This window comes from Schistocerca nitens, chromosome 3 (genome assembly GCF_023898315.1).
Source record: "Schistocerca nitens isolate TAMUIC-IGC-003100 chromosome 3, iqSchNite1.1, whole genome shotgun sequence".
Taxonomy (NCBI): domain Eukaryota; kingdom Metazoa; phylum Arthropoda; class Insecta; order Orthoptera; family Acrididae; genus Schistocerca; species Schistocerca nitens.
This window is the reverse complement of record NC_064616.1, coordinates 260,735,604-260,879,782: the sequence shown is the minus strand read 5'-3', so window position 1 is coordinate 260,879,782 and position 144,179 is coordinate 260,735,604. Positions and strand designations below refer to the sequence as shown.

The 144,179-nt window shown below is 39.5% G+C and overlaps 1 protein-coding gene across 2 annotated transcripts; it reads left to right on the top strand.

Moving 5' to 3' along the window:
* The first annotated feature begins 24,517 nt into the window (after window positions 1-24,517).
* On the top strand, window positions 24,518-90,888 carry LOC126249569 (uncharacterized). Of its 2 annotated transcripts, none has more exons than XM_049951232.1 (2): window positions 24,518-25,760; window positions 90,580-90,888. In XM_049951232.1, the coding sequence occupies exon 1, from the start codon at window positions 25,319-25,321 to the stop codon at window positions 25,727-25,729; it is 411 nt and encodes a 136-aa protein (XP_049807189.1). In that variant the 5' UTR covers window positions 24,518-25,318; the 3' UTR covers window positions 25,730-25,760; window positions 90,580-90,888. The 2 variants fall into 2 exon arrangements, with proteins under 2 accessions (XP_049807189.1, XP_049807190.1); XM_049951233.1 differs by lacking the exon at window positions 90,580-90,888 and adding an exon at window positions 68,386-68,470.
* The last annotated feature ends 53,291 nt before the right edge of the window (window positions 90,889-144,179 follow it).

The window sequence follows — 144,179 nt, the reverse complement described above, 5'->3', positions numbered from 1 at the left end:
TTAATCTGCCACAAGCAATGAGTATGATGGGCAAACATCTATTAGGCGCGCTACGAATGTAGTGGTGTGGACATGTTGGCAATGTGGATCTCACGGGGAGCGTGCAAGGGATAAGTCCCTGCAGACGTACTATCCTCTGTGCCCGCGGTGGCTCAGATGGATAGAGCGTCTGCCATGTAAGCAGGAGATCCTGGGTTCGAGTCCCGGTCAGGGCACACATTTTCAACATGTCCCCAATGAAGTACATCAATGCCTGTTTGCAGCTAGGGTGTCCGTTTAATTATCATTTCATATCATCTTTGTGTTTGGTGCTGTCCTCCCTTGCATCAAGAGCTGTGGTTTTAATTGTGTGCTGGACTTGTTCATAGTGTTATTGTCAGAGACTGTTATGTCCTACGCCATCCGTCGATACTTTTACGATCCATGTGTGGTTTTCTTTTGTGTGCACATGTTTTTTACGGTTTTTATCTCCATTTTACAGTCGCCTTCCCCCTTTTGTCTGTTCTCTTCCATGATGTTCCCCCTTTTTTTCGATGTACGCCATATTCTCTCTTTTACGTTATTTTAAATGTGTTCTGTTGTATGATTAATGTCTTTCGGCTGAAGAGCAGCGCATATGCTGTTGCCAGCCCGCCCCAGATGGGGCATTTAAATACAATCAAGGGGAAAAAAAAGGTACCTGTGATGCTGCTAACACCTGTTATCCTGTTTTTTGGTTTGTACAGGGGTTTTCCTATCTTCCAGTGCTTATCCGTCTATTTATATCGGTGTAGTTTAACAATTTGCCGTTGCTTCTTGCGTCGGTTGGTAATTCTTATCTTGCTAGGTAGGTTCTCCCGTTTTTCGCCCATGGGGCTTGCTTGTTCTGTCTATGTGACATTATTGTAGCTGGCCACGACCTGAGAACGTTCTCTGTATGTCCAGTAGGCGTGTTTTTGGTTGGAATTGATTTCAGTTTAGGACGTCCCCTGTATGTCCGGTAGGCTGGTTTTGGGTTGGAATTGATTTCAGTTTAGGACGCCCATTCTTATTCAACTATTCTTGTTTCTGGCGCTACGTCTTTCCCTGGTTATTTTATTCGTGACAGTTGCATACTTTGTGACGCCCGTTTTATGTTGGAAGGTCGGAGACTTCTATTATTTACCTTTACGGAATTTTAAGGACGTTAGGTATTGAAAGGTCCGTATATTTCAAATGTCTGTTAGAATGTTATCAGTTCGGTGTTTTATGACAGTCAGTTCCACAGGAAGTGTACGCCGTAATTTTAAATGTAACGCTCGCAGCTACATCTCTGGTAATGTTTTCGAATCTGTAATCAATGCGCTTTTGCATAGTGTTCAGATAAACACTGTGAGAGTTGAGTGTTTCGTTTTGTCGTCTGCTGTTTAAAGCATCACGAGACAGTGTTCCTTGTAAATCATCCAAAGGGACCAAAGCTTTCTTATGGAGCTGCTGCTAAAGTTCTTAGAAAGTCAAAGACATTCGTTTGCAAGGTGGGCCAAACGATATTTAGAAGTTGCAAACGTGGCTGATTTATCGGAGAGAAGGCTAATGTGAAATTAGGTTAACTCTTGGCTATTGTATAATTAGTAAAAACATGTATTTTTATGTAAACATTATATTTATAATAGTGTCTTTTATTTCATAACTGGGTACATTCCTTTGTGGAACTGACTGTAGGTCTAATTATGATTATTGTATCTTCTTTAGGTCAACGGTTTGTTAGCTGAAGATGTAAGTACAGTGTCACAAAACTAGTCGTGATTAACAAACCATTTCGACATGGATTTTCCCGTTTCTGCCAACTGAAATGTATCGTCACGGCTGTGGTTGCCTCTCATACCAAGTGAAGTCTGGTATTACCTGTGAAGTGTGCTGCTAGACGTACTGGTAATAAAATGTACTAAATAAATTTAATGGGCGTAAAAGTGATAAGCTTGGTAGCTGGTATTAATCAATAGAAGCAATGGCAGGAGGGAATACTGGAAATTGGCTTCAAATGTAATTGGTAAAGTAGTGCAAAATAATACACTAGGATGATATGACTATGTGATCCGTATGTTTGCAGGGAAACTACTTAGGATTAAGGAAACAGGAATACACCAAGAAGAACAGGAATGGACTCTTTTTTTTCTACCTTGGGGGAAGGGGTACCACTGAAGAAAATGGAAGCAATGCAGGCATTGGACAAGAAGGCAGGGAATTATGCAGTGCATTGAAGAGCACAGAATAAACATTTAATGACAAAATACGGTGTTAAAAGTGGAATAATGAAAGCGACTGCATTCACATTTCTGTTCAGGTAATAAATAAATGCATATTTTTGTGTAAAGTCTGTCAAAATTGCTATAGAACAATGTCTCACATGACATGCTGAAAGCTTTGGATCAAGTCAGTCAGGTAGATGCGGTATTCCTTCGATTTCCGAAAAGCATTTGACTAAGTACCACATCTACATCTATTGTCAAAAGTACGATCATATGGGGTATTAAGCGAAATTTGTGACTGGACTAAGGATTTTTTGGTGGAGAGAATGCAGCCCGTTATCTCGGATGGTGGGTCATCGTCAGATATAGAAGTAACTTCAGGTGTCCCGCAGGGAAATGTGTTGAAACCCTTGCTGCTCAAATTGTATATTAATGACGTCACGAACAATGTTAATAGTAACCTCTAACTCTCTGCGGATGATGCAGTTATCTTTAGTGAATTAATGCCTGAAAGAAGCTGCATAAATATTCAGTTAGATCTTGATAAGATTTCGAAGTGATGCAAAGATCAGTAACTTGTTTTAAATGTTCAGAAATGTGAATTGTGAATCACAAAACGAAAAAATGCAGTATCACGCAGTATAAAACTAAAAAATAAAAAAAAAATTACACCCAGACCTGGAACTGACCTCTCAACTTCTAACACAAGACTGCAACTGCGCTAACTGTCCAACCCAGTTACATGGTATTAAATCAAGATATATAACATAAATTTGATTAAGCATTGCCAGGCTGCCTTTCTTTGACATCCATTTTGTACCGAAAATATACACGAGACAAAATTCTGTTACAAACGTTTTTGTTCTGTTAGAATGCAAGGAAACATGTTTCAGCACCCGAGTACATGAATATTGACCCATCCTGTATATTATAGTCTATACATGACATCAAATCATTGTACGAGTCCGCAGTTATTATGACTAGTCAGTATAATTGTCCATCGTGAACGCTATTTATATCTTTATTCTTTTAAATTACAACTTAACACGTTTGAGCCACAGGCATCATCAGAATCTGTCCAGTAAACAAAAAAAATTAGAAGTAATATTCCTACAAAAATTACAATAAGACGTTGTACAGAAACAAGATGAACATATACCACAATTAAAAACTCGGTACACTGTATCTCATAAGTTTACACGTACCCTTGTTCCATGACTAGTACTGGGCGAGGTGGCGCAGTGGTTAGCACATTGGACTCTCATTTGGGAGGACGATGGCTCAATCCCGCGTCCGGCCATCCTGCTTTAAGTTCTCTGTGATTTCCCTAAATCGCTCCAGGCAAATGCTGGGATGGTTCCTTTCAAAGGGCACGACCGACTTACCTCCCCGTCTTTCGCTAATCCGATGAGACCGATGACCTCGCTGTTTGGTCTCTTCCCCCAAGCAACCCAATCCATGACTAGTGCCGTTCAGTGGAGCAGTTCGCCTTAAACAACAATATGTGGCCGTTAGAGGCCTTAAAAGCAATAGGACTTAACAACTGATAAGTACACTATGTGGTCAAAAGTATCCGGAAACCTGGCTGAAAATGACTTCCAAGTGCGTGGCGCCCTCCATCAGTAATGCTGGAGTTCAATATGGTGTTCGCCCACCCTTAGCCTTGATGACAGTTTCCACTCTCGCAGGCGTACGTTCAATCAGGTGTTGGAAGGTTTCTTGGGGAATAGCAGCCCATTCTTCATAGAGTGTTGCATGGAGAAGAGGTACCGATGACGGTTGATAAGGCCTGGCACGAAGTCGACGTTCCAAAACATCCCAAAGGTGTTCTGTATGATTCAGGTGAGGACTCTATGCAGGCCAGTCTATTACAGGGATGTTATTGTCGTGTAACCACTCCACCACAGGCCGTGCATTATGAACAGGTGCTCGATCTTGTTGAAAGATGCAATCGCCATCCCCAAATTGCTCTTCCACAGTGGGAAGCAAGGTGCTCAAAACATCAATATAAGCCTGTACTGTGATAGTGCCACGCAAAAAAACAAGGGGTGCAAGCCCCCTCCATGAAAAACACGACCACCCCAAAACACCACTACTCCTTATTTTACTGTTGGCACTACACACGCTGGCAGATGAAGTTCACCAGGCATTCGCCACATCTGCACCCTGCTATCGGATCGCCACATTGTGTACCGTGATTCGTCACACAACACAACGTGTTTTCACAGTTCAATCGTCCAATGTTTACGCTCCTTACACCAAGCGAGGCGTCGTTTGGCATTCACTGGCGTGATGTGTGGCTTATGAGCAGCCACTCGACCATGAAATCCAAGTTTTTTCACCTCCCGCCTAACTGTCATAGTACAGGGTGATTCAAAAAGAATAACACAACTTTAGGAATTTAAAACTCTGCAACGACAAAAGGCAGAGCTAAGCACTATCTGTCAGCGAATTAAGGGAGCTATAAAGTTACATTTAGTTGTACATTTGTTCGCTTGAGGCGCTGTGGACTAGGCGTCAGCGTCAGTTGATGTTAAGATGGCGACCGCTCAACAGAAAGCTTTTTGTGTTATTGAGTACGGCAGAAGTGAATCGACGACAGTTGTTCAGCGTGCATTTCGAACGAAGTATGGTGTTAAACCTCCTGATAGGTGGTGTATTAAACGTTGGTATAAACAGTTTACAGATAATGGGTGTTTGTGCAAAGGGAAAAGTTGTGGACGGCCGAGAACGAGTGATGAAAATGCAGCACGCATCCAGCAAGCATTTGTTCGCAGCCCAGGAAAATCGACTCGCAGAGCTAGCAGAGAGCTGCAAATTCCACAATCAACTGTATGGAGAGTCCTACGAAAAAGGTTAGTTATGAAACCTTATCGTCTGAAATTGGTTCAAGCACTGTCTGCAGCTGATAAGATTAAAAGAATCGATTTCTGTGATTTTATCCTTGCTCAAATGGAAACAGATGAATCTTTCGTTTCAAAGATTGTGTTTAGTGATGAAGCAACTTTCCACACTAATGGGAAAGTCAACCGTCACAATGTCTGTATATGGGGCACTGAGAATCCGCGGGAAACAACTCAGTATGAACGTGACTCGCCTAAGGTGTACGTTTTCTGTGCCATTTCAGCCAATAAAGTTTTTGGTCCCTTTTTCTTCGAAGGTGCTACTGTAACTGGACTACAGTATCTGGTGATGTTAGAGAATTGGCTGTTCCCTCAGCTCGAACAAGAAGCACAACAATTCATATTTCAGCAGGATGGAGCGCCACCACATTGGCACTTATCTGTCCGTAACTACCTGAACGTCAACTACCCGAGGCGATGGATCGGCCGCCAGGCAGCCCGTGACAGAGCACTTCATCACTGGCCTCCAAGAAGCCCTGATCTTACCCCCTGCGATTTTTTCTTATGGGGGTATGTTAAGGATATGGTGTTTCAGCCACCTCTCCCAGCCACCATTGATGATTTGAAACGAGAAATAACAGCAGCTATCCAAACTGTTACGCCTGATATGCTACAGAGAGTGTGGAACGAGTTGGAGTATCGGGTTGATATTGGTCGTGTGTCTGGAGGGGGCCATATTGAACATCTCTGAACTTGTTTTTGAGTGAAAAAAAACCTTTTTAAATACTCTTTGTAATGATGTATAACAGAAGGTTATATTATGTTTCTTTCATTAAATACACATTTTTAAAGTTGTGGTATTCTTTTTGAATCACCCTGTACTTGCTGTGGATCCTGATGCAGTCTGGAATTCCTGTGTGATAGATGTCTGCCTATTACACATTACGACCTTCTTCAACTCTCTGTCAGTCAACAGACTAAGTCGGCCTGTAGGCTTTTGTGCTGTACGCGTCCTTTTACATTTCCATTTCAATATCACATCGGAAACAGTGGACCTAGGGATGTTTAGGAGTGTGAAAATCTCGCATACGGACATATGACACAAGTGACACCCAATCAAATGACCACATTCGAAGTCCGTGAGTTCCGCGGAGCTCCCCATTCTGCTCTCTCACGATGTCTAATGACTACTGAGGTAGCTGATATGGAGTACCTGGCAGTAGGTGGCAGCACAATGTACCTATTATGAAAAACGTATGTTTCGGGGGGTGTCCGGATGCTTTTGATCACATAGTGTAACTATCTGTACTGTCACAAATCACCCAGACGAAAAAATAAACGGTTTGTAGAGGCATCATTTACTAATGAGATTTCTTATTTATTGCTGTAAGGTTGTTAGTGGCACCAAAGTTAGCGTCCCACCTCGTTGATGAGGCAGGGATTGGAATTGAAGGTAGCAAATCAAAAGCTGAAATGCTTAACTCGGTTTTCAAATGTTCAATTACAAACCAGAACCCAGGAGAATTGCCCCAATTTAATACTCATACCACTGAAAACATGAGTGAAGTATTAGTGTCAGTGGTATTGTTGAAAAACAGCTGAAATCGTTAATATTCAACAAAGCTCCAATGGCCAATGGAATTTCTGTCAGATTATATACTGATTTTGCAGCTGAGTTATCCCCTCTTCTAACTAAAATCTATCGTGGATCCCTCGAACAAAAGAAAGACAGTGCACAGTAGTTGGAAGAATTCACAGGTCGCACACGTTTACAAGAAAGGTAGTAGTAATGAGCGAGGTAGCGCAGTGGTTAGCACATTGGACTTGCATTCGAAGGACGCCGGTTCAAACCTGCTTCTGGCAATCTTGATCTGGGTTTTCTGTAATTTCCCTAAATCACTTCCGGTAAATGCCGAGATGGTTCCTTTGGAAGGGCACGGGTGACTTCCTTCCCCTCCCTTCCCTAAACCGAGCTTGCGCACCATCTCTAACGACCTTACTATCGATGGAACGTTCAACACTAATCTCCTCCTCCAAGTGATCCAAAAAAATACCATCCAGTATTCTTGACATCGATTTGTTGTAGAATCTTGGAACATATTCTGGGCTCCAACACACTGAGGAATCTCTATCAGAATGACCTCCTCAGTGCCAGCCTCCGAAAACATTGATCACATGAAACCCAACCTGCACTTTTCTCACATGACATAATGAAAGCTTTGGATCAAGGCCATCAGGTAGATGCTGTATTTCTTGATTTCGGAAAAACGCTTACTCAATACCACATCTACGCTTATTGTCAAAAGTACGATAATATGGGGTATCAAGCGAAATTTGTGACTGGAGTGACGATTTTTTCGTAGAGATAATGCAACTTGTTATCTTGGATGGAGAGTAATCGTCTAATGTAGAAGTCATTTCGGGTGTGTCCCAGAGAAGCGTGTTGTACCCTTGCTGTTCATGTTGTATATCAGTGACCTGGCAGACAATGTTAATAGTAGAGGATGCAGTTATCTGTAGTGAAGTTCTCCCTGAAAGAAGTTGCATAAATATTCAATCAGATATTGATAAGATTTCATAGCAGAGATTGGCAGCCTGTTTTAAATTTTCAGAAATTGTGCACTTCACAGAACGAAAAAACGCTGAATCTTATAATAACTATGAGTCACAGCCAGAATCAGCCGACACCTAAAAATGCCTGGAAGTAATATTTTGTAGTTGTATGAAATGGAAATATCACATAAACTCAGCCGGTCGCTGTGGTCGAGTGGTTCTAGGCGCTTCAGCCCGGAATCACTCGGCTTCTATGGTCGCAGGTTCAAATCCTGCCTCGGGCATGGATGTGTGTGATGTCCTTAGGTTAGTTTGGTTTAAGTAGTTCTACGTGTAGGGGACTGATGACCTCAGATGTTAGGTCCCATAGTGCTTAGAGCCATTTGAACCATTTGAACATAAACTCACTCGTGGATAAAGTAGATGACAGGCATCACTTTATTGGTAAATACTGGGAAAATTCAATCAGTCCTTAAAGGAGATTGCTTACAGATCACTTGAGCGACCCATTCTGGAGTATTCCTCAAATTTGTGAGACCCATACCAAATAGGAGTATAGGGGATATTGAACACATACAGAGAAGGGCAACACGTATGGCAACAGGTCTGTTTGACCTGTGGGAGAGTTGAAGAAACTGAACTGGCAGATTCTTGAAGATAGATGTAAACTATCGCATGAAAGATTACTTATAAGGTTTCAAGATACAGCTTTAAATGGTGGTTCTAGGAATATGCTACAACCCTTTACTTGTTGCTTACGTAGGGATCGCGAGAGCAATATTAGATTGATTGGAACACACACAGTGGTATTTAAACAATCATTCTTCCCGCGCTCAGTATGTGAAGGGAATGAGAAGAAATCAAAATAACTGGTACAATGGGATATACCCTCTGTCATGCACTTCACAGTGGTTTGCAGAGTGTAGCTGTAGATGTAGATTAATATTTGTATGAGGTTTCTCTCCCTAAAATATATGAAAAGCCTGACTGAAAGCTGTATTGTACAACTGTCACTGTCCTTATTGCAGATACCACCGTTTCAGTACTGAACAGATCGAGGCTGAGAGTCAGCCAGGTTTCCATAGCCTTTAAAATCTTGCACAGACATAGTGCAAAGACCTCTTCTGACTGTCGACTTGCCTGAGGAAGCACTCTATTTGCACAGTGGCATGCCAGCTGGCAGGACAATAAAAAAAAACCTGAGTTGTTTTTGCGTGTGAAGTAATAAGCAGGATTGTCAAGTTAACGGAATTTCTACTAAATGTGACGGTGAAATTTTGTATTTAGCGATCAACGGATTTATGGATTGTTGTCTGCAACAGTATTTTACTGTTTAATTCAGTGTTTCCATTATACACTCCTGGAAATGGAAAAAAGAACACATTGACACCGGTGTGTCAGACCCACCATACTTGCTCCGGACACTGCGAGAGGGCTGTACAAGCAATGATCACACGCACGGCACAGCGGACACACCAGGAACCGCGGTGTTGGCCGTCGAATGGCGCTAGCTGCGCAGCATTTGTGCACCGCCGCCGTCAGTGTCAGCCAGTTTGCCGTGGCATACGGAGCTCCACCGCAGTCTTTTAACACTGGCAGCATGCCGCGACAGCGTGGACGTGAACCGTATGTGCAGTTGACGGACTTTGAGCGAGGGCTTATAGTGGGCATGCGGGAGGCCAGGTGGACGTACCGCCGAATTGCTCAACACGTGGGGCGTGAGGTCTCCACAGTACATCGATGTTGTCGGCAGTGGTCGGCGGAAGGTGCACGTGCCCGTCGACCTGGGACCGGACCGCAGCGACGCACGGATGCACGCCAAGACCGTAGGATCCTACGCAGTGCCGTAGGGGACCGCACCGCCACTTCCCAGCAAATTAGGGACACTGTTGCTCCTGGGGTATCGGCGAGGACCATTCGCAACCGTCTCCATGAAGCTGGGCTACGGTCCCGCACACCGTTAGGCCGTCTTCCGCTCACGCCCCAACATCGTGCAGCCCGCCTCCAGTGGTGTCGCGACAGGCGTGAATGGAGGGACGAATGGAGACGTGTCGTCTTCAGCGATGAGAGTCGCTTCTGCCTTTGTGCCAATGATGGTCGTATGCGTGTTTGGCGCCGTGCAGGTGAGCGCCACAATCAGGACTGCATACGACCGAGGCACACAGGGCCAACACCCGGCATCATGGTGTGGGGAGCGATCTCCTACACTGGCCGTACACCACTGGTGATCGTCGAGGGGACACTGAATAGTGCACGGTACATCCAAACCGTCATCGAACCCATCGTTCTACCATTCCTAGACCGGCAAGGGAACTTGCTGTTCCAACAGGACAATGCACGTCCGCATGTATCCCGTGCCACCCAACGTGCTCTAGAAGGTGTAAGTCAACTACCCTGGCCAGCAAGATCTCCGGATCTGTCCCCCATTGAGCATGTTTGGGACTGGATGAAGCGTCGTCCCACGCGGTCTGCACGTCCAGCACGAACGCTGGTCCAACTGAGGCGCCAGGTGGAAATGGCATGGCATGCCGTTCCACAGGACTACATCCAGCATCTCTACGATCGTCTCCATGGGAGAATAGCAGCCTGCATTGCTGCGAAAGGTGGATATACACTGTACCAGTGCCGACATTGTGCATGCTCTGTTGCCTGTGTCTATGTGCCTGTGGTTCTGTCAGTGTGATCATGTGATGTATCTGACCCCAGGAATGTGTCAATAAAGTTTCCCCTTCCTGGGACAATGAATTCACGGTGTTCTTATTTCAATTTCCAGGAGTGTACAATTAGAAACTATATTTAGTGTAAAAAATCCTAAACTGGCAACGATATGACTCCACCTAACTCTTACAATTAAACTATGCGACTGCAATTTAACCTCCCTTCTTTCCACACATGCATTTCAATGAAACGTGCACATTACACAATACTTATGAAACATGACATGATCTATACATACCAACTTGCCCTGCAAGGCGTGTGTTTATATGCATGATTATCGTAATACGATTCGGCCAAAGTCATAATGGTACTGAAAAATAGTATGCTTATGCTTTCCTCTCGGGTTTGCACTATGAGAACTCATAAGGGCAGAAAATAACAAATGGATCAGAATACTCTTCATTGCTTTGACTTCTTTCTCCTATAAGCTCGTACGACAAAACTGTGAGAATGCAATTCAGCATCCCCTACTTCATATAATTCATGTGCTTATTGCGTAAAGTTTAATAATCAGATTTCAGCATCGCGTTTACAAGTTAACCTGGACCGAAGTTTGGCCTTCTTGTCAGTACAGTGCATGAAATTAAAATGTTCATCTTCATGGTGCAGTTGATCGCGGTGTACTCAGTGATTTTCTTTACTTGTGTATTTTTACGTCATCAAAATGCCGTAGCAAAAGGACAAAAAATACAGTCAAAAGTTAAGAAACAAGTGGCTTAGCAACAAACAATTTAAAGACTGGCAATTTGAGCTCCCCACCGATCTTTCAAGCCCACGATGTCGATTTCGCCAGTGGATTTAAATTCGTGTTCGTCAAATTTATTAAATCATTCAAAACAGCAAGTAAAAGCTGAAGCATCCTACCATTCACAGGGGCAGTTGAGACTAGGTTCACCAGCAGTTGGGCATTCCAATGCAATTTCTGTTGCACATGCCGCATTAAGCTCATTTGTTGCCAACCATTGTGCAATAATATCTGTGGATAACACCCGCTGCCTTTCAAAGCGGTATTTTAAAGGTGCTGACCATGTCTCTCACATGCGCTTGCAAAAACGCGATGCCAGCCAGAAAAAGGGTATAGGTGACCGATATTTCAGTGTACTTCTAAATGAATCTACAGTCATTAGTGTCAGTAAACTGTTAGCTACGTGTGTGGTATACTTTTCTGAAGCCCAAGGTCGCATTCTTTCCTCATTCTTGGATTTGATATAGCAAGAAGAAAGCAAGGTAATTGCAATAACTAATGGTCTGAAATCTTTGATTGATGAGTACGCCTACAACATTCATTTAAAGCGCAGTTTAGGTACTGACAATGCAACAGTTACGGTAAGCATCAATAATGGCATGTATCGGCATTTGAAAAGAGAAGTTCTTCATCTTGTCTTAGTTCATTGTGTCTGCCATTCCCAGCAGCTGATGGTATCTTCTGCTGCAGCAAAAACTTTACCCCATAGTTTGGAGTTTTTGTTGTCAGAAACGTATTCTTGGTTTCCCATGTCTTTAACTCGTCAAATTGCTTATAGAAAGTTATTCAGTGCAATACATGACAGAGGTAATCTACTGAAAATAGTTCAGAAGTGCAATACACGTTGGATATCCGGTTTAGAAACTGTTTTCCGCGTTTTGTCGTTGGCTCAGGAAATGCGCTTGAACAGTAAACAAAATTGGTTTTCGGTGCTCGAAGCTTGCTGTTGTCTAGTGAAAAGAAATAAACAATGTTGTGGCACTCTGGAATGAAGTTAGGTCATACGAAGATGTCAGTGACTCAGATCCTTTCCAAGAACGTACATATCTGGCTATTATGCTTTTAGATTTACCATGATCCAATGAAGAGAAGGGAAGGACATTTAGCCGACTACATTTGATAAAAAATATCTCCGAAACACTTCATTTCAGTTATTGCATATTTAAAGACATGCTGCCTGATATTTTAAAAAGCAGGTCGTGCATTATACAATTTTACCTGTAACAGTACATTGTTCCACATTGCCAGCTTGTTCCACATTGCCAGCAAAATTTGTTTTGGGCAATAAAACAAGGGTAATAAGAATGAGTTACAAAGAAAATTAAATTAGTTGTAGGAAATGGAGAATAAAAATAGTTAATGTTAGTAATTTAGAAGAAAATAATAGAAATATAGGAAAGGGACAAGCTGCAAATTTTCTTTTACTGTTAAAACAAAATAAACATATGAATTATGGTTCGTGTTGTTGCTGTTCTATTTGTGAGGGGCTTGCCAGAAATATTGAGCCTGTCTCAACAGAGGTAGCATACAAAATTATGTCTTCTTATACTAATAAATGATATACAGCATAAGTGAGTCTGTTTCTACTGTCTAAGAACTAGTACTGCTTGTTATATCTTTTAAGTGCTTATGCAGGGCATACCCACTGCACTATTTGTGCTGTTATATACAGGGTGTGTAAAAAAATGTATACACACTTTGAACTGTCATAGACAATTTATTTCCCGTTCTAAAAGGTTAAATATCTGTGAGAAAGTAATGTTATGTTTCTTCAACAGGTGGCAGCAGTGGCAAGGAAGTAACTGCAACATGGCAGACGTGCGTTTGAGTTTTGAAGCGCGGAAGCGGATAATTAAGTGATACTGGAAGTTTGAGAATGTAGCTGCGGTTCGAAGACTGTGGAGAAGTGTGTATGGTACAGAACCACCTTCAAGGTTAACAATTACACATCTACGAGACAAATTCGAAATTCATGGAACACTGTGTGATGTGCGTAAAAGTCGATCAGGGCACCCTTTACAGCTACAAGTTATGATTCCACAACTGCGCTCTTGGAAGTGTTTTTTAGAGTTCGCCTCAAAAATCTTCAAGGCAAGCGGCACATGAGAGTAATGTAAGTGCTAGTAGTGTGCTACACATCCTGAAGAAAGGCAAATTTTGTGTGTACATTCCGAGGCTGGTGCGACAGCTAAGTGATGACGATCAAGATCGAAAGTTAGAATTTTGTGAATGGGTTCAGGAGATGGTGAGACGTGAACCGGGATTTATGGGTAGCATAATTTGGTCGGATGAAGCCCAATTCAAACTCAATGGAACTGTCAATAGGCACAATTGTGTGTACTGGGCTGAAGATAATCCTCACATTACAGTTGAAAAGACTGTGAATTTGCCTGGTGTAAATGTGTGGTGTGGTTTGTCTGCGAGGGACTCATTGGGCCTTTCCGCTTTGAAGGTACTGTTACTGGAGAAATGTACCTAACAATGCTTGCTGACTCCATATTCCCTGCCATTCGTGCATTATACGGTAATGATGAGTTTTATTTCCAACAAGATGGCACCCTGTCGCACTATCATAGGGACGTACGTGCATACCTGGATCACAATGTGCCAGGCCAGTGGATAGGATGCAGGGGACCAATCGAGTTTCATGCACGCTCTCCAGACCTCACGCCACTGGATTTCTTCTTATGGGGCACAGTAAAAGATGAGGCGTACAAACGTAAACCACGTAACCTGGACACACTTTGGAATGAGATTGTGGCGGTGAGCACAGAAATCTCATTGGACACTTTGGTACGATGTACGGAATCAGTGGTGACTCGTACCCAGAAATGTATTGATGCTGAAGGCCACCAGTTTCAACATTAATCACATTTGCAAAGTACATTTATTTTTCCAATTGGACTTTAAGCTTTCCATTTCCAGAAATTTAACATTGTAGAATGGGAAATAAATTTTCTATGATGCTTCAAAGTGTGTATACATTTTTTTTGACGCACCCTGTATATAGACAGGACTGATGGCCTTTGTAGTCTGGTCCCTTCAACCCCCACAAACCAACCTATATATAGACATATTTCTACATGTTGTTTGTGTGATGTTCTGTTGCATGTTTGTGTCCATGATACTATTTCCCTTAACCAGTGTCATAGGCAGGATGGAAGCCTTGGAACTTAAAACTTCATGCCTCACGTATGGTGTATTGCTTAGATGTAATTATTGTATCATTGCTTATACACTCCTGGAAATTGAAATAAGAACACAGTGAATTCATTGTCCCAGGAAGGGGAAACTTTATTGACACATTCCTGGGGTCAGATACATCACATGATCACACTGACAGAACCACAGGCACATCGACACAGGCAACAGAGCATGCACAATGTCGGCACTAGTACAGTGTATATCCACCTTTCGCAGCAATGCAGGCTGCTATTCTCCCATGGAGACGATCGTAGAGATGCTGGATGTAGTCCTGTGGAACGGCTTGCTATGCCATTTCCACCTGGCGCCTCAATTGGACCAGCGTACGTGCTGGACGTGCAGACCGCGTGAGACGACGCTTCATCCAGTCCCAAACATGCTCAATGGGGGACAGATCCGGAGATCTTGCTGGCCAGGGTAGTTGACTTACACCTTCTAGAGCACGTTGGGTGGCACGGGATACATGCGGACGTGCATTGTCCTGTTGGAACAGCAAGTTCCCTTGCCGGTCTAGGAATGGTAGAACGATGGGTTCGATGACGGTTTGGATGTACCGTGCACTATTCAGTGTCCCCTCGACGATCACCAGTGGTGTACGGCCAGTGTAGGAGATCGCTCCCCACACCATGATGCCGGGTGTTGGCCCTGTGTGCCTCGGTCGTATGCAGTCCTGATTGTGGCGCTCACCTGCACGGCGCCAAACACGCATACGACCATCATTGGCACCAAGGCAGAAGCGACTCTCATCGCTGAAGACGACACGTCTCCATTCGTCCCTCCATTCACGCCTGTCGCGACACCACTGGAGGCGGGCTGCACGATGTTGGGGCGTGAGCGGAAGACGGCCTAACGGTGTGCGGGACCGTAGCCCAGCTTCATGGAGACGGTTGCGAATGGTCCTCGCCGATACCCCAGGAGCAACAGTGTCCCTAATTTGCTGGGAAGTGGCGGTGCGGTCCCCTACGGCACTGCGTAGGATCCTGCGGTCTTGGCGTGCATCCGTGCGTCGCTGCGGTCCGGTCCCAGGTCGACGGGCACGTGCACCTTCCGCCGACCACTGCCGACAACATCGATGTACTGTGGAGACCTCACGCCCCACGTGTTGAGCAATTCGGCGGTACGTCCACCCGGCCTCCCGCATGCCCACTATACGCCCTCGCTCAAAGTCCGTCAACTGCACATACGGTTCACGTCCACGCTGTCGCGGCATGCTACCAGTGTTAAAGACTGCGATGGAGCTCCGTATGCCACGGCAAACTGGCTGACACTGACGGCGGCGGTGCACAAATGCTGCGCAGCTAGCGCCATTCGACGGCCAACACCGCGGTTCCTGGTGTGTCCGCTGTGCCGTGCGTGTGATCATTGCTTGTACAGCCCTCTCGCAGTGTCCGGAGCAATTATGGTGGGTCTGACACACCGGTGTCAATGTGTTCTTTTTTCCATTTCCAGGAGTGTATTTGTCATTTTCCTTTACCTTATTTAGTTATCATAGTTAAAGAGCAGTTTTTGATACATGAACCAACCATGTGCTATGTCTGCTTTTCTTATAATTATCAGATTTATCTATTCTAGGTGTTATACTCCTTATGTTATGAGTCTTGTGTCCAATGTTGTTGTGTTTGTGTCATTTTATGTGTCTACATCCACATCAGTGTTTTTGCCTGTCTCAGTTTGTGTCCTGCCAAGGATTCTGTTCTCGTGTTTGTTGTGTGTCTGTTCGAGATCTGTCATATGGATTTTCTTGTCTACACATGTCGTGCAGTGTTCTTGAAACCTTATCAGCAATGTTACCCAGAGCACACCGTTTGTCTGGGTCTCATAACATTTCTTTGACATCACTGTACTTTGTTACAGACCTTACACGTATGAAGGAGTTGCAATGTAATGATCCACGTGTGTAAGTAGTACTCTGGCTGAGGCCCATGAGATTAAAATGTGCTGGGTACGGTCTGTGGCCGGTCAAAAACTTAATCATGCCACGAACAGGATCGGCATGCTTTAGTTTTTGTCGAAGAAGGAGAACATGTGATGGCCTTTTTCAGAAATGTGTCAAGGCGCCACCTGTTCAATTAACGCATGTCTACAATTTTTTCCCCTGTTATTTCACGAACCTTGTCACGTCTGCCATTCTTTACCCAGTATGCCCCCGCTCTGTGGTGGACAGTGATGTCAATGGGGCAAGTCTCCAGAATCAGACACACTGCTTCTACTGATGCAGTGCCGAAAGCACCCAGCATTCTGAGTAGTACGCTCCTCTGTCCTCACTTTACCAGGTTCCTATAGGTCACTAGACACGGACATTAGCTCATGCACTTACTGCAAAGCATACACTGTTAGATGAAAGTCATCGGATACTTCCTAATATCGTGTCAGACCTCTTATGCCCAGCGTAGTGCAGCAACTCGACGTGGCATTGACTGAACAAGTCTTTGGGAGTTGCCTGCAGAAAAACTAAGCCACCCAGCTTCTATAGCCGTTCATTATTGCAAAAGTGTTGCAGGGTAGGGTTTTGCGCACGAAGTGACCGCTCGATTATGTCCCATAAATGTTCGATGGGATTCATATCAAGCAATCTGGGTGGCCAAATCATTTGCTCAAACTGTCCAGAATGTTCTTCAAACCAATTGCAAGGAATCGTGGCCCGGTGACATGGCGCATTGGCATCCATAAAAATTCCATCGTTGTTTGGGAACATGAAGTCCATGAATGGCTGCAAACTGTCTCCAAGGAACTGAGCATAATCATTTCCAGTCAACGATCCGTTAAGTTTGACCATAAGACCCTGTCCATTCCATGTAAACACATCTCACTCCATTATGAAGCTCCATGATGCTACTCCAGGCGGGTGTTAAATGAATGTGAGCAACGGAAAAAAATAAATACTAAAACGATGATTTGGCCCTGTCTGACTACCCCCTGAAGCAGATCTTACGATCTCTTCATTCTCTTTTGACATATAAATTACCATCTAAACATAAATGTGTGATGAAGGCAACTATTACTACTAAATGATAAACGTTGTTGTTCAATATATGTTTATTATAGATTAAAATCAGCCCTTTAAGTACAATTGTCTACATTTCCTAACTAAAATTATTAATAAATTGCCCAACTCTGCCCCTTATTATGACTGTGCGATGTAATATCAACAACGTGAAATGACTGACATCATCTGCGTACCAAACACTAGAAGACACTACTTTAACCTTTTCGCGGGCAAAATTATTGAGCAGGTTTTTTTTAATGAATGGAGAGGAGACAGTAGTTAACAGATAGGTATATTTATCATACAGAATATCAAATTTGCTCCAACTGTGGAAGTGAGGTCACACAACAAGGTGGGAACTTTTTCAATATATGTCATATTTATTTGATAAATTTACTTCTCTTGTTACAATGATTGTTCACAATTACTTGCCATGAAATTTTCTGAAACATGGGTCTATGCAAAGGGTTATTTGACAATATGTACAAACACAGCGAATGCTCTTTTCCTCAGCTTTGGTACTACAATGATGGCTCGTCCAGTAGGTTTCTCCTAAAATGGGTTGATGCTCCCCTACAGCCACATGACGAAAATCTTCAGGTACTTTACCCCTTTTTGCCAGAAAGACAGGTTTTTGTCCATGCCTTTTTTGGGATGAGAAGCCAGCGATAAACTGTCTGGCTAAATGGATCCTGTATGTGAGCTGATCATGCTGTCCACTTTCTCTTTTACTTATTTTCCACAGGATAAAACTGTTCACTGCAGCAACGTCCACCAGGAAATAAAATATTCTGTGCCACCATTTTACAGAACGTCTGCCAATAGCACACCTTTCTCGTAATTGATCAAACTTATCGACACCACCCATTATTTTGTTGTATTCTGCCACAACTTCAGGACAAGAAACCTCTGTACTAATACGTTCCTTGTTTTTCCTTTTCACTGTGGCTGTTTCTCATGGGTCATGAATTGAGGACAGGAAAGTGACTGGACGGTTATCCATCCAATTTACTGCAGAAATGGCTCCTTTTGCTTCAAACTGGAATTCACCTCGTTCCAATTTTACGTTTTCCTTCATAAATTTGGGTAAATCAAAAGTACAGAGGTATTATAAGTGATTGAAGCGATTTCATAAATTCACTGTAGCTCCATTCATTGACATATGGTCACGACACACTACAGATACGTAGAAAAACTCATAAAGTTTTGTTCGGCTGAAGACGCACTTCAGGTTTCTGCCGCCAGAGCGCTCGAGAGCGCAGTGAGACAAAATGGCGACAGGAGCCGAGAAAGCGTATGTAGTGCTTGAAATGCACTCACATCAGTCAGTCACAACAGTGCAACGACACTTCAGGACGAAGTTCAACAAAGATCCACCAACTGCTAACTCCATTCGGCGATGGTATGCGCAGTTTAAAGCTTCTGGATGCCTCTGTAAGGGGAAATCAACAGGTCGGCCTGCAGTGAGCGAAGAAACGGTTGAACGCGTGCGGGCAAGTTTCACGCGTAGCCCGCGGAAGTCGACGAATAAAGCAAGCAGGGAGCTAAACGTACCACAGCCGACGGTTTGGAAAATCTTACGGAAAAGGCTAAAGCAGAAGCCTTACCGTTTACAATTGCTACAAGCCCTGACACACGATGACAAAGTCAAACGCTTTGAATTTTCGGCACGGTTGCAGCAGCTCATGGAAGAGGATGCGTTCAGTGCGAAACTTGTTTTCAGTGATGAAGCAACATTTTTTCTTAATGGTGAAGTGAACAGACACAATGTGCGAATCTGGGCGGTAGAGAATCCTCACGCATTCGTGCAGCAAATTCTCAATTCACCAAAAGTTAACGTGTTTTGTGCGCAATCTCACGGTTTAAAGTTTACGGCACCTTTTTCTTCTGCGAAAAAAATGTTACAGGACACGTGTATCTGGACATGCTGGAAAATTGGCTCATGCCACAACTGGAGACCGACAGCGCCGACTTCATCTTTCAACAGGATGGTGCTCCACCGCACTTCCATCATGATGTTCGGCATTTCTTAAACAGGAGATTGGAAAACCGATGGATCGGTCATGGTGGAGATCATGATCAGCAATTCATGTCATAGCCTCTACGCTCTCCCGACTTAACCCCATGCGGTTTCTTTCTGTGGGGTTATGTGAAAGATTCAGTGTTTAAACCTCCTCTACCAAGAAACGTGCCAGAACTGCGAGCTCGGATCAACGATGCTTTCGAACTCATTGATGGGGACATGCTGCGCCGAGTGTGGGAGGAACTTGATTATCGGCTTGATGTCTGCCGAATCACTAAAGGGGCACATATCGAACATTTGTGAATGCCTAAAAAAACTTTTTGAGTTTTTGTATGTGTGTGCAAAGCATTGTGAAAATATCTCAAATAATAAAGTTATTGTAGAGCTGTGAAATCGCTTCAATCATTTGTAATAATCCTGTATTTACTTTATACTGTAGCTTTGAGGAAAAAAATCACAAAATGTCACGCAAACAGCACTGAAAGGCTCCTCTACAGAGCAACACTCAGCTATACAATGCCTCTGCGCGCAGGTACAGCAAAAACGGCGGGAACCCTATACTGTTCACTAGGTGGTAGCACCGTACAGAGGTGGGAACTGTGAATCCCACGGGACTAGGAGCGAGTTCATTGTAGTGGGAAGCATGTTTCCCACGGCTCACGAAAGGGTTAAAAGATGATCTACGGTGGTGTGGAACCTCAGTGGAAATAAACTAACGTGATCACAGCTGTTTAGCTTTATAGCCCTAATAAGCTGAAGCAATTTGCGATATCACCATATGTACTGTGTCCGCTGTGTCGAAGTGATGGTTCTCGTACTCATCTGCAACGATGGAAGAACTCCAGCCACAAATAAACTCTTTCAAACACTAAGACGGCAGAAGGCGGTCTTCTGACTAATATACTCTAATACTGTCTTCTCCTTTCTCCGTCCTAAAGACGAGAAACGCGAACTCCCAGCCACAAGGACGGAGTTCAGATAACGTTTCAACGTAAGAATAGGCAGAAGAAGTGCTCTCAATTACTGAACGCTGCGTACTCAACGACGACTTCCAGTCTGGAGGTGAAGTCCAGAATCGTATATGTTCGCAACAGTACAGTGCCTAACTGTTCTAACTATTAACTCTCCTGAGAGCAAAGACAGCAAGTCCTTATGTACCAACAAAGCTAATACCGAGCGACCGTCACACACAGGCGGTCAAAAACGAAAGAGCTCGTCTCTCCACTACAGGCTTCCCAGCAAGGCTCGGCATCCCATCCTCGTAATTCCGAAAACGAACCATATTCCCGAAACCACGGAATATTCTCCCTCTCTACAGATTCTTCCAAACGCCGACAAACCATATTTTAGTCTTCTGTCGTCCAGCGCGGAAAGTTTGCTAGGAAAACCTATATTCGTACAATGGTACGCTTCTGAGTAAAAATCCTTAGAAATAACCCAGCCTGCGTGGTTTCCGAGGTGCCGTTTCTTCGTTCCTCTTACCTGCACCCAAGATTTGCAGAGTTCCCGGTTATCCTTTCGGTCCTGCTACAATAGCGGCCGGCCGTCACCCTATTATGCTCCAGAGCTCAGGTGCCACGATGTCTGTCTAGCTACTTCCTGTTTTTAAGCAGGACTAACACCTGTGCAGGCCTTCCACACAGAGCTTGAGCTCTGCCTGCCGTTTCATCTCCACTGGCGTTACAATCTCTACTAGTATAGACAATCATTAATTACGCTGTTCTGTTAATAAAGACACTCCATCACCTTTCATGCAATAAGCGTTAGCAATTGTTTACAAGGTGTACGTGACAATGTCAGTCTCCTTTAAATATTCATATATACGATGTACAACCTATCAAATGATACCTAATTGTGGTTGTAGTTCACGGCACAGTATGTGGATGAGTGCTTGTAAGGTGCGAAATTATAGCCACCTTACAAAGCTTGCACGGTACCTTGTTGACAACTTGGGTCCATGGCTTTGGGGGGTTTGCGCCACACACGAATCCTACCATCAGATCTTATCAACTGAAACCGGGACTCATCTGACCATGCCAAGGTTTTCCAGTCGTGTAAAATCCAACCGATATGGTCACGAGCCCAAGCAAGGCGCTGCAAGCAATGTCCTGATATTAGCAAAGAAACTCGCATAGGTCCTCTGCTGCCACAGCCCATTATTTTCGCCGCATTGCCCTAAGGTTTACATTCATCGTACGTTCCACATTGATTTCTGCAGTTATTTCACTCAGCGTTGCTTGTTTGTTACCACTGACAAAAAATGGTTCAAATGGCTCTGAGCACTATGGGACTTAACTTCTGAGGTCATCAGTCCCCTAGAACTTAGAACTACTTAAACCTAACTAACCTAAGGACATCACACACAGCCATGCCCGAGGCAGGATTCGAACCTGCGACCGTAGCGGTCGCACGGCTCCAGACTGTAGCGTCTAGAACCGCTCGGCCACTTCGGCCGGCTTACCACTGACAACTCTACGCAAACGCACTGCTCTCGGTCAATAAGTGACGGCTCTCGTCCTCTGCGTTGTCCGTGGTGGGAGGTAATGCCTGGAATTTGGTACTCTCGGCACACTCTTTAGATTAGATTAGATTTACTTTCATTCCAATTGATCCGTAGTGAGGAGGTCCTCCAGGATGTGGAACATGTCAGAAAAACGACAATACATGACAAATATTTACAACTAAAACAAATAAGCTAATGTACCATTCCACAGGTCCCAAGTGGAATGATCGTCATTTTTTAATGAACACTAAGAGTCATTTTACAAATACTAATGCACTGAATTTAAAATAAAAAAGTTTTTTATTTATTTATAAGGTAATAAACATGTAATACAACTAGTGTAATACTTATTTACAATGAACACATTACTGCACTGAAATGGTGCAGAAGTTTGACAGTGTGGATTGCAGAATACTGAATTCCCTAACGGTTTCCGCAATGGAATGTGTCATGCGTCTAGCTCCAGCTACCATTCAGCGTTCAAAGTCTATTAATTCCTGTTGTACTTACACAATCACGTTGGAAACCTATTCACATGAATCACCTGAGCAAAAATGAAAGCTCCACCAGTGTAGTGCCCTTTTATATCTTGTTTATGTGATACTACCGCTATCTGTATGTGTGCATATCTCTATCCCATGACGTTTGTCACCTCAGTGCGCTATGGCTTCCAAGAGAACTGTGTGATACGTTTGTTGCGTCCTCAAACATAGCTAGTATTATATGGTGTTTATCCTTGCAACTTTGTGCATCAGTTTCGTCGCTTTGTCAGTTACGAGTCTGATGTGTAGATGGAAAGTAAGTCGTTTGTCAATATGTATTCCTAAATATAGAGTTACTTGTTTCCTCTTTATGTTAGTGTTATCCAATTTAATAACTGGGTTCCGTTTCAATGCCCCCTTGAGCAATAGATTTACTGTTTTGTTTGCAGCTATTTTGAGTTTGTATTGGCTACACCAATTACTTATACATACGAGACGTTATGTGGTTTTGTTCTCTGGGTGTACCCGTGAGTTTGCTGATACGACACCTAACAACCCCCTGTCATCTCCACCCACGTTTTCTAAGAGTGGCTCGATAGCAATGTCCCAAAATATTGTTCCACAGATTGAGCCTTGCGTCCATCATTTCCTTACGTTCATGACTATTTTCTGGTTTCCGGCTTCCAACTCTGCTCTTCCATTTTTGCAGTAATCTATTAAGCTGTTATACAGGGCAGTTCGTAGTTGCATCTCACTCAACCTAGCGAACAACACAGGCCACCGACAGATATCAAAAACACCGACGATGTCGATTAAAATTGAAACTACATATTTATCCTTTCTCGTGTGTATTATTAATAATGCTCGGTTGACTGCATCATCTATTGATCTTAAGCTGGGTTCACACACGCAACAAATTTGTCGCCACAGCTGGTAGTATACCGGTACTGCAGTTGCATGTGTGAACTCCCAGTTTTTAGTGGTGCAACTTAGGAGACGCGACTTTTGTAACACCACAGAAAGTTCAATTTGGTTGTACTTCGTTGCACCACTTCCCTACGACCACTGCTCCGTGGCAGCAGTACTGCGAAACACGAGCATTCTGTCGCAGTTATCGTACAGTCATTGTTCCAGCACCCCATTCGGTTTCAACGTGTTTTTATTTTATTTATGAAAAAAGTCAAAACGGTGATCGGCAAGTACACTTTCACAGCTTCTAGAACTACAAAACAGCAACCTATTATTGTTTTTATGCAGTTTTGTGTGTGTGTGTGTGTGTGTGTGCAGACCAGTGACATATCCCATGAAGGAATAAATAAATAATCTTAATACATGTAACCAAAAATGCGAGTTGTATAAACTTCGTAATTTGTGAGACCAAGAATTGTATAAATTGTGGATTATATGCAGGAAATAGCTCTATAGTGTGATGTGGCAGCTGTTAGACTAAAAATTAGTTATTCGAAACGCCTATATCAACAATTACAACAAGATTATCAAATCTTGGAAGAGTGGCGTGTATGCAGATGATATTTACATGCCAGGTGTTGCAGACAGCATTTTCGTCTCTGAGTGCTATTTCTTTTATATATGTGTTTGTTAAGAATAAGTTGATTTGTACTTAAAGGCGATTTTAGGTTGATTTCTCGCTTACATCGGGAAATGCTGTCTGCTAGCACATAGTTGTTTTTCTGCGTTAGAAACTGATAATTTTGGTGCATAGTACTGCAGAAAAACTATAAATTAGACAAAAATTATGAGTGTTTAACGCAGAAAACAACGATGCGCAAGCAGGCGGCATTTCCCGATGTAAACGAGAAATCAACCAAAAATCACCTTAAATACAAATTAACTTATTCTTAACGAACTGATGATGTTTTACCTCAATAAAGCGGAACACGTCTGGTGAAAAAAAAATCACGCATTTTTCTAGTTGCAACGACAGAACAAAAATACCCTCAAGAATAGTAATAATAATACGAAGAAGAAGAAGAATATGCAATGGAGGTGTGCAAAAAATTTCTTTGTAAGTTATCAGTGCTTCGAAATTTCATTTTTAGGAAGGTAAATGACAATATTAAACAATTATTGGAATTTTAACTTCACTTAAAAGGAATACTTTTTGGGTTGGCAACGCTGGCTATTAGTGTGCAATATCTTTGGTAATGAAGCTTGTAATCGATTTTGTTGTGTGAGGCATTAGAAGGTGGGAGGTGGAAGGTAGTGACAGTAGCGGTGGATTGAGTTGTCATGAATCTCAATCATTCATTGTTTTTTTTGCGGGAAACCTGAAGTGTTGTGGTCTGGCTAAAGTTCTGTTGCTGGAATTGGAAAAATCTTTTGCCAAATTTATGTTTATCGGTGGAACATGTTAAATTATCCAAGAAGATATGAAAAGTCAAATTGTTTTCCCGGCGAAGTTAGATTTCAACTTTAAACGACTCCAAACACTTTGAAACATATTTATATAAACAGTGCTGCGTTGTCTGCAAATGAATCTCTGCATTCGCTGGCTCTCGTAATTTCGAAGGTAAAGACGCAAAATAGACACCACTGGACGAGGTGAAAATACGTTACGGCTTCCAATAGCAGGAGCATTTGTTACAAGAAACGTGCCCAGTTTGAAATAGAGAACTGTTGACTTTCATCAGGCACGAATCATACAACCTCAGGTATGTTCCACCATAAAAAAGCAACTAAAATATAAAGGCTGGAAAATTATTTGTTTGAATAGAAGTAAGAGGATGGTTCCTTAAGAAGGCTCGTACCAGATTCTCTCTTTTCGTCATTGTCAGATGTAAACTGCCTTCATTTCTCATTTTTGAAGTGGTGGCGAATAAAATTAAAAATCGACCCAAGGTAAATGATGATCATATTGTTGCTCTGTATGATTGATTGCAACGTTTTTATGTGAATGCAATTATCTGTATTGTACTTTCGGATACACACGTACTTGAAGTACCCATAATTTTAGGTGCAAAGTGGTCGAATAAGCCAGACCATAATAATTAATTGTTGATATATTCTGGCAATTTCAAAGCACTATTGGAAAAAATGTCAAGTGATTCTAAAGAAAACCTGCTCCATGTAGGGGAGACCACACAGTGCCATGGTCATCCTGAGGAGATTCCTCGTACAACAAATGGTGGTAGTGAAGATGTCAGTGCCATCGCTGCCTCAGAAGAGCCAGACAAGTTTGCACATATTGAACCCAGCCCAGATGATAAAAAGCAGAGTAATTTAGCACAAGATTTTGAACAAAATGTTCCATTAAATGTCTCCTGTGATAAATTTTCACCCCCAGAGGAAAATTCAAATGTCTCTAAAATCACAGAAACTAGTCTTCCACATGACTGGGATGAAACTGCAACAGAACAGTTGGTTGACAGCATATTATTGGAAGCAGTGGGTGTGCCATCTCCCGTGTCACCACTGTCAAGCAATGACAATGACGACGGCCTTTGAACATGCGGTTTTTGGAATTTGAATCATATGGGTGAGTCACAACATTGTGGCATGTTTTAAGTTTTGATTCTTTGTAGTGTGTGCTTGAATTAAAAGTAGATCAGAGACACACAGAAGTTTCGTTGTTGAATTTGTCATCTCATACATAGTAGTTTCTGTTTATTTTTATTTAGGCCTAATTGGGGGTGGGGTTAAAATGTATAAACAAGTAAAAAAATAGAGGATGTTTATGAATAAGTTATGCAAGAGTATTGTGAAAAGGCTAAATAACTTACAGAAATATTCGGAACAGCACTAAATGCACTGTATCGTAAAGTTTTATTTCTGCCTTCCTGATGTTCCCACTATGTTACATGTGTAATTGAGTTACTGCAACAGTCATCATGGAGTCGTATAAGGCTGTAGAGCATGTACTGTGTTTATGGTTTCATCAATCTAAATCCACTAGGCCTACTAGATTTCAGAGATATTTCAGGACTAAACACCGCAAGCCACCATCTCAAAGACAAACTGTTATTAATTGGTACAATCATTTCACCAAAACTGGCCATGTATCGCACAGGAAGCCGGTCAGCAGTATCTGATGCAGCAATTGAACAAGGATGGCAGTCTTAAATTTGTAGTCCTGGTAAATGGAGACATACAAGCTTAGAATAGAATATGCCTAGAGTTACAGTGTGGAAGGTATTCAAATACTACAAATTGGAACTGTTACTAATCTCTGTAGGAATGTCCTGACTTGGACTGGACAGTGCAGAACAATGTTAATACGATCACCTGATTTAACCTCAATAGACTGCTGTGCATGGGGTTTCGTTAAAGGCAGTGTTTGTTCCCCTACTTCTGAGAAACATTAGTGAGGTGTGACAACAAATAACACACAGTTGTCACCATACATAGAGATTTGCTTGATAGGATTTGGTAGGAAACTAATTACAAATAGGACATTTGTCTCGCTACAAAAGGTAGTAACACTGAAATTTGTAAATAAAACTGGAATCTGTTTTGCATTCGGTGCTGTATTGAACATTTCTGTAAGTTATTTACCTTTTTCATAGATAAATGTTACTGTAGTACAACTAATTTATAAACACCCTGTATCAAACGTACCATACTAGAAATGTTGTGTGGTGTGAGGATACGGACACAAGTTATCAGCATGTTGGTACATGCGCATTTTGTGTGTGGTAGTGTCTTGTCTTGAAATCTTAGTAGTGGTGACATATAGCTGTAGTGTAGCTCAAGATCTTATTTAGTTGGAGGATGAAAATTTGATTGTCAGTTGGTGAAACCAATGAATGTGAATACAACATAAAGGTTGTCATCAGAAATTGATTTGTGTCATTGCCTAAAGTTTACATTTGTCACATATTTAACATAATTTTTGTTATAAATAAATAAAACTCCAAAATAGAAAAAGTGGATTAACTGAAAGGTTAGATACTGCTTAGACAACTTGTATATGTACTATCAACTTTCAAGCTAGCTTAGACCTTTGCCTACGCTACAGATCAATATGCCATGACATCAAAGATTCTGTATTAACATTTGTTGGCTTTGCCAACCCATAAATTGTTGTTTTCCAACCTGACCTGGGTCTCAGGCTATCAACAGATCAGTTTGTTGCCACAGCCTACATTCCAAACCTAATATAAATGCAGATGACATATTGTCAGTGTTCTGTTCTTTTTTGCACACACATACCTTTGTGCAGTGCGTCGTTGTTATGTTACTGAATGGAGCAAACATTTTTGATATCAGAAGATTCAGTTGAGCTGAAAAAGCTATATTACATAATAGACAAATTACCAAAATGTATTTTGTTGTGCTTTAGGTATGTAAACTATGAAAAATAGTAAGGGGGTGGGTGAGAGACTACATAACTGTTAGTTCTGCAGAAATTTTTCATCTGTTAAAATTTAGATATGTCACAATTAAAGAAAGACATGTGTTGGTCAGTTCTGCATAATTGAGTGCTGTTGAGGGGGGGGAATTGCTACCAGAATAGTATGCTGGGCTCTTATGAGGCTGTACACATTGCATCACCATATCCACATGTTTAAGTAGGCACAAGTTAATGAAAGTGGGTAAATGAAGTGTTGTAAATATTCTTCACAGGCCAGTGATATGAAGGGAATCTTGCTGCAGTCAGAAACTATTTGAAGAAAACCAATATATCATATCACCAGTGAGAAAAGTCCATAAGCTGATCTGAATTTGTGGTTAACACAAGCCCGCAGGATCTTAATGTTGTTAGAAAAATCAGTTATTTGTGGGTATCACACTTAAAGATATTTGCACAACCTTATGTACATCATCAAATGAATTCTCCAAGACAGTTTTACTGAACGCCAAGGAATAATTTTAAATGATTGTTCTGATGCAATAGGCTTGAAAGTTCTTGACTATATTCCTTTTAACCCGGATTTTGTCCTGTGGGACATTATTTTTTCTCAGGATATTGTGCCATAATCTCCCTTCTGCTGCAACCAAAGACTGTACTTTAAAAAGACACATTTTTAAGCATGAAGATGTGTTGTCCTGGCTGAATAAATGTTCTCAACTGTCAGTGGTTTTGAATGCTGAAGAGAAGCATTGAATGAAGTGAATATGATTTTGACAAAGAGAAATAAATGTGACATTATTGTGGAACTGTACTAGCATCCTTAAAAGAGCTGAGGGGAGGCACTGTGAATGCTTGTGAATAATAATGTGTACTGTGGCTGCAACTATTAAATCAGTCTAGTTTAGAGTTTATGCACACAAAATTGTTCAAATGTGTGTGAAATCTTATGGGACTTAACTGCTAAGGTCATCAGTCCCTAAGCTTACACACTACTTAACCTAAATTATCCTAAGTACAAACCCATGCCCGAGAGAGGACTCGAACATCTGCCGGGACCAGTCGCACAGTCCATGACTGCAGCACCTTAGACCGCTCGGCTAATCCTGTGCGGCTATGCACACAAATAAGATTTTGCAATCAGTACAGTTTTGGTATTACTACATTTGATTTAAGAAGAGACTAATAAGCATTCAGTCCTCTTATGATTTTAGTTTTTGATCAATACTAAAATCATAGTGGGCGTGAATGCTTGGACTTCACATAAGTTTGAAAGTAATATGGTCCAAATTCTCATAAAAATAACTGGGTTTGGATTACATGTTTTCCCTAAATCACTTTAAGCAAATGCTAGATTGCTGTGTTTGAAAAGCTGATGACTTGTTGTTGTTGTTGTTTCCAAACATGTGCTCCATCTCTGAGTATCTTATTGCTGATGGGACTCACAGATCCAAATTGTCTGTCTCCTACAGTTCTTCAAACACAAAATAAGAACACAAATGCTGTAGGCACACAGTTGTAGTAACAGTAATTTTACTCATCTGTGGACCGCTTATACAAGAATGTTTGACATGAGCTTGTTTAAATTGTATGGACCCATTGCCATTGTCGGTTTGGCCTACTGGCAAAACTGTATCACATGTGTTGATGGAGTACAGCAGGATAAACCAGGGTGTAAAATATCACTGGTCAGCTTTGACTAATAATGCTGTACCAAGGTGCAACACGATAGATTTCAAGATAGCAACCACTACTCGCAAACATTTCCATGGCACCCAACTATAAACACGAAGTATAAAAATCATGCAAATACTTAATAATAAACAAACTAATGTGACAGCTGTCAGAAATGGAATTTGTGGTGGGGGAGATACTATTGTGGAATGTAACCGCAAAATCACATTAGTACTGAAATATATAAATGCAGCAACAAAAAGAGTTACAGGAAAAAAGTCAAAAGATAATAAAACACGATATTGACAACCTGAGTTGACCTTTATAGCTCAGCTGGAAAGGCCAAGATCAATACAAAAAATGTTAAAAAAAGTTGTGCTACACAACTGTTGAAAATTGCAAAATCTAACAAAACTGTATTGACAACCTGTGGTGACCCACGTAGCTCAGTTTTAAAGACCGATATGTACACAAAAATCAAAAGCAACATCTCACTTTAAAAAAAGCCAAAGACATGACAGATACACAAAGTGAAAAATCATGAAAACTAATGTAAGACAGTATGGACGACATCAGTCAATCTGTCCATGGTACCACAAAATCAAAACTTCTTCATATAACTAACACATTAAAACCTGACTCCACCCCATGCAGGTGAAACACACTAAATGATACCTTTACCAATCTCAATCCAAAGTAATCGCCAACTGTTAACAACACAACCAAAAAGTTCAAAGAAAATTATGCTAAAACTAATTTGTATATACTTGAAACAATTATGCAGATACCATACATACAAAATAGAAAAAAAAACCATACAAAATACCTACCAACTCAGATGATGCATATCCTGTCTTGCGATAGCAAAAACAATATTTCATCAACACAATCTCATAACCAGGAAGTGTAGAATTCTCAGACCAGGAACTCTTTCATACAGAACACCATCCACCAACACCACCGCCACATATACTGGTTCCTGGTCCAAAATGCAGCAACTTTGGTCATTCTCATACCTTCTCCACAAACTTAATACTTTGAGTGCTTCGTAATTCATACAAATAAGTCTAGGAATTTAGTCGTGCTCAACATGCTGTCCCCCATTGTGACATACAGGGACTGACTTATCAGCTTTGTTATCCCAACTATAATTAATACAACACAAAATTTAATTTCCAAAAATGAAACTATTTGCCGTAAGTGCCACAGACTCTTCCATTATCACTATCATCACAAACAGCACTGAATGGGCCTAATATCCGTAAAAAAAAAAAAAAAAATTTAGAAACATCAATGTCCCACACCAGAACCCACCACCACGTATTCCAACACACACTCTGCAAACATGCTATACCACCATGACACATAATGTAGCACAGATCAAAGCAGACAAGTGGTATTGTATGCTCAATTTGACCCTATCCTACCAATATAGACCTGACTACTCATAGATAAGCTCATATACTGCAGACAGTCTGCCTAAAAGACATACCAGGTGTTAGTGATGGGATGGCAAGATTCTACTCCATGGGGACTCCAACCCAGCTATTACAACAGTAATAAAATGAGACTTCATTGGTTTTACTAATATAATTTAACTGTTAGTGTTGGAACCACTGCAGGAATTTGGGGTGGAGATGATCCTCTCTCTCTCTGTCTGTCTGTCTGTCTGTCTGTGTGTGTGTGTGTGTGTGTGTGTGTGTGTGTGTGTGTGTGTGTGTCTTGTTGTTACTTGTTGTTATGACACGTTTATTGTCTATGTGAAGTGACAACCTTCTTATCACTTTTCAGCCAACCTAGACCACAAGTTACACTACAGATTAGTCTCGTACCATGACATGTTGACATCACTAGTCAATGCACCCTTATACATTGCATTGTATTGTATTCAATGTGTTTAATAGAACACTTCAGTGATGTATTTGCATTCACCCCTGCCATTATATTAGATAGTGTTGTACAGTGAGAAATGGTTGTAGATTCACTAGTATAATGCTTAATGAATTTTTTTTTTTTCCTCTTGTCCAGGGCATGCTGTTTCAGAAAAGTTCACAAATTGTTCTCTAATGATAGATGGTGCACTGAACTTGTTTTCAGGAGGAGCACCATTGTGATTTATATTTTCTCTAGCTGCTGCTTATCACTAAAGACAAATTTTGTGGTGATGCAGTTAAAATAGACTGTGCACCGTTTTGTCCCCAGCCTTGTTCAGTCTGAATCTGTTTCATCTATGATTGTCATCGTTGACTAGCTATGGAACGCTAAACTTACTTCCTTCATTCCTGTACAAACCTTTTCAGAGAGCTACATGAAACACACTGGATGTGACATAACCACATTTTGTTTTTGATATTTTATACATAAAGAAATTGCACATACTAATACCAAAAATACAAAAAAAAGAGGATAATGGAATGTAGTCGAAATAAGTCAGGTGATGCTGAGGGAATTAGATTAGGAAATGAGACAATTAAAGTAGTAGATGAGATTTGCTATTTGGGGAGCAAAATAACTGATGATGGTTGAAGTAGAGAGGACATAAAATGTCGACTGGCAATGGCATGGAAAGCGTTTCTGAAGAAGAGAAATTTGTTAACATCGAGTATAGATTTAAGTGTCAGGAAGTTGTTTCTGAAATATTTGTATGGAGTGTAGCCATGTATGGAAGTGAAGCATGGACGATAAATAGTTTGGACAAGAAGAGAATAGAAACTTTCAAAATGTGGTGCTACAGAAGAATGCTGAAGATTAGATGGGTAGATCACATAACTAATGTGGAGGTATTGAATAGAATTGGGAAGAAGAGGAGTTTGTGACACAACTTGACAAAAAGAAGGGACCGGTTAGTATGACATGTTCTGAGGCATCAAGGGATCACAAATTCAGCATTGGAGGGCAGCGTTGAGGGTAAAAATCGTAGAGGGAGACCAAGAGATGAATTCATTAAGCAGTTCAGAAGGATGTAGGTTGCAGTAAGTACTGGGAGATGAAGAAGCTTGCACAGGATAGAGTAGCCTGGAGAGCTACATCAAACCAGTCTCTGGACTGAAGACCACAACAACAATACCAAAATGGCTATTATACAGCCTGTCACTGAAATGTGCATTCTTAAATGGACACTGCTTCCTCATCTGAGCAATTGATTCAGTGTAGTATGAATTAAATATACATGATATTTGTTTTAATTTGGAAAATCGGTGAAAATATAGACAAGGACAGGATTTGATGTCTCTTACAATTTTTAAACTTTTTTGTAATTAGTGATTTTTGACTATGTTGTATGGCTCCCTTAGGTCAAATTCAATAATTTTATTAACTATGAATATTAAACATTACAGTACAGATTCATCTATCACCATATCCTCTTTGATATTACATAGCAAAACAGGTATTGAGGAAAGAAATACATGTAACATTTGTAGGGGACTGTGCACCACAACTTTTTTTTTTTCTTTTTTTGTTATGTGATGGATCAGTTCTATGTTGATAATGCATTTGTTGTATTGACACCTACATGTACTAGTGCTGTGAATTCGTAAGGACATGTTAGCTGATTACAGTGCATATTTTGTTACTATTTATCCTCTCATAACTGATGAAAGGGCTCAACTTAGGATATTAAAGATGGTGATAGATGTACATAGACACCTGAAGGATGTCTTATTGCCATTCAGTTTCTATATCAGCTCCAAGCAGTTTGTAAGAAAATGTACACAAGCTGCAGAGATTTATGTGTCAACAAGGAAAACAGAATCTGAGTGCCAACTCTCCAGTTCTTTCTGATTTGGTGTAAATAATGGAATCTTGCAGCAGTATGTAGATGTTACAATCAAAAAGTCACAGCAGTAAGTGAAGCATGGAAAAAATTCTTCTATCATAGCATAATATGGTTAAAACTTGTTTGGAATTGAATAATTCAAGCCCGCATCTCGTGGTCGTGCGGTAGCGTTCTCGCTTCCCATGCCCGGGTTCGATTCCCGGCGGGGTCAGGGATTTTCTCTGCCTTGTGATGGCTGGGTGTTGTGTGCTGTCCTTAGGTTAGTTAGGTTTAAGTAGTTCTAAGTTCTAGGGGACTTATGACTACAGCAGTTGAGTCCCATAGTGCTCAGAGCCATTTGAACCATTTTTCTGAATAATTCAAGCTTATCATATGTCCCTATGCTGCTACAGGAATATTGTAAAAGTGAAAGAAAAAAATCTTTTGACAAATTAACATCATTTGTTTCTTTCAAATCGTCTATAATATTTTGGAATTGGTTGTCATGTAATTGTTTATATGACACCATCTTCATACACCTGTGGCTGCACCATAAACTTTCATTCTTCACACTAATCTTATTTTGGATCAAACTAAATTTTCAACAGTTGTAATCATAAAATCAACATACATACATACATTATCTTTATGATCTCATGTTGCGAATTCATGCATTTAATAGCTTCATAAAAAAGAGGCCCACTGTTTATGAATATTCTATTTTGTGGAAAAAGGGGAAGCAATCAAGATAGTTTTGAAACAAAATATGAAAGAATTAAAAAAAAAAAAAAAGTCAACCGAAGTGTTTATTACTGTGTGATTAGAATGGACTGTTTCCATTCTTCCACTTTGGATTAAAGAAAAACCACAATGTCAAGGCTCTTTCTTAAAGTGATTTATACTGTTTTGGCATAGGTCACACTCAAATAATTTTGAAAGCTTCCATTTTTTGGTTGTCTTTTTCTGTTGTGGGGAGTTACCTCTGTGTTTGTACTACAAGGTAAACAAGGGTACTAAAACAATTTGACATTAATGTTGTTTAGGTAACATTTTGTAACTTTGTGTCTGGACAGAATGTGACTTAGTGAATCCAAAATGGAGATTACAGCGATCTTACATGAATGGATGTGGTGATGGACTTTTGAGTTGTATGGACTCGAAGGCGTCACATATTTTGGAGTTAAAATAAATTGAAATTGGTTATTTTGTAGTTTAGTTTCTACTAATTTCAAATATATTACAGGAACAACTAACGTAGTATCCCAGATATTGGCATCCACGAAGATTTATTAATTTCTACAAAGTTACTAGAGAGGATGATACAGAGTGTAAGATGTCGTAAAAGAAGAGTTCGTTCATCTTTCTTGTTAGTTTGCTTCAGGTGTATTGTCAGAAAATAAGAAATTACTTCACCAATGTGCCAGTTAAAATGCCATGATACGCACTTTCAAACTAAAAGTTACCAGATAAATGGAAAAAATAATTCAGCTGGCAATTATAAAAGATATAATGCCTCATGTTATAATTTAATCTGTGCTTCATCAAATAGAAAGGGAAAAAAAGGTTTGCTGTGCATTCCGTTTACCTATTCACGGTGTGAGCTTTGATGTCAACATCAAACTATAGGTCCACTTAACTGACTGGATAAGCCAGTGCATAGACTGGACACAGACAAGGCTTATTGTTTCTGGTATTGCCATGTCTAGTAAAGCATACAATGTTGAAACTGACGTTTGGGTAGAAAACTGCTTAACTATTCAAGAAACCTTTAAACCGGGTGCCCCCATGCTACTAAAGTGATGCACCATTTTTAATGTGCTGTCAGGTCAGGTTATTAGGACAGACAATGTTGTCATTCAGGTTATGGCATTAAAATGGAGCTGGAAATCCAGTGAAGAAGAAGAAGAAGAAGAAGAAGAAGAAGAAGAAGAAGCTGGATTTTGAAGTGGGTGTTGTGCAGTAATGTCAGAGGCATCAAACACACTTATGATTGAAGTAACACTCGTAAACAAAAATCCATTCGCAGACTGCTTTTGGATAACGAAAGTAAATTTTAGAATACTTGTTGAGGGATGTATAAACCCCTATTAAGAAATCTGATAGATTAGATATATCATACTAGTTTTGAGTGAAACGACTGGTGGTTACTAGTCTCCAGTATGTATACCACATTCCCAAAAGTACAGTTTTAATGTTATTGTTATGTGTTGGATGCTCTTTTGAAAGCTAATATTTTCACTCATGGTTCCCACATTAGTTAAATAAGACAAAATATTGAAGCAATTTTATTCTGAAGTTTGGAGCTATGCTTTGTGCAAATGCACTAAGACACTAATATATTTTATGAATGGATATTCATGTTCCTTTATTGAAAGCTGCAGTCAAGCTGAAATTATACTATCACCAGAAAACTTGTTAATCTGTGTCTAAAATTCACTTGGCAGATGTTAAGGTGCATTTTTATTTTGCCTGTCCTAGAATGTAAAATTACTGCCATTAATATTCACCATTTGTAGAGTTAAGTAAGCTGCTGCGAAACTACAAATCACATGTAACTAATTGCTCAGTAACACTTGCTTACTCCACACATCTTATTCATGCATGGAAATGTAGAAATATCATATACCTTCATGATATAACCATTTTGTTCATGTAACTGCCATGGTAAAACCTCTGTCAGTAAACTTGAACAGAGAAAGGTAATATCATGTTCCTGTTAAAATACACACAATGTTGTCATGGAAATAGGCACATACTATCTAAAATAAAACCACACACATCAAAGTTTCTTGGCACTCACTATAAAGAACAAAATCATACTGCATATCATTTTGTTGTTATGGCAGGGCACTTACTATACAGCATAAAATGATCAATTCTTTGTGTTGACAAAGTACAGCAAGAGACATGGTACTAGCTTTGTTACCAGTAGGTTTGACCAGCACAGTATTCTGCAGATACTTTATGAACTCAAATGGGATTTCCTTAATGGAAGATGACACTCTTTTCATGAGGCCCTGCAGTGGAAATTTAGAGAACCGGCGATTTAGGCAGACATAAGAATGTTTCTACTGGTTACAATATACATTTTGTGTAAGGAACACGAAGATAAGATACGAGAAATTAGGGCTCATATGGAGGATTTTAAGACGGTTACTTTTCCCCTTGCTCTATTTGAGAGTGGAACTACAAAGGAAATGACTAAGTAGTGGTATGTGGCACTGTACAGTGGCTTGCAGAGTATGTATGTAGATGTTGTGACATTATTTCCACCCAGCTGTCGCAAACTCACACTTGTATTTTAAAGAGAATGGAGATAACTTGTTTCTAAATACGCACAAAGCGACAAGTTCTTTTAGTGCCATTTATTTTGTTTACCACTCTACATTTGCTACATGATTTTTCAGAAATCAATCCTTCTGGTTGCCACATGGACCTGCAGACCCATAACACCTATAAAATTTTAAAACTTTACCCCATTTATTAATTTAGGCATTGTGAATAAACTGTATGATTGTTGCTAACGATTATCTTTTAGACATTTTTGGGTACTGTGAAACACAGAAACTGCAAAATTTCTAATATGAAAACCAGAATACAGGAATGTGTTTCAAAATTTAGGCATGAGGTGGCAGTGAAATGAGGTTAATCAGTGGTGGAGGAACATAAGTGGATATCAAAGTGACTTCAACTTTAGTGGCATGGCTAAAAGAGGCATCATCTGAATGATGCCATAGGAATCTGAGTGTTTTCACATGCAACTGCTATTATACCACTAAAGTGGCAGCAATTTTCTTGCATGTGGAAACTCAGGCTCAAGTAAGAAATTGTTTACCAGTGCTTCTGTTTATGAGGTTATTGATTTGTTTCATGATTGCTGTTACATAAATAAAAAATATAAATGCAGATGATGTGTGAAGTTTGCATTTTTATTCATTTGTCTGTCTGTGTACAGTAGGGTAATACTCACTGATTACCTATTAACTTGTGGAACAATGTTAATAGTGTAATTGCCTCCTCAAACCTCCCAAGGATTGTTTTTATTTTTTTGTTTCAATATTTGGTAGTTCATAATTTTGGTACTACATGTTTCTGAATCAGTCATTTAATTTAATCTCTTATTACAGGAGTTTCACTGTACTCTTAATTTAGTCTAGAATTATTTGAGTTAGTATCCTCTTATTTGCTACTCAATATTTGTATGTGGTGGAGGATAAAAGGGAATTGATTGCTGTCCAGAAAAAAACGAGATGATGGACTGACTGGTAGACAGATATTAGGCTGCTGTGGTGTTGAGGCACTTGAGGCTAAGACTGTGGCACCTCCGGTGTGATCTGCGATGTATGTTGTCAATGCACATTCTGACATTTATGATATGTGCAGTTTGTCCCTGTGGATGAATGACAAACATTCACAAGATTCACAAATCTTGGTGCAAAAGACAAATGACCGTACTGGATGCATGGCTGTCCCCTTAAACCTTAGCAACAGATATGAGGTACTCCCCATTGCTGAAAGAATATCTGAGCCAGCATGGGGTGCCTCACTTTTTGGGACTGGAAGGTCCAGACAGTCGGAGATTGTCAGTATGCTGGTCATTTCAAGCTTTATTGTGATGTGGCTAATGGAGTCCTGTAGGAAACTAACTGCCTGGTCCAGAAGGAAAGCCAGTGTGCCCTATGTGTAGTTTTGTCAGAGATGCAAAGGAAGCTTTGCTAGCAACTACTGAATGCTCTAGGTACAGGCAGCTGTCAGTTGTGACTCAAGTTTACAAATAATGCAGGTCCCTAAGTTATGAATCTAACCTTGATTTCATTAACTGGTCGGCTGAATTAATAGGGGAAAAAAATGTTAATAAGATACTAGTTTCCATGGTAAATGAGCAGAATTAGTCTTGTTTGTTAATAATAAAAATACCTACATAGCACTAGGAGTAGAAAACTGCCTAAAATCTGAAGTGAGAATCAGGGCAATCTTAAACTCAGATTGGAATATATATCGCAAGGATGGGCTGGACATAATGGTGGGAACATCCTTATTGTCATACTAGCTGAGTATCTGGTGTTGCCCAGGTATGTATTTATTCCAATTTTTTATTAGCCCATCCCCTCCCACCTCTGTCCATCCCCCCCCTCCCCCATGCCTCTGTCCGTCCCCCCTGGCCTCCTCCAACCCCCTCTGTCCAACCCTTCCTCCTCCCCCTCCTACCCCTCCTCCCCCCTCCCCCCTCCTCATCCCTTCCTCCCGCAACTAGCCTGTCCATGCCTTGCTCCCCCCCCCCCCCCTCTCTCTCTCTCTCTCTCTCTCTCTCTCTCTCTCTCTCTCTCTCTCTCTCTCTACCAATCCAATCCTTTTCAATGATATAATTTTGCAGGTGCATCCAATTACATATATGGCTGTTATCTGTGAAATGTGTTGTGAATTTAGTCAATTAGTAAGAAGTTAATAAATTAAAACATAATGTGAAAGTTTTAGGGCATGAACAGCGAAAATGTAGTAAGCGATGAACTTTTTTTCTTTCATAATTTTGTGGCGGTTGTAATGAGAAAAAGTTTTGTAAAGGTTTTCAATTATGTGTACAGTTTTTTGCAAGTAAATGGTTTGATTCTCTGATAATGAATGAATGAATGTAGTATGGATATTCATGCATCGTGGGCTGCACTGATTTTTCGCCCCCACCTCTTTGATAGGAGGGAGGTTCTTACCTCACAGCAATTCTTTCCAAACAGTTAGTGATATGTAAGTAAGTTTGGTCAAAATTGGTAGAGTGGCATAGGAGATGTGAAGCATGCATATGTCCATCTATCCTTATAATATGTATGTATACAGTGAGATAATTAGTCAATTGCAAATGCATATAATCTGAGTGAAGGTAAATGTGAAATTTGGCTCAAATATGGTAATCAAATGATACTGTAGACAACCTGCCTCAGGAACTGTAGTGACAGCAATTAGAGGAGGGAACTGAGAACCATAAAGCTGTTATAGCACCAGTAATTACAGATATACAGTAATTTTAACAGTGGTTGGAAAATATTTTAACTTAGCAAGTTCCACAAGAAAACAAGTTACCTGAACAGTCAACATGAAACAGTGATATTTGAGATGGAGTATTTGTGGATAAAATTAGTTTTATGCAAGATTGTTTAGACATTTACATGTCAGGCTGGGTTCTACAGCATGTGAAAGACTTGTGATTCAGTAGCCATGTTAGGAATTTGCTCCAAAGCAATGAAAGCTTCAGTGTAGAACTAAACAAATCCAAAGACCTGCTGACAGACATATAAGTGGAATCCAGTCAAAATACCCAAAAGAGAACAATTGAGAAGGGTTAAATGTAACCAAATTAAAATTCTATCTGCCTTACTGAATTTGAAATTGAAAGACTTTTGGATTTATGTGGAGTCTGTGAATGTGTCAGTGATATTTACAGTTGCTCAGTTGTTATACTGATATTATAATGTGGGATTGAACAAAAGTCTCAAAGACTGAATTATATTTGATCAATATTTCAATGAGTAAGTTCACACTATAATTTTTTTCTTTATTGAACAATGGAAACTCCAGGTTGGAATATCAACAATGTAGGAAAAAATAGATTGCTACTTAACTTCAAGATGACACACTAAGTTGCAGACAATCACAATTAAGACACACACAAGCTTTCAGCCACAGCCTTCATCAGAAACTCTCCCCCCCCCCCCCACACACACACACACTAATGAAGACCTTTTTTTTTTAGTCCTACTCATGCAACTACGCTTAAAAGCAAGGTGGTGTTTTTTTCATGGTAAGAGTTTTTAAGTGGAAATTTGATTTGTCCATGGAATAGGTTGTCCAAGAGAAGTGATTTTAGGTTAGATTTAAAACTTGCTTTGCTACCGGTCAGATGTTTTACGTTATTGGACAAATGATCAGACAGTTTTGTCACTTATTTTTTCCCTTTAACTTCTTTTTTCCCTTTAACAACTGACGGCATTAATAATGAATAAAAAAGTTTATTATTTCCTCTAGCATTATAGGTATGAAAGTCACTGTTCTTCTCAAATTGAGGTATTATTTATCAGAAATTTCAGTAGCAAATATATGCATATGTAAAAAATAAATCCACAAGTATTGTGAAGATTGGAGACAACTCCTCACGAGAATAGCAAATGAGAGAATTCCCCAGACAATCCAGAACTACAAGCCAAAAGGATTTTGGTGAATTCAGAACAAGCAATAGTCTAATCCTTGAGGAGGAGGAGGTCATTTATTGTGACGGTGCAGTAAAAGTGCCTAGCTTCTTGAAGAGGCAACTACATGGAGAGCATGGGTGAACACCACATGTGATTCTTACTGCTCACCTTTTTGTAATCAAAGTTTTCTTTGTAAGTGGGGAGTTACCACATAACTGTTCCATAAGGTGTCACTGATTGGAAATATGCAAAATATGTCAAGTGATTGATACGTTTGTTTTCGAGATGGGCAATTGTACAAAGACCAAAAGTAGCTGAACTTAATTGTTTGAGAAGTGCAGTGATATGCTTCTTTCAGTTTTCATCAGCATGTACACCCAAAAATTTGGAGCATTCTACACTATTTACTGACTCCTCTTTATGTGCTACATCAGTTGCTGGTATGACTATTTTTTGTACATAATTGAATATAGTGTGTGTTCTGAAAATTTAGGGCGAGACCATTTTCAGTGAACTACTTAATAATTCTTTGAAAAAAATCATTACACTCTCTTCTGTTGCTTTCCCTCTAGTGGAATTTATGATAACACCTGTAATATCTGCAAAAAGCACCAAGTCTGCTTGTTGAATGTTAAGTGGAAGGTCAGACACTCATGAAGAATAGGAGGGGACCTGCCAATTGAACCCTGTGGACTTCCCATTGTGATTTCTCCCCTCTCATTAGACTCTTCTACCCTTCCAACTTAGTCTGAATTATTTAGCACATTTTGCAGTGTAAGTATGATTCAGACTAGTTTTTCCAAGAGTATAACATGATCTACACAAGCAAATGCCATGGAAAGATAAAAAAAAATAAACCACATGACTATATTTAAGGCCTGTAATATTTGGTGAGTAAATGTATAAAAAAAGCATTCTCAGTTGAACAACTCTTCTGAAATCCAGATTGTGATATGCCAAGTAAACTGTTTCTACATAAATGTGAGACTACTCATGAGTACATTGCTTTTTCAAATATTTTGGGAAAAGGTATCAATAAGGAAACTGGCTGACAACAATTTTTGTCACATTTCTTATAAAATGGTTTAACAACTGGATGCTTTAATCTGTCTGGAAAAATTTCCTGCACCAATGATGCATTACATATATCACGAAGGACATTACTTATTAACTTGGAACAATTTTTCAGAATTCTGTTTGTAATCCCATCAACACCAGACTAGCATTTATTTTCTGAGAATTTTCACAATTCTGTTACTTATTTGAAGGATGATAGTGCTACTTCTATTTGCTTAAAGTTCTGTGGAATGACAGTTTTAAGGTACCCCTCTTGCTTGTTTGAGTGAACCATTTAATCCTATTTTTGTTTCTGCATTGAGAAAGTAATAAGTACTCACAACTTATCAATTAAATCGCGATATTGTCATTTAATTGTTATGGTATTTTGTACACTGATTCATTGTACTGTCTCCCATTTGACAATATCCTATGGAGTTTTAATCTTGTTATCTACATTATTAATTTGTCAGGATGTACATACTACTTGACAATTCACTTACTACAAACAAGTTGGAAAATTGACTACTGAAATTAGATTCAAACGCCCAAATAATGATTCTAGTTCATTTTTCCAGTCGGTATCTTTTAAGAAACCTGTGTTTTTATATTCCTGTGAACTGATGACTGTTTTTCTTGTCTGACCGGGAGCTCAATAATGCATCTAAATTTCTCATAGTTAAAATTTTCTTAAAGGGGATCTTAAGGCTGTTAAAATTACCAGAGAAGTATTCTGCAGGTACAACTCACATGCACAGGCTTCTACATTCTGATCTACATGAAAATATTTGTTTCAACATTACTTTCAACTTTTACATATGTTGTCACTCCTACTTTTTCTGTGTTAGCTTTACATGAAAATGATACTAGTCTATAATTCTTGGTATTCAACTTCACCATCCCTTTGGCTACAATGGTGTTCAGAGGCACAGAATACACACTTTAGAATTTTCCACATCTTCCTAGCCTACAAGAAGCCCATCTATCTTGTTTTTAAAGTCCCTAATGTTTCAATAACAGAAATTACTTTTATGGTAACTATTACATATCTTACAGTCCTGTTCTAATTTATTTCAAGTGTGTCTTTCTATAACATGCTTTAACCCAAAAAATATGCCCCACTGACTAGGGAAATTGCAGGGATTTTGACTTTAGTGCTTGTGCTGCCCCCTTACTCTTCCTGCAAGATGCTCAGCTAGTGTGTCCTTCCCCTCCAATTCAAGTGCAGGCCATGATTAGTATATCCCAGTTTCCCAATTGCAGCAACAGGCATGACACAGAAATGATATTTGAGTCAAAAGAAATCCACTCAGCTCTTTGTTTACACAGCTAACAGCCATGTTAATCCAGAGCTGGTCATGGCACTGAGAAACCCCCATAAACCCCACACAATTGTGTGCTATTTCTTCTCCTCTTTCTTCTAGGTCACCTTTTTACTAAACTCTTTATTAAGTTGCTACCCATGCCATTTTCTGCTCCCCATACTTTAAGTGCATGATCCTCTTCATCAAAATTTCTGCGCAAGGCCTCTATGTTCTGTCACCTGGCTAAACTTGACACAGGGTTTCATGATGCTTGTGCCCTGGTATTCTGCACGTAGCTTTTCCAGTAGAATTTGGCCCACACCACTCCCGTGACTGCTACCTAGCAGCAGGATTCTTTTCTTTTTACCTTGCTTTTCTATGGACTTAGTTTTACAGTCGTTGCTCTCTGCTTTGTTCAAAAACTGGTTGAGGCTCTACTTGTATTCTGGGTAACACATCATTTTTATTGCTAACTTGAATTTTTAATGTGATTTCTCAGGTTTCCTCCTTTTGCTTATTACTTGCTACCATTTCCCATCTACCATTGTATTTCTCTTTTCAACATATCAAATTCAAAGCACATCATTTCTAATGTGCATGAAGGGCACAAATCTTTCTTCCCCATTCAGGATCGTCTTGTCTTGACTACATAATCCATGTGAGAGCCTCATCTGATACTTTACTGGCTTCCCCACTGCAATCGCCCCAGTGAAACATGAACCTACAACCCTGACTTGTTTCTTCTATACTAACCAACCTCTGCAAACATTCACATTTGTTGCACATGATCTACTTTTCAGAAGACTAAAGAATATTAACACACACTTAAACTGTAATAAAGTAAAATTTTGATTGGCGACTCCATAGTGTGCTGTGTGTACAACGACCATATGATAAATAAAATTAGAGGGAAGGTAAACATTGGCAGTAATTTTGATAATTTATTAACAGCAAAATTGATATTCGATCACATAATGATCTTCAGTGCTGGAAGTTAAACATTTCACATAGCGATCAGTGAATAAGAAACAAAAGACAACAAATACACCTGAGTATAAACCAACTGTTGGTAAGAACATACCTTTAGCATACAAATTAAAGCTCGTAGGCACTGGTGTCTAGTTATTAGCAGTAACACAAGCTATGAAATGATCACAATAACTGAGGCTGCTGTTTACATTCACCTATACAACAGACCTCAGTGTGACAGGGGCTTGGAACGCCCTCTATGTGACACGTCACGTGAAGTCTTGACATTACTTTATTTGCCAAGAGATTACCACAAAATACCAAATGTGCACTTGCAAATCATTAATTGAATGTTTCAAATTTAAAATTGTACATTAAAAATGCATAGCAAAAAGGAACGGGAAATGCACATCTTGCCAACATACACTGGCGTGTTGTTTTCAAAGCAACTTAAAGAAACGTGCAAGAATAAAAATCAACAGGTAAATTATAAGGTGTTGGATAACAGGACCAGTAAAAAAGAAAAATATACAAATAGCATGACATCAAATGTAACAGAATTTGTTATAACACAGTAACCACTATCTGGTGTGGGAAGTCAGAGGTGCAAAGTTCTTAATTTGTGTAAAATATTACATTGAAACCACGAAGTCAAATACATGAATAGTGGTGATTGTACAGTATATGCCACAATTTAACAGGTCAAAATGTCATGAAACACAATATTCCTTATAAAAAAAAATTTTTTTTAATGTGCAGACTAATAGTTTTTTATCATATTTAACTACATGATGATACACACCTCATTCATCCCGTTTGGACATGTTAACACATTATAACCTGTTTCTGAGGCTTAATTACAAAAAAATCGTAATTATGAAAAGCAGAATGATATAAAAGCACATTGTGGATGCAGAGATCGTTTAGTGCAATCATCAGTAAGAACTACTATTACAAATTGCAGAGAATTAGTGATATGTTGGCTACAGACACAAGTGCATGAAATACGCTAGTGTAGTAGAAACTTCCACTCCCACACCTATTGTTTATAGAACAAATTTCCTCATATGATACAAACAAAACTTGGTTATAAGGAAACAGTGTTCTCTTTAAACTATAAAAGATTTGTCCCAAAAAATAGATCGCACTCTGGTTATACACTTTTGCACAAGCACTGGGTCAGAACCCATCTTACATACATTTACAGTTGATACAACAGAAATGAAACTGTAAAGCAAACGATTATGAATATTCATATGAAGGAGATAATTTTATTACATGTCTTATAACAGCAGTGGGGCCCATTATAACATAAAAGCTGATTTCCAAAATAACCATATATCCAAAGTGTTGTTGTTGTGGTCTTCAGTCCTGAGACTGGTTTGATGCAGCTCTCCATGCTACTCTATCCTGTGCAAGCTTCTTTATCTCCCAGTACCTACTGCAACCTACATCCTTCTGAATCTGCTTAGTGTATTCATCTCTTGGTCTCCCTCTACGATTTTTACCCTCCACGCTGCCCTCCAATGCTAAATTTGTGATCGCTTGATGCCTCAAAACATGTCCTACCAACCGATCCCTTCTTCTAGTCAAGTTGTGCCACAAACATAAAAATTACTCTAAAATGCAATGTGTGGTTAAGTAGTAATATGCATAGTACATCCAGAAAAAAAATCATTACTTAGGAAAGGTAACAGTAAAAATTATTCCAAAAATATACATTGTACTGTTGACAAATTATAACCAGACTATACACATTTTTTCCTCAATTACTTACTAAAGCAATTAAAATGTAGTGACAAACCAGCAACATTAAATAATCACATGAAATTGATGAGGATATAAATTTCTTGTCTGTTGGGAAAACATGTACATTTTCATAACCAAACGCTTAATGTGTAGCGTGCATGGATTTTGTTAAAGGCCTATTATGACTGTCAGTTATGTAACCTGACCACCAGTTAACAGATATTATTACAAAACTGGTGCTAAAAGTAGACTCCAATTACCAGTCTCTATAAAGAACCTTAAAAATTTTGCTGTACATTAAAATATGTTGGCTGGTGAAAAGTGTGGGTAATGCGATTCAGCCATCTGATTCATTAGTGAGAACTTATCTATTGGTGAGTTGTTTAGCCAACTTTTAGGTGGCAGGTGGATGTAAAAGCACGAGAATGTAAACAGGACACAGATGTTTGCTGAACCTAAGTTTTAATAGCAGATGACACAAAATGAATGTAAATTAAGATGATGTGACTTACCAAATGAAAGTGCTGGCAGGTCGACAGACACACAAACACAAACATACACACAAAATTCAAGCTTTCGCAACAAACTGTTGCCTCATCAGGAAAGAGGGAAGGAGAGGGAAAGACGAAAGGAAGTGGGTTTTAAGGGAGAGGGTAAGGAGTCATTCCAATCCCGGGAGCGGAAAGACTTACCTTAGGGGGGGAAAAAAGGACGGGTATACCCGCGCACACACGCACACATATTTAGAGACAAAGAGTTTGGGCATAGATGTCAGTCGAGGCAGAAGTGCAGAGGCAAAGATGTTGTTGAATGACATGTGAGGTGTGAGTGGCGGCAACTTGAAATTAGCGGAGATTGAGGCCTGGTGGATAACGGGAAGATAGGATATATTGAAGAGCAAGTTCCCATCTCCGGAGTTCGGATAGGTTGGTGTTCTCCCTTAAAACCCACATCCTTTCGTCTTTCCCTCTCCTTCCCTCTTTCCTGATGAGGCAACAGTTTGTTGCGAAAGCTTGAATTTTGTGTGTATGTTTGTGTTTGTTTGTGTGTCTGTCGACCTGCCAGCACTTTCATTTGGTAAGTCACATCATCTTTGTTTTTAGATATATTTTTCCTACGTGGAATGTTTCCCTCTATATATTGTGTGTGTGTGTCGTTGAAAGCTCCACGATTTTGTTTGCAGATGATGTTCTATATAAGGAAGAGTCGGAAAACTGTAACTAAATTCTGGAAACCTGTTGACGATCAACACTTGGTGCAGAGGCTGGCAGTTGACAGTTTAAACAAATGTTGTACGTTGCACATAAATAGATGGAAAAGCTCTTTATTCTGTTGTAGATGTGGTAATCAGTCTGTGGAAACAGTCACAATTTTAAAGTCTGTAAAGATTTATAGTCAGTCATTTAAAGTGGAACAGCCACTAAAAACTAGTTACAGGAAAAGTCAGATTCCAGATTGTAATTCATTTGAAGAATCCTAAGGAAATATGATTAACTCACAAACATCATAGCGTACAAAAATCTCCATTTTATGTGTTCTTGTGTGTTGCATGTTAAACTGGGTCCTGTATCACGTAAGATTAAAAGAAGTTACAAAAGATCCAAAGAATTGTGCATATCATCATAGGTTTGTGTAGTAAGTTAAAAAGCTTCATGGAAGTGACCAACAGATACAGTGACAAAGGTATTGTGCTTCACAAAAAGATTTACTGTTGAAATTCTAAGAACGCATTTCAAGAAGGGTCAAGCAACATATTTCTTCATGAATACATGACAGTGATAGTAAAATCGGATTTTCAAGCTCTTATGGAAGCTTGCCAAATGGAACTTGAAATGGGTAGAAATGGTCATTATACATGACTTAACCTAAGCCACACACGTAATAAGATGGACTCTGGGTAATATGTGTAGCTATAGATAAAAGTGAGTTACTGGCAGATCAGTATGAGACATATTTGTAATATATCAGGAAGTGTTATTACAATATACACACAGTTGCTGAATGAAAGATGCACTCTGGAACAGACGATAGTTTAATGAGAGAGACAGTGTCAATATACAGCAAGATGTCGCAAATTGCGGTGGGCAGCCAACAGTCGAATGCACAGGAAAAGGTAGCAAAACATGTAATTACACCTTTTGAAGGCTAAATCTTCATTCACACTGGCTCTGCAAAGTGAGGTCATATCACACAAACTGTGTATTTCGATAAGAAACGTAAATTGAATAAATTTGACAAATTACACTGAAATTATACAGATTGGCTGCTTAAATATAATTAACAGGTCAAAAGTCCATTGATGTATCATGCTTATTGAAACAAGTTTAAACAAAAATCTTGTGAATCAAGTCAATGATGTTAGTAACATTATTGCAGAAGCTATATGGAGATGGCAGATTCTTGCAGTATTTTGAGGTGTAAGTGGCAAGTGGTCCCTGTCAGTGCACCAAAAGTCTTGTCGAGACCCTTGCAGAATGACGATACCCTCTCTATCTTGTCACATTTCAGTGGTGTCGGTGGAGTCTATCAGCAGGACGGATTTTACTAGACATGGCCTGCACCTCAACAGGTATGGAAAGGGGAGGTTGGCAAAGCTTATAGGTGACAGCATAGGTGGGGGTGGTGGGATCACTCATGGGAAAATTCCGGTAGTTGTGGGTGTTAGAGCTGTACCTTTTTTTAGATTGAAGTCAGCTGATAGGTATTCCTGCTTAAGGGAAGTCTCTCTAACAAAGAAACCACTTTCGACAAAACTTCGGTATCCAATTAATGAGGGAATTAGTATATTTCATCAAAATACACAAAATAAAGTTAGTGAACTGCTTATAGATGTTGACTCTGAAATTATTGGTATATCTGAACACTTCTTAAATAAGGAGATAATTCAGAGGCTTCCTTTACCAGGATACAGGTTGGCTGGCAGCTTTTCTAGGAGCTCTTTGTGGTGTGGGGGAGTAGCCATGTATGTGAAAAATGGTATCCCATTTGAGTCAATTGACGTTTCAAAATACTGCACTGAAAAGGTGTTTGAATGTTGTGCAGGTGTGGTTAAATTTAGTGGAGCTAAACTTCTTACTGTTGTTGTTTATAAATCCCCAGACTCCGATTTCACAACATTTTTGCTAAAGCTAGAGGAAGTTCTTGGTTCACTTTATAGGAAATACAAAAAGTTAGTTATATGTGGTGACTTCAATATCAATTGTATAAGTGATTGTGCAAGGAAAATGATGCTGGTAGACCTCTTTAATTCATATAATCTTATGCAAACCGTATTCTTTCCAACGAGAGTGCAAGGGAACAGTAGAACAACCATAGAAAATATTTTTGTTCATTCCTCATTACTAGAAGGGCATTCTGTTGGCAGAAAGGTGAATGGCCTTTCAGATCATGATGCACAAATTTTAACTCTAAAAGATTTTTGTGCTGCAACACATGTTAAATATAGTTATCAACTTTTTAGGGAAGCTGATCCAGTTGCTGTAGAGACCTTCGTAAACCTTATCAAGGAACAAGAGTGGCAAGATGTTTATAGTGCTGATACAGTAGACGATAAATATAATGCTTTCCTCAAGACTTTTCTCGTGCTCTTTGAAAGTTGCTTTCTGTTAGAACGTTCAAAACTGGGTACTAGCACAAACAGGCAGCCTGGGTGGCTGACTAAATGGATAAGAATATCTTGTAGAACAAAGTGGCAATTATATCAAAATGTTAGAAACAGTCACAATCTAAATTCAGCAGCCCATTGCAAACAGTATTGTAAGGTGCTTAAAAAAGTTATTAGGAAGGCAAAAAGTATGTGGTATGCAGATAGAATAGCTAAGTCTCAGGATAAAATTAAAACCATATGGTCAACCGTAAAGGAAGTGGCGGGTCTGCAGAGACAGGTCGAGGATATAGAATCAGTGCATAGTGGGAATGTCTGTGTTACTGATAAGTCGCATATATGTACAGTATTTAATAATCACTTTCTGAATATAGCAGGTGAACTAAATAGAAACCTAGTCCCAACAGGGAATCATATAGCGCTCGTAGAAAAAAGTGTTCCGAGACTGTTACCTGAAATGCTCCTCCATGATACTGACAAGAGGGAGATTGAGTTAATAATTAAATCACTAAAGACCAAGAACTCTCATGGATATGACAGGGTATCTAGCAGAATACTGACGTATTGTTCTATGTATGTTAGCCCAGTACTTAGCCATATTTGTAACTTTTCCTTTAGGAGTGGTCAGTTTCCTGACTGATTAAAGTACTCGGTAGTGAAGCCACTTTATAAAAAGGGAGACAGGGATAATGTTGACAATTATAGGCCTATTTCTATGCCATTGGTGTTTGCTAAAGTTATCGAGAAGGTGTATATACAAGATTACTGGAGCATTTAAATTCACATAATTTGCTGTCAAATGTACAGTTTGGTTTTAGAAATGGCTTAACAACTGAAAATGCTATATTCCCTTTTCTCTGTGAGGTTTTGGACGGATTAAATAAAAGGTTGCGAACGCTAGGTGTTTTCTTTGATTTAACGAAGGCTTTTGACTGTGTTGACCACAAAATATTACTGCAGAAGTTGGACCATTATGGAGTAAGGGGAGTAGCTTACAATTGGTTCGCCTCCTACTTTAAGAACAGAAAGCAGAAGGTTATTCTCCGCAATATTGAGAGTGGTAGTGATGTTCAGTCCCAGTGGGGTACTGTTAAATGGGGTGTTCCCCAAGGGTCGGTGCTGGGGCCACTGCTGTTTCTTATTTATATAAATGATATGCCTTCTAGTATTACAGGTGATTCAAAAATATTTCTGTTTGCTGATGACGCCAGCTTGGTAGTGAAGGATCTTGTGTGTAATATTGAAACAGTATCAAATAATGTAGTTCATGAAATAAGTTCATGGCTTGTGGAAAATAATTTGTTGCTAAATCACAGTAAGACTCAGTTTTTACAGTTTCTAACTCGCAATTCAACAGGGACCGATATTTTGATCAGACAGAATGGGCATATTATAAGCGAAACGGATTAGTTTAAAGTTCCTAGGCGTTCGGATAGATAGTAAGCTGTTGTGGAAAGCCCATGTTCAGGATCTTGTTCAGAAACTAAATGCTTCTTTATTTACCATTAGAACAGTATCTGAAATAAGTGACAGTTCAACATGAAAAGTAGTCTACTTCGCATATTTTCATACGCTTATGTCATATGGTATTATTTTTTGGGGTAATTCTACTGATTCAAAGAGGGTATTTTTGGCTCAAAAACATGCTGTTCGAGCTATATGTGGTGTAAGTTCGAGAACCTCTTGTCGACCCCTATTCAATAGTCTGGGAATTCTAACATTGCCCTCACAGTATATATTTTCTTTAATGTCGTTTGTTGTTAGCAATATTAGCTTATTCCCAACATTTAGCAGCTTTCACTCAGTTAATACTAGGCAGAAATCAAATCTGCATGTGGAACGCACTTCCTTGACTCTTGGGCAGAAAAGAGTGCAGTATTCTGCTTCATACATTTTCAATAAGCTACCACAAGAACTCAAAAATCTTAGCAGTAGCCCAAACACTTTTAAGTCTAGACTGAAGAGTTTCCTCATGGCTCACTCCTTCTATTCTGTCGAGGAGCTCCTGGAAGAGCAAATTCCAGCGTTACATTGTTGGTTTTCTTTGATTTTCTTTATTTAATCTTACGAATTGTCGCCTGGATGTGTTTCTTATATTTCATTTTATCTGTTTCCACTATCGTGTTATAATTTCATGTATTGACTCGTTCCATGGCCATGGAGACTTCTCCTTAATGTGGTCCCACGGAACAATAAATAAATAAGTAAATAGAAACAAGTCTTGTGCATTTTCTTCATGCACACTCAACACTCCTCACAAGCATTTACCACTCGCAAATGAACCATCCCTTTACCGGTCAGTACAACTTAGAACTTGAACACACACACACACACACACACACACACACACACACACACACTACAATTTTCCTCAGGGCTTTTAGGCTTTTACTGTCTGTTCCCTTGCCCTAAAATGAAGAACCACACTCCCTGTTATCATTTTCACCCATCCAGATTGATATTTATCTGCGCGTGTGCCAATGAAGGCCTAGTCTACTGGGTAGAGTCGGCAACATGATTAGCTTGCTGACAATACAATACTGTTATCTGCAAGGACATCGGAAGTTCACTGAAGCTTTTTGCAGATGATGCTGTGGTGTATCGAGACGTTGTAACAATGGAAAATTGTACTGAAATGCAGGAGGATCTGCAGCGAATTGACGCATGGTGCAGGGAATGGCAATTGAATCTCAATGTAGACAAGTGTAATGTGCTGCAAATACATAGAAAGATAGATCCCTTATCATTTAGCTACAAAATAGCAGTTCAGCAACTGGAAGCAGTTAATTCCATAAATTATCTGGGAGTACGCATTAGGAGTGATTTAAAATGGAATGGTCATATAAAGTTGATCGTCGGTAAAGCAGATGCCAGACTGAGATTCATTGGAAGAATCCTAAGGAAATGCAATCCGAAAACAAAGGAAGTAGGTTACAGTACGCTTGTTCGCCCACTGCTTGAATACTGCTCAGCGGTGTGGGATCCATACCAGATAGGGTTGATAGAAAAGATAGAGAAGATCCAACGGAGAGCAGTGCGATTCGTTACAGGATCATTTAGTAATCGCGAAAGCGTTACGGAGATGATAGATAAACTCCAGTGGAAGACTGCAGGAGAGATGCTCAGTAGCTCGGTACGGGCTTTTGTTAAAGTTTCGAGAACATACCTTCACCGAAGAGTCCAGCAGTATATTGCTCCCTCCTACGTATATCTCGCGAAGAGACCATGAGGATAAAATCAGAGAGATTAAAGAAGGAACCCAGTAGCATCTGACTACAAGATTGATTTAAAATGTCTGGAGCAAGTCACATTGTAAACAGAATGTGACAAAATATGTGAAATCAGTAGTAGGGAATACAAATGTAAGACATACATTTGTTGGAAAGCTTCTGGGAAAGAGCAGTGCATCTGTAAAGGGAAACCACAGGCACAACCCTAGTGTGATGATTTCTAGAGTACTGCTCCAGTGTTTATGTAGTCCTTATTGAGTAAGCTTGACAACAGATATCAAATGAATTCAGGAAATGTTGACTAGGATCGTAACAGGTTAGTACAACTGATACAGATATCTAATGGAGGTGCTTAGTGAACTTAAATGGAAACTTCTGAAGAAAGGTGTCATTGTTCTCAAGAAGCTCCTTTGGATAAATTTAGGGAATGAGTACTCAACAGTTCTGCTGCTGTCACTATGTATCACATTTGAGACAAAGTGAATAACGTGAGAGAGATTATGGCATGTACCAAGCTGTATAGGCAGTGATTTTCATAACTCCGTACGCAGGTGAAATAGGACAAGAAGTACCTAATATTGCATAATGGACCCTCAGCCATGCATTGTATGGTGGCTTGCGACATATATATTGAGACATAAACTAGTGATCTATTCTCACATAGATAATGCTGCAAAGTAGTAGTGATTTTGAATGTGGTCGTCAGTTTCAACACAGAACTGCTTTGAAGATTTCAAGAAACACAAGTGATGAAGGATATAGTTTTGGAATCTTGAAATTAGTGAATGGGAAGACCTGATACATTGTCTTACCACTCTTCATAACTCTGTTTTCCTCTCTTTTTTTAGTTCAAGGAATATAATTTCCATCTTTGTTTTTAGTGCTACTTTGTCATGTTGTTGTTGTTGTTGTTGTTGTTGTGGTCTTCAGTCCTGAGACTGGTTTGATGCAGCTCTCCATGCTACCCTATCCTGTGCAAGCTTCCTCATCTCCCAGTACTTACTGCAATCTACATCCAATGTATTCATCTCTTGGTCTCCCTCTACGATTTTTACCCTCAACGCTGCCCTCCAATGCTAAATTGGTGATCCCTTGATGCCTCAGAACATGTCCTACTAACCGGTCCCTTCTTTTTGTCAAGTTGTGCCACAAACTCCTCTTCTCCCCAATTATATTCAATACTTCATCATTAGTTATGTGATCTACCCATCTAATCTTCAGCATTCTTCTGTAGCACCACATTTTGAAAGTTTCTATTCTCTTCTTGTCCAGACTATTTATCGTCCATGCTTCACTTCCATACATGGCTACACTCCATACAAATACTTTCAGAAATGACTTCTTGGCACTTAAATCTATACATCTACATCTGCATCTACATCTACATCTACATCCATACTCCGCAAGCCACCTGACGGTGTGTGGCGGAGGGTACCTTGAGTACCTCTATCGGATCTCCCTTCTATTCCAGTCTCGTATTGTTCGTGGAAAGAAGGATTGCCGGTATGCTTCTGTGTGGGCTCTAATCTCTCTGATTTTATCCTCATGGTCTCTTCGCGAGATATACGTAGGAGGGAGCAATATACTGCTTGACTCCTCGGTGTAGGTATGTTCTCGAAACTTCAACAAAAGCCCGTACCGAGCTACTGAGCGTCTCTCCTACAGAGTCTTCCACTGGAGTTTGTTTATCATCTCCATAACGCTTTCGCGATTACTGAATGATCCTGTAACGAAGTGCGCTGCTCTCCGCTGGATCTTCTCTCTCTCTCTTCTATCAACCCTATCTGGTACGGATCCCACACTGCTGAGCAGTATTCCAGCAGTGGGCGAACAAGCGTACTGTAACCTACTTCCTTTGTACTCGACATTAACAAACTTCTCTTCTTCAGAAACGAGTTCCTTGCCATTGCCAGTCTACATTTTATATCCTCTCTACTTCGACCATCATCAGTTATTTTACTCCCTAAATAGCAAAACTCCTTTACTACTTTAATTGTCTCATTTCCTAATGTAATTCCCTCAGCATCACCTGACTTAATTCGACTACATTCCATTGTCCTCGGTTTGCTTTTGTTGATGTTCATCTTACATCCTCCTTTCAAGACACTGTCCATTCCGTTCAACTGCTCTTCCAAGTCCTTTGCTGTCTCTGACAGAATTACAATGTCATCGGCGAACCTCAAAGTTTTTATTTCTTCTCCATGGATTTTAATACCTACTCTGAATTTTTCTTTTGTTTCCTTTACTGCTTGCTCAATATACAAATTGAATTTCATCGGGGAGAAGCTACAACCCTGTCTCACTCCCTTCCCAACCACTGCTTCCCTTTCATGTCCCTCGACTTTTATAACTGCCATCTGGTTTCTGTACAAATTGTAAATAGCCTTTCGCTCCCTGTATTTTAACCCTGCCACCTTTAGAATTTGAAAGAGAGTATTCCAGTCAACATTGTCAAAAGCTTTCTCTAAGTCTACAAATGCTAGAAATGTATGTTTGCCTTTCCTTAATCTTTCTTCTAAGATAAGTCGTAAGGTCAGTATTGCCTCACGTGTTCCAATATTTCTATGGAATCCAAACTGATCTTCCCCGAGGTTGGCTTCGACCAGTTTTTCCATTCGTCTGTAAAGAATTCGTGTTAGTATTTTGCAGCTGTGACTTATTAAACTGATAGTTCGGTAATTTTCACATCTGTCAACACCTGTTTTCTTTGGGATTGGAATTATTATATTCTTCTTGAAGTCTGAGGGTATTTCACCTGTCTCATACATCTTGCTCACCAGATGGTACAGTTTTGTCAGGATTGGCTCTCCCAAGGCCGTCAGTAGTTTTAATGGAATGTTGTCTACTCCGGGGGCCTTGTTTCGACTCAGGTCTTTCAGTGCTCTGTCAAACTCTTCACGCAGTATCGTATCTCCCACTGCATCTTCATCTACATGCTCTTTCATTTCCATAATATTGTCCTCAAGTACATTGCCCTTGTACAGACCCTCTATATATTCCTTCGACCTTTCTTCTTTCCCTACTTTGCTTAGAACTGGGTTTCCATCTGAGCTTTTGATATTCATACAAGTGGTTCTCTTTTCTCCAAAGGTCTCTTTAATTTTCCTGTAGGCAGTATCTATCTTACCCCTAGTGAGATAAGTCTCTACATCCTTACATTTGTCCTCTAACCATCCCTGCTTAGTCATTTTGCACTTCCTGTCAATCTCATTTTTGAGACGTTTGTATTCCTTTTTGCCTGATTCATTTACTGCATTTTTATATTTTCTCCTTTCATCAATTAAATTCAATATTTTTTCTGTTACCCAAGGATTTCTACTAGCCCTCGTCTTTTTACCTATTTGATCCTCTGCTGCCTTCACTACTTCATCCCTCAGAGCTACGCATTCTTCTTCTACTGTACTTCTTTCCCCCATTCCTGTCAATTGTTCCCTTATGCTCTCCCTGAAACTCTGTACAACCTCTGGTTTAGTCAGTCCTGTGTCATAGGCACTTTCATTGTTGGTCAGGAGAGTTTTGGCATATCATTGAAACTCCCTTCTTGCCGGAAAGGCCTCATTAAAGAAGCTAATGTGTGTTGCATGCAGATAAGAGAGAATTCAAGTTTTTTCAATCCCTAGATGTCTCAGGCAGCAGAAGCTACCAATAGGCGTGACAAATCCATTAGACTCTGGACATGTTGTAGCTGCCATTGTGCAGCGTTTTTATGAAATGTGTCTCGAACAGGAGTCGCAGTTTAACCACCCGGCTTGTGAGGGTGGTGCAAATCCCTCTAAAAGAATCTTTAACTTAAAAATAGACTGCACACGGTTATAATTTCTGTTGAGGCAAAACTCACACTTCTGGGCTAATTCTGGAGCAGTGATGCATCCCACTCATAATAGGCATGCTCAGATATTTGTGACCCTTTCTGGATATTCTATGCTCTACCTGTGTGAGCGTTGGTTTATGCTTATCAAACTCTATAAAATTCCAGTGAGATTTGGGCAATTGAGACTACTAATAATCAACAATGAGATGTCAGGTGGGCAGATCTTGTGAGAAAATAAATCATTTACAATGAAATGAACACTCCTAGTTGTATACAGGCGTTGATATAAGTCAATGGGGACAGTTGAAAATGTGTGCCCCGACTGGGACTCGAATCCAGCATCTCCTGCTTACATGGCAGACGCTTTATCCATCTGAGCCATCGAGGACACAGAGGATAGAGCAACTCCAGGCACTTATCTCTGGCATGCCTCCTGTGAGACCCACATTCGCAACTTATTGTCCCGCACTATATTCATAGTGCCCCTGCCTATTACACTCATTACCCGCGGCAGATTCGGGCACTGCTTGTGCATCTGCACAGATGATGATGGTCAAATGGCCAGTGAGTCTTACATATAATTTATCTTAAATAAACAAACAGGGCAAAAGTTTGGCATAATTAATGTATTTTAATGAAGATTGAGGAAAGATCCTTCAAAAAAGCATTTTGAGAAATTAGAGAACAAGTGTCTTAGCTTTCAGCATTCAGAAAATTAGACAACACTGTATTGTGACTTAAATTAATTTGTAACAACCATAGTTTTGGCTAGTGAGTAGTTTCTGTCATTTGATGGGTATTAACCCTTAAGAACAGCAGGTATAATAGTCATATGTACTCATCACAGGAATGTCATTATAAGAAAAGTAGATTGTCACTATAAAATAGTGCATAGCATTTGTTTTAACTTAAAATTTTATTTGGCTGAAATTAGACCCTGTATACAAATCCCTATGAGGTACTGTAAATATTAAGTGTGGTCATACAAACTTTGCTTGTAACAATCAAGCTGTGTGTGGCAAATATGGATCAGGACATAAAGCAGAAGAATCGTGTATATTTCCCTCAAACTGTAAATAACTCAGGTTATTGAGTGTGGAACATAAATTTTCATATTTACGAGACGAACATTGAGGACCTATCATGGAGCTCACCTCTCTTTGGTGAGAACGTGATTCGCTACCACGGGCCCAGCCTTTGCAACACTACTCCCTCTTTCTGTGCTCTAAACATACACATACTCTCTCTTACCTCTTCTGACTTTGTCGGATTGTACTTTTGGTGCAGAACCTGCCTGGACTTAGTTCACGATTTTGGTCTTGATTTATAATTTCAGGCCTGATTCTATCTCCACCTTCCATTAACAATTATATGGCACCCTTTATTGGGTTTGACCTACCCTCTTTCCCAAGTTATTCAGGAGTGTGTGTCATCAATACACTGTGGTGCATGCTTTGCCTCTGCGCCCTTCCGTCCTGACACCCTTTCCTTCCTGATGTCGTAGTATGCCCAAAACCCAGCACAGTATCCATCCTGTAGTGGGGGAGGGGTCATGAAGTACTTGCACAATGGTAGCCCCTTGACAACGCAGGGATCACACTGTTGGCACTTGGCTACACTTTCCCCATGTAGGCCATGGAGTACGCGCCCATCATGACTGGGGCATGGGGACTCCTGGAAATGGATTACTGGCCGGATAGACATTGCTGTGACTGGGTGGCACCCATGGGGAGCGCCCCTCTTCAGAATGTGTGGCACCATGGTGGATAGTCTGCACGTGAATTGAGTTAAACTTTCTCAAACAGGTGGTCGCACGGCCACAGCAGTCTCTTCAAATGGAAAGGCCTTTGTGTGATGCAACAAATTATGATTCCAATGTGTTCCCTTCCCTGGCCATGCTGTGGGAGGAACACAGGACTAAACAACAAGGAGCAAAATCCAGCTCCCAATACATGGTCTGTACCAGGACCGACACACATTTTTGGCCACAAACACTGAGGAACTGAAGGTGAGAAGAAACCCCTATGATGAGTGACAGAAACCAAGTAGTGCAGCCTCCAAAATTTTCCACCCCCTTATGCAACAGTTCTTTAATTACCTATCACCAATAGCAACAAATGTCCCAGATGACAAAAAGTGAATGTATTTATAGGTGCACCGGTAAATGGAAAATTGCCTCTGAGCCCCTCAGCTTCTCCAGAGCCAACTGTTATATCCACAAATTAACACACATTTGCGAACAAAAAATTTTTATTAGGTGGAGCAAGGCCACGGCTTAATTTTACAAAAAGATAACTTCCTTCGAAAACAAAAAGCTGCTTCTCCTACAAAAATTTTATAACAAGCCAAAGAATTATGCCACCTTATTGAATTCAAATATTAGCAACCTAACTAAATTTACGTTCCTTTGTTGGGTTTTCTCTCGATGTTTTCCGGCGGATGCCGAAGAAGTAGACTGGCTCAGAGTCCAGGGTCGTTGGTCGGCGTAGCGAAGACGTGGCACCTGGACGTTCTGGCTGCGTCAAAGTCTCTTCTGGGCGGCAGTACGCGGTGGGTCGAAAGACATCTGCTTTCCTTTCCTCCGGCTATTTAACACGGCGGCTCCAGTCTTCCTCCACTGATTCCGGAGTGATGATTGGCGGCTGTTGGTGATCCCCGATTGGCAGATGGTGATATCATAGTGTGACCATCCACGCTGGAAAAAGGCTCGTGCGCATGTGTAGTTTGCGGCTGATTGAATGTTTGGCGGGAACGCCTCTAGCGTCGGCTGGTGGAACGCGCCAGTACTAAGTTGCAGGCGCCGCTTAACTCTGCCGCAGTAGCCGACCATTGCGTTTGTGTGGCTGTGCTCGCCACGGCACCAACAGTATGTGCAACAATGACACTGACCGTGGCAGAGACAAAAGAGGAGGTAAACCATCACTGATCAGTGGCTCTTGCAATTCAGTGAAACATGATTTGATTCAGAACACGTATGGAAGAGCTCTGCCTCCTAGCACAGAAAAAACTTTGTGTATGGAGAAGACAAACAAAAAAATTACTGTAATTCTAAGAGGCTGCAACTTCCACAGTACAGACGATGATAATGGTTACAAGCTTAAGGGTGTTAGTGTTATTCATTAATAGCACATATCACCCCCTCCCCTCCCCACCCCAGGGACCGATGACCGTTGCTGTCTGGTCCCTTAAACCCACAAACCAACCAACCCTCCCCACCCACACCCCGCCATGGTGGGGTAGCTTGCATGTTTTAACAACACATATAGCTGTACTGTAGGTGCAACCACAGTGGAGGTGTACCTGCTGAGAGGCAAGACAAATGTGTGATTCTTGAAGAGGGGTAGTAGTCTGAATGATAGACTGGTCTGGCCTTGTAACGTCAACCAAGACGGCCTTCTAATGCTGGTAATACATACAACGGAAAGCAATAAGAAACTACAACCATTATTTTTCTCAAGGGGATGCAGCTCTAATGTGTGGTTAAATAATGGTATCCTCTCGGATAAAATATTTGAGAGGTGAAGTAATCCCCCTTTGGATCTCCGGGCGGGAACTAGTCAGGAGGTTGTTGTCATGGAAACAAAACCGGCAATCTATATGTTAGAGTGTGAAGTGTTAGATCCCTTAATCAGGTTGGCAGGTTAGAAAATCTAAACAGGGAAATGGTAGCTCGGGATGGACAGTACTTCTGGTCAGGTGAGTACAAGGTTATCAGTATGAAATCAGACAGAGGTAATGCAAGAGTAGGTCTAATAATGATTAAGAAAGTCAGAATGCAGGTAAGCTACTATGAACAGCATTGTGTATGCAGTATTGTAGCCAAGATAGACATTAAGCAAATAGCCACCACAGTAGTAAAAGTTTATATTACAACTAGCTCTGCAGATATGAAGAGACTGAAGAAATCAAGCAATGGAAAATCCAGGATGGAATGTAACAATATTATGAGAAGGAAAGTTGCTACTCACCATATAGTGGAAATGCTGAGTCGCCGATAGGCACAATAAAAAGACTCTCACAATGAAAGCTTTCAGCCATTGGTCTTCGTCAACAATGTGCCCCCCCCCCCCCCCCCCACACACACACACACACGCGCGCGCGCAGTCTCAGGCAACTGAAACCACACTGTGAGCATCAGCACCAGTGCATGATGCGAGTGGCAACTGGATGAGGGTAAGGAGGAGGCAGGGTGGGGGGTGGAGGGGGGGGGGAGATAGTATGGTGGGGGGCCGGACAGTAAAGTCCTGCAGGATAGACGGTGGGCCGGGGGAGGTGGGGAAGGGGGTGGGGGCGAAGTAGCGGAAAAAGAGAGAAGTAAAAAAGTAAAAAGGCTGACTGAGATGAGATGGTGGAATGACAGCTGTATAGTGCTGGAATGGGAACAGGGGAGGGGCTGGATGGGTGAGGACAGTGACTAATGAAGGTTGCGGCCAGGAGGGTTACGGGAATGTAGGATATATTGCAGGGAAAGTTCCCACCTGCGCAATTCAGAAAAGCTGGTGTTGGTGGAAAGAATTAATTTGGCACAGGCTGTCAAGCAGTCGTTGAAATGAAGGATGTCATGTTTGGCAGCTTGTTCAGCAACAGGGTGGTCCTCTTGTTTCTTGGCCACAGTTTGTCAGTGGCCATTCATGTGGACAGACAGCTTGTTGGTTGTCATGCCTACACAGAATGGAGCACAGTGCTTGCAGCTTAGCTTGTATATCACATGACTGGTTTCACAGGTAGCCCTGCCTTTGATGGGGTAGGTGATGTTAGTGACCGGACTGGAGTAGGTGGAAGTGCTGGTGGGAGGATGTATGGGACCTTCTTGCATGTAGGTCTATTACAGGGGTATGAGCCGTGAGGTAAAGGATTGGGAAAAGGGGTTGTGTAAAGATGGAGTGAGTGTATTGTGTTGGTTCATGGATGGAAGAACAACAATGTGGGAGGGATAGTGGGCAGTACATTTCTTTTTTCCTGGCACGACAAGAGGTAATCGAAACCCTGGCGGAGAATGTTATTCAGTTGCTCCAGTCCTGGGTTGTCCTGAGTTACGAGGAACGCTCCTCTGTGGCTGACAGTGGGACTTTGGGAGGTTTTGGGAGACTGGAAAGATAAGGCACAGGAGATTTGTATTTGTAAATGGTTGGGAGGATAATTACGATACATGAAGGCTTCAGTGAGACCCTCGGTATATTTTGAGAGAGACTGCTCATCACTTCAGATGCAATGACCGAGAGTGGCTAAGTTGTACGGTAGGGACTTCTTTGTATGGAATGGGTGGCAGCTGTCAAAGTGGAGATACCGTTGGTGGTTAGTAAGTTTGATATGGATAGATGTACTGATGTAGTCATCTTTGAGGTGGAGGTCAACATATAGGAAGGTGGCTTGTGAGTAGGACCAGGTGAAGCAAATGGGAGAGAAGTTGTTGAGGTTATGGAGGAATGAGGATAGGGTGTCCTCACCTTCTATGAATCTGAACAAGGTGAGGGATTTAGGATTCTGGGTGTTTAGGAAGGATTCCTCTAGATGGCCCATGAATAGGTTGGCATAGGATGGTGCTGATAGTGGTACCCCAGATTTGTTTGTAGGTAATGCCTTCAAAGGAGAAGTAATTGTGGGTGAGGATATAGTTGGTCATGGTGATTAGGAAGGGGGTTGTGGGTTTGGAATCCGTCGGGTGTTGGGAAAGGTAGTGTTCAATAGCGGTAAGGCCATGGGCATTTTGAATGTTAGTGTACAATGAGGTGGCATCAATAGTGACGAGCAGGGCACCGTGTGGTGAAGGGACAGGAACTGTGGAGAGTCGGTGGAGGAAATGGTTGGTATCTTTTATATAGGAGTGTAGGTTTCGGGTAATAGATTGGAGGTGTTGTTCTGAGAGAGCAGAGATTCTCTCAGTGGGGGCACAGTAACCGGCCACAATTGGGCGTCCTGTGTGGTTAGTTTTATAGACTTCAGGAATCATATATACTCATGCTCATAAATTAAGGATAATTGCAGAATGTGGTGCCACACAACGTGGCACTACACTAAACTGGCGCTGATAGCATAGGCACATAGGGAACACACACGACACAGATCTGTAAGTCCACGGTATTGGTGATAAGTTGAGAAAACCGTCCTCAAACGCATGTGCTACAAAATGCCACTGTTTCCTGCGCATGTACCCCCAACATCAGTATGGGATATGCTCACCATGCACACGTACGCAGGCCGCGCAACAGGTTGGCATACTCTTGATCAGGTGGTCGAGCAGCTGCTGGGATATAGCCTCCCATTCTTGCACCAGTGCCTGTCTGAGCTCCTGAAGTTTCGTAGGGGTTTGAAGACGTGCAGTGATACGTCGGCCGAGAGCATCCTACATGTGCTTGATGGGGTTTAGGTCTGGAGAACAGGCAGACCACTCTATTTGCCTGATATCTTCTGTTTCAAGGTACTCCTCCTCGATAGCAGCTTGGTGAGGCCGTGCGTTATCATCCATCAGGAGGAAGGTGGGACCCACTGCACCCCTGAAAAGGCGGACATACTGGTGCAAAATGACGTCCCGATACACCTGACCTGTTACAGTTCCTCTGTCAAAGCACACACAGGAGTGTATGTGCACCAATCATAATCCCACCCCACACCATCAAACCATGACCTCTATACAGGTCCCTTTCAGGGACCTTAAAGGGTTGGTATCTGGTTCCTGGTTCACGCCAGATGAAAACCCAGTGAGAATCACTGTTCAGACTATACCTGGACTCGTCTGTGAACGTAACTTGGGATGACCATGTACTGTGTTCTTGACACCAGGCTTTATGGGCTCTCCTGTGAACAGGAGTCAGTGGAATGCATCTTGTAGGTGTTCGGGCGAATAAACCATGTCTGTTTCATTGTCTGGAGACAACTGTTCCAGTGTGTGTGGTAAGGTCCCGAGCAAGGCTACCTGCATTAGTCCGTAGCCATTTACAGGAACTGATGGTGAAATATCAGTCTTCTTGTGGTGGTGTACACTGTGAACATTCCGTACTGTAGTGCCTGGACATTTTTCCTGTCTGCTGGAATCGTTGTCATAATCTTGAGATCATATTTTGTGGCACACGGAGGGCCTGTGCTACGACCTGCTGTGTTTGACCGGCCTCCGGTCGCCCTCTCATAACGTCGTCAATGTGTGTTCTTTGAGCCATTTTCAACACACAGTGACCATTAGCACGTCTGTAAATGTCTGCACATTACTTGCTGTACCGTACTCTGACTTGCACCAACACATCTCTGGGTATGTGGACTACTGCCAGCGCCACTGGGCGATGACCACAGGTCAAATGCACTGCATGATCATACCTTGAGGTGATTTAAACCCGCAATCCACCAATCAGAGTGTTGTTTCACCATGTATCAGCATTATCCTTAATTTATGAGCATGAGTGTAGAAGGGAGGAGTGCCGGGGAGTGGTAGGAGTGAGTAGAGAGATGGACTCCGGGGAGAGGTTCTGGGATGGACCTAAGGATTTGAGTAGTGAGTGGAGATCTTGTTGGATTACTGGAAGGGGGTAACTGTGGCAAGGTTTGTAGGTGGATGTATCTTGACAGCTGGTGGAGTCCTTCCGTCAGGTAATCCTTGTAGTTCAAAACAACAGTGGTGGAGCCTTTGTCTGCAGGTAGGATTATAAGGTCAGGATCAGCTTTTAGATTGTGGACTGTGGTTCTTTCTGTGGGTTTAAGGCTCTACATCTACATTTATACTCCGCAAGCCACCCAACGGTGTGTGGCGGAGGGCACTTTATGTGCCACTGTCATTACCTCCCTTTCCTGTTCCAATCATGTTTGGTTCGCGGGAAGAACGACTGCTGGAAAGCCTCTGTGCGCACTCTAATCTCTATAATTTTACATTCATGATATCCTCAGGAGGTATAAGTAGAAACGCACCTTCTCGAAACCTAGATAGCAAGCTGCAACGCGATGCAGAGCACCTCTCCTGCAGAGTCTGCCACTTGAGTTTGCTAAATATCTCCGTAACGCTATCACGTTTGCCAAATAATCCTGTGACGAAATGCGCCGCTCTTCTTTGGATCTTCTCAATCTCCTCTGTCAACCCGACCTGGTACAGATCCCACACTGATGAGCAATACTCAAGTATAGGTCGAATGAGTGTTTTGTAAGCCATCTCCTTTGTTGATGGACTACATTATCTACAGACTCTCCCAATGAATCTCAACCTGCCACCCGCCTTACCAACAATTAATTTTATATGATCATTCCACTTCAAATCGTTCTGTACGCATACTCCCAGATATTTTACAGAATTAACTGCTACCAGTGTTTGTTCCGCTATCGTATAATCATACAATAAAGGATCCTTCTTTCTATGTATTCGAAATACATTACATTTGTCTATGTTAAGGGTCAGTTGCCACTCCTTGCACCAAGTGCCAATCCGCTGCAGATCTTCCTGCATTTCGCTGCAGTTTTCTAATGCTGCAACTTCTCTATATACTACAGCATCATCCGCAAAAAGCCGCACGGAACTTCCGACACTATCTACTAGGTCATTTATATATATTGTGAAAAGCAATGGTCCCATAACACTCCCCTGTGGCACGCCAGAGGTTACTTTAACGTCTCTAGACGTCTCTCCATTGAGAACAACATGCTGTGTTCTGTTTGCTAAAAACTCTTCAATCAAGCCACACAGCTGGTCTGATATTCCGTAGGCTCTTACTTTGTTTATCAGGCAACAGTGCGAAACTGTATCAAACGCCTTCCAGAAGTCAAGGAAAATGGCATCTACGTGGGAGCCTGTATCTAATATTTTCTGGGTCACATGAACAAATAAAGCGAGTTGGGTCTCACACGATCGCTGTTTCCAGAATCCATGTTGATTCGTACAGAGTAGATTCTGGGTTTCCAGAAATGACATGATACACGAGCAAAAAACATGTTCCAAAATTCTACAACAGATCGATGTCGGAGATATAGGTCTATAGTTTTGCGCATCTGCTGTTTGCATGTTGAGGAATTTGGGGAATGAATCGAGGTTAAGAAATTCTGTGAAGTTGACAGGGATTGGGTTGGGGGCAGTGCGGGTGAATCACAGTTGGATGGAGGAGTGTACTGAGTTAGGGAAGGTTCACTGTTGGTCTTTGGTCGAGTTTGATTGGTAGGGCTGTGGTGAAAAAGTGTTCCCACTGCAGGGACTTTGAGAAGGGGAGAAGGTCTTTAACAAGCCCTGCATGATTGAATTTGGGAGTATGGCAAAAGGTGAGGCCTTTGGAAAGGACTGATATTTCTGTGGGGCTGAGGCTTCTGGAGGAAATGTTCATGACTGTGTTGCAGGTCTTTTTACTTTCTGGATACTTTGTGGTGGTGGGAGGGAGTTTTGGATCGTTGGGTAAGTGTAGTAGTTCTATGAGACATGCTCAAACAACATGCACAATGCCACCTCAAAAAGCTCTCCATCCTGCTCACTTCCTACTCTCACCTTGTAGTACCACCTCTACAGCAACCTCCAAACCTCCTCCATAACCCCTCCTAGCCGACAAACCCTGTCTCGCAGACTTACTACACTTACCCAACGATCCAAAACTCCCTCCCACCACCACACAGAATCCAGAACGTAAACATACCTGCAACACAGTCATGAACCTTTCCTCCAGAAGTCTTAGCCCCACAGAAATATCAGTCCCTTCCAAAGGCCTCACCTTTTGCCCCACTCCCAAATTCAATCATGCAGGGCTTGTTAAAGACCTTCTCCTGGTGCCTACAGTGGACATACTTTTTTGCCACCAACCCTACAAATCAGACTCAACCAAAGACCAATATTGGACTTTCCCTAATTCAGTTCACTCCTCCATCCAACCGTGATCCACCCCGATTGCCTCCAAACCATCCCCTGTCAACTTTGCAGAATTTCTTAACCTCGAACCTTGCTTCACCATCATTCCCCAAATTCCTCAACATGCAAACTAACCTTACACTATACTCGCTGTGCCGGCCAGGGTGGCCGAGCGGTTCTAGGCACTTCAGTCTAGAACCGCACGACCGCTACGGTCACATGTTCAAATCCTGCCTCGGGCATGGATGTGTGTGATGTCCTTAGGTTAGTTAGGTTTAAGTAGTTCTACGTTATAGGGGACTGATGACCTCAGATGTTAAGTCCCATAGTGCTCAGAGCCATGTGCTTGTTGTAGTGGGCTGACTCATGTCCATGGTAGGCATAGTAACCGGTGGGTTACTACACTACTTCCTTTCAGTGGGAAGGACAAGGTCTCGCTGTCCACGGTGCTGTCACTGCAGACACATCAATGGTGTTGGTGGCAGCATCGGCAGTGGCAGCCAAAGACATGAGAAGTTTCCGATCCATCCCGACAGATGCATATGGACGAAAGTGATTGGGACGAGGCTACCCATGGCAGCTGGTGGACAGGACACGACCAGGAGGGGGCAGGGACAGGGGTAGGAGCCATTTGGACATCAGTGTCTGTGATGAGGTGGTGTCGGACCATGTAGTGATGATGGTGGACTGGAGAGGAGAGGCTCTGGTGATGTAGAACTGGCTTCTGTCCCTGCTGATGGTGGCAGCTGCTCAGTGCAATGGGAGGAGACAGCACTGGTTGCAGGAAGCAAACCCACCATGAGTGCTGACAGAGCATTGAGTGAGTGCCTTAGAGGGCAGGCATGGTGAGGTCTGCCTGACCCCCAGAGTGGCCAGGGCCAATGAGGAACAGGGCACCAGGCCCACAGCTTGAGGAAGGGCCTTCACCCATCCTTGGACACAACTGGTTCCGGTGGTGTGCCACAAGTTGATCTTTGGTGCAAACCATGAAGATGCTGTGACAATGCTGGCTGTGGATGGTGACCAGAAACCAGTGAGAGTGCCATCTGAAATCCATGGCTCAGACTGGCATGCCACGCACAAGCGTTGACAAAACTGGCACTGCTGGGGGATGCATGCTCAACTGCAAGAGTTTTAGCAGAGTTGGCAGCTGACAGCTGTGCAGGAGCTCAGCACAACTTTTAGCCACGATGAGTGTCATTCTTAAAAAAATATGAGATCCTCCTTAGCCATAAATCTTCCACGCACTTGGGCACGAGTGTCTTAAATGTTCAGACAAGGTGTTGTGCCTCACTGTTTGACTGCAGATGGAAGGGAGGTGCTGTGACATGGTGACCGCCATTGTGTGTACGAAAGTCCTTGTAAGATTGTGTCATCGACATACCATGGCTATGAGACATTTCCCCCCCCCCCCCCCCCTTACATTTACACAGCAAGAAATCGAGCGCTTGGGGCAGGCTGTTCGCTCATGCTGTACGAAACAAGGGAGCACAAAGGAAGTGGCATTTGCTGTGCTTGCTGCTGATGACGTGTTTGTCCACATTACCCTGGTTGGACTTTTTGTACTGTGGCTACCTCTTCTTCCCACAGCGTCCTGGGCTCAACGCACTGGGACTGCACACTGTAAACAATGGTAACATCGCTCCAAGCCTCTTATTAGTGGTCTGCAATGTGGAGACCTCGAATTACTGTGCAATATTGAAATCCGCCTTCAGTGTAGGGTCCTAGAGCTGAAGGGCATGTTTATGCACCTTCATATCTGGGTATGAACAAATGATTGTGTCTCTGACCATGGTGTCTGCATACAACTCCTGATACTTAGCCGTGATGAACCGACACTTATGACTGCGCCCATGAATCTCAGCTGCCCAAGCATAATAAAGATTGCTCTGGCTGTTTGCAACATTGGTATAATTCAACACGTACAGTGACCTCATGTGTACACTTGCGGTGGTACGTAGATAGCAAATGGCACATATTATCAAAAGCAAATGATGCCGGTTCTTGCAGAAGAGGTAACTGGCAAAGTGATACGTATGGGAGGGGTTATCCATGATAAGAAAAGAAAAAGTTTGTGTGGCCATCCTGTGCTTCAAGCACATAAATATTTGTTTGGTAAATAAAAAACAGCTTCTTTTGCTGTGCTGTATTTCATTTGCCCCAGACGTGTTTTGCCTTCTTTTTTTTTTACTTTAAGGCAGCATCAGTGGGATTTAGAATGATAGTTTTGTTTTGATTTGTAATACTTGTAGATTATAAAACAGTTCGCACTTTTAGTTCAGGCATCTGCATTTCCTGTCATTTGGTCACATGCTGGATGTTGTAGTACTCCTCTATTTACGAAACATAAGCATTTTATTATGTTCTGAACATTTTTCTTCCCACTTTTCATCTTGTTGGCCCTTATTGCTGTGATGAACTATCAGTCATAGTGCATCATGACAATAAGGGCAAACAAGATGAGACATTTTTCTGTCCACTTTTGATATTGTTTGCCCTTACTGTCATGATGCACTATCAGTCATAGTAACATCTCTAGCATGTGACCAGATGGCAGAAATACAGATGCCAACCAGAAACATGAAGAACTGTAAGTAATTGCTTATTTACATAAAAAAAGAAACATGAACTGTTTTAGAATCTACAAGTAACACACATCAAAACTAAACTATATCATTCCAGGTTCCACTGATGATGCCTTAAAGTGATAAAAGGCAAAATTGGACTGGGAGAAAAGTGCAGCAAGAGAAGGTGTTTTTTATTTACCAAACAAATATAAGAAAAGAACTTTACAGACAACCTTGTCGACCACTCAGAAAGCCTTCAAATGTTGGCAAAGCAGTTTCTTGTAAACAGTGACTGTGGTTGATGAGGGTGCTGCCCCTGGCAGCCACCAAGGGTGTCTGTGGGTATTCTATTTGAATGTCAGTGCACACTATGCTTGCCATAGTGGCCCAACTTGCATCCGCAGTAGGTGTAGCAACTGGTGGGCTACTACATTTTCCTTCTTTAAGAATCTTTATATTGTGTGCTGTTTTACAGCAAGTTTGTGTGCTACGACTGGTGAACATTTTTTTTTTTTTTTTAAATTTATGGTGGAGTAATTTGCATAGACAATCCACAGCAGACAAAATAAAATCAGTTTCAGCACTATGATTGTTATACTGTAGAATGTGATGCAACAGTGCACTCTCTCTGTCCTGGAGGGGGCAACCCACATTAATTTCATGGTGAATGCTAAAATAGTTTGGAGATTTCATGACACGTGACATGGTTTTGAGTAAACTTGCTTTGCATGTTCTGCCTTTCTTCAAACTTAATCTTAGTTGATATGTCCATCTGTATGGTGGGTCAGGATTTGAGCTCAGCTTGTGAAGATCACATCCTTGTAAAAAGGGAAGGTGGAGTTGCAGTTGCTTCCCCTCTTTCAAGTTACACCCGTACCTGTGTCTATTAGAAACTACCATGTCATTCATTATGATTCTGCTGAAATCAGGCAGCTCATTATGATTTACTTATTTGTGTATGGTAATGCCACTTTATACGTGCTAAATGGATTTTTCATGATTGTGACTCCAGTTATTTCAGAGCAGTCTCGCGTGACTGATTACAAACAACTCACAATTACGTTGAGACCTTGTCCATTATGACGCTAGGTACTTTGTAGGGGTACTGAATTATATTTACATAATTTAATAGTGGTGGTTCAATCAAAATAAAGCAAACAATTCAGGCATCTGTAGGGTGCTGCCGGCCTCTGTAAATCCTCTCATTCCAAGACCTCCACCTCCTCTTCCTCCGGTGTTTGATACAGTCACGCATTGTCATCCAAAAAAATGAAGTCTGGGCCGAATGCACGCCTGAAAAGATGCACTTGGGGAAGGAGTATAGTGTAACAATAACACTTACCAATGAGTGTACTTTGGAAATCAGTGCACCCATACAACATTATGCCTCCCCACACCATAACACTTAGACCGGAAAACAATCATGTTTAGCAGTGCTGAACATACCCTCATATGGCAAGAGGTGGGGACATGTAATCCACGCACATGTATTATAATTATAAACTAACTGAAACCTTCCACATCATAGTGAGAAGTCACAGGTCCACGGAAAATGCATCTATCTGCTGTCGTGAAGAGAAAATGTTATAATGTAATATCAGAATGAATGGGCCACTGATTGAAGAAAACCTAGCAATCAGAATATGGTGTCCAGTGTACATGTAGGAAGTGATACATATGTAAATGACTTGCAGGTAACCATTTGTAGTTCTCTTTTGTTGTTCACATGTGACGCAGTTATGTACATAGGAGTAATGTCATTAAAATTAGTTGTGAAATGCAGGAAGACTTGTTGATGATAAGCACTTGATGTAAAGAATGGCAGCCAATAATCAACATAAATTAATATATTATAATGTAAAATTCGTGAGGGACAAAAGACCTAAAGCCATTTGATGACACAATTTGTGATCAGTCAAATATGTGTGGTATGTGCCCTAAGCAATTAAATCACAACATAAATCAACCTGTGAGGAAGGCAGAGGCCAGTCTTGAAATTTATTGGTAGAACTCAAGGAAATGTAATTCACTTAGAAAATCCTCATTGAAACTGTTCATGAGTGATGTTCATCAGTGAACAGGTCTTACAAAGTTGGGTTTTTGGAAGGGATGGGGGAAGATTCCGAGTAGTGGTACATAATGTGTCACTGAAGCACAAGAATGTGACTGAAATGCTCAACAAACTGCAGTGGGATACAAGAAAGGTATTATGACTCATGAATGGTCTAACTTTCAGAATTCCTAGGTACTTGTACCCTACTCCAGTAAGACTTGAGAAATGTGTTACTTCCTCCAAGATACATAACTGAGCAAAGTGGCACAGTGGTTTAGACACTGCACTCTCATTCGGGAGAATGGCTGTTGAAATCCACATTCGACCATCCAGATTTTGGTGTTTTGTGGTTCCCATAGATCACTTCAGGCAAATACTGGGCTGATACCTTTGAAAACCACATAACTGATTTCGTTTCTCATCCTCTCTCAATCTGAACTTGGGCTGTGGGGACCTACCTCCTCTGCTCATTCATGTATATTATGAAAATTCACTGTGTCATTCCTTGTGAATCAGGCTCTAGCTGTGAAGAGTATCATTCTTGAGAAATAGTAGTCTTGCAGCTGCTGATTTATAATCAACAGGGTCTGTTGGTAGTCTCCCAGCAGCATTGCTTGCACCTTGTGGATGCAAAAGGGGTGAAGTGGTTTGTATGCAGTAATCTCACAAAGATACTTGTGACATTGCTATGGAGTGTTGAGAGACCTAGTACTTATTCCCTGACTGTTTGCAACAGTTTTCAACAAATTTCCCAGTGTCCTTTTTTTGTGAATTATTTTTATGAGCTCCAAATAGGAGCAACCTGTGTGATTACTAGTTTAATTCTTAAACCTGTTCTGTGTTTGCGTGCTTGCTATGCGCAGTTTAGCATTTTAATAATTGTGCAGTGTAGAGGTCCGCCAACATTAGTAAGGGTAGTGGCTGTGATTGCCGTGTTCAGATGCAAGTTGAGATAGTGACCCTTCTCTCACAGCTCTGGGCAGTGCTGGCATTAATCTCGCAGCTTGAGGCTGTTGCCAATGGGCATCGCTGTGGGGGACCAGATGTGGGGATCTGGGGTAGTTCCAATTTGTCCCATATGTAGCCCAACTGGTCCACTACTGTTGATGCCCCAGTTACTGCCCACACACTGAGGTTGAACCCTCACCAGTTTTTGAGTGGCAGGTTGTCCCAAGGCAGGCACTGAAAGACTTTCTGGGGGGAGGATCAAGAGGCCTCCCTGGTTTATCTGACAAATGGGTTTAAGGTGCTATCTGTGGCTGAGCCAGATGCAGTTGATTGTCCTGTTATAGAGGAAGCCACTCAACCTGCAAGATCTGGGCAGTCACTGAATGTGGGATTATTTAAAGTTGGGAGCTCTAATTTTAGGCATGTAATGGTGTCCCTTAGGGACATGGCTACCAAGGAGGGGAAGAAATATTGTGTGCATACTGGGGAAGTCATCCAAATGTGGAACGAGTTCTTCTGGGTGCCATGAACAGCAGAAGGGGCAGGTGATAGCTCACGTCAGTACTAATGATGTGTGCAGCTTTGGATTGGAACATATTCTGACTAGCTGAATTGATGAACACTGCCAGTCTTGCTTCCAAAATGAAGGCAGAGCTCAACATCTGTAGCATCATCAGCAGGACCAATTGTGGACCTTTGGTACAGGGCTGATAAGAAGGTCAGAATCAGAGTCTCAGACAGTTCTGTGACCAAGTGAGCTGCAGATCCCTCGACTTGCACCATAGGGTGGTGTGGTATTGGGTCCAGCTTAATAGACCAGAGGTTCACTACACACAGGAGATGACTGCACGGATAATGGGGGCTGTGCGGAGTGGAGTGGATGGTATTTTAGGGTAGAGTGTCTCAACAAAGAACAAAAAGGGTTTCGGTCTTAGAGGGTGCAGGTCAAACACAGGACAAAGGTTGACCTAGGAACCATAGGTATTATAGTAGTATATTGTCGTAGCTGTATTTGGGAAAGAACCAGAGTTCCAGACACTAATATAAAGCACAAGCACAAGTCATTATAGATACTGAAAGCTAGCTAATGCTGGAGATGAGCTCAGCCAAAATTTTTACAAAGAACTTAACATTGTTGAGAAAGGATCGTTTAAATGCAGTTTGGTGGTGCAATGTTTTTTGCAGTTAGAAGTAGTCTGTCTTGTAGTGAAGTTGAAGTAGGTAGTTCCTGTGAATTACTCTGGGTAGAGGTTATACTTGAAAACTGGAATAAATTAATTATTGGATTGGTTCCTTTTACCAACCTCCCAACTTGGATGATGCAGTTGCTGAACAGTTCAAAGAAGACTTGAGTTTCAATTCAGATGGGTACCCCATTTGTACTTTGATTACTTCAACCTACCCTTGATATGTTAGCAAAAATACATGTTTAAAGTCAGTGGTAGGTGTAAAGCATCATTCAGATTCTTAATAAGTGCTTTCTCTGAAAATTGTGTTGAATCGCTACTTCAGGAGCCTACTCGAAGTGTAAATCATCACAAAAACATACTCGACCTCTTAGCAACAAATAATCCCACACAAATAAGGGGCATCATGACAGATACAGGGATTAGTGAGCACAAGGCTGTTTTAGTGAGACTGAATATTGTAACATCCAAACCTACCAACAATAATTGCAAAATATATCTATTTAAAAAAGCAGACAAAAAATTTGCTTGATGCCTTCCTAAGATACATCCTCCATTCTGTCTGAACCAACTACGAAAGTGTAGACCAGATATGGCTTAAATCCAAAGAAATATTATCAACAGCAATTAAAAGGTTTATACCAAATAAATTATTAAGAGATGGAACTGATGCCTCCCCCTCATGGTACACAAAACAGGTCAGACTACTGTTGCAGAAGCAATGGAAAAAGCATGTTAAATTTAAAAGAATGAAAAATTCCCAACGATTCCCAGAGTTTTACAGGAGCTCAAAATTTAGTGTGAACTTTCTTTGCGAGATGCTTTTAACAGGCTCCACAATGAAACTTTGTCTTGAAATCTGGCATAAATCCAAAGAGATTGGGTCATATGGAAAATACACCAGCAGCAAGGCAATCAATACCTTCACTGTGCAATAGCAATGGTAATGTTACTGATGACAGTGCCACTAAAGCTGAGTCACTAAGTACTGTTTTCAGAAACTCCTTGACCAAATAGATACAGTATATTTTCCAGAATTCAGATCAAGAACTGGTGCCAACATGAGTAACTTAAAAGTAGATATCATTGATGTAGCAAAGCAACTGAAACCACTTAATAAAAGCAAGTCCTCTGGTCCAGATTGTATATACCAGTTAGATTCCTTTCAGAGTATGCTGATGTAACGACTCTGTACTTAAGTCATATGCAGCCACTTGCTTGTCAAAAGATGTGTACCTAAAGACTGGAAAGTTGCAATGGTCACACCAATACTCAAAAAAGGCAGTAGGAGTAATCAAATGAATTATAGACCCATATCAGTGATGTCAATTTGCAAAAGGAGTTTGGAACATATACTACATTCTAATATTATGAATTAACTCAAGGAAAACAATCCGTTGACGCAGTCAGCACATATTCAGAAAGTATTGTTCTTGTGAAACACAACTAGCTCTTTATTCTCACAAAGTAATAAATGCTACTGACATGGGCTCTTTAATTGATTCCCTAGTTCTAGATTTCCAAAAGGCTTTTGATACTGTTCATTGCAAGTGGTTTCTAATAAAATTATGTGCCTATAGAGTACTGTCTCAGTTGTGTGACTAGATTCGTGAGTTCCTATCAGAAGGGTCTATTGTACAATCCAATATTTGAAAGCAGGATACAAAAATGTGGTAAGCTGTATCTCCAGGAGGTGACCTTTCAATTATTCTTCCATTTTTGTATTCATTACTTGTATGGCAAATGTAAAGCATTTATGTTTATGCTAACATTTAAAAAATCAGTAGAAATTTAAAACATTTCACTGCCACCCTACTTTCACTTCTGATAAAACAAAATTATCAATAGATTCATTTCACACATCATTGGCTACTGTTACTTCTTATGTAGTACGGCATTCTCGTTTTCAACACTGACGTTTTCGTACTGATATCAAAGATACAATAGTTCTGTAAGTGTGAGAAAAAAATTCCAGCAACTGGAAAGTTAGGCAACTACTTGCAGCGACCTCTCCAATATCAAGATACTTCTGAACTTCTGTTTAAACAGTTTGTGCATACCACATTCTTTCCTGGTCCATCAACAGATCGTTCTATTCACAGATCAAAATTTGTGTGACATGAGGTTGTATACTCTTGTCACTATCAGCAGTGTGTGATGTAGTAGTTCATTTATAATCAAAAGTACAGATTCTGAAATATGTGTGGATCAGATGTTGCCATGAAAGTTGTAGCTAGAGTAATTGTTCTGCTGATTGGATGCCTTTGATTACTTAATGGCAAAATAACAGTTTTGAGATGAGAGTGCTTTGCAGTTATAAAAGACACTCCAAATGACATTAAAGTTCTGTCCCACTTTGTGCTGATTGCAGTTTTCCTCTAATCTGCCAATGGTCTGGACATACATTTGCCCTTCCCAATGCTGTAGCTGTGCCAACTAGCTTCCCTGTGACTCAATCACTGTGTTCCAAATGCTCACAACTCACCATCAGGACCACTGTGCTTAAGAGTCAGGCCGACATTGACTGTTGCAGGCTGGTGTGGAGTGTAATTTATTTGTTTCACTGTTTTATTAACTGACTGGCAAAAGTCTTTTTATAAAATAAGTGTATATTGAACTTAACATAAACGGTGTTGCTTGCCAATAACTTTTATTTCAATATAAAAGTTATTGGCAATCAATCTGTGACACAACAGATGAACTCCAGTTGTAGTAGGCTTACCCAGGCATATTGCGCTCTGCAGGGACAGACTGCATAGTTCTGTAGCTTTTTGTAAGACCCAAATGGGTGAAACATCTTACAAAAATGAACTTAAAGTACTTCAGATGTGTTAGTGTGTAGTACCAAAACACCACCCTTAGACAGAGCTCAGCAATACCAGCAGACCTTTGCAATATATGATCCTGCAACCCAGTGGAACAATAATGAGTTCAGGAATACACACAGAAAAACTGAAGTGTTTAGCACAGACTTGTGTTTGTGCCTACATAGAAGCCATTTTCAAAATACTAATGATCTTGTACTAAGAAGGTACAGTTTCCACTGAAAGGTGACCACATTTGGAACACAGCTAGATAGGAGGAGACATGTACTCTCTCCCCTCATCCATAACAGATGTACAAGTACTTGTTGCAGCAATGCACATTCTATCAAAATGTTCAGTCACTCCCAAATAAACTAAATGAAATAGAAATAATATTAAATGATCTAAATGATGTTTCTGTACTATGCTTTAAAGAACACTGGCTCAAACAAGATATGTTAGAGTAAACATACCTTCCTCAGTTCAAACTTGCAAGCATGTTTTGTAGGAAAATATAGTCATGGGGGTACTTGTATATATGTTGAAGAAAATATTGAATTCAGTAGTGTAGGCTAACTAAATACCATAAACTGTCCTGTGAAAAAGATAGAGAACTCTCTGTTGCTGAACTACCAAGGCAAAATACAGTTATTATTTGTGTATACAGGTCACCAGATGGAGACAAAAAAGTGTTTTACAATCACATGGAGGAACTCTTGGAAGAAATTCACTCCCCCAAGAAAAATGTAATTATATGTGGTGACTTTAATATTGATTTCTCGAAATCCAATAAATTCAGAGATCACATTATAAATTTACTACAATCGTTCAACATCAGTCCAACAGTAACTGAACCAACTCGAGAAACACCTAACTCTGCATCTATTATTGAAGAGATCTTGATAAATACGTGCAAATATGCCCATAACACAAAAGTTTTAAACATGGGTTTTAGCGATCACTATGCTCAAATTCTTGCAATAAATGTTTCAGGACACCAAATTCCCAATTGAATACAACACACTGTAAGGAATTTCAGTGTAAAAAATGTGGCATATTTTTGTTCTCTCCTAGAGGGTGAAAGTTCGGAAAGATGTATATGACTGTAAAGAGACCAATGAGCAATATGATAAGTTTATGGCTACATTCAAACATTTTTTGAAATGGCTTTTCCCAAGAAAACAACTATGTGGAACTCTATTCAAAAAACAAACAAGTGGATTACAAAAGGGATAAGGATATCATGTCAAAATAAAAGGAGATTGTATGAGTACTCCAATCATAATACCAGTCCTGACTTTATTGCATATTTCAAAAGATACAAAAGAATACTAACACGAGTTATTTCAAAAGAAAAAAAAAACTAGGAAATGACAAAATATTGTGTGGTTCCAAGAATGAAACTAAAGTAACCTGACAAATTATAAGGGAAGAAATGGGTACCAGGCCAGTTAATCACAGTAATATACAGCTGATTATGAATAAAAATAAACTAACTGACCCCAAACATGTTGCTACTGATTTCAACAATTATTTCTCAAATATAGCACAGAAATTAATAAATACACACCATGACAAACTTCCAACCAGTCACTCAAATCAAAAAATTCATTCAAACACATTATTCTTGTATCCAGCAACACCCGAGGAACTGTCAAGAGTCTTAAAAGAATTACCTAATAAATATTCAGTGGGTGTTAAGTTACCAGGTGCTATTATCAAAGTTAGTGCAACATTTATTGTGGAACCACTAAAAGACTTAGTAAATTCATCTTTTGAAAGTGGTGTATTTCCAAATAATCTAAAAACTGCAAAAGTAACACCTCTGCATAAGAAGGGTGCAAAAAGTGATCTTGCTAATTATAGACCAGTTTCAGTTTTTTCAGGCTTCAGCAAAATTATGGAAAAAATGTTCCTTAGAAGATTACCAGTTTTCCAAAATTAAAGAGAGGCTGATAAGTGACTCCCAACATGTGTTCAGAACTGGAAAGTCAACTCAGTCAGCAATTTTTGCTTTCTTAAATGAAGTATTAAAAGCTGTGGATGATAAACAACATGTATCTGGGATATTTCTGGATCTAAGTAAAGCCTTTGATGTAACTGATAATGGCATTCTCTTGTGTAAATTAAGTAATTATGGAATTTGAGGTCAGTCTGAAAAGTGGAGCCAGTCGTACCTCGGTAATCGTCAGCAGATTACAGAAATAAAACACAAAGATAGTGGAACACAAAAAATTTCTAATTTTTACAATGATGAGCAGAAAACCAAGTATGGAGTCCCACAAGGGTCAGTTCTAAGACCTGTCCTATTTCTGCTGTATGTAAATGACTTGGCTAGTAAAATACATGATGGAACCACTGTACTGTTAGCAGATGACACTAATATTCTAATTAAATCGCAGAATGAGGAAAATCTGCACGAGGCTGCAGTATCAGTTATGCGTACCTTAACACACTGGTTCAAGACCAATAGGCTCATCATAAATTCTGAAAAAAAACTGTGCCAGTTAACTTCCATACCACACAAAACCTCCATCCTGTAAACCCTGTTTTCACAAAATTTCTAGGTGTACATGTTCAGGCATATCTGAAGTGAAGAGGGAGGCACACCTAAACAATTTAAATAAGAGACTGAATTCACTAGCATATGTTGTTAGGATCCTCACTCAAAATACAAGCTGCTCATCAGTGCTGACAATGTATCACTGCAGTATACAGTCGCTACTTATATATGGAATATTTTTTTTTTTGGGGAAATTCCACAAATACTACAAGAACATTTAAAATACAGAAAAAGATTATCAGGGTGATAAAAAAAAGCTAACTGTAAGGATTCCTGTAGACCCCTTTTTAAAACTCTGAAAATATTGCCACTGCCTTGCTTGTATATATACGAAATACTAATTTTCACAAAAGACAGCATCTTAAAAAAGGAAAATCTTATCAAACACAACTGTGATACACACACACATGAAACTAGACAGAAGGTGAACTTACACAGGAACACAGTAAATACAAATGTATGCAAAAGAGGAATGTATCATTCTGGAGCTATGTTATACAGGGTGTTACAAAAAGGTACGACCAGACTTTCAGGAAACATTCCTCACACACAAATAAAGAAAAGATGTTATGTGAACATGTGTCCGGAAACGCTTTATTTCCATGTTAGAGCTCATTTTAGTTTCGTCAGTATGTACTGTACTTCCTCGATTCACCACCAGTTGGCCCAATTGAAGGAAGGTAATGTTGACTTCGGTGCTTGTGTTGACATGCGACTCATTGCTCTACAATACTAGCATCAAGCACATCAGTACGTAGCATCAACAGGTTAGTGTTCATCAGGAACGTGGTTTTGCAGTCAGTGCAATGTTTACAAATGCGGAGTTGGCAGACGCCCAATTGATGTATGGACTAGCACAGGGCAATAGCCGTGGCGCGGTACATTTGTATCGAGACAGATTTCCAGAACGAAGGTGTCCCGACAGGAAGACATTCGAAGCAATTGATCGGCGTCTTAGGGAGCATGGAACATTCCAGCCTATGACTCATGACTGGGGAAGACCTAGAACTACGAGGACACCTGCAATGGATGAGGCAATTCTTCGTGCAGTTGACGATAACCCTAATGTCAGCGTCAGAGAAGTTGCTGCTGTACAAGGTAATGGTGACCAAGTCACTGTATGGAGAGTGCTACGGGAGAACCAGTTGTTTCCGTACCATGTACAGCGTGTGCAGGCACTATCAGCAGCTCATTGGCCTCCACGGGTACACTTCTGCGAATGGTTCATCCAACAATGTGCCACTCCTCATTTCAGTGCAAATGTTCTCTTTACGGACGAGGCTTCATGCCAACATGATCAAATTGTAAAGTTTCACAATCAACATGTGTGGGCTGACGAGAATCCGCACGCAATTGTGCAATCACGTCATCAACACAGATTTTCTGTGAATGTTTAGGCAGGCGTTGTTGGTGATGTCTTGGTTAGGCCCCATGTTCTTCCACCTATGCTCAATGGAGCACGTTATCATGATTTCATACGGGATACTCTACCTGTGCTGCTAGAACATGTGCTCTTACAAGTATGACACAACATGTGGTTCATGCACGATGGAGCTCCTGCACATTTCAGTCGAAGTGTTCGTACGCTTCTCAACAACAGCTTCGGTGACCGATGGATTGGTAGCGGCGGACCAATTCCATGGCCTCCACGCTCTCCTGACCTCAACCCTCTTGACTTTCATTTATGGGGGCATTTGAAAGCTCTTGTCTACGCAACCCCGGGAGCAAATGTAGAGACTCTTCGTGCTCGTATTGTGGACGGCTGTGATACAATACGCCATTCTCCAGGGCTGCATCAGCGCATCAGGGATTCCATGCGATGGAGGGTGGATGCATGTATCCTCGCTAACGGAGGACATTTTGAACATTTCCTGTAACAAAGTGTTTAAAGTCACGCTGGTACGTTCTGTTGCTGTGTGTTTCCATTCCATGATTAATGTGATTTGAAGAGAAGTAATAAAATGAGCTCTAACATGGAAAGTAAGCGTTTCCGGACACATGTCCACATAACATATTTTCTCTCTTTGTGTGTGAGGAATGTTTCCTGAAAGTTTGGCCGTACCTTTTTGTAACACCCTGTATAACCATATGTCTTCTTACTTAAAATCCATACCAACATTAAATGCATTTAAAATAAAGTTAAAACAGTTCTTGCTTGATCACTGCTTCTAGTCTTTGTCTGAGCTTGTGGAACTTCATAATAAGTAAACCTCATTTACCAAATTTCACTAATTGTCAATACATAATATAGTTCACATTGTGCTTATCATGTCATCTCACTTAATAACTACTATTGTCACATGTAGAAGCAATGTAGTACACCAACCTACATTGTTATGCATTTTTATTATGTCAACAATGTAGTCAAAATGACTACTGTATTGTACACTAACTAGATTTACCACTGTCCTATATCACATGTACAAACAATGTACGAAACTGATTCTTGGACCAATAAATAAATAAATAAATAAATAAATGACATTTAATGCCGCATTGGTTAATATTTATTCTCCAACTCAGGAAGCTCTTGACAGAGATCCTTTCAAAGATCATACATCATAACTCCCCATACTGTTACTACTTCTAAGGGATTTTAATGCATATACTAGCCACAGGGACTGAGTTGTTGTTAAGAGCTTCATGTTGTAAGAACTACACCTTATTACAAATGGTAACATACCATCAACACTCTGATGGGTCATTCTGTGCCCTTAAAACCCCATTCTATTGTACTCCCCTCATTCACTTCTCAGTGTAAAAGAATTGGTGACTTTTAAATGATTACTTTCCAATTTAAAGTCACACATTAGCTAAAGCAGTTCATGAAACCAAGCAGTGACTACTTCCCATTTGGACTCACCCAAGAGAATATGCAGGTCTCAATAGGAAACTGTTGAGCTCATCACAGCAGATTTGACAATCATGATGCACCCATCCCATCCATTAAGTCACCATGACAGCTGTACTATGTCTGATGTTGCTCTGCAATTTGGGTGAAGAATACAGCCCTTTAATGGTTTAGGTGCTTATCAATTGCAGAAAACCACCGTGCTTCCAAGTAATAATGTTTGAGGCATAAAGAACATTTGGAGAGAGCAAGTATAATTCGTTGCACGGTTTTTTGTACTCAATAAATCATTCCAGTGCCACCTCAGACATATGAGAAACCATAAGGAGAATTTCTGGCAAGAATGACAAGTGATCAGTAAGTTCTGTTTTGAAGTGAGGGTGTCTGCAAACAGTGTGTGGTAACTATGGCAAACTATATCCATCTAGTCCTTGCCACTGCAAACAACAGTCTTATGTCTAGCGCCACTGCACACCAGTACAGAGGGTTAGTTGGGACTTCACATCCAACAGTATCAAACAGTACGACTACATTTTCTCCATGTGACAACTAAGTGGGCAAGTTTGTGTAGAAAATGGTATCATCTATTATAGCATGATAAAATACCTAACATAGAGCTGGAAGGTAGCCTATTTAAGGCTTCCCAGACTTCTGGGTGATGGAAGTTGTGGTACTCCTCCTGAAGCGAGTGAGTGCCAGTGTATTATCTAATAACTGTTGTAGTGCTGCGTTCACTAACGTGTAAGAATGAGTGTAGAACACATAGTCAGTTGGAATATAGGAAACTGGCTACTTCAAATTTGGGCCCAGGACATAAATTTCAACCCTTGACAATACAACATGCTCGTTTTGAAGACAAAACCTTGTAGGTGTCGGTGCAAGATGATTTTTGTGTATCAGGTGGGAAACACTCAATATAATGTACTAGACCCCTATTGTCATATTGATGCAACTATAAAGAAAATCTGTAACTTCAATTAATTTCAATGATCTTCCTGGAACCTTAGATCAGACTTCTGAAACAAACTGAGAGAATTATGATTAACACTACATCACAAAGCCTATTCCAATAACACCTAACACAAATCCTCATAAATTTTACTTCTTTTTATGATGTTCATAGAAACACACCACAGGAAATTGAAAATGCAATAAAATGCTATAACTCAAAACAAAATCGCATCTTTAAGTAATTTCTTGTGCTTTTACAGTTCGCATTTCTTCATTTACACCAGTTTGTGCACAGATCTGTTCAGTGTTCTTTGCAGTAAGTGTTAAGACATTCTCTGCAATATGAGCCTCATTCTTTTTTAGAAGGGCAGATGTGACAAAGAGTTCTCTTGCCAGTGGTAGGTTGTTCTCGCCTTTGTAATGGTGATGCTTTAGTTTAGGACATCTTGTATGGCTATTCAAAAGTGTGTTTGTAGGCTGGGAGTTTCTAGCCTCTTCATCATCCAGAATTTAGCGAATTCTGCACCCAAGTGTATAAAAAGTCTTTTCTTGGCAATCTGTTGGCTCTCTGCTGCCGGTTATTATAGGTATCGATACCCCGAGCATCACACATCACACACCCAATATTTATCATGCCATAAAATACACTTAGTGGCTGTCTTCTGGTTTTCCAGCTACATGAATAGGTGCTGCACATCTGGTCCAACATGTTACTCCAAATTTGGTAGCATTGTAATCCTCTATTATGTGTGGTTTCTTACTGATGCCATTGACAGTGGGCTGGTCATAAGCAGTTTACAGCGGAACAACCATTTTATTTGATTGTGCTGTATATGAAATCAGGGGTTTTTTCTTTGTCAAAGCAAAGCATAGATGTACCTATGTTTCTGTTTTTCATGGACAGTAGCTCAGGGTATTTCAGGTTTGTTGGAGTGAATAGTGCCCACCAGTGTGAGTTTATCTTTTGAAAGATCACCTGCCAGTTTCAGTGAGGTCAACCAATTGTCTACCATGATGTTTCTATTTGACACTTCAAGACTCTTGGTCATTTACTTTACATAAAATTCCCCAAGAGGCATTCCAATGGTCTGTCTGCATTTTCGTAGGTAAGGAGATGTGTCGACCATGTACTTTGTTTTTGTGTCACAGGTCATTACTATTTTCATCCCATATCTGTTTTATTTGTTTAGGATGTAAAAGTGGAAAGGACATTGTGCATGAAAACACAACAGTTGCTCGTCTACAGTAACAAATGGCTCCGGTTTATAACAGGTTTTTCTGTTTTGAGTAAACTGTTCTCAAATTTATTCGTGTGAAATAATAGTTTTCTCTTGTAGCTTGACAAATTTGTTATCAAATTTCAGACATGAGACTAAGAATTCAGACCTTTCAGAACTCATTTTGCTTTGTATAGAGAACCAACTTAATCTGTATTGAACATTTGTCTTACAGACAGATGACTGTTTTTTTAAGCTGCTGCTATTACAAAGATTCTAAGGAGGACCTTTATCTCTGCTAGGCAGGTTTGGTTTAGTGTGTGTCAATGTTTTATTTCTTGATTTCCTCCCATCGGTTTCTTTTCATTAGTACGTGCCACTATAGCGTTTATCATCTGATACATGAAAAAGAAAGAAAATGTCTCCAGAGGTGTCTTCGCTGCCTTAGCCCATTGAATGGGCGCCTGAATGAGGAGGATAACATCTCTGTTTGGTGTGTGACAACTTGAACAACTGGCAGATATTACGGACCAGCGGTAATTGTTATTACCCCCCCCCCCCCCCCCCCCAACACGGTATTCGTGTTCCTTGATGGTGAGGAAATTGTATGATCTTCTTTACTTTCAGATGTGGATTCATTAGAATTTTCAGATTCAAGCCATTTTCATTTCTGTCCACATTGCCCAAGCACAAGACTGTCTTCAGGACTGCTTTGACTCATGTCAGTATTTGGCCCTGGAATATCTTCGCAATCTGAATGGGGCATTACCATTTCATCAGACTCTAATTTCTTTGTTCAAACTAGAATCACTGTCAAATCCACTTTCATCTTTTTTTTTCCAAGAATTTTCATGATTTTCTGTGTCATTTTGGTCGTCTCCATGCAGAATACTCATCCAAAATAAAATAAAAATTCAAATGCTTGACAGCACACATTATGCTCATTATACTGTTTTATATATGTACTGAACCAATGTTATTGCTAGAAATAGTTCTGGTTCTTGAAGTTACCGCATGTAATTCTGGATATGTAGATACAAATTCTCATAAAATTTATGACATAGCGCTTAGTACTGTGGAATCAAACCAGTGAGTTTCAACAGTGCATACTCGATAATCAACCATTTCAAAAGCTAGGAAGCTACAATGAAGTATAGCAGTGTGATGTGAAAAACATAACTGATTAAGTGATGTGAAAAACATAACTGATTAAGCAATCGTGCATCATCAAAATGATAAGCTGGTGATCTAGGGTTAAAGGATATTGGTTAATCACAAACTAATCTTTATAGATTTAACTATCTACAAATTAATAATGTCAACATATCAGGTTCCTGCCCAGATAGCTGTGCAAGTTAAAGCACCCCTTCCAATACACAGGGACACACGCCGCCTCGCAATACCCCGCCGGCCACTCTGGTTGTGGTTTTTATGCAGATTCCCACATCCAAATTGGAGAATATTGGCCTGGTACACATGTTTAGCATCAGATACATCCTATACAAACATTTAGAAAACTTTCTCACACTTGGACATAGAATTTACTCAAGAGGCAAACAGGTGGGATACACTGATTCTATCCTGTGGGATGGGTAAGAGATTGATGACCGTAGATGTTTAGTCTCTGTAAACCCATAATCACCAGCAGCAGATAAACCTTTTGAATGGAAATTCTGCTGTGTTAGAAAATACCAGATTTTGAAACTGTTTAGTTATACGGATATTCTGTTAATGACATTTGCGACAACTAGCAATTATGCCAGTAAGTTTACCAATATTATACATTTTCTCAGTGAAAATATGGCTGCAAGCTAACTATGTACATAATTAGACTTTTACTTTACTCTTAATCTGTAATGTTACTTCATAAATACAACCTAACCATACACAGATACTGTCTATTCAGAAAATTGTCCAGGACGTAGACAGTGTTTTTAAACCGAAAAGTTTTTGGTTTGTTTTTAAAACTGTATTCATAGTCTACCAGTATATTTAATTCTCATATTCATAGTCTACCAGTATATTTAATTCACAAAGGACATGGTAAAATATTTTTATGTCTGTATACTTTCATCCATCCTGTACAAGGTTAAGGGGCTCCGGAACGCCCTATACTTGCAATGTTAAAATAACGCTTATAAATTACATCTTTCCTCACAAAGTATTTGAGGTAGGAAGTTGAACGTTTTACAGATTATTTATTGGAATATGGGCTACAACTTAACACAGGGATTTTACAAAATTTTAGTTCAGTTATTAAAGATGATTTTTTTTTCAATTGTAATGAAAATTCACAACATTTTTTTGCAATTTTTTATTTATATATTCAAAAATATACAGTTTTTTGGAAAAAGGCTGTGTTAAATTATGCAGAAGGTACTGTGTAACATTTACTGAAAGTTTGAAACAAATATGTTTGGAAGATCCTTAGAAAACATGTAATTAGTATGAGAAAATAAAAGTTTTGGGAATCGATCGACAAAGATTGGATTAACTTTTTAGTGCATTCCAGGTCCATAGGATGGATTATCTTCATCCTCTGCAAACTCCTCCTCCAGCTTCCTCTTGTTCCTCCTCCTGTTTACTCTTGCTTGTATTTCTAGACTCTTTACAGCCCTGTCTGCAGCCCGAAGGCGTTCCTTGTCTAAAGCAAGCATCGCTCGTACCATGTTAGAACCTATCTTCATTCCCATATTTCTAAATACCTTTCACCTTACAATGTTGCCATCATTGAAAGTCGCAACAGCATCATACACACCAAAGTGAAGTGTTTCTATTCCAACAAATACAGTCTTGGGGATTCTCGACCATATAACACTATTTACACTTTCATTGGGGTTTTGAGTTTTTCCGTGAATACACTTTTTCAACAGTTCAGGTGCTGCTAAGTCTCTGAAAATAGGTTTTATCACCTCCATTATTGCATGAGGCAGACTATGCTTATGAGTGTACACTTCACCAGTTAGCAATCCTTTGTTATATTTACACCAACTGTCTTCTTCTTTGGGACACAAGCTATGTTGGGGATTTTCATTGTCTATTGTTTACAGTAATAACACATACCTTTGGCTTTCCAACATTTCTCCTTTTCTTAAAAGCCTTCAGAGGATTTCTAATAACTTTACTTTTACTCATTATTATACTTCAACAAAACAGAGACTCAAGAAACAGAATTAATTATGAATATTTTCGAGATAACGACAGAGTAAATAAACATGAAACAATCGACAATCACACCAGCGATATATATTGAACCATCACAGGTTAGCCACAACACATACTTTATCTCACATCACTAAAATGTACCTGATGAACACGGACGTTAATAATAACACCATTTGACAGCAGTTTAACAGCGTCACAGTGGGTCACGACCATGTAGAACACATTTCAAAAAAAATTTAAAAATACTTGTAGTCTTCGGAATTGAATAAATTATGTATCTATTAAAAGGTAATAGTCTGCAGATTCAGAAAACGCAAAAAAGTAAAAATTGAACTTTTCATGATTTTGAGCCTTTCCGGAGCCCCTTAAGGGTAAGTTGTAGGTAATGGAGGCCATTATTGTTCTTAATATTTTGTTTATAAATGCTATTATTATTTTAAAATTATGAGTGGTTATTCATAACAAACTTCATAAGAGAGGAAAAGTATCATGGAACTGTTGTTAGTATGCCAATTGTTTCGAATAATTTCCTTCGTCAAGTTTGAGGGTGGATATCAGATATTATCCCTCCATGACATTTCAGTTCAGTGAATAGCGCTGATCATGCAAACCATTGCGTAATGAAAATAAAAAATCTATAGCTACTAAAAATTAATTAAAGTTTGTCATTGGATTTGTGACTTTGTATGCTCTTAGTGCAATGCTCAGGAGTGACTGGTTTTAATTACTATTTTGGCAGCCTCTTTTTTTTAAAAAAATGTGAAGTAAGAAAGGAAATTCCAAAATGTAACTGCAGTTAAATAAAAGTAAAAGGACTTATCAGTCGATGGATGACTAACACACACAAAAAAAAACTAACTTCAGTACTAACTAGTTGAATTGAGGTTCCTTCATACAGCAAAGAGAGAGGAAATTGTTGGAGGATTATATTTGAAGTCATACACAGTCTCTGAATAATGAAGACACAGTAGGGTAACATTACTGGGATCTCAGCTTAAAGGTTTTGATCTTAGGGTGCTGATGACCACGATGCTCAGTGCCCGAAATGAGCAACAACAGCAACTACTTTTTCTTCTTGTGGTTGCTTTCAGTAACATGTGTTTGGAAATTCCTTCAAACACCAAGTCTTTACTCTCATTATGCATTTAGGCCTCGAGTTAAGTGTAGCTGTTGACTTATAAACATGTATTTGTGAATGACAAATATTATACCAGTTGTCAAAAGCTTTGTTCTAATTGTGAAACAACAAACACACCAAATATCATAACACCTAACAGTGGGACAGGAACAGTTTGAACAGAGATGGCATGAATGAGAGAAGACATTTTTGTCTTTTGACATAGTTAAACAAAACAAAAACCAAATGTGGCTGGTATAAATTTACCATCCTTAAGCAATTCTCCTGGTTATCAACTTTCATAGACAATGAAGAAGAATTAAAAAAGGCAAAACAAGGTGTAATTTGAGTGTTAAAGGATGGCTCAGCTTTAAAGTATCAGAGTATGGATGTAAAATTCTTGGGTTCGTCGCCATCCTAGAATTTTTATTTCTCATGCATCACTTATTTCATCTCTGGTGATGTCTGATAATGTGAAAAATACCAAGTTGTACTTTGATTCAGAGTCCACATTAAGATGTAGGTCCGCTCATAACTAGCTGGATAAATCAGTTCAAAAGTCAGAGGAAGTAACAGCAGACCACGAACAATAGAACCATGCCTAGTGAAGCTCTGTGGTATTCAAACCAACCTTTGGGTCAGTGACATCTTTACATTATGCTTAAAAGCTTGGAACTTACAGCAACAAGCTGATTGAATATTAATATAATTGCGTGTAACTAACGACAAGAAAGTATAAGTATTTACAAAATTACCAGGCTGTGGTAAATCATGAAAAAAGTTAATGCAAAGCAATAATTATTTTTCTGTCATCTTGTTAGGGACAAGTGTTGTAGCTAAAAGTGACACAAAAGGTTTTGTGATTTCTACTGAATGGACTGTGCAAATTTAGAAATAAAAATTTGATTGGTTTTTGTGTTCCACATCATTATGGCATACACAGTTCGTTGTGTGTAGATAAGGAAATGGAAAGGCTAATAATACTCACAGATTAAAGTCTCTGTGATGTATTTCAAGCTCTTCCAATTATGTATTTCATACAATATTTGTATAAAAATATTCTTATAATATTTTTAACATTTTAGATATCCCATTAAAGTGTGTCCATACAGTATGTAAGGCTAGTCCTGTAGATCCCTGTTGTTCTCTTTTTACTACAATTGTGACACTGTATATTTGTGTTTCTGTTCTCAATGTCAGGAACAACATTACACAAGTCATTGCCAGAAAAGAAATTCACCAACATCGTGCCAGAACCAAGGAAAAGTATCAGCAAATACAAACTGGAATTCAGATGAATCGAGTGTCCTCAGAACAATAAAATGCATGCTATGCCAGGATGTACGTACGCCATAGAAGTTAGGAAACACCTTTAACAGAAAAGGACTGAAATTAGGCAAGTTGAGGGCCAAAGTGCTAAATAAAATGAACAGCACCAACTCTTCAGCAGTACGAGCTCCATAACATATGCTGGCATGACTCTGCATTCTTAGGTAGTGATCAAATAATGTCATAACCTGACCATTGCATTGTTACATATAAACAGTTTGCCTCACTGAGCTTGTTTGAGTTTACAAATCAACCAACAAAGACTTTATAACCTCTGAAGATGTGTTTAGCATTAGGAGATGAAATGTTACAGAAACATGGCTTAGACCATAGCTAATGTCCGTATAACTAAAATCACCAATTACATCCTTGGAATGTCTAATGTGTTACCTCTTCGTGACGGATCAGTGCTATTGAAAAATACAAAAATAAAACAATGAAACTATCTGCCGGACAACTGATTTTGCTGTAGAAAAGATTTCTATGACATGCACAGTATTGACTTTAGTTTTAAGTTTTCTGATATGCTCATTGAAATGCTTGTACACTACCATTGACAAAGCCTGTTTAATGTGAATGGTCACTAGTAAATAAAAGTTATTGATTCTTACACCTGTAAATGTATGCGAACTGTCATCTTTTCTACATGTTACAACACTAGTGTCACAAACCTGATTTGTAGTTTATTGAGTCCATCTGTCTACTTTTTTCTGTCTAATCAAAGCATCACTAGGCTATGCCTGTCTGACTTCCATCTGTGAAATAATTATTTGAAACTCTCTGAATATTGATTGCGTCACTGTGAGAATTGATCTTAGCTAATCAAATTGACCCACTCAGTGAAAATGCCCTACCTAGAAGATTCAGGAACTTACACATTCAGAATTTTAGGGATGGTCCAACATATAAACCAAGTAATTACATATTTGGGCTAAACAGACATGGAGTCAATATGATGTTGGAAATTCTTTACTGGCATACAAACAGTGGAATGAATATAGAGAACTCCAGTGCAAATGTCTCATCCAGCAGGGGAGTGAGTGCTGTTTTGAAATTTTGAGAGAGATTAAAATTGTGTGCTGGACCGCTACTTGAATCTGGAACCTCCCCTCTGTGGATAATGCTCTTACTGACTCAGCTGTCCAGGTCTTGATATCCAGGCAAAGTTCTGGGCCCAAATCTTGATCTGGCACACAGTTTGAATCTGTTAGAAAGCTTCATATTCTCCATATAGCAGAGCAACTTCTCTAGAGTGTCCTCTGTTTTTGTTGCTGGTTCTTAGCACATTGTTACTTACTTCTTTTCTTGCCGTTGCTTCAAATATTTGTCTTGGTTCTACTTCTAGTTTGCTCATGTTTCTTGTATTTCTGACAAGTCGACTGCGTACATGAATACACGCAACCAGTCACCTCTCCCATATGCTTTTTGTAAATGAAACAGAAAATGGATAAATGAATCAGGTAAATTGCATGCTCTTCTAAACACTCCATGTTGTGTTTTATTGGAGTGAAGGAGAGGCTTTCTAACTTGTGATGTTTCACTGTGTAGCTTTCTATTTCTTACATTTCACCGTCTCTCCCATGACCCATGGCCCAGATTATTTCCTCCATAATACTCGACTGTCTGGTGTCCTGTCGTCCATTTCTTTCCTTTGGTGTATGAAGAAACCTCGAGTTATGAAATCTAGTATTCTTATCCTTTGGTCGGGTCTGAATCTGCTGGAGCCTGCTATATGTCAGTTTATGTTTTGATTGGAGTAGGTATTGTGAAGATTAAAATTAAGCTTAAAATTTTGATTTTATGTTAATTTACATTTATTGGTTTTCTCAAATTATACAATCATATTGGTATTTCTGAATGAACTATTACTACAACTGCTACTGCTGCTGCTGCTGCTGTACTACTACTACTACTGCTACAACTACATAAAGATAATTGAATTTACTGACATCATAAAAATATTTCAATTAAATGAATACATAAAAATAATTGTATTTATTAAAGACAGAAATTGTCATACACATTGTTCATTTATTGTGTAAGGTCTATCTTTGACACACAAAATCTTTATTACATTGTTTTCATTTGTCTCTTTTTATTATCTTACAGTATTTCTTGTTTCAGGTTTCTCACTGCTGGCACAACAAGAATCTTTGTTTCATTTTCTATCAAATTAATGCACCCGAAACTAGTATTGGAAATTCTACATTACTATGGAGTGGCCTATCATCAATGTGTTTCTAATAAAGAAACAAAGAGAGAGAGAGAGAACTTTGGAGATACAGAGATATTTCACCCCGTTAAGTACCTAACAGGAGGCTGCATTATATCACCATGTGTTTGAATCAACAATGTGTCTGATGAAAAAGAAGAACAGATGTTGAAAGGGTACTCAAAGTTTCATAGTCTTCTAGATTTACTTCCACATGAATAAATATAAGATACAGAAATAAGTATACATTGTCAGTCCTCTGATTAGCTCACAGTGACAGTATGAAAGTATTTTTTTTTTCCCCACTGAATATTTGTAAAACAAACTTTTCTCCATTAGTTAATGCTTGTATCTAAAAAGAAAAAAAAAATATTGGTTTTCATGTTCCTTATGCACTTTCCCACATCTCCTTCTACTCGTGTTTGAGCAGTTTAAGAACTTATTGTCCTCCCATTCCCAGTTCATATTTTTGTTGCTAATTTTAAAGATTAAAAAAATTCAATCCCATATGTAGCGTTGACTTCCGAATCCAGACTGAAATATGTCAACTTGTAGGAAACATTTGCTTTATTGTTCAGCTTTTTAAATATATATTTTTGACAAAAATGTGGTACTGTTTGAGTGTTTACCTCAACCAAAGAATTGCACAAATGTGCTGCTCAGATTGCTAGTGTGATTACCAGATCAGTTTACTAATTTCCCTAACATTCATAGTTAGAAAAAATATCCCATAATTTCAATAAACAAGACCACTGCAACTGTTAGAATTCTTTGTTGGAGAACATTATCAGTTTTGCAAATTAAATTTTTATCTTCAGGTGCTTCAAGTCAAGAGATTAAAGTTTCTATTTAAACCAGATAGAGCCATCCCCGACATTTATGTCCAAGTATTTAAAACTTCTGACTCACAAATACATGTGCATTTATGAAAAAATGTATTGCGAACTAAGGCCATCCCCAACCTCCACTGTAGACAGCCTGGGGAGGAAGCGTTGCTGTTGGCAGTGTCAAATAACTGCTATCTGTCTGTCCTCCAATAAAGAATTCTAACAATTGTAGTGGTCTTATTTATTCAAATCATGGAATATTTTGGCTGTGGTTGCCCTACGTATAAAATAGTGTATTAGAAACAATAGTTGTATAGTACAGTATCAGTAAACTTGAATACACTTTGAAAGATTAAGTGTAATAGGGACCACAGTGATCTTTTCTGTGTGATTTTACTTATACAAGTTTGTGAACTTTATGAATTTTGTTAAGATAAAATATATCTGTTAAGTAACAGTGGTACTAAATATTTTGCACAAGATGTAAAATGAGTTATGGAATATTATTTCAAAGCATTAATTTTCTATTGGAGAATATACTGACTACAAGGCATAATTTTCTAAGTTAATATGGAAAAACTACAAAAAATTATTGCAATGTTGACATAATTCAGAATTGACTATTCAGAGAACTGAAGATAGTATTAATTTTCACTGTAAAAGGTGACAAGATAGCATCAAACCCAGGAAACAAAGCAAGCAGAAATTTACTGGCACCAGAATATAATCTAGACATGTTGTACTAATTCTGAATGCAATTATAACAATTTTATGAACACAACAATATAATATACATCGGTGTCCATGAATGCCACTTCAGTTGCTTAATGTTATGGAATTTAAGCAGCCACGAAGCTGAAGACTAGAAAAATTGTCTTGTGTCAGACTGAGTGGATGACAGAATTTATGGTAAATGATAACGATTTACATTAAAAAGCTATCACTATACAATATTAATCAGAATAATATTTTCCCAATTTAGATCTATGCTGTGCCATATATTGATAATTTGTTGTAACTCCAGTGGCATCCTAAAAACTAATGTGTTCTACCTCTGGCGGTAAGTAGTGCAATGATTAGACATTTTGAATCAACTACAGGGGATTTCGCATAGTGCTGACACTGTGTTTCTATTTTGCAGCTAACTTCCCAAAAGCAAATAAGTACAGTTTCAGTTAATAATTTCTTAAAGCAAATATTCTCAAAAGCCATTAATCTGATGATTATTGTTCTTTTTTTCCTTTTGATATGGTGTTATCATGAGTGTTATATCTGTTTGTGCATATCAGTGAACATACTGATTATGGAGTCACTTGCCACACCCTTCTCCCTCCCCTCCCCCCTTCCCCCCTCTCACCCCCTTCCCTCTCTCCCTCTCCTCTTCCCCCCCTCTCCCCTCATGTTATGATTGTGTTCCTCCTCATTCATATCAGCCACTTCTTTTCTTTCTCATTTTTCATCTGCTGCTTGGAACAGTTGTAACTCCTCCACACTTTTTCACTAATCAGATATATCATCTTGATTTTGAGCACTGTTGAGAGAAACAAGCTCTTTTATTAAATTGAATGACTTTCTTGGTGATTCATCACAAAGAACTGTTCCTGTCATTCTACTACTGGCACACGGATACTTGCTTCTGAATGTTGCTTGCTCAGTTTCTGTACATAAACTGATGTCTACTACATCTGTTTTTTCTTAAAAACTCAAGACAAGAAACACATATACTGATATTCATGTTTCTTCTCATTTTAAGCATTTTTAGCAGGATTTATTAACTGTTGAAATGACTGAAATTATTTATCCTTAAGTATTCTGTTGTATCGTTACTCGAACTTACTGACAAAACATAGTTATGTAGGTTTTGTTAACTTGTTTTCATTATGAAATAGGATGTTTTCTTTGTCTGTTAGTCTGCCTAAAAATTTTCAAAGATTTATGTGTAAAGAATGATTACTACTTTGTAGTTTATTAGTGCTTGTTCTTTATTAATTTGTGAAAAATAATTTAAAAGGCTGTAATTGTTACAATTGTTACTTTTGTCCTTTGTGTGTGTAATTGAAAAGGTACTCATGTTGTGTCAAATGAAAAGTATACTAGCATTGTGACAAACCAATGGCTGTGATTGCTCTGCTAGTGGGCAGTAGTGTAATTATTTCCTATTGATATTGTAGTACAAAATGTGTTTCTGGATACTGTGTGGCTGTGGAGTAAGATTCCCAGGATTTTCACTTTGTTATTTTTGTAAAATATAAATGAAAAAGATACTGTTACAGGTCAGTTGAGGACTAGACATTTAGCTGTAAATGTTTATCCATCGGATGCACTATGCACTAGAATTTTGCACAGTTCTCTCATGTGAACACATCTTCAGAAAATCTGATTTAAAGTATTGTATTACATAATCATCATAGTTCTCAGAAGCTATACATGCATGTAGTTGTGGTTTGTGGTTACCATACTTGACATCAGTATGACTAAAAACTGAATTATGTTTGATATATGGGATTTCCAGAATTTTGAATATTATGTTTGAAAAAGAGGTCTCTAGTTGCTCTTAAAATGTAGCATATGAAATAAGTTTTTACGTTATTTAATTATTCTGAAGAGCCATGTATTGTGTTGAGTAGTTGTATCACACACAGATTACATCTTGTCTTGCAGAAGAGGTCATTAGTTATGATCAGACTGTAATTTATTTTTAATTTTAATTTAATTTTTTTTATTGTGCACAATTACAAAAATCATTTGACATTTTACTGGCAGCGGTCTTCCATTCTTGAGCCAGGTTGAACCATGGGGAGACTCAGTTCGTATGATGTCTCTTTCGTACTTCGTAACTTCTGAATTCTTTTTGACTTGTTTCCTCTTAGTCCATTGTGTCTTTAGACCCTCCAAATATCTGTGTCTTATTATTTTGTTGTTGACAGTATGATCTTCCTTTCTTATTACCTTCCATCCTTCTTGTTCTTCGGATCTCACCTGAATTTTAAGATAATTTTATTTCCCCTCATTATTCCTTGCCATCCTGCAAAAATTTGCTGAGCTTCTGCTGTTTCTTCTCTTTTTCACATACAAACTTTTCCTCTCATTTTCCCTCTTAAAAAACTGGTCTTTCTTGAGTTTGCCTTCAGCTTTTAAAATAAATTGTATCCTTTCAACCTCTCCTTTTCTAGCTTTCCCTGTGCTGCTTATTGGCTTTGTGTGAGTAATTTAATGAACTACTTCTGTGCTTTCTTTCAATCAGGTTTTCATCCTTTTGTTCGTATAGCCTGTTGTGTCTTTTCTTCTATATTTCTCAGAAACTCTAGAATCAAATTTTGCACATGTCTGTGCTTTTGCTCCCTGAGCTTAGGTTTAACATTTTGTTTTCCTTTTTGCTCTGCTTCTCATACCTTTGATTCACTCAACATGCACAAAACACTAGAAAACTGCACAAGACACCAGTGCAGCTTTGATGAGCACTCTTCGTCTACTTTAACTTTTTGTAATTGTGACTGTATATACCATTCAACTCTATTCTTTGGCTGTCCATTAAAAGAAAGGCTGTTGATCATTGCTGTACATCCTCCGCCCCTCAAATTATGACCCAGTATTATGAGATAATGCCTAGAATATCGATGTCTTCTGTTCGTATATATCTGTGAGGTTTGCCACTGGATTACAGTCAACTGCTGCTTCATATGATATTTGGTTAAGGGAAGAGCATGTAAACATTATCACAATAGGCAGTGATTAAAAGCTGCAAAGCTGAAAGTTCTCGTGTATCAACTGAAACTTTCTGTGAACAACAGCCAATTATAAGCATCATTTGGGACATTGTTCCTGGGAATCAGTGATCATTAAATTAAAAGTTTTTAAATAAAAACAGTCTACGATTGCATGTAAATTGTTAAAATTTTAAAATTTGTTGATCAGGTGACCGGTTTCGATTGTGGTACGATCATCAGACTATTAGAGCTCCATGATGACAGCTGGAGAGAGTGGCGAGGAACAGCCCTCTATGCAGTGACAATAAACACTGCAGTGTTTAACAACTTACATGCGACCCTAGACTGTTTTTAAATAAAAACTTTTATTGTCTGTTTCTGTTTTATGCTGCTTCAGATTCACACTCTTCACACAGTGGAAAACTGAAAAACAGCAAAATGAGCTTTCCGTTTAGAGCACCGAAGTATTTATATTTCCACAGCAATAGCTTCTGTTTCAAAATGCATGTAATCAGTTCTGTGTGAAATGATGGCTAAATGTCAGACTACAAAAGTAAAAGTTCAAAGTAATTTTCTCTCTCTCACTTATTGAGACTGACCACTGGCCCCTCAGTGCCACTATCCTCACAATTTGATATCCTTTCCTATCTGATTCCTCCTGTTTTTCCCATGTCCTGAGGTGGTGTGGGGGGTTGGGGGGGGGGGGGGGGGGGGGGGGAGGAGCTCTGATCTCTGTTGATGCTTGATGACATAATGTTAATACCTCCTGCTTTCATTGGCCCCAGGTGATAATGTAGAGATTGCTTTCTGGTATCTCATTCCTTCTTTTTCTCACCTGGTGCTCTCTGTCACACTTATTATTATGGCTCAGTGTCATACTTCTCCTACATCCATATGTGTATTTCCATGTATCGTGCTCTGTTAGCCTTTTAATAAGATACCTGGGCAGTATTAACAGCAACTGTCAAAACACATCACATCTGGTGTATCTGACAGTAACCTCTCAAACAAACATATGGGTAAATTGTTTCTCATGTCAACTACCGAATGAGGTGGTGCAGTGGTTAGCACACTGGACTCGCATTCAGAGTGATGACATTTCAAATCCCCCTCCGGCTGTCCTGATTTAAGTCTTCCGAGATTTCCCTAAATTGCTTAAGGCAAATGCCTGGATTGCTCCTTTGCAAGGGCATGACCAATTTTCTTCATTATTCTTCCTTAATCCACACTTGTGCTCCATCTCTAATGACCTCGATGTCAGTGGTATGTTAAAAACTAACCTTCCCTTTCAAGTTGGCTGACCACGAACCATACATATTAACCAACACCCTGCTTCTCCATCCAAGCCCCGAATCAATCTTTCTATTATCATTGTGATTAACAATATTGGGACTTGACTTCTCATGCATGGATATAACAGGTGTCTTGTGTATCATTGAGGTAGCTCCAGAAAAAACTGGAAATTGTAAGGTCTGGAGCAACTATTGATTTGGTGTGATACTAATTCAACTTTGAGGCTTTTTGTGTCAATAATTAGAAAAGAAACAGCATTGGGTGATTCATTTGTACTACCTGTACTTTTTAAACTTGTCTTGGCAATTATACTCTTCTTCAATATTGACACTTTATTCTTCACTATAGATCAGACATTTGATCACTAAAATCAGTGGCATTGGTCTCCATCGTGGCAATTTTTATCACTATCTTCCTCATTCAGCTATTGGCACAATTTCATGAAAAGGCATGTGGGATAGAAATATTTCCACCTTTTATACAAACCTCTTCATTTTTGAAATTGTCTGGCTGTAAATCTCTGGATTGTAACAAGATGGTAGATGTCAATTTGAAGCATTATGGTTGTGAGTGGGAAAGTGTTCCTAGTCTATGCTGGGTACCTCCTTCATCAATTTTTCATGAAAGGCGGTCAAATGAAAAGCAAACACCCACCACAACAAAACCGTGGACAGGTTCCATTCAGAAGCAGTCACCACACATGTTAAGACATTTATCCCACTGGGAGATGAGACCATCAACTCCTGTTTTGTAAAATGTGATCGGTCACTGGCAGATCCACAACTGCACCCATTCTTGCTCTTTCTCATTCAGCTGAAACTGACATGCAAGCATGTCTTTCTTCAGCCCCCATTGATGTGAAAACAATTTGATGAAAGACTCGGGCTGTACGGAGGATGTTGCAGTGTTTCCCAATCAAACTGCTCAGGTGTTGCCTTTAACCGATTGGCAGTGTGTGGTTATCGCGCACCAGGATGATTTAGTCTAACATCATTCCTGGGCATTTTGTCTATGGCACATCACATTTTCTGCAAAGTTTCCTCATAGTGCTGCACATCGATTGTGGTTCCCTGCTAGAGGAACTCGATCGGCAGAGGGGATTTCTTTGGCAGGGGAAATATGGGATGTTTCCATTGTTAGCTTTGCCATTGGCCCTCGGGCTTTCGGAATGCACTCAGACGGAATCATCCTGTTGCATGATAACTCCCTCCCCCACACTGCCCGCAGGATGAGGTTACAGTTCAGCAGCTTTGATGGGAAACACTGCAATGTCCTCCATACAGCCAAGGCCTTTCACCAAGTGATTTTCACATTTTTGAAATCTGCACTCATGATATGTTCACCAAATACTTTACACTAATGTATAGCGCGTACTCTGCAGGCAGATCATGTGGTTCCAGTACACAGGTCATCACGTTGTCTGGCTGTAAATTATTGGATTGTAACAAGATGGTAGATGTCAATCTGGAGCATTATGATTGCGAGTGGGAAAGTGCTCATGGTCTATTCTGCGTATGTCCTTCATCATTAATTCTTTTATGAGGGGCAATCAAATGTAAAGCAACACCCACCACAACAAAACCATAGAATGGTTCCATTCAAAAGCAGTGACCACACATGTTAAGACATTTATCCCACTGGGAGATGAGACAGTCAATTCCTGTTTCATAGAATGTGGTTGACCACTGACAGGTCCACAACTGCACCCATTCTTGCATTTACTCGTTCAGCTGAAACCGACATGCATGTCTTTCATCAACCACCATTGATGTGAAGACAACATGATGAAAGATTCAGGCTGTACAGAGAATGTTGCAGTGTTTTGCAATCAAACTGCTGAGGCGCAGCCTTTAACCGATTGGCAATGTGGGGTTATCATGCACCAGGATGATTTAGTCTAACAACATTCCTTGGCATTTTGACTATGGCACATCACATTTTCTGCAAAGTTTCGTCATAGTGCTGCGCATTGATTGTGGTTCCAAGCTAGAGGAGCTTGATTGGCAGAGGAGATTTCTTTGGCAGGGGAAATATGGGATGTTTCCATTGTTGGCTTTGCCATTGGCCCTTGGGCCATCGGAATGCACTCAGATGGAATCATCCTGTTGCACGATAACTCCCGCCCCCCACACTGCCAATAGGAAGAGGTTCAGGAATTTGGTTGGGAAACTCTGTTACGTCCTCCGTACAGCCGTGGTCTTTCACTGTGTGATTTTCACATCTTTGGTGACCTGAAAAAGTATGTGTGGGTGCTAGTTTCAGTTGGATGAGGAAGTGTAAGTGTAAGCGTGAGTGTGATTGTGGTTCTGTCAGCGAATGAAACAGGTGTTGATAATTTTGTCTCCCAGTGGGATAAATGTCTTAAAGTGTGTTGTGATTACTTTTGAATGTAGCAATTTCATGGTCCCATTGTTGTGGGTGTTCAGTTTTCTTTTAACTGACCCTTATATAATCATCAGTATAGCTGCTTGTTGTATTTTTAATTGGAAGAAATTTTTTCCATTTGACTGAAAAATTCATCATCAGTTTAGGTACGTGACCATTCAACCTTCACTTGTAATAAATTCTGAGAGATGTCTTGGTCGCAGATGGATTTATTTATTGTGACGCTTTTTGATACATCATCTTCAGGAAACAGTGGCAATAAAAGACAATACATAATTCATAAGTAAGATATATGGCAAAGAAAAATCAAGTATCAACAAGAATGAAACTCGTACCGAAAAGTAAGTGCTTGCAAATTGGTCAAAAATGCACACACTAGCAAGCAGTACAAGCAAAGTATAGACCATCATGTGAGGTGTACATATTAAGTACAATTTCTGAAGCTGTTAACCATGAGAAGTCGCATGCCTTTGCTGCTCTCTTTGACATATGGCACAACTTATTGCAGTGTTAACTGAAACAATAACACAGGAATATATACAGACTAGCAATTGAACAGTAAAGGACAATGTTATTTATGGCTGGCGCACTTTATACACAGGCTCGCCCACTCGAGGGTTAACTGCATCATAAAGTATGCATAATAAAAGCCTCGAATTCTGAGAGATGGATGGAAGAGGGAGATGGTGATGTGGGGGAGAGGTGAGTAGGAAGGAGGCAGGGCAGGTTAGGTGGGAGGGTCTGTAGGAATGGGGGACTAGAGGGTTGGTGGGAGGGGGGGGGGGTGGAAGGAAGGAAAAGTGGGTGGTGAGGAGGGAGGGAGGTGGAATCTTTTTATTAGGAAACGTAACAGCTATATAGCACCTCCTCTCTCCCCTTACTACTGCTCCCCATTTGTGCTGCATCCCCCCCTTTTTCTTCCACACCTCCCTTCCCTTTGGTGCCCCCTTCCTTATTCTCCTCCCTCTTCCTTTTACTCCCCATTATTTCTCCCCCCCCCACCCCCCTTCTTTTTCCTCCCCTTCCTCCCCTTCCTCCTGCCCCTGCCCCCCCCCCTTACTTGTGCCCCCTCACTTCCTTCTGCTCCCCTTCCCTACAGTCCCCCATTCCTCCACCCCCATCACCCCACCATGCCCTTCCTCCCTCCTACTCACCTCCCTATCCACCCGTCCTGCCCCCTGCCCTCCCTCCCTCTTCCATCCATCTGTATGAATACTGGACATTAGTATGTATTCTTTATGATGCAATTTTAAAGTAAAATAAATCATAATTTGGTTCTCTCTGATTCTCTCTAGAAGAATACTGTGATTCACACAGTCAAATTCCATAGATAGGTTGCAGAAAGTAGCAGCCACCACTGTTTTACTGTTTAATGTTTGTAAAATTTGATGAATGAACATTTAAATGGAGTTCTTGGTAGAGCAACTCTTCTGATAGCCAAATGGTGATTTGTTGAGGATATTATTGCTGCTCAGGCGAGATACTATTCTAGAATACATGAATTCAAAAATTTTGGAAAAATTATGTGGGCAATGAAACAGGTCAGTAGTTATTGACATCTCTCATATTGCCTTTCTTAAAGTGGGGTTTGACCGAGCGAGGTGGCGCAGTGGTTAGCACACTGGACTCGCATTCGGGAGGACGACGGTTCAATCCCGCGTCCGGCCATCCTGATTTAGGTTTTCCGTGATTTCCCTAAATCGCTCCAGGCAAATGCTGGGATGGTTCCTCTGAAAGGGCACGGCCGACTTCCTTCCCTAATCCGATGAGACCGATGACCTCGCTGTTTGGTCTCTTCCCCCAAAAACCAACCAACCAACCAGCCAAAGTGGGGTTCGACTATGGCACATTTCAGTCTCTCTGGAAAAATTCCTTGAGTTAGTGATGCAGCACATATTTCAGATAAGACCAGCTTTATTGTATGGGAACAAATCTTTAGTATTCTATTGCAAACACCATCAAAACCAGATGAGCTTATATTCTTGAGAGCATATAAAATTTTCTTAATTTCAGTAGGAGAAGTTGGTGATACATTCATACGACTGAATTTTAAGAGAGTTTTCAAGATAGTGCTGTGGTTTTTCTCTTGAACTGTTTGTCTCTATACTTTCTGCTATATTTAAGAAATGATTATTAAATATATTTTCTAGCTATGACTCATCATTTATAGCCATTCCATTCAGTTCAGTAGTGATGTTATCCTGTTCTGTGGCTTGGTGTTGTCTCTCTCGTTTCACTACATTCCATATAGAAGTAAGTCGTTATCGAAATGACTGATTTCTGACATTATGTGCATGTTCCGTGATTTCTTAGTAACATTTCTTATTAATTTTGAGTGGTATTTGTATTGTACAGCTACTGCAGGGTCTCTACTTGTTCTTGCCAGCAGATACATTTCCCCTTTCCTTTCCAAAATACTTAATCCCTGTAATGATCCATGGCTTTTGAATGTCCTTTCTGATTACCTTATGTTTGAAAACTATTTTCAAATAATGATATGAACTTATGTTGGTATAGATTAAACTTCATCGCATGTTATATCTTGTAAACTTTACTTAAAAAAATTGCCCTGGAGTCCTTAATTATTCTAACTGATTTCCACTGAGCAAGATCCATACTGTGAGGCACTATGTTATTTATCCTCACTAACTGTGCATCATGACAGAGAGAGCATTTGTTACTGGTTAAACAGTTATTTTTTTGCTTTGAGCTTCACTGAGAAAGCATTATCAATTAGGGCCCTACTGCCTTTATCTACCCATGTTGGAAATGTAATAACAGAGATCAAATTGTAAATCCACACGAGGTTTCAAATCACTTTTTTTATCAGAATCCTTTAGAAAATCTACATTGATGTCACAACAAGCTGTTAACAGCTTACTGCTGTCTGACAGGTAGCATTGTAAAGAATTGTGATTTATCTTAAACATTTCAAAATTTTCCAGTGAGGATCTATATGCAGTTAGAATTAAAATTGAAATATTTTTCAGTATTATTCAAGAATTTAAAGTGAACTATTTTTCAGTATTAATTCACAAACACAAACTTCTGTGTGTTGAGCTCTTCAAAATTACTTGTCTCAATGTGTTTGAATATGTGTTTTGTCTTAATATATGTAACAACTCCTGCTTTTCCCATATTAGTTCTGCTTGAATAAACTGCTACAGTGTAATCTTTTGTATGTAAGTTACATAACCCTGTGCATATTTCATGCTCAGATAGATGCAGGATGTCTATCTTTTCAGAGCTCTGTAAATTTTCCACCCAAGAAGCTCTTTTACTTTATTTCTCAATTCTCTAATATGTTGAGGAAATAAGCTAAATTTACTTCTCTGTGCATTCTTCAACATTTTGTGCTCGTCTATTATTTTGACTTCTTTCAAAACAGGGTGCCTGACTCCTGATCCTAATCTAAAAAAGATAAGTCCCTGACACCAGTAACCACAGGGATGTTGCTTTTTGTGGTGGTGGCTCCTGTATATTATCTGCAAGAAGCTCAGCCAACCTCTTTTTCCCTCTCCTATTCAGTTGTAACCCGTGTCTACGTGTCTAGTATATCTCCAGCTCCCAATTGTAGTAACAGGTGCTGCACTCAGATGGGATTTCATTTCACTCATCATTTTATTGCCCTAAAAAGACAAGAAAGCAAAAAAAAAAAAAAGACATTCTAAATGATCAGCATGTAGCCTTACTTACAAAATAATTTGTGAGTATAAAGTAACTCATTCCACATTGTTATGATTTATCATGCAAAATGATACATGGGATATGAAACAAACAGACTGACTGCGTGACTGAAGACCTGTGTCCATTTTGTGTTCTAATTGTTTTTTTGGACACCAGATATACCGAGTCAAACATTTGAAGCACAAGCAATAGCACTGAAATGCGGTAGCATTTATGCTGTATTTTATTGAATCTAAAGGACAACATAGGACAATAGTCTGCCTTTCAGCACTTAGAAAAGTCCTACTTTTCATAACTGCAGAGTCAATACTGCATAAAGTGTCTTCTATTTACATAAATGACAGTAGTAGATGTTTTATTTCAGAGCTATTCTGGAACAAAACATAATTTACATTTTAGGGAACTTTTGGACTTTGGTTGTTGGAAAACTCAATATTAAGAGCTAGAGAAAAGAGATGCAGGATGATATCTGCATACCAAAAATTATACTCTGTGATGACCAACTGATTGTTGTTACTGGAAAATGTGAGAGAATATGCAATCATTGGTTATAATAGACCTCAGATTTGTGGTCAGAAATATTTCATAGCTTTAATTGGAGACTGTAATTGTGTAATTCTGACAGGTATCGTATTACATTTAACAGGAACCATTGTGGAAGCCTTAGGGCAGTGATGATGATAAAATAATATGTCATTTTTCTCTAACTAGAGTTTATAGCATTTTTATAACTGCAAAATTGTAAGTGCCCATCTATCTCTGTTATTGTTCATATTTAAATATTGTTATTTTGATAGAGCCTTATTGGAACTGAAAATAATGTAGACAAACTGTTGTCTTGTTTCTCACCTTCTGTACTCAGAGGGTGGAGACTGTTTGAAGATAAATCAAAGAGATGGACATTGGTGTGCAGTTTGTGGCTGTGTTTCCTATAATACTCACCTACCGAAAAAATTCTACTATGTGGGAACTATTTTGTCTCAAGTCTTTCAGACATTTCACATAGAGAAGAGTCTTTACCATGTTGTGCATACTTGGAATGCATAAACGCTTTCATTGCTCTTTCTCTCATTCCTGAGAGTAAAAGGAGAAGTAGAACATTAGTTTTGTGTAATAAGCCAAAGCTTGTCATGCCAAATAAAAAAAAAAAAATAAAGTGTGATATCCATGAAAACATTAGAAAGAGAGATGTATATAATGAAAACAGCACATTTGTGGTCATTATGCTCAATTCTTTTGAACTCTAAATTATTTTTGAAGATGTATATCATGTAAGGACTGCAGTGTATTTTAATGTGTACTTTCAAATTAGGTATCTTAACTATTGTAATGTGTCCTAGATTATCACACATTTAATCATCTGCATTTTATACAGACTAATGGAAGTGAAATATTCAAGAGAAAAGTATATGTATATATATTTATGTTATCACTATATATTTTAATACTGATAAGTAAGGATGATAGATTAAGAGGATTTTACCCAGTAATGGGTTTATCAGTATTTTTCCATAAAAGAATCTCTGTGGTTAAAATGTATGTCTGCTGGCTCTTGTGGCTGTTGTCACTGGAACTAAAATCTTCTGGGTGGTTAGACCACATCATATTTTCTTCTAAATGATAGTAGTTTTGACCCCTCTGCTGCAGGATGTTGTGGTGTCCTCTAAATGATAGTAGTTTTGACCCCTCTGCTGCAGGATGTTGTGGTGTCCTCTAAATGATAGTAGTTTTGACCCCTCTGCTGCAGGATGTTGTGGTGTCCTCTAAATGATAGTAGTTTTGACCCCTCTGCTGCAGGATGTTGTGGTGTCCTCTAAATGATAGTAGTTTTGACCCCTCTGCTGCAGGATGTTGTGGTGTCCTCTAAATGATAGTAGTTTTGACCCCTCTGCTGCAGGATGTTGTGGTGTCCACTGTTGATTGAACACTGTTGTAGACCAGTGCCATGTCCTCTTATAAAAAGGAGACGTGGGATTATTGGGTAAAATTCTTGTGGCTACCATTGGTGAGCCATCATCATTAGTTAGTAAGTGAAGTATTCCCGCCCTTGCCCTTTCTAACCAATGATAGTGACCCACCATGTGTTACACGTTCGGCCAAAAATTTCACAATTGCTCTCTTCTGTTGTAGATGTCTATGCCAACCACATTTTGAATTACATCTAATAATTGTTCTGTTGTTTCTGTCATTTTGCAGCCACTCTGCAGTGCAATTGCTGAGGAGTGATTAATGAATTTATATTCGCTTTTGTTCTTGTTTTTTTTTCTGTTAAATCATTCAAACTGTAAGTTTTGTTCTTGCCTCTAGTTGTTCAGTTGGTTCATTTAATGAAGATCATTGTTAAGCTGCACTTGGGCTGCAGTAACAGTGTTTCAAAGTAAAAATTAGTATTTTATTTGCAGATGCAAACATTTTTCTAGACTCCTGATGACAGAAACATGTCTGTGTCATTCTTGGTGTGTTTTAATACAAAATTGTTTATAAATGGTAGGTGCAAGCAAAGCATACAACATATTTCATGTGAACTTTCAAAGTGTGTGTTTTACTTGTACATTACACGTAATTTATAGCAGCTTTACTTGCATGTAATTTATACAGAATCTCTTAAATAAATCCTAGAAATTGGCAAAATATGTTTAAGTATTTCAGAGTTAAATGTGTGTCATGTATCAATCATTGTACACTTTACATGCTGATGACCAAAGAAATTGTGAAGAAAAGAATGGAATAATTGTATAAAATATTTGTCACAATACCATAACAGGAATATGATCTGCATTGTACCATTAAAATGTTGATGCAGATGTCTCAGCTCAATTTGTTATTTGTAGCTGTTCCTCTGACACAGTTTTTATATGACCTCTTTTGGTGGTGTTCGTAGCAATAACATGGCTTACGAGAAGGGTGTGTGTGTGTGTGTGTGTGTGTGTGTGTGTGTGTTTTCAGGTCTTGGCTGTGCCTCTGTTAACACTGTAATACTGATACACTTCAAAGTTTCCTCACTTTTCCATCTCTAGTCTTTCAATATTTTATGGTATTCAAAGAAATAATTTTTTTAATTTTTAAATATTTACATTATTAGTATTTCATAAAAGAAAATGCTAGTAAAGCAAGGTGTATACTAATTTTTTGAAGTACAACAAAAAATGTTTCTTTTACTTTTGTTAAAATATAATGTGTTATCTTCTTCAGCAAGTATTTTTGTAACCTTGAAGTTCCATGATACTGTAAAGAAATGTGTATCTGTGTTCATAGTGCTCAATATATGTATTGATGTTGTAAATTTGTTGTTTCATAAGATATAAACGTGGCTTTCATTGTATTTTGTGTATGTTGTGATTAAATGTATTATTTATATGTTTTTGTTGTGTTGTTACTGATGTTCATTCCCCAGAATTTTGCCCATGCAGGTAGAGGTTGTGAAATGCACAAGGACATCACAGTGAGGTACAGGAAGTAAAAATTTAAAATTGCAATTGTTAAGAAGGGGAAGACAAACACTATTTTCTTTATTGGACTGGTGTAAATAATTGTTAAAGTTAGAATGTGTGTGGGACGGGGAGTGGGTAGGTGGGTGGAAAATAGAAAAAACTGGATAATATACCATCAGCTGGCAAGATCAGTATTATCTTTGTGCCAGGCATTGGGAGGAACTAAATACATAGTAGAGTGTGAGTTACCACTGCCAGAGTTGAAGCATTTGTGTTAATGTTTTGGCAGGAAGAGCACAGACAGTCGAGTTGAAGTAATGAATTGCAGCTTATGAATAAAATCCTGTAGGAAGCACTAATAGTGATACCTTATGGGGAAGGTTTGGCACTGAGACAGATATGAAAGTAACAGTAAGGGGTGCAGAGTAGTGAAAGAGTTGCAGAAGTTTGACATAATGAAAAATAAAGAAAGATTAGAAAATTGGAAGGGTGTTATAGTGTTAAGTTGGGAATATCTTTTGTAAGAAGGCATCATCCTCATACATTTTATAATGAAATACTAACACCATTAAAGAAGTTAGTTGATGATGTAAGGAATCATAGGCAGTGGGAAAACTGGCACTGAAGAGAATTTAAGCATTTGAGATGTGGTGCTACAGAAGAATGTTGACAGAGTGATAGGACATGCATTAAGACACCAGGGAATAACCTCCATGGTACTAGAGGGAGCTGTAGAGGGTAAAACTGTAGGGGAAGACAGAGATTTGAACACATCTAACGAATAATTGAGGTCGTCAGGTGCAAGTGCTACTTTGAGACGAAGAGATTAGCGCAAGAGGATGAATTTGTGGTGGACAGCATTAAACCCATCAGAAGACTGATGAGAGAGAGAGAGAGAGAGAGAGAGAGAGAGAGAGAGAGAGAGAGAGAGAGAGAGAGAGAGAGAAAAAAGAGTGTGCATGATGGGAAACAATCTTATCTTGTACTTAAATTTTAGCATTGCCATTAAAGTATGTTCCCACCTCAGTCAGCAAGAGGAAATTTTCATGCAGGTGGCATCTCTATCGGACCTTTAGGGTAGTCTTCATTGCATACCATAATCATCAGTACAACAAAATAATAAATACAGGAGTGAGCAAGTCACACTGCTAAGAAATTATACTTAATTTTTTTTTCTTGCAGTTTCTTTAATCAAAACAGGGAGCCAATTTATGAATAAGACAACACCCATGGTGCCACACACAGTGCATGGAAGCATTACATGAGCCATTGTTTACAAACAGGCATAGGCTAGAACAAACAAAAAGTCTAACACAAAACCTTATACTAAAACCAACTTTATCTTTTTGTAATGAAAAGATGTCAAAGTAAAAACAAAACTTTGTAATAAAACCAAATTTTATCTTTTCTTAATGAAGATGATGTCATATTTTAAAATGAAAATCACAGTAACAACCACTAACAAAAGTCTTTTCTCCTTTTTAAGGAGCCAAAAACTATTCTGTAGCTAAAGTGTTAAATTGACAAGTTTCAAATTTTTAAATCTATTTATATGATAAACTATGAAAATTACATGGAAAACTTGTGATAACAATAAACAAAAATCAGAATGTAATTACAAGAATGATCTATTCTCATTAGAGTTTTGTTTCTTTAAGAATGTGTGTTTGCACTAACTGCGGGCAGTATAAAGGTACAACAGAATCACATTCTTGTAAATGGGATCCTTAAACAAAAAGAGTTGTCCAGTTAAATTTTTCACCGTAAAAGAGTTGTACTTCATCTAGTTATATGTATGTCAATAGTTTCTAAATATCATCAGTCTTATTTTAAATGGTGTTAACCAATCCCATTTCATATACCCTTTAAAGCCAGGTTCATCAGATAGGAGGAATCGGTTATTAGAAACCATGATTCAGTTATTTATAAAAGGATAAACTTCAGTGTTCTATAGTTGGATGGATTATATCTAAATATTAATTTTGAAATGGTACAACTTTGATCTTTGTTATGAAGTACTCACCTGTTGGCTGATTTTCTAGAGGCCACCATGAAATGAAATCCATTCCATCTTCACCCTGAGTCAAAATCACTGTAACATATTATTTGTGATTCTTCAGCTTCTCCTGGTGCACTTCACGTTGAAATAGTTCACCCATGAACTATTTTGACAAACATGTTATTGGCTATAATTTGACACTTTCCTTAGGAGTGTTCTCTTGGTCTATTTCTGTATTCTTCCTTTAAAAGTATAAAATATGCAATTCCACATTAGGAATCGATGGCCTTTGCAATTTTCAGGAATTTTTAGTAGGGCAAGATTTTTGTTCTGCACATGTTCGCATGTTTTGCCTTAGACTAATACTTTACTATGTGGAGGATCCGTTTTTGTGAAACACTGTGGAAACATAAGAAGGGACTTTTACAAATATGTATATCATTTGAAATCATAAAATATTAAAGAAATGTTCTTTCTCAAATTTCAAAGTTCAAAGCCTGTTCTTCTTGGCCATCTTTGTTTGCCATGTGGCAAAAAAGTTGGTCTTTATATATGTATATGATGATTTCTTTCATTCATAGTTTTTAAAGACTGTGGAAGAATTTCAATACATTTTGACCCTTGAATGTGATTATAAAATTTCTGTTGGCATAGTAATAATAATAGTAACAATTATTATTATTATTATTATTATTATTTTACTGTCACTAAACCATTATGGCAGTAGACAACAAGGTACACATGGTACAATACAACTGATAATTAAAAAAACGGGCTAGTTATTAACATTACAGTACCATATTAAAATTGATAAATTCCTTTATATCATAAAATGGGTGGGTAACTAACCAGTCTCACAGTGTGTGTTTGAAATGCATCTATTGTTTCTTTTGTTGGAACACTACATTTTCTCTGCATTTTGCATCTGAACTCAAACCCATCAAAAACATGTTGTTGAATTTTTTAACTTAGAAAATTTCATTTTAAATGTAGTAAAACCTGGGCCATTATAGGGTTGAGACAAATGTGCCAATACTATGGGACCCCCAAGAGCAGGAGTCACCTGTGGCAACTTCAAGTAGTTGTGCAGGGAATGTTGTTATGCCACTGTCTGAAACACTACTTGCAGTAAGCTTAAAGTGCTTTTCTTGGAACATAATTTCATCTAAAGCTACTGTAGATAAAACTGAGTCATTGCTTCCTTAATCCTCTTCATTTGGCATTCAAATTGATCTATCTTTCTTTTGCCCTACTTTCATTCTGGACTTTCTCTTGGATGGCTGCACAAACCACAGATAAAATTGAAACAATAATTGGGTTACAGTATTTTCTGACAGATGAAATGTTCCAACAGCTGTTGCACCAACTGTACGAAATGGTCAGTGCAACATGAAGAAAACGACTATGTTGCTGACATAATTCATGTCACCTCATAATGTTGAAAGGCAAAATATGATTGTTGCCGGTATTGCATTTCGTTCTAGAATGTATCTAGTTAGGTCTAACAAATGCAGATTCTTCAAAACCCTAAAAAATAAATAATCTGACATAACTTGTTTCCCTACTTACTGATTTAATTATTTATATGTGGTTCATGTGAAAGTTATTATCTTATTTTCCATGACCATACCTCTGCTCTGTTTATATTTACTATTTTGATAGATCGAATAAATGTTGGTTAGAAAGAAATTAGTAAAATGATATCCACACAAGCATTTTGGCTGTTAAGTGACATGCCTTCTTTTACTAATGGCACTTCATTTGACAAAGATATGCAGAAGAGTCTAGTATAAAGCTGTGTGTGGGACATATCAGGAACAGTCAAATGAAAACTGAACACCTGCTACAATGGGATCATGGAATGGTTCCATCCAAAAATAATCATGATACATATTAAGAAGTATGTATCCCATTGGGAGACAAGACGATCAATTCCTATTTCACAGAATGTGGCCAGCCACTGACAGACCCACAACCACACCCATTCTTGCACTTCCTCATCTGACTGAAACTGGCGTCCATGTATGTCTTCCTTCAGTTCTCCGAAGGTGTGAAAATCACATGGTGAAAGATCTGGGTTATATGGAGGATGTTGCAGTGTTTATGAACTAAATCACTGTGATGTAGTCTTCATTCGATTGGCAGTGTGGAGGCGGACATTATCATACAACAGGACAATTCCATCCATCAGCATTCCCGGATGTTTTGACTTTATGGCACATTGCAGTTTCTGTAAAGTGTCTTCATAGCACTGCGCAATGATTGTGGTCCACATCCAAGGAACTCAACGAGCAGATTACCCCTGCAGTTAGAGAAGGAGGTCATTATGATTTGTGTGAACAGCTCTGGATTTCTTTGGCAGGTGGGGAGATGTGGGATGTTTCCACTGTTGGCTTTGCCATTTATCCTCATGATGTCAAAATACTGTTGGACAGAATCATTCTGTTGCACAATAATGCTAGCCCCTGCACTGCCATTTGGATCAAGGCTGCACTACAGGACTTTGGTAGGGAAACACTGCAACATCCTCTGTACAGTCTGGGTCGTCATTGTGTGATTTTACATCTTTGGTGACTTGAAGAAAGATATGTGGACATCAGTTTCAGTTGGATGAGGAAATGAGAGAGTTGGGTTGGTTGTGGAGCCATCAGCAGCCAACTGTGTTCTACGAAACAAGAATTGATCTTCTCATCCCCCAGTGGGATGAGTGTCTTAATGCATGGGGTGATTACTTTTGAATGTTTGCCCCCGGTAGCTGAGTGGGTGTTGTGTTGTCCTAATCATCATCATTTCATCCCCATCGACGCGCAAGTCGCCGAAGTGGCGTCAAATCTCAAGACTTGCACCAGGCGAGCGGTTTACCCGACGGGAGGCCCTCGTCACACGACATTATTATTATTACTTTTGAATAGAGCCATTCCATGGTTGCATTGTTGCAGGTATTCGGTTTTCATTTGAATGCCACTCGTGTGTTGCAATTTCTGTGCTAAGCATGTCAGTTCTAACTCATAGTATGTTAGCACTTAATTCTTTGTGTTTCCTCAGCTGCCCGTGGTATGTGACATTAATGAATGTTGTCCGATGCAACAGCTGTTTGATTTCTTCTTCTGCTACCTATTCATTAATGGATGTTGGCAACCCCATGATGCATCATTATTCCATGAACTGCTAGCAGCTGAGTTGCACTCACTGTTTTATATTATCTAACCAAAACATTCTTCTTCTTTACGCTTTTCTTCTTTTAACCTCAATTTTCCCTTCTGTTATCAATTTTAGAAGTACATATTTTATCTTCAGTAAGTTATGTCCTAGGTATTTAGTTATTTCTTTTAAACATTGTTAACATTTCTGCTTAGTCAGCAAGTAAATCACTACAGTGCTAGTGGTGTGTTGATACAAAGCAGAGCAATGGAATGATGAACAAAGAAAACATTGCATTGTACCTACAACAACAGTTGCTGAAGTTGACATTTTGTCAGAAAGGAACCCACGGAATTTTGCAGGGTGAAAAAGAAGTGGCAGATGAAATATTAGTGTTCCTGCAAGATGAGTCAGTGGAAGGTGTGGTGTCGTACCCACTCGACTCTGTGGACTATGTACATGAGGAATACAGTGATGACAATGTGTGCTTCCAAATAGAAAATGATATTAAAACAGGTGATGAGCCATGTAGTTCATCATCCTTGGCAGGCAGGGAGCCACAAATTCCCTCTCCACTGAAACGTAGTAAAGGACAACCATTGAAGGAGCAGGTTCTAAACAGAATTACGTATGTGGAAGACCATTCCCAGCACAGTAAAAAAAAAAAAAAAAAAAAAAAAAAAACAGTTGTGTACAGATTTCAGATAAGTCTGCAGCAATATGACAATGTCATGCATAAGAAAAACTACTGATATTCAAGGGAGGACAAGGCACACTTATTACAAAAACTGGTGTTTGCACATTTCAAGGATGCTTGATACAATTTACAGGATGTGCATGGCAGTGACCTAATATGCTATGCACATCAAATTGTGAGTGACTTAGATTACAGTGGTTTCAAGGTAAGCAGTGGATGGTTGCATAAATTCAGACATTACTACAGAACTGGAAGATGTAAGATAACGAAATTTCAAGCAAAGTGTCAACTTGATGATGCACAGCAAACTGTAGAATTGGCCCAAAAATTTGTAGATGAGATAAACAAACTTATCCCATTGTTCAGTAAGGAATCGGTTTTCAACTCTGATCGATTGGGATTTGAAGAGGAAATGCATATGAAAGGAACCTTGGAAATTAGATACCCAGATAGTTGTATCAAGATCAACTAACATCAGTGCTTTAATGCATTCATTTACAAATATGACAACTGTTAGTCTGGATGGTAGATTGGCTAGAAAGTTATTTATTGTGCTGCAAGAAGTTGGAGGTGCTCTACCCCCTATAATTCTTTCTCATGTGTGTGATCTAACAAGGGCAGTAGGGGATATTTACGTCACAGCAAGCAAGAGTGGGAAAATGGGGATAAGAGAGCTACAGCTATGGTATGAGCACTGCTTTTGGCCAATAGCTGGCCAAAATAGCTTGTAATTGCAGTGAAATGAATATTCCTAGCTGCATACTGGCATTGATATAAGTCAATGGGGACAGTTGAAAATGTGTGCCGCAATAAAATTAAGCCCTACTTTTTTATACTAATCATAGCATTTTTTTGTACTAAAATTTTAGTGCAACTATTGCTTCTCTTGTATTTTAAGTTTTTATAGTTTCACCATTGAATTTCTAAAATATTTCCTATAACCTTTGATGGATGACTTCTAGAAATATTTTCAGGGAATGGCTCATAAGACTTTGGATCAGACACTGATGTGTGCCTGTTGGTCTATGGGAGGTATTTGATTTCCCCCTACACCCGTATGTGGGGGACATTCCCCTCTCTGCTACCTGCTGATGTGCCCTCTAGAGGTTACATGCCTCCTCAAGGGCTGTTTGATTTACATATCAGTAATTATGACCACACTCCCAAATTCCTAATACAGCTGTGTGGTGTTTCTAGGGCCTCGTCATAAACCCTGTAAAATGTATCAAATTGATCAGTTAGTAATTCGGAGTAGGACCTGGAGGGTTGTTTTGTAGTGACTCCTCATCTCTAAAATTCGCCCTTATGAGTTACTTGTGAGCTGCTACAGTAACATTTATTGCACTTGGTGTGACTAACAAGATTGTGGAGTCAAGTCAAGGTAAGTGTTATATGTGGTGACTACTGTGTGTCTGTAGATAAAGTCCATTGGACCAACTGGCCACCCAAGAAAACCTTGGTTAATCTACAACACATAACTGTTGACTGTCCACTACCAAATCACATTTATGGGCTATGACATCAATATATCCACTGTATCACACACATCTCACATATGTGGATGAGTGAAAATGACTCCCTGAAAGTGACAATAATTTCAGTTGGTCTGAAAAAACTGAAATTAACAAGCCATGTATTATACTCATGTCTGTAAGTTGATATGAGAGTATCATGATGAACAGTCTGTGTTAGATACCTGGTACTGCTGGTTCTTTGTACATGCCAAAAATAACTACAGCAGTAACATCACTGTTCAGCTTCTATGTTACTCTCTAGGTTATTCTATAATTTAACTGTATGTGAATTGGCTTTACCCCAGAAGAAGGGAATGGCATGCCCCATTGTACTTCAGGTTGATAAATGATTTGATAGTGAAATGTCAAAATTTAGGATTATGCAGCTCGATACTAATGGAAATAAAGTATGTAATTAGGAACATGGGTAAGCAACAAAGGTCCCTACAAAGACAGGACTTTGTGAGCTATAGAAGACTTACAATACTGGGAGAGACAATATCTATGGAAAGCTACTCATGGAGGGTTTTTGACAAAGTCTTGCCATTTTAAATATGGTAACGGTAGCTGTGGCAAAATGTGAATAATTTAGGAGTAATAAAAATGACAACTAACCAAATAGCAAAAATATTGAGTCATAGCAGGAGGAGTGGTGATAATCCTATGTTGTTGTTGTTGTTGTTGTTGTTGTTGTTGTGGTCTTCAGTCCAGAGACTGATTTGATGCACCTCTCCATGATACTCTACCCTGTGCAAGCCTATTCATCTATGAATAACTACTGCAACCTACAGCCTTCTGAGTCTGCTTAGTGTATTCATCTCTTGGAGTCCCCCTACGATTTTTACCTTCCATGCTTCTCTCCAGTACTAAATTGGTGATCCCTTGATGCCTCAGAATGTGTCCTACCAACCGATCCCTGCTTCTAGTCAAGTTGTGCCACAAATTTCTCTTCTCCCCAATTCTATTCAATACCTCCTCATTAGTAATGTGATCTACCCATCTAATCTTCAGCTTTCTTCTGTAGCACCACATTTCGAAAGCTATTCTCTTCTTGTCTACACTGTTTTTCGTCCATGTTTCATTTCCATTCATGGCTACACTCCATGCAAATACTTTCAGAAAAGACTTCCTGACACTTAACTATATACTTAATATTAACTGATTTCTCTTCTTCAGAAACGTTTTACTTGCCATTGCCAGTCTACATTTTGTATCCTCCCTACTGTGACCATCATCAGTTGTTTTGCTCCACAAATAGCAAAACTCATCTACTACTTTAAGTGTCTCATTTCCTAATCTAATTCCCTCACCATCACCTCATTTAATTTGACTACATTCCATTATCCTCATTTTGCTTTTGTTGATGTTTATCTTATATCCTCCTTTCAAGACACTGTCCATTCTGTTCAGCTGCTCTTCCAGGTCCTTTGCTGTCTCTGACAGAATTATAGTGTCATCGGCAAAGCTCATAGTTTTTATGTATCCTCCTTGGACTTTAACTCCTACTCCAAATTTTTCTTTTGTTTCCTTTGCTGCTTGCTCAATATACAGATTGAATAACATTGGAGATACACTACAACCCTGTCTTACTCCCTTCTCAACCACTGCTTCCTTTTCATTGACCTCCACTCTTATAACTGCCATCTGGTTTCTGTACAAATTGTAAATAGCCTTTGGTTCCCTGTATTTTACCACTGCCACCTTCATAATTTGAAAGAGAGTACTCCAGTCAACATTGTCAAAAGCTTTTTCTGAGTCTACAAATGATAGAAATGTAGGTTTGCCTTTCCTTAACCTATCTTCTAAGATAAGAGTGTGTGTGTGTGTGTGTGTGTGTGTGTGTGTGTGTGAGAAATCTTATGGGACTTAACTGCTAAGGTCATCAGTCCCCTAACCTTACACACTACTTAACTTAAATTATCCTAAGGACAAACACACACACACCCATGCCCGAGGGAGGACTCGAACCTCCGCCAGGACCAGCCACACAGTCCATGACTGCAGTGCCTTAGACCGCTCGGCTGATCCCGCACGGCTCTAAGATATGTCATAGGGTCAATATTGCCTTGCATATTTCAACATTTGTACAGAATCCAAACTGATCTTCTCTGAGGTCAGCTTCTACCAGTTTTTTCCATTTGTCTGTAAAGAATTCATGTTACTATTTTGCAACTGTGACTTATTAAACTTATAGTTCGGTGATTTTCACAAGTGTCAGCTCATGCTTTATTCAGGATTGGAATTATTATATTCTTCTATTCTTTCACCTGTCTCATACATCTTGCTCACCAGATGGAAGAGTTTTGTCATGGCTGGCTCTCCCAAGGCTGTCAGTAGCTCTAACGGAATGTTGTCTACTCCTGGGGCCTTGTTTCGACTTAGGTCTTTCAGTGCTCTGTCAAATTCTTCACACGATATCATATCTCCCATTTCATCTTCATTTACATTCTCTTCCATTTCCATAATATTCCCTCAAGTTCATCACACTTGTATACACCCTCTATATACTCCTTCCACCTTTCTGCTGTCCCTTCTTTGCTTAGGATTGATTTTCCATCAGAGCTCTAGATATGCACAGAGGTGGTTCTCTTTTCCCCAAAGGTCTCTTTAATTTTCCTGAAGGCAGTATCTATTTTACCCCTAGTGATACACACTACTACATCCTTACATTTGTCCTCTAGCTGTCCCTCCTTCGCCATTTTGCACTTCCTGTTGATCTCATTTTTGAGATGTTTGTATTCTTTTTGGCCTGCTTCATTTACTGCATTTTTATATTTTCTCCTTTCATCAATTGAATTGAATATCTCTTCTGTTACCCATGGATTTCTACCTAGCCCTTGTCTTTTTACCTACTTGACCATCTGCTGCCTTCACTATTTCATCTTTCAAAGCTACCCATTCTCCTTCTACTGTATCTCTTTCCCCTGTTCTTGTCAGTCATTCCCTAATGCTTTCTCTGAGACTCTTTACAGCCTCTGATTCTTTCAGTTTATCCAGGTCCCACCTCTTGAAATTCGTACCTTTTTGCAGTCTCTTCAGTTTTAATATTTTCTTTTATTGCATCATATATTTCTTCAATCTTATTATCATCTGTGGAGCTAGTTGGCATATAAACTTGTACTACTGTGGTAGGCATGGGCTCGGTGTCTATTTGGCTACAATAATGTACATTGTAGCTTATCCATATTCCTATTTTTTTATTCATTACTAAACCTACTCCTGCATTACCCTTATTTTATTTTGTATTTATAACCCTGTATTCACCTGACCAGAAGTCTTGTTCCTCCTGCCACTGAACTTCACCAATTCCCACTATATCTAACTTTAACCTATCCATTTCCCTTTTTAAATTTTGTAACCTAACTGCCCAATGAAGGGACTTGACATTCCACGCTTCGATTCGTAGAATGCCAGTTTTGTTTCTGCTGATAACGACACCCACCCTCCTGAGTAGTTCTTGCCTGGAGATCTGAATTGGGGACTATTTTGCCTCCAGAATATTTTATCCAAGAGGACGGCATTATAATTTAACTACCGTATTTATTCGAATCTAAGCCGCACCTTTTTTCCTGTTTTTGTAATCCAAAAAACCGCCTGCGGCTTAGAATCGAGTGCAAAGCAAGCGGAAGTTCTGAAAAATGTTGGTAGGTGCCGCCACTAACTTCTGCCGTCGAATATATGTAGTGCTACACAGGCATGCTTTGTAGGCACAAAGATAAATACTGGCGCCAAAACCTCTGCGTCAGTAAATAAATTTAAAAGAATAGGTGGTAAACGAGCTTTTTTTTCTCCGCTCCGAGTTTCGACCACTGCATTTTCGTACATTATCCAACGAAGTAAATACAAACTCCGTATTGTTCATCTTCAGATGTAGCAGAAATTCAATGTACTATGAAAACTGTTCGGGATGTTTGTCAAACGGCCAACTCTACGTTCTGAATTTTTTCCTACCTGTGAGAAGAGATGGTTGCTAATAGGAACCTGATGAAATGTGAATCACATGCAGTATTCTCTTCACCATAAGAATAATACGAATATAAACATTTTGCCATGTATTCTTTTGTGTTCGCTGCTATCTCATTTAAATCCTGTCTACCTAATAAACTACGAAACTAGAGTGAGACAACAGCAAACGCGGAAGAATATATGTATCGTGTCATGTTTATATTTATATTATTCTTTTGCCTAGTAGTGATACAGTCAGAAATGAAGCATGGCAACTGACTAGATTTTTAAATCTAAGATTACTCTATTTTCTGTGCAGAATTTGATGTACTAAAGAATCGTCCGCAAAGATTTTCAAACGGAGAAAAATTTTCGCCTAACTCTCGTTCAGAACATGTTCTATCATAAGCGGTCTATTATTTGGTTGTTGTTGATCATTATCAAAGAAAGCAGCAGTGTAAGTAACAACAAATAGCAGTCTCTTTCCATTGTTTCGCTAATGAGACGATTCCTCTCATTTTTTTCTTAATTGTAAGCAGCGGTAGCATGCACAAAAGCAAGCCATGGCGCAAGCGGCGACAGGCAGTAAACACACACTATCAGAATGCGACAAACAATGCATGACACAGTACAGTAATGCATTCTCAGCTTAGAGTGTCGTAAACACCTATTACAAAGAAAACGGCACTTATCGGATCAAAGCAAAATAAGCAATCGATTCAAACCAGACGAAGCACATGAAAAAGGAAGGGTACACGTATAAATACGAACGGAGCACCTGATGCATAGCAATGGCTACCTTGTAAACCTTAACTGTTAAGCTTATGACTCGAACCAAACTACTGTAGGTGTATCGTCATTCATTCGACCTAAATTGTATCTCATATTACAATGGACCAACTTTGTTTCGATTTGGAGGTGTGGCCAAAACTTTTCTCTCCCCTTGAATTTCGAGTCTCAAATTTCAGGTGCGGCTTAGATTCGGGAATTTTTTTTTTTCCTTTATTTCGGGTCTCATTTTTCAGGTGCGGCTTAGATTCGAGTGCGGCTTAGATTCGAGTAAATACGGTATACCGTAAAGCTACATGTCCTCGGGAAAAAGTGCGGTTGAAGTTTCCCCTTGCTTTCAGCCATTCGCAGTAACAGCACAGAAAGGCTTTTTTGGTTGAGTTTACAAGGCCAAATCAGTCAATCATCCAGACTGTTGGTCCTGAAACTACTGAAAAGGCTGCTGCCCCTCTTCAGGAACCACATGTTTGTCTGGCCTCTCCACAGATACCCCTCCGTTGTGGCTCCACCAATATGGCAAGGTCCATGGTTCATGGAGAGCAGGGGGGGGGGGGGGGGAATCCTATGTATTATTTAATGAAATAACAACTCTGTGGTTAACAACCATAGTTGTAAATTATTGGAGTTAACTCAGTTTAATAACTTTTGTAAGTCAAATACTGAAAGGTCTTTATTAAAAAAAATGACACTAAAAAGGCAGATAAAGGCTGTAATGATTCAGGTTTAGTCAACTTGAGGACAACAATGGATCAGAGCATTTTTGGTCACCCAAATGCCATTTAACACACAAAAAGAAGGTTCAGCACAGTGTGCGATTTGCAGTGGGGGATGGGGGGGGGGGGATTTCCCCCCTCTGCATCAGACCATCCCCTCCTCTGGTTTTAGTTTATGCATCCCAACCTGAGATGTTTATTTCCCACGCACTGGAGTAAAACTTAACATATAATTTAAATTTGTGGTGCAAAACACTGAAAATTCTTTAATACAGTCTTACTATTAATACTATTAATATGTTTGCTTATTAATTTTGAAAAAGTGTTATGTAGTAGTTAAGCATTTCAAAACATTTAGAACTAAATCATCATTCTCATGTTGACATTGTTGCTTTCGTCTAAGGTGCGTCATCCGTTTACTTGCGAGCTTGCGAGGGAAGTAGTGTGGCAGTCATACCGCAGCAGTCGTACCGCGGAGTTGGGTGAGCTGAGGGCTGAAATTCTCACCCCGGGCCCTGACACAGGGTGGTGACCGGCCCGGTACCTGTGCGAACATTTACCGTTAGGCCAGCTTTTGGCAATGGTATGGTGCAGACTAACGCGCCTGGGACGAAAGCACACATTACTAAATAACGCACCATCATCTGCTTCTGGTGCCTAGGATACTATTTCGTGGACCTTCTTTAAATACTCTTCTCTTCCACCATCGTTTTCTTTTACTTTGGTTTTCATTTCCGTTGTTAGCTGCATGTGCAAGTACCAAATAGGCCGCTGCTGCGATACGTTATCATCCTTTATACTGCAAGTCGACACACGTGTGGCACAAATTCTGTTGCTTTGGTATAAATTAACCTGCCACATGCAACATACGCCCCAAGATGTTGCCTGTTGTAGCATGCTGCAAGACGACGCATGCCACATTTCCGTAGCATGCCACAAAGTTGCAAGACGTCGCCCCAGGGTAAACGAGGCTTTTGAGCCAGGTCTGTATTGCATGGTGGATGTGATGTGTTGCGTACGAAACTAAAACCTGGAATCAGATCCAAACGTCGTGGGAAACTGTAAAGAGGTGTCATCCTGCAGCAAGATAACGCTCGCCCACATTCTGCCAAACGAACAGCCGACGCAATAAAGGAGTTGAGATTCGAGGTGCTGGAACATCCACCATACAGTACAGACCTGGCTCCAAGTGATTTTCACATGTTTGGACCCTTAACGAAAGCACTACAGGAAAGAAGATTTGAAAGTGATGAAGACGTCATTGCTGCGGTGCAAAATTGGTTACAGATGCAACCGAAAAACGTATCTTCTGATGAAATAAATAAAAACTCATAAAACGTCGTGAAAACTGCATTGAAGACCAGGGAGGTTACGTATAAAAATAATGCATGTTTCAATTTTCTATCATCAGAATAAGTACAGCTTTTCACAAATGTGCCTTTACTTTTTGAACTCCCGTCGTATACCTGTATGTAGATGATTTTGTAAATAAGCTTTATCTATAATGTACTTTTAAAGATATAACAAGGGATGGCTTTTCTGATAGTGCATACGCGTGAATAGTGAGTTTCGGCATTAACATGTATTTATAAATAACTGTTTAACTATGGGTAATGCCACGGTCCAAGCTAGTAACATATGTAATTATACTAACCCCCAAGACATCACCCCTACTGGTAAAAGCACAAATCGCACACTGGTTCAGCATAAAGAAATAAACTATATAACAACAAATAACATAATAAGGTCATTACTTAAACTGGAAAACTTAAAAAATTCACAGACAAATTAGATAAACAAAAAATTTTAACAGTGAGACCTAAGGAAATGATAGAATACCTATTGAAATTACAAGGATATAGAATTTTTTATAGCAGAGCAAGACAGAGGGTCATGTCCCCAATTTGGAACAAAAATATAAAAATAATAGATACAGTAATTAAACAATGGAAAATCCAGTATGGAATGGTTACTCACCATATAGTGGAGGTGCTGAGCTGCAGGTAGGCACAACAAAGTGACTGTCGTAAATGAAAATAGTTTTTGTCCATTAAGGCCTTCGTCTCTCTCTCTCTCTCTCTCTCTCTCTCTCTCTCTCTCTCTCTCTCTCACACACACACACACACACACACACACACACACGGCAGGGGTGGGGAGTGGGAGGGATAGTATGGTGGGGGATGGCAGACAGTGAAGTGCTGCAGGTTAGATGGTGGGCAGTGAAGGGTGGAGGGGGGAGGGGGGAAGTAGTGGAAAAGGAGAGAAGTAAAATGACTGAGTGTGATGGTGGAGTGACGTCTGTGTAGTGCTGGAATGAGAACAGGGGAGAGGCTGGATGGATGAGGACAGTGACTAACGAAGGTTGAGGCCAGGAGTGTTACGGAAACATAGGATGTATTGCAGGGAGAGTTCCCAACTGTGCATTTCAGAAAAGCTGGTGTTGGTGGGAAGGAACCATGTGGCACAGGCCGTGAAGCAGTCATTGAAATAAAGGATGTCATGCTTGGCAGCATGTTCAGCAACAGGGTGGACCACTTGTTTCTTGGCCATTCATGCGGACAGAGAGCTTCTTGGTTGTCACACCCACATAGAATGCTGCAGCACAGTGGGTGCAGCTTAGCTTGTAGATCACATGACTGGTTTCACAGGTAGCCCTGCCTTTGTTAGGATAGGTGATGTTCGTAACTGAACTGGAGTAGGTGGTGGTAGGAGGATGCGTGACCTGTCCCATGACAGTGCTGCCATCTCATGTGTTGCTGAGGAAGTATCTTAAAAGAAGGACAATTCAAGAAATAAAAGAGCTCAAAAATAAAAAAGAATGATTATAGAAATGGCAAAAGGAGAAGTTGAAGTTTTAGATGTTGCAATTTCAAATTTAGCTATGAAACTTAAACACTGATTCTTTTACTGTGAAGTTTAACATTTGATGTACATTTTGTACATCAAAATTGTTTGTTGTCTTAAGGAAAATTGTAAGTTTTCAACGTTACTACTTTAAAACAATTTGTATTTTAATCGATGTGATGATAAATATGTCTGAAAATAGTCATACTCCATCCTATGTAAGAGTTTAATATTTTTATAGCATTTGATGATTGAAATATTACAAGTCATATGCAGTTACATTATTCATGCTGATATACAGTTGAGTAATATAAGAATTATTACATTCATCTTTTATTTCAACCAGCTTTCAGGTTCATAAAAAAAGTGTTTTTGTCATCGTACCACACACAGTTTCATGAAGTCATGAATATAATAATGGAGGTAATGAAAAAGTTGTGAAAAGGTCATGAATTTGATCCTCTAAAAATCTGTGGACACCTTATCACAGAGCAATCATGTGCACCTGTCAAACATCATGTGCACTCAGACATGTTGAAAATAGTGAAATGGAAGCTTCAAAAGAACATCAAAGGGCTGTAGTGTGTTTTGTGACACCAGATGGAGAGGGGGGAACAGAAATTCATCAAATAATGGCACAAGTGTAAGGAGAGCACTGCATGTTCATTGCAATTCTAATGCTCAATTTGACCTCTTGCACAATGGCTGCTACTGGTCTTCAATAATGATGGCATTCACCAGCTGGACAGTGGTGCCCCTAATACGGAGTGTCGTTCCAGATTGTGCATCATTGGTACATGACATTTGTCCATCCTGGAATCTTTTATGCTGTGCCATGGCCCTTGCAGTGGACATGAACTTCTTTTGAAGTCTCCATGTCTAAGTACAGTGTATAGTCAATGTGTGCACATGCTTGCTCTGTTGCCATGTGGGTGTGAGCCTGTGTCCTTCTAGTGCTTAGTTTAGAGGATCAGCACTCTTATAGAGACCACACCCTCTTCTGTAGGCAATGGCATTATGATCCCTTCAGTAGTTTTCGTTCTACAGCCTCTCGCACATTCCTTTTTGAATGTACCTTTTACTACAAAACCTTTTTCAAAACAGCTACAACAATATGAACACCCTACACTAATAATGAAAGATGGAGATTGGAAGAAAGATACACAGTAACAAAGAAAATGCTGAAATCATGGCAAAAGCATTTAATAAACTTTTGAACTGTGAAGAACACCAATAACTCTCACAAATCAATGTAAATGCCCTGATAAGAACCAAACTGAATAAATTAGACTTCCAAACAATGAGCAGAAAAAGCACTCAAAGAAAACATGGTAATTGGATGTCTCTATAGGCCCCCTGTCTCTGCAGCTGTTAAGGCAGAGCACCTGAAGGAAAATTTGGAAGATACTTCGAGTAGATTTCCCGACCATGTTATAGTTCTGGGTGGAGATTTTAATTTACCAGATGTAGACTGGGAGACTCAGACGTTTATAATGGGTGGCAGGGACAAATAATCCAGTGAAATTTTTTTAAAGTGCATTATCTGAAAACTACCTTGAGCAGTTAAACAGAGAACTGACTCGTGGCGATAACATATTAGACCTTCTGGTAACAAACAGACCTGAACTATTTGAAACAGTCAACGCAGAACAGGTAATCAGTGATCATAAAGTGGTTACTGCATCGATGATTTCAGCCATAAATAGAAATATTAAAAAAGGTAGGAAGATTTTTTCTGTTTGGCAAAAGTGACAAAAAGCAGACTTCAGAGTACTTGACGGCTCAACACAAAAGTTTTATATCAAGTACAGATAGTGTTGAGGATCAGTGGAAAAAGTTCAAAACCATCGTAAAATATGCATTAGATGAGTATGTGACCTGCAAGATCGTAAGAGATGGAAAAGAGCCACCGTGGTACAACAATCGAGTTAGAAAACTGCTATGGAAGCAAAGGGAACTTCACAGCAAACATAAACATAGCCAAAGCCTAGCAGACAAACAAAAATACATGAAGCAAAATGTAGTGTGAGGAGGGCTATGCGAGAGGTGTTCAATGAATTCGAAACTAAAGTTCTATGAACTGACTTGGCAGAAAATCCTAAGAAATTTTGGTCTTATGTCAAAGTGGTAAGTGGATCAAAACAAAATGTCCAGACACTCTGTGACCAAAATGATACTGAAACAGAGGATCACAGACTTAAGGCCAAAATACTAAATGTCCTTTTCCAAAGCTGTTTTACAGAAGAAGACTGCACTGTAGTTCCTTCTCGATTGTCGCACAGACGACAAAATGGTAGATATCGAAATAGACGACAGAGGGATAGAAAAGCAATTAAAATCACTCAAAAGAGGAAAGGCCGCTGGACCTGATGGAATACCAGTTCGATTTTACACAGAGTATGCGAAGGAACTTGCCCCCCTTCTTGCAGCAGTGTACCGTAGGTCTCTGGAAGAGCGTAGCGTTCCAAAAGATTGGAAAAGGGCACAGGTCATCCCCGTTTTCAGGAAGGGACATCGAACAGATGTGCAAAGCTATAGACCTATATCTCTAACGTCGATCAGTTGTAGAATTTTGGAACACATATTATGTTCGAGTATAATGACTTTTGTGGAGACTAGAAATCTACTCTGTGGGAATCAGCACAGGTTTCAAAAAAGACAATCTTGTGAAACCCAGCTCGCGCTATTCGTCCACGAGACTCAGAGGGCCATAGACACGGCTTCCCAGGTAGATGCCGTGTTTCTTGACTTCCGCAAGGCATTTGATACAGTTCCCCACAGTTGTTTAATGAACAAAGTAAGAGCATATGGACTATCAGACCAATTGTGTGATTGGATTGAAGAGTTCCTAGATAACAGAATGCAGCATGTCATTCTCAATGAAGAAAAGACTTCTGAAGTAAGAGTGATTTCAGGTGTGTCACAGGGGAGTGTCGTAGGACCGTTGCTATTCACAATATATAAAAATGACCTTATGGATAACATTAGAAGTTCACTGAGGCTTTTTGCGGATGATGCTGTAGTATATCGAGAGGGTGTAACAATGAAAAAGTGTACTGAAATGCAGAGGATCTGCAACGAATTGACGCGTGGTGCAGGGAATGGCAATTGAATCTCAGTGTAGACAAGTGTAATGTGCTGTGAATACATAGAAAGAAAGATCCTTTATCATTTAGCTACAATATAGCAGGTCAGCAACTGGAAGCAGTTAATTCCATAAATTATCTGGGAGTAGGCATTAGGAGTGGTTTAAAATGGAATGACCATATAAAATTAATTGTCGGTAAAGCTGTTGCCAGACTGAGATTCATTAGAAGAATCCTAACGAAATGCAGTCCGAAAACAAAGAAAGTAGATTACAGTACACTTATTCTCCCACTGCTTGAATACTGCTCACCGGTGTGGGATCTGTTCCGGATAGGGTTGATAGAAGAGATAGAGAAGATCCAATGGAGAGCAGTGCACTTCGTTACAGGATCATTTAGTAATCGCGAAAGCGTTACGGAGATGATAGATAAACTCCAGTGGAAGACTTTGCAGGAGAGACGCTCAGTAGCTTGGGACGGGCTTTTGTTGAAGTTTCGAGAACATACCTTCACCGAGGAGTCAAGCAGTATATTGCTCCCTCCTACGTATATCTCGCGAAGAGACCATGAGGATAAAATGAGAGAGATTAGAGCCCACACAGAGGCATACTGTCAACCTTCCTTTCCACGAACAATACGAGACTGGAATAGAAGGTAGAACCGATAGAGGTACTCAAGGTACCCTCCGCCACACACCGTCAGGTGGCTTACGGAGTATGGATGTAGATGTATATGTAGAAAAAGGCATATGGAGAAGATTAAGTTTTATTGAAATGTGAAAATATTCAAGTGACACAATCAAACCCTCATCACACATGGCTCTAACAAAAATTTGGATACCGTATTTACTCGAATCTAAGCCGCACTCGAATCTAAGCCGCACCTGAAAAATGAGACTCGAAATCACGAAAAAAAAAATTCCCGAATCTAACCCGCACCTGAAATTTGAGACCCGAAATTCAAGGGGAGAGAAAAGTTTTAGGCCGCACCTACAAATCGAAACAAAGTTGGTCCATTGCAATATGAGACACAATTTAGACCGAATGAATGACGATACAGCTACAGTAGTTTGGTTTGAGTCGTAAGCTTCGCAGTTAAGCTTTACCAGGTAGCCATTGCTATGAGTCAGGTGCTCCATCCGTATTTATACGGGTACCCTTCCTTTTCCACGTGCTTCGTCTGGTTTGAATTGATAAACTTATTTTTCTTTGATCTGATAAGTGCCGTCCTCTTTGTTATAGGTGTTTACGTCACTCCAATCTGAAAATGGATTACTGTACTGCATCATGCATTGTTTTCGCATTCTGAAAATGGGTGTTTACGGCCTGTCGCCGCTCGCGGCATGGCTTGCTTTTGTGCGCGCTACCGCCGCTTTATATATATATGAGAGAGAGAGAGAGAGAGAGAGAGAGAGGAATCGTTTCATTAGCGAAACAATGGAAAGAGACTGCTATTTGTTGTTACTTACACTGCTGCTTTCTTTGATAATGATCAACAAGAACCAAATAATAGACTGCGGATGATAGATGTTCTGAACGAGAGTATAGCGAAAATTTTTCTCCGTTTGAAAGTCTTTGCAGACGCCTCTTTAGTACATTACATTCTGCACAGAAATTAGAGTCATCTTAGATTTAAAAATCTAGTCAAGTGCCGTGCTTCATTTCTGACTGTATCACTATTAGGCACCATAATATGAATATAAACATGAAATAAGGATATAAATATCCTTCCGCGTTTGCTGTTATCTCACTCTAGTTTCATAGTTTATTAGGCAGACAGGATTTGAATGAGATAGCAGCAAACACGAAAGAATACATGGCAAAATTGTTATATTCGCATTATTCTTATGGTGAAGAGAATACTGCATGTGATTCACAATTCATAAAAGTTCCTACTAGCAACCATCTCTTCTCACAGGTAGGAAAAAATTCAGAACATAGAGTTGGCCATATTGACTAACATCCCAAACAGTCTTGCCAGTAGGATTTTCGTTGTTCATTGAAATGCTGCTACATTCAAAGATTTACAATGCGGAATTTGTATTTACTTCGTTGGATAATGTAGGAAATGCAATGTTCGAAACTCGGGGCGGAGAAAAAAGCTCGTCTTCCACCCCGTTTTAATTTTTTTTTAATTTATTTACTGACGCAGAGGTTTTGGCGCCAGTATTTATCTTTGTGCCTGCAAAGCATGCTTGTGTAGCGCTATATATTCGACGGCAGAAGTTAGTTGTGGCGGCACCTACCAACATTTTGCAGAACTTCCGCGTACTCTGCACTCGATTCTAAGCCGCAGGCGGTTTTTTGGATTACAAAAACTGGAAAAAAAGTGCGGCTTAGATTCGAGTAAATACAGTAACTGAACAATTCTCCAAGCACTGGGCTATGGCCATCATCCATCCACTATACAAGAAGGGGGCTAAGAGTAATCTGGACAACTACAGAGGAATCTCTCTCCTAGGCTTTCATACAAGATTTTACCCAAGATCCTGTGTGGAAGCATCAAGGAACAACTGGAACAGGAGTTAGGGAATACCAAGGAGGTTATAGACAATGAGGAAGACGTGCAGAGCAGATCACTAGTTTAAAATTAATTATGGTATATTACAAGAAACAGAGCAAACCTCTGGCAATAACATTTGTAGACTTTAATAAGACTTATGATTGTCTCCTTAGATCTTCAGTATCAAAAATTTTAAGGAATCTAGGACTTCATCCAAAACTAATGAAAGTGATAATACTTACTCTAAGCAACACAAAAGTAAAGTTTAGAGGAGGAATTTATGAACTATTCCTCATAAAAACACAGGTTGACTCCCTGTCAATATTACTATTCAACTGTTCACTGGAATATGTAATAAGAGAATGTTACAAGCATAAACCAAAGGATGTAAAAATTAGAAACTGTAAAGATGATATAAGTTTAAACTGCTTGGGATTTGCTGATGATCTTGCTTTCCTAGCTAACAATGGTCAAGAAACCCAACAAGAAGTTAAATTGCTACAAGATCACAGCACAGAAAAATCAGCCTTAGGATATTATTTGAAGAAACAGAGATTATGCTAACTCATCCACCACTTGCAAATGAAAGTACAATAGAAAAACCGGAAATCAAAATTATTGATAAATATAAATATTTAAGTGAAATCCTAAACTACATCCTAAATGAGAATCTGATACGGCAAAATATAATAAAAACACTGAGCAAAGCAAACTACATTACTAGAAAAACACATACAAAAAACTGTCAATAGCTGCAAAATTAAAACATTATAAGACAGATACACAACTACGAAAAACATACGCAGCTGAAACAATATTCAAAACAACTAACAGGGCAGAAATTGACAGAAACTTAAGATAGAATGAAGAATAATTATGATATGCGTGAATAAAAAATATAAAGTTAATGGGCACTGGAAAATAGCTTCAAACAAAAGATTATACAGGAAAATAGAACAGGTAATGAGCATGATCAGGAAGAAACACATTGATGTGACTTCTGAAATTTTCCCGGCATATTTCTTCTTCCAGTAATTTTCAGGTTTTCAGCCAGATTCCATCAACATTCTGCCATGATATTTCGGCCCAGAGATGTGCGGCCATCCTCAGGTGAGTAGACAAAGTACTGAAGTGACCTGATGCAGTCATGGTATTTATAGCGAATTCCACGCATCTGAATTGTACTGGTGGGTTATGGCACATGCGTTAGGAGGTGACATGCGCAAGGCAGCCAATTAGTGTGTGCTGCCCTCAGTGGTGAAGTAAGAACTGTCTAATCACTGAGTATCGACTGAGCATGTTGATTCCGTTGTGACCACATAATTTTCATAATTGGATTCCAATTTTTATCCAGCTGAAAGCTGTTATCACAATTTATTAAATTGTCAGCAAGACATATTTCCGCAGATTCTTTAATTACAGAGTCTCAGAAGGTGGAAACTGTGCTAAAAATACATCTGTGGGGAGGAGATGGTTCAGGATATCCACAGACTGGATAAATTACATGAGAAAAGAGCCAGGTTACTGTGCTCATTAAATTTCTTATTGAAATGTAGAGAAAATAATTTGATTCCAATGTTTGCTAGAGTTGTTCATTTTATTAATAGCATTGCTGCAAATAAGATTAAGCACAGGGCAAGTATGGCCTTGGTTAGAGAATGAATCTGTTTTAAATGTTGACAGTTAGAGGTGATTTCCAAAGATTTATTTGATTTACATCTGAAGATTGTGGCTAGATGCTCCTCCCTTAGATGTGATCGGATTGATGGTGTAACTTCGGCCAAGGTGGACTGGGCCCACAGGGATAGTACAGATAGACAAAGTACTAAGTTTAATCATCTCGCAACACGTAAACTGCAAGAAGCCCCTTCTGGACAATCCATTGTGAATCTCATGGAGAAATTGTTTGACAATGCAACAATGTCAGTGCTTGTGAAAGGTTTAAACTTTGCTCCTACACCTTCTTCACCTCCTTTAATGGATTTCATTAGTTCTATTGAGGAGGCTATTAGACCTCTTTCCGCAGATTCTGCAGATGAAATTCGACGGGAATCATGTCATATCTTGCTGAAATGTGTGCCGCAACAGAGCAACAACTCTCCAGCAGAAAGAGCTGCTCTTCGCAATCTCCGTGAAGATATTGGTACAGTTACACTCCATGCTGATAAGGGTAATGCTATAGTCATTTTGACAAGGGAATCCTACAACATGAAGATATATAGTCAACTAAGTGATTCTGTCGTTGTTGTTGTGGTCTTCAGTCCAGAGAATGAAATGCAGACTGGCAATGGCAAGGAAACTGTTTCTGAAGAAGAGAAATTTGTTAACATTGAGTATAGATTTAAGTGTCAGGAAGATGCTTCTCAAAGTATTTGTATGGAATGTAGCCATGTATGGAAGTGAAACGTGGATGATAAATAGTTTAGACAAGAAGAGAATATAAGCTTTCGAAATGGGGTGCTACGGAAGAATGCTGAAGGTTAGATGGGCAGATCACATAACTAATGAGGAGGTATTGAATAGGATTGGGGAGAAGAGAAGTTTGTGGCACAACTTGACTAGAAGAAGGGATCGGTTGGTAGGACATGTTCTGAGGCATCAAGGGATCACCAATTTAGTATTGGAGGGCAGCATGGAGGGTAAAAATCATAGAGGGAGACCAAGAGATGAATACATTAAGCAAATTCACAAGGATGTAGGTTGCAGTAGGTACTGGTAGGTGAAGAAGCTTGCACAGGATAGAGTAGCATGGAGAGCTGCATCAAACCACTCTCTGGACTGAAGACCAAACCAGTCTCTGGACTGAAGACCACAACAACAGCATAAGTGATTCTATGTACCGCAAAATTGATAAGGACCCAATGAGCCATATATCCAGAAAGACTGCTACTCTTTTGAACGATATTTCTTTACCTAAACAAGTTATCAAGAAACCACACAATGATGTTCCACCAAGATTCACATGGATGGTGTTCCACTACAATTGATAGAGAGTAATATTGGTGCACCTACTTATTCAACTGCAAAACATCTTGCCTCCTTACTCAAGCTGTATGTGGGTAAGTGCTACCACCACATGAATAATTCCAAGGATTTTATCAATCATTTGAAGACTGTTAAGTGAGCAGGTTGGATTTACTAGTTAGATTGGATGTGGTCTCACTTTTTACCAAAGTGCCCTTATTTGACTGGCTACATCTTATTGGTAACTTGTTCAGTGATGATTTGATGGCTTTGTTTGAACATACTCTCTCCTCAACGTATTTTTTATTTAATAACAATTTTTTTCAACAAACTGATGGTGTCGCCAGGGGGGTCCCTTGTCCCCTGCGGTGGCCAATCTTTTTATGGAAGACTTTGAGGAGAAAGCTCGTGAGTCTGCCATCTTAAAGCCTACAGTTTTTTGGTGTTATATAGATGATACTTTCATTGTTTGGCCTCATGGCAGACAAGAACTGGAAAAATTCCTTTGTCATTTAAACTCTTTACATGAGAACATCAATTTTACTATAGAGATTGAGAAAGATGGGACTTTACCCTTTTTAGAATGATGGGTCTTTGGGACATTCGGTGTACAGAAAAGCCAGACATACAGATCTATATCTTCAGGCTGCCATCACTCTGCACAAACTGCCGGTGTTCTCAGTACTTTATTTCATCAGGCGAATGTAATATTGAATGCTGATAGCCTTCACAAAGAATTAGTGCATCTGGAGAAGGTTTTTAAAGAGAATGGCTATAATTTGCATCAAATACAGAAGGCCATGCACAATTATAATAACAAGAAGCAATGCTCTGAGGTGACGTGACTATAAATCAACTGCGTTCCTTCCGTATGCCAGGAACGTATCTTCTAATATAGGCAGATTGCTTAGGAAGAATAATATCAATATCATCTTCCATCCACCAGCAAAGAGCAGGGCCTTAGTCAGATCCATTAAAGACGATTTACAATTGAGGAAGGCGGGTGTTTATATAATTCTCTGTTAGTGTGGTGCGGCATTTATAGGTCAGATGACATGAACAGTCCAGGAACGCTGTGTAGAACATGAAAGACACACCCATCTGTGGCAACCCTTAAAATCAGCAGTAGCCGAACATTGCATTTCCATGGGACATTCAATGGAATACAATAACACCAAAATTTTAACACCTATTTCCAGCTTCCGGGACTCTGTAATTAAAGAATCCATGATAATACATTTTGATGACAATTTAATAAATCACAATAACAGCTTTCAGCTGGATACAAATTGGAATCCAATTATTAAAATTATGTGGTCACAGCAGAATTGACATGCTCAGTTGATACTCAGTGATTAGACTGTTCATTCTTCACCACTGAGGGGATCACACACTACTTGGCTGCCTCATGCGTGTCACCTCCTAACACATGCGCCGTAACCTGCCAGTACGATTTGCATGTGCGGAATTTGCCATAAATACCATAACTGCATCAGGTCTCTTCATTACTTCATCTACTCACCTGAGGATGGCCAGATGTCTCTAGGCCAAAATGTGGTGACAGAATATTGATGGGATCCGGCTGCAAACCCGAAAGTTACTGGAAGAAGAAACACATTCTTTGGAAATCTGATCATAAAACCAGAAAATAAAATTAATGAGAGAATAATAGAAGAACTGTGGACTAGAAAGAGCAACATCACAGAATTACAGACCTTAAGAAAGACATAAGAGAACTCAAAATTACAGTAGATGACCTAAAACAATACAGACAAAACCAAAATACTGCAAGATACACAAATCCAATTACAAATGAACATCAACAAAAGGACTGGAGGAATAGTGATTTCAAATGAAGAAACAAAAAACATATCTGAAAGAATGAAGAAATATTGGGCATACAGAATACAGAAAAATCCTTTATACAACAATAAATTAAAATAATCCTTTGTATAGCCATTGCATTATTCAACTGTGTTATTGAATTGTTAAAGAATTGAATTTTATTACTGAATATTAACAAACCTTTATTTAATTGACTAGAGTGGTCCAATGAAGACCATAAAGTATAGATACAAAATAAAAATTGCTGAATAGTCTCGCTGTTTACTTCCTCCTCTAAGGCAGTGAAAAGATGACCTACACAAGAAAAATAATATGCCTGATCCAAAATAAGATAATTAGTCCATCCTAATTTGTACTGCAGAAGGATTCATAGAACATGCTAGTTTTCAATTCACAAATCAGATCATATGAAATTTAAGTGACAAAATATTGCGAACTGATATTTGCTGCAACTCTTCAAAAACATTTGTCCACCTGCTGTGTGGAGATCATGGGTTCAATTCCTGGTACTGCTAGGGATTTTTTCTTGGTGGGACATCTGGAACAGGGTGCACTGATACTCATGAAGCCAGCTGAGGAGCTACTTGAATGAGAAGTAATGGTTCCAAGGTCTAGAAAACTGATAACTGGTGGGAGAACAGTATGCTGAGTCCATACACCCCATACCACATCAAAATGCCACCATTGGCACAGGATGACATGGCAGCTTGTTAGCATCATTTGGTCCTCTGTGGCTGATCATAGAGTTGCTTTTTTCAAATGCATTTGATTGTGCAGTCCACAGTATTCTCCTATGGAAGCAGAGACGTTGTGGCAACCGGTTTTCACACTATCTAAATAGAGAATGCAGAGTGTCACATTAAGAAACCCAGAGAGTGTGCACAAAAAAACTGTAGTGCCTCAAGAATTTCGATGCAAATTCTAGAGACCCGCGGCTTTCCACCATCTCGAACACCCAATATTTTACGTATGAGCGTGAGAAACAGGAGAGTGTCTACCTCGCACCGGTTTTCTGTGTGCGCAGGGTGGACTTGTATCAAGAGGATACGGCAGTAGTGATGGTCTATTGGCATGGGCAAGTGGTTGCTGCACTCATCACAGAAGTTACATGACCAGCACTAAGAGCAAGTGCGCCTTACTCCGAGACGGTGCTACATCAGTCATTATTGTAAACAGTTGAATTGTGTAAAAGAAATATACATTTGAATCAATGCACATATTATATTGTGGATGTGTGATGATTCTGCATTGTTATTTTTGTCGCTCTAGATACATGTACATCTGAATCGTTGCACATATTACATTGTGGATATGTGACGGTTCTGCATCATTATGGTTTGTTTTTTTTTCATTCTAAAATATATGTTTACTTGTGCCATGCTAGTCCTTGGAGAAAAGGCATAGTATCTTATGAACGTTGGTAAATACAGGTAGACATAGCATCTACTATGTGTGTGCAGGATATCTATTTATTCAGTAAAAGTGAGGGGTGAAAGAGGACTCTAGGGCATAAGATGATGTATTAGAAAGTGGAATATGAGGGTAAAGTAGAGTGTAATTGTACCAGAGAGTATTTAAGAATTGTATTCATAAAGATGTATGATTGGGCAATGAACCAGGAGGCCTACTCAGGAAGGAGAAGGAGGGTGCACCCACCATTTATTAAATGGAAAAAAGGACAGATAGGCAGACCAAAGAGAGGCTGACCTATACTGTGCAGGCAGGGTCACCAAGAAGGGGATCGACCTGTACCATAAATTAGGAAATTAAAAGGGGCGTACCTACCAAAATGGAAGGAGAAAGGGTACTCCTAGGATCAACCCATATAAGCTATAGGTACTGTTCCTAAAGGGAAGGACAGTATCATGACAGAAGTTACACAATTTTATAGAGATTATTCTGGTAAGTTTGAATTCTCTATTCCACTAGCCTTGTCAAGTTTACAAATGTCCAAGAAGGGAACACTTTTATTCTACCCAGAGTTCCTCCAGATTATAACAAGTAATGATTTAGTACATACTTAGAAAAAGTGGTACCCGAAGTAAGAGCAAAGCAGCAGAATATTCATAAGTTATGTGCACCTGGAATTTACGAATGGAAGAGGAACAGAAAACAAAGATATCTCCAACATGGATTGAAAGGTTCACAGTTTGTAATTGTGGTCAAATACGCATGGCACTGTTAGAAGATAACGAATTATTATCTTGTGTCAATGTACATACTGAATATGTATTTAATATCGAGTGTTCGAGCTAAGGGGAGGGATATGTAGTGCCTCGAGAATTTCGACGCAAATTCTAGAGACCCTCGGCTTTCCACCATCTCGAACACCCAATATTTTACGTACGAGCGTGAGAAACGAGAGAGTGTCTACCTCGCGGCAGTTTTCTGTGTCTGCAGGGTGGACATGTGCCAAGAGGATACGACAGCAGCGATGGTCGATCAGTGCAGGCAAGTGGTTGCCGTGCTCGTCACAGAAATTACATGACAAGCACTAAGAGCAAGCGCACCTTACTCCGTGACGGTGCAACATCATTCATTATTGTAAACAGTTGAATTGTGTGAAAGAAAAGAAAAGACTCTTACTTTTACTTACACTTACTTACTGACTCGCTAGAATTGCAGATGGTGGACTTGAGAGAACTTTGAGAGATTTTTGGAACTGTATTTCTTGTAAAAGTAATCAATAGTTTCTGACGGACTGGAAGTCATTGGATTTACGAAATATTATTCATTGATGTGAAACTGTTATGTGGTGTTCTGTTTGTGGGAGTGAAATGTAGTAGGGTTGATTTAAAAGTATACTGAGTGCACACAATCATTTTAAGAGTAGAGAAAATTCCTCCAAATAGCATCATATCTTTGGAGAAGAAGTTGGGCAGATCGTCACAGCATGCTATCCTGAGAAGAAGATTGGCAAAGCACCTCCAAGTAAGTCCAATGATGAAGTGGATGTGTGAGTCTTGCACTCCAGCACCTCATTGCTTCCTCTAGTCACTGGAATCCACGAGAGAACAGTATCTTCAGAATGAGGAATAACCATAATTGATGTATGAGGGGCATTATATAAGTAATGCACCACATTTTTTTCTTAGCCAATGTCAGCTGAAAAATGCAGAATTTGTTATGGGACATCATAGAATATTACTGCTTCAGCCCCTGTAGTTTCATGAAGCTCTGATAGGTGGCAGCACTATGCGTAATCTTCAAAATGTCATCTGTAACAGAGATGCATTCCAAGAAGAGAACTGCGATTGAGGTTCTTTTTGCAGAAAACCAGCACATCACAGATATTCATAGGCACTTGCAGAATGTATACGGAGGCCTGGCAATGAACAAAAGCACTGTAGTCATTGGGCAAGGCATCTGTCATCATTGCAACAAGGTTGCACAAACCTGACCAATATCCCACATGCCAGCCAGCTGCACACAGCTGTTAGAATGTGCGGACACACTCATTTGAGGTGATCGGTGGATCACAATCAAACATCTCGCTGCTCAACTGGACATCTCTGTTAGTATTGCTGACACACTCCAGTTGGGGTAACAAACGTGTGTGCCCGCTGGGTTTCTCACCACCTAACAAAAGACCATAAAGAGTAACTAAGGGCCATCTGTGCAGAGATTTTTGCACCTTACAAGGCTGATCATAACAATTTCTTGTCAAACACTGTCACCAGCAATGAAACATGGGTTCAACACTTTGAAACAGAAGCAAAATGGCAGTGCACGGATTCACGCCATGCCACCTCTCCTCATAAGAAAAAGTTCAAGGTTACACCCTCAGCCAGTAAAGTCATGGTGATGGTCTTCTGAAATGGTTATTCTGTTTGATGTCCTCCCTCATGGTGAAATGATAAACTCTGAAGTGTATTGTGCTACCCTCAGGAAATGCGAGAAACAATGTCAGTGTGTTTGTTACCAAAAAAATGCAAATGAACTTCTCCTTCTCCATAATGACACGGCCTCACACAACTCTGTGCACAGAAGAAAAGCTCACAAAACTTCATTCTATTATTCTTCCTCATCCACCCTACAGCAGGAATCTTGTACGTTATGACTTCCAGCTGTTCGGCTCAATGAAAGATGCACTCCACAGGAAGTAGTATGTGGATGGTGAGAAGGTTATTGATGTAGCAAGATGTTGGCTCTGATGTTGACCAATAGAGTGGTAACATATAGGCTCTTCCCATAAGGTTGTGTAAGGCCATCACATGGAATGGAGATTATGTTGAAAAGTAGGGTTTTGTAGCCAAAAGAGTGAGGAATAATATGGTGTATAGGAATCCTGAATAAAACCAACCTGCTTCAGAAAAAAATGTGTTGCATTACATATTGAACTCCCCTCCTACCACATAGGTGCAAGTATTATAATCAAGCCTAATGGAGAAACTTCAACACTTAAAAATTAAAATGAAATTTTCTTGAAAGTGAAACATCCTGTCTTCCTCTTTGCATCCAAGATACATATATAAATCCCAGATGAGCAAATCAATGAAATACTTGAGCTTTCCCAATAAGTGGTACTTTAAAAATATTTAATACACACAAAAGATTTCACAGTAATGCTTATATGTTGCATAGATTTTATTTTGTAACAGTGCCCTTCTAGCTAAGTCCAACACTAATGTGGCATGTGATATTTTCAGTAGGGGAAGTAAGTATTCAAAATAAATAAACTAATTATTACTCACCTTTACTTGAAAGCAGCTACAGATTGATATTGTCATCTAGTAGGTATTGGGTCATTGCCTAGTATGAATGGAACAGTAGTTGTTAGAATCTTGTAATTTATCATTCTCCATAGCTTTCCCATAATACCAGATGATTATAGTTAAAAGTGCAGCTACTCACCAAGATTGAGTGTCGGCTGTAATTATCACATGGCAGCAAAAGTTGCAAGATATGCTAATACGTTAATGTGGCAGCAATTTATGCTGGAAAAAAATTAGTTCCAAATTGGCCACCAGGTGCATATCTGGCTTCGCACACTCTTTGTATAATGATATGACATCCAGGCTGTCATTCGACAAGCCATAATGTGAGCAGTTTGTATGGTTATTGTGAAGAGAGACCATGTGCTGTTAGTGAAACAATTTTATGTGAACAGCAGCAGTTACAGTGCTGCACTGAGAGAGTATCACCAATTGGAAGGTCTGATGAGAGGCATGATGTAATTAAATGGCTGAAAGAAGACGACAATGACATTCAAAAACATGTGTGAGCTTGGTGTGGACCTGGAAGAGGAAGGCTTCCTATCACATGGAAATTATTAACAGGTTGCTGTTGCTGTAACTGACCAATCAGCATGTGTCCTGGGTACAGCTAGTGCTCATGCAGTGTCACGAGAATTGTCCATCCCATGGTCAACAGTACAGAAAGTTTTGCAGTCTATGTTACACTGGTATCCATATAAAATTGAGACGGCACTACAACTGGAACCTCACGATCCGCAGCAACGTTCTGAATTTGCTGTTTGGTTTCTGTCACAGATCAAAGTTGATGACATGTGGCTGGGCAATATTCTATGGAGTAATGAGGCACATTTTACACTACAGGGTGCAGTGAATACACAGAACTGCTGAATTTGGGATACTGTTAAACATGAAGAGCCATTGCACTCACCATATGTAACTGTGCAGTGCGGATTCACAAGCACATTTATCATTGGTCCATTCTTCTTTGAAGTGAATGCAAGGAGAGAGCTTGCCAGGTGTGCCTTAATGACTTCATATTATCAATACCTTCTTGTACATTATGTGATTCCTGGTTTGGAAGAGCACAACTATGTGAAGAACACCATTTTCATGCAATATGGGATAACACCTCGTGTTGCTTTCCCAGTGAAAGATCTGCTTAATGCAACCTTCCACAAATCTGTCCTCTCCAGAGGTTTTCAAGATGCATGGTCTGTAAGATCACCTGATCTGAATACATGTGGCTTTGGCTCTGGGGATATCTAAAAGAACACATTTGTCCGGGACACGTTCAGTATCTACCTGAGCTGAAGGCCATTATATAGGAGGACATTGCTCAGATTCCACTGGAACTGCTGTGGGCAACTATTTATCATGTTGTTTTATAGATGTAGCATTTCATTGACATCTCTGGCGTTCATATTGAACAAACTGTGTAAGTGTCAGTTAATAATAGAATCAACATTGTGCCTTTCTCACTTGTTTGACCTTTTCTGCCCACATACTGTTCCTAATCCATTACATATGGAACATTTGTATATATCTCTCTTGCATTCACATTGCTAGACTTGGATCTGTTGGTTAAAACTGCAACTAATGTTTATGCATAAACTGGTTCTGCATTAATGCATTGCAATATCTACTAAGTTTTGGTGCTATACAATAATTAAACACTGGGCCTCTATTAGTAACTGCACTTTGATTATAACCACTCAATATCTTCATAAAACCTCACAAAATTGTTTTCAGCACAATGCAGACACTGGAACATGACAAAAGAACAATTCTGATGAGATTTAATCATGTTTACATACACATCTACTGAAATAATTTCATCATTCGAAGGGCTTGCAAGAAGTAACTCTAGAACAACTGTCACACACATTGTGTGCCTGAAATCTGAATAACAACTGTGAGCACTGTGATGCAATAGGTGTGTTGTCTGGTCTTATATACTTTCACTTTTGGTGGGAGAACTTTTTAGAGGGACAGACCTGTGCATTCTTGTTTAGATTATAATTTTGACTTATTTTTCTTTAAACATTGTGTTTGTGACAATACTAATTTTATGGCTGGAGTCAGGAGGCATCTAATTTTGCAGCTGGTAATAAAATTTTGATGAGAACCTTTTAAACAAATTTTTCAAAGTTACATAATCTTTGTCTTCCTTGTTGAGTGTATAGAAGAAGAATCAAGTATGAATTACATAAAAATCTCCTATTTTTCCCTTTTGTTATTCTTTACTGTTCCAAAAGAAATGATGGGATGATGAATTTTAATTATGAAATATTATGTTTATATACTATAATAATTTGTGACTGATAAAAATGTTCACACTAATCACTGGCAGGTTAAAGTGATATCGACACTGTATAAGTCTGAAAGTATTGTGTGATTCAACAGTAAAAATGTGTCATGAATTGTAAGTTTGAAATTTTATCAAATAGTATGAAAAAATATGGTAATGGTATCTTCATAATGCCAATCTGTCCTCTATCATGGTACAATGCCTTACAAAAGTTAACAACTGGTTTTCTGCAAATGAACAATCACTGAACTTAGATTAAATAAAATACATGCAATGCTGTAATGCACAAGGCCTGATCACACTGTTAGAAATAATGCATGAAGGAAGATCAGTAAATGTAACAGAATATTCTAAATTCATATATGTTTATACTGAGAAGAACCTGAACTAAAAATCACATGTTGCAGACTTTAAACATCTATGCTCAGTAACTTTTGCGTTGCCATCATTTTTGTTGTTCTTGTTTTGGTCTTCAGTCCAAAGACTGATTTTATGTAGCTCTGCACGCTGCTCTACCCTGTGCAAGCTTCTTCATCTCTGAATAAATACCACAACCTACATCCAACTGAACCTGTGTACTATAATCATCTCTTGCTCTTCCTCTGCAACTTTTTACCCTCTACACTTACCTATAATGCTAAACTGATGATTCTTTGATGTCTCAGATTGCACCTTATCAAATTATACCTTTTTTTAATCAAGTTATGCAACAAATTTCTTCTCTCCCCACTTCTGTTCAGTACCTCCTCATTAGTTATGTGATTGTCCATCTAATCTTCAGCATTATTCTGTAGCACCATGTTTCAAAAGCTTCTAGTCTCTTTTTGTATGAACTGTTTATCATCCACATTTGAATTCCATACAAGGCTGTACTCCAGACAAATACCTTCAGAAAATAATTCCTAACACTTAAATTTATAGTCGACATTAACCAATCCCTCTTTTTCATAAATGCTTTTCTTGCTATTGCCAGTCCACATTTTATATCTTCCCTAATATGGCCCCCATCAGTTATTTCACTGCCCCAATAGTTGACATAATACATAAACATAATATTTCATATTTAAAATTTGTCATCCCATCATTTCTTTTGGAACAGTAAAGAGTGGTAAGAGTCAATTACAATGTCTTCACCAAGCCTCATAGCTTTTATTTATTCTCCCTGAACTTAACTTCATTTTACAAATATTACTTTGGTTCCCGTTACTGCTTGCTCAGTGTACAGATTGAATTACACCAGTGATAGGCTACAACCATGTCTCGCTCCCTTCTCAATCACTGTGTCCTTTTCATGCCCCTGGTTTCTGTGCAGGTTGTATATTGTCACAGGCGAAGCTGAGTAGCACAGTCACCATAGATCCTAGATTACTGCATGGAGGGTCGTGAGTTCAGAATGCACCGGATCTGCAAAATTTTAATTTCTATATGCGGTTTGAGTACATTCTAGAAGTATCCACAAATGGCAAGAAATGTTGTACTGGAATGCTCTGTAGCTGTATATATACCATATGTGTTCTGGCTGGAGGCAGTTCGCTCCACACTGTTGTATGTGCAAGTGCTGAATAAACCTCCATTGAGTGAAGTTAGTGCTCATCATTCAGCTACTTACACCTTCCTCTACGTGACATTATTCTGGTGGAGACGCTGGGTATCGATCCGAGTACCCCTCACAAAAAGTCCCATCTGAGAATGACCTCGTGACTACACTCTTGTAAGAATATGAATTCTATGGGCTCTGTGTGGCCACTTGTACTGCACGAATGACACATCTTCCTGTAGGTTAATTATACCACAGGATTTACGCCATTATTTTCTGGTTCATGGGCATGAGACGACTACAACGATGGACACTGTGTTTCCTGATGATGTGGAGGAAGACTGCATCAGCCAGATGTTAACCAGAGCAGAGGTAGCTCGGCAGTTAGCTCAACTCCGCACACTGCAGGGTCAAGAAAACGATTGCCAAAGGTATGACACGAGCCACCGCCCTGTTGTCTACCAGCCTGGTGACCTCGTCTTGATCTTCACTCCTGTTCAGAAGGTTGGCCTCACTGAGAAGCTCCTCAGGCGCTACTTTGGACCTTATAAGGTTGTAAGACAGCTGTCTCATGTTACTTATGAAGTTGAAGATTTCGACCCCGACACAAGACAATGAAAGATCGGAGATACAGTCCACATCCTTCGAATGGAGCCCTATAAGGATCCTGCAACTGAGGGTAAATTTGAAGCTCCAGCGACAGGCAACAAGCGGAAAGGTAAGGAAGAGTGTAGCGACAAAGAAAGTTCTAAGGAGATCACTGCCAGGGTGAACATCAGTCATTGGAAGTTGGAGTATGCAGGACCACTCACTCGTTCCTGGACTAGGAGGACATAACACCAAGATGCAGTTCTCTTAAGGAGGGAGCAATGTCGCAGAAGAAGCTCAGTAGCACAGTCACCATGTGGTAGCAGTTATGATACTACACTGTTGCATGGAGGGTCGTGAGTTCAAACATCCCCTGAACTGTAAAATTTTAATTTCTATAATTGGTTCGAGTACATTCTAGAAATATCCACAAATGGCAAGAATTATTGTACTGGAATGTTCTGTAGCGGTATATATATACCGTATGTGTTCTGGCCAGAGGCAGTTCGCTCTGCGCTCTTGTATGTGCAAGTGCTGAATAAACCTTCCATATTTGAAGTTAGTGTTCATCATTTAGCTACTTACACCTTCCTCTATGTGACAATATAATCTTTGCCCCTTGTATTTTATCCCTGCTATCTTTAGAATGTCAAAGTTTGTATTCCCTCCAGTATTGTCAAAAGCATTCTATAAGTATATAAAACCTATTAATTTAGGTTTGCCTTTTGATTACCTGTCTTCTAACACAAGCTGTAGAGTCAGTAGTGCCTCGTGTGTTCTAGCATTTTTCCAGAACCGAAACTGATCTTTCCCAAGGTCAGCTTCTACCAGATTTTCCAGTCTTCTGTAAATAGTTTGTGTCAGTATTTTGAAACTATGACTTATCAAACTGGAACTGGAATTATTACAATTTTCTTGAAGTAAAGTATTTCCCTGGTCTCATATATCTTGCACATCCAGTAGAATAATTCTATTATGGCTGGCTCTCCCAAGGATGTCAGCAGTTCTCACAATATTCTATCTCCCATCTCATCTTCATCTACTTTATCTTCTCTTCCTATAGTATAACCTTCAAGTTTATTCCTCTTGTCTACCCCCTCTATGTATTCATTCTACTTTTCAGATTTCTCTTCTTTGCTTAGTACTGGTTTTCCAAATGAGCTGTTGACATTCATACAGCTGCTTCTCTTTTCTCAAAAGGACCCTTTTAATTTTCCTGTATGTGTTATCTATCTTTTCCACAGGTTCATATGCTTCTATAGACCTAGTTGTTGTCCTCTAGCCATCCCTGCTGGACCATTTTGCACTTTTTGCCAATCTCATTTTTTAGATGTTTTTATTCTGTTTTGCCTGCATTTTTATGTTTTCTCCTTTCATCAGTTATATTCAGTATCTCCTGTGATATCCAAGGATTTGTACTCAGCCTTGTCTTTTTACCTGTTTGATAGACTACTGCCTTCACTATTTCATCTCTCAAGGCTACTCATTTGGCTTCTGTTGCATTCCTTTCCTTGTTTCAGTCAACCATTGTCTTAATGCTCCCTTTGAAACTCTCAACAATCTCTGGTCCTTTCAACTTATCCACATCCCATCTCCGTAATTTCCCACTTTTTTTGCAAATTCTTCAGTTTTAATCCACAGCTGATTACCAAAAAATAACAGTCAGAGTCCACATTTCCCCCATGTAAATGTCTTACAATTTAAAATCTTACCATTATTTGATCAATATGAAACTTTTTACATTACAGATAATAGCAGACATTGTAGAGGATGTCAGAAAATTGATTTACTTTGCCTATATTCATTAAATAATGTTGTATTGCACAATTTTCTTTGGTAAGTCTTCATTAAGGGTGAAAGTTCTCCATACCAACTGTTATTATTTCTCTTCTGTGTTGATGGCTGATCCTTTGCTTGTGATAGAGAGTGCTATTATTGCGCCATTTGCAATTATGACTAAATATGAACATTCTGTTCTAAGTGTTTCCAATACTCCTTAAAAAAAAAAAAAAAAAAAAAAAAAAAAAAAAAAAAAAAAAAAAAAAAAAAAGCTGCACTAGCAGATCAAGTATAGCTTGTGAATATTGAGTCTGAAATGCAACAGTAACAGACATTAGAAGGAACAGTGATGCCATTACAAAATTTGTGAGCACGTAATTGTGAAAAAGGAACCTTGCAAAGAAAATCAATGACAGTGGTAGAAAATCAGGATTTAGATATTGCACAAAGCTTGAAATAAGCTCCTTTCCTCAGATGAATCTATCACTGCACTAAACAGCCAGTTTGTACTATTATTAACCATGGTGGCAGGGCATGTAGCTGAAATGTAAGAAAGGATATAAGGTTGTACCAAACCAGTCACAATGTTAAAAATTATCAATATTATGATAGCAAAGATGCTGAGTCCTGATAGGCTCAACAAAAATATTCACACAGTTATAGCTTCCGGGCATTAAGGCCTTTGTCAGCAATAGACACATATACACACACACACACTCATGCAAACGCAACTTGCACATGCGTCTGCAGTCTCAGACAACTGAAATCACCCTGCGAGCAGCAGCATCAGTGCATGATGGGAGTGGCGGCTGGGTAGGGGTAAGTAGGGGGCTGGGGTTGGGAGGGGGAGGGATAGTATGGTGGGGTTGGTGGACAGTGAAGTGCTGTAGTTTAGACAGAGGGCAGGAGAGAAGTGGGGGGGGGGGGGGGGGGAGTAAGTAGTGGAAAGGAGAGAAATAAAAAGACTGGGTGTGGCGGTGTAGTGCTGGAATGGAAACAGGGAGGGGGCTGGATGGGTGAGGACAGTGACTAATGAAGGTTGAGGCCAGTAGAGTTATGGGACCGCAGGATGTATTGCAGGGAAAGTTCCCACCTGCACAATTCAAAAAAGCTGGTGTTGGTGGGAAGGATCCATATGGCACAGGCTGTGAAGCAATCATTGAGGTGTTAGTGACCAAACTGGAGTAGGTGGTGGCAGGAGGCTGTATGGGACAGGTCTTGCATCTAGGTCTAT

What these genes read in the sequence shown, in the direction of transcription:
- LOC126249569 (XM_049951232.1), top strand. Translation starts at nt 25,319, where the DNA reads ATGTCAAGTGATTCTAAAGAAAACCTGCTCCATGTAGGGGAGACCACA.